The 144,179-nt window shown below is 45.3% G+C and overlaps 3 protein-coding genes across 4 annotated transcripts in view; 2 read left to right on the forward strand and 1 right to left on the reverse strand.

Moving 5' to 3' along the window:
* The first annotated feature begins 8,740 nt into the window (after positions 1-8,740).
* On the forward strand, positions 8,741-68,399 carry LOC122935312 (phospholipid scramblase family member 5-like). Its single transcript, XM_044291078.1, has 7 exons — positions 8,741-8,993; positions 33,462-33,536; positions 49,867-50,059; positions 52,571-52,682; positions 55,973-56,072; positions 67,098-67,156; positions 67,247-68,399. Exons 1-7 carry the CDS (start codon positions 8,741-8,743, stop codon positions 67,271-67,273), a joined length of 819 nt encoding a protein of 272 aa, XP_044147013.1. The 3' UTR covers positions 67,274-68,399.
* A 106-nt stretch (positions 68,400-68,505) lies between these two features.
* EIF4E2 (eukaryotic translation initiation factor 4E family member 2) lies at positions 68,506-88,833 on the reverse strand. Its single transcript, XM_044291695.1, has 7 exons — positions 88,720-88,833; positions 86,770-86,884; positions 83,929-84,063; positions 80,534-80,638; positions 80,241-80,393; positions 78,266-78,402; positions 68,506-69,128 (listed from the first exon to the last, which is right to left on the reverse strand). The coding sequence occupies exons 1-7, from the start codon at positions 88,737-88,739 to the stop codon at positions 69,089-69,091; spliced, it is 705 nt and encodes a 234-aa protein (XP_044147630.1). The 5' UTR covers positions 88,740-88,833; the 3' UTR covers positions 68,506-69,088.
* A 6,433-nt stretch (positions 88,834-95,266) lies between these two features.
* Positions 95,267-144,179, forward strand: part of RUBCN (rubicon autophagy regulator) — a 49,872-nt gene continuing 959 nt past the window's right edge. The window contains exons 1-20 of one of the 2 annotated variants that reach the window (XM_044290188.1): positions 95,267-95,364; positions 105,680-105,836; positions 107,345-107,428; positions 109,221-109,377; positions 109,930-110,036; positions 111,365-111,518; positions 115,135-115,596; positions 117,762-117,845; positions 122,861-122,976; positions 123,079-123,274; positions 124,803-124,907; positions 129,974-130,028; positions 130,216-130,348; positions 130,863-131,008; positions 131,089-131,153; positions 131,320-131,558; positions 131,950-132,011; positions 132,349-132,502; positions 142,833-142,923; positions 143,031-144,179. The exon at positions 143,031-144,179 is cut by the window's right edge and continues 959 nt beyond it. In XM_044290188.1, coding sequence (XP_044146123.1) covers positions 95,327-95,364; positions 105,680-105,836; positions 107,345-107,428; positions 109,221-109,377; positions 109,930-110,036; positions 111,365-111,518; positions 115,135-115,596; positions 117,762-117,845; positions 122,861-122,976; positions 123,079-123,274; positions 124,803-124,907; positions 129,974-130,028; positions 130,216-130,348; positions 130,863-131,008; positions 131,089-131,153; positions 131,320-131,558; positions 131,950-132,011; positions 132,349-132,502; positions 142,833-142,923; positions 143,031-143,191 — 2,766 coding nt within the window. In that variant the 5' untranslated portion in view covers positions 95,267-95,326 and the 3' untranslated portion in view covers positions 143,192-144,179. The remainder of the gene's footprint in view (positions 95,365-105,679; positions 105,837-107,344; positions 107,429-109,220; positions 109,378-109,929; positions 110,037-111,364; positions 111,519-115,134; positions 115,597-117,761; positions 117,846-122,860; positions 122,977-123,078; positions 123,275-124,802; positions 124,908-129,973; positions 130,029-130,215; positions 130,349-130,862; positions 131,009-131,088; positions 131,154-131,319; positions 131,559-131,949; positions 132,012-132,348; positions 132,503-142,832; positions 142,924-143,030) is intronic. The other variant, XM_044290189.1, reaches the window with a different exon arrangement.

The following is a 144,179-nucleotide window of genomic DNA, read 5'->3' on the forward strand; positions in this document are numbered from 1 at the left end:
GAGGATGTGCTACAGTAAGGGGGGAGGAGATGATGTGCTAAAGTGAGGGGAGGAGAGGATGTGCTACAGTGAGGGGAGGAGATGATGTGCTACAGTAAGGGGGGAGGAGAGGATGTGCTACAGTGAGGGGAGGAGATGATGTGCTACAGTGAGGGGAGGAGATGATGTGCTGCTGTGTAGGGGAGATGATAAGCTGCAGTGATAAGAGGAGAGGATGTGCTGCTGTGTAGGGGAGATGATGAGCTGCAGTGATAAGAGGAGAGGATGTGCTGCAGTGAGAGGAGGAGACTATATGCCTCTGTAGAGGAAGAAAGCATGTGCTGAAGAGAGGAGAGAAGAGGATGAGCTCCTGTGGAGGGGAAGAAGAGAATGGGCTGCAGAGAGGGGAGGATAGATTGTACTTAATTGAGGAGAGGCTATACACCAGTTTCAGACAGGTCAACCAGTTTTACTGTAAGTCACCTGCTTTTAGCCTCCCTCATAGTGACGTGTAGTTTTCACCTATTGCTGTGGAGGGAGGCTAGGAATAGGGAGCAGACACAGGGAAAAATCAGGCATTATCCATTGGATTAATTAATTAGATTGCCCCTTGTATATTTATTGCTCCCAATTCTTGTTCAGCTCCAGGCACTGATGTAAGGGGTCCATCAAGTGTCAGAACATTGTGTGCTCCAAGTCCTGATTTTGGACAGTTTTGGGACCCAGTGCAATGGCACCTGGAGTGAGGAGGGTGAATACATGGTGGGATAAAGTGCTGGTGTTTGTTAGACTGAGGAGTTCTCTGTATAATTGTGTATAGGTGGCAACTGTGTATATACATGAGGTAACAGAGCACGCTATTTCTGTATGCAGCATATTGAGCTGCTGCGGACAACACGCTACTACATCAGACATAGCAGGAAAGGTCAACAATGTTTTGGGTGTCGGATCATTGCCTGTCATTAAAAGATGATGGGACGTCTGCCAGTAAGAAGGTTTACTTATGTATACACTAAGCATGGAGAGAATTGTGAGAATGGACTAGGCTCTGAGGGGCCTGTCTACAGCCATCAACTTAAATACATTGCACCCTGATGTCCAAGTAGTCACATGAAGGGTTCACATATATCTTTCAATCCCTGAAAAATAATAGGAACTATTTGATACTGTCCCTCATAGACGTTTAATGGGTAAAGTAAGGTCTATAGGCTTAGAAAGTATAGTTTGTAATTGGATTGAAAACTGGTTCAAGAACCATGTCCAGAGAGTTGTGGTCAATGACTCCTATTCAGAATGGTCCCGGGTTATAAGTGGTCTACCCCAAGGTTCAGTGCTGGGCCCTTTATTATTTAATTTATTTATTAATGATATCAAGGACGGGATTAATAGCACCATTTCTATTTTTGCAGATGACACTAAGCTATGTAGTAATGTACAGTCTATGGAAGATGTCCATAAACTACAAGCTGACTTGGACACTCTGGGTGATTGGGCATCAACTTGGCAAATGAGGTTCAATGTAGACAAATGCAAAGTTATGCATCTTGGTAGTAATAATCTCCATGCTTCATATGTCCTAGGTGATGTAACACTGGGGGAGTCACTTACAGAGAAGGATTTGGGTGTCCTTGTAGATGGTAGATCAAATAACAGCATATAATGTCAATCATCTGCTTCTAAGGCCACCAGGATATTGTCATGTAATAAACGAGGCATGGACTAGCGGGGCAGGGATGTAATATTACCACTTCACAAAGCGTTGGTGCAGCCTCATCTAGAATATGCAGTTCAGTTCTGGGCACCAGTCCATAGAAAGGACGCTCTGCAGCTGGAAAAAGTACAGAGGAGAGCGACTAAACTGATAAGGGGCATGGAGGGTCTTAGTTATGAAGAAACATTAAAATAATTGAATTTATTTAGTCTTGAGAAGAGACGTCTAAGGGGGGACATGATTAACCTATAAAAATATATAAATGGGCCATACAAAAAATACAGTGAAAAACTGTTCCATGTAAAATACTCTGAAAAAAAGACCAGCGTCAAAGCTTCTTTACTGTAAGAACTGTGAATCTGTGGAATAGTCTACCTCAGGACGTGGTCACAGTAGGAACAGTGGACAGTTTAGATAAATTCTTAAAAGTAAATAACATTAATGCTTATGAAAACGTGTAGAAATCTGAGTCTCACTTCCTTCTGGGATTCGCATCCCCACTTATTCCTTGGTTGAACTTGATGGACTTATGTCTTTTTTCAACCGTATGAACTAGGGATCGACCGATTATCTATTGAGGATTTTGACTGTTATCGGTATCTGCATTTATTTTGCCGATATACCGATAACGTATTGGAAACACAGATCGCGCTGCTGTCATCGCTCTCCGTGTTCCCTCAGCAGCACAGGGGAGAAGGAAGCAGTGTCTCCCTCCCCCTGTGCTGCTGCTGCCAACAATGGGAGGACAGGGGACAAGAGGAGGGGCGGGGCTGTGGCCACTGCGCCACCAATGAACATAACTGTCTCATTCATTTATATACAGGAGGCGGGAGCTGGCTGCAGAATCACATAGCCGGCTCCCTATCTCTATGAGCCGTAGCTGAGATCTTCAGTAGTTAACCGCTCAGGTGCCGCGGATCGCAGCTAACACTCATGGAGGTCGGGAGCCAGCTATGTGATTCTGCAGCCAGCTCCTGTCTCCTGTATATGAATGAGAGAGTTATCTTCATTGGTGGCACAGTGCGCCCCCCCAAGCCCCCCAGTATTAATCATTGATTGTGCAGTGCGCCCCCCACCCCAGTATTAAAAACATGAGTGGCGCAGTGCCCCCCCCCCCCGTGTTAATCATTGATTGCGCAGTGCGCCCGCCACCCCCGCCCCAGTATTAAAAACATTGGAGGCGCAGTGCGCCCCCCCACCCAAGCCCCCAGTATTAATCATTGGTGGCAGTGGCCACAGGGTCCCCTCTCCCCTCCTCCTCCGATCGGAGCCCCAACAGTGTAAGCCTGGGGCTCCGATCGGTTACCATGACAGCCAGGACGCTACTGAAGCCCTGGCTGCCATGATAAGCTCCATGCTGTTGTGTGCACAAAGCACACAGCAGCAGGGAGAGTGTGAAGTCCTATTCACCCTAATAGAGCTCTATCAGGGTGAATAGGACAAGGGTTCTAGTCCCTAAAGGGGCTAAAAGTTAGAAGGAAAAAAAAAATGTTAAAAAAAACACTAAAACACCAAAATATTCGGTATAAATTAAAAAGAAAGATTTACAAAAATAAAAACTACACGTTAACAATAAACATATTCATTTTGAGCAGGAATTTATTTTTTTTCAAAAATGAAAATTCATGTAATATCCGTATAAATTATCGGCTATCGGCCTAAAAGTTCACAAATTATCGGTATCGGTCCTAAAAAATCTATATCGGTCGATCCCTAGTATGACCTATGTAACCATTAAGGTTGTCAAGCAGGGTGACTATGAGGAATAGAATTTTGGGTGATTTTATTTTAAATTTTCCATGTCAATATCTATATTTAAAGAAGAACCATAAAATCCTAAAGTTTTCACACTACTCACTAAGGCACTAGTTCTTGATCTGTACAGATCACTTTACTGCAGTTACCTGCTTAATGATATACACAGAGGTGATATCCTTACAGGCAACATTAGAATGACAGATAAGACAAGATCTACCAATCACAATTAGGTATTATTTTCCTGTACAATGATCTCTGCACAGGTCACAGAGCATGCCTAGAAAACACACTCGTAGAAGTCAGTGAGGTCCCCCCCAGAGTGTGACAGAGCCACGTGAGCCAATATGGCTGCCAGTGCTACCTGTCAGATAGGTACTTCCCGTTCCTGAATCTGAATACAGGATAAGTTAAAGGGGTATTCCGGTTATATGAAGGTATAACTACTAAAGTATGGATCTGTGGGCAGGGGCGTAACTACCATAGTGGCCGCTATGGGGTCCACGGCAAGAGGGGGCCCAGTTGGGATTATCACCTATTCTTCTTAGGGTGAAAACTTGGTCAGGACTCTATCCTCTAAAAGGAAAAACTTTTCACAAATGAGGCAAAAAATGGCCCAAGGGGATCATTGAAAGGAGTTTAGGTGGAAACCCTTCTGTCCTGTGTGGGGGGCCTGATTTGATCCTTGCTATGGGGCCCTTACTCCTCTATGTACGCCACTGCCCCAGACCATTGTGTCTATGGACCATAGGGCTGCCATAAAGCAATTGTTTTAATGCTTTGTAAATGCTGTTAAGATAAGCTCGGGCAAGATGGCGGCCCCCTTAAAGGTCAAAGGTGAGAGTATGGTGCATGCTGACATCATAAGGGGCACCAGCTCTAGTAATTAAGCTGCCAGACAGGTGCAGAGGCGATTCCCAGGATTGGCCTATGCTGGAGACTCCATAGTGGCTAATGATGTTACAAGCAGATGGCATCATGAGGGTGGGTATCAGACACATGAGCTGATGGGCCCACTTAAAAGGATTGTCTCATGTAAAATATTGTACAGCTTTTGAAACCAGCACCTGGATCTGAATACTTTTGTAATTGTATGTAATTAAAAATTATGTATAGTCAGTGAGTTATTCAATAAAATGTATCTGTATAGTGCCACTTAATTTCTTATTTCTTTGACTAGATCACTGAGAAGTCCGCACATTTCATCCTTCAACTGCCTCCTAAGCTGTGGTAGGAAGTGCTGAGACACGCCTCCTGAACATGTCCTATTCTTGTCCGTAATTGCGGACAAGAAAAGGCATTTTCTATGAGAGTGCCGGCGATGTGCGGTCCGCAAAATGCAGAACACACATTGTCGGTTTCCATGTTTTGCAGATTCACAAAACACATACGGACGTGTCAATGGACCCTAAGGCACACCTGTGCAATAGTCATGGTATCTAATCAGCACCTTGATATGCCACACCTGTGAGGTAGGATGGATTATCTCGGCAAAGGAGAAGTGCTCACTAAGGCCTCTTTCACACTACAGTATGTCGATTTCAGTGTTTTGCGGTCCGTATTTCACGGATCCGTTGTTCCGTTTTTTGGTTCCATTGTGGTTCCGTTTCCGTTCCGTTTTTCCGTATGGCATATACAGTATACAGTAATTACATAGAAAAAATTGGGCTGGGCATAACATTTTCAATAGATGGTTCAGAAAAAACAGAACGGATACGGAAAACATACGGATGCATTTCCGTATGTGTTCCGTTTTTTTTTACTTGAATGGAGCCACGGACCGTGATTTGCGGCCAAATATAGGACATGTTCTATCTTTCAACGGAACGGAAATACGGAAACGGAATGCATACAGAACACATTCCGTTTTTTTTGCGGAACCATTGAAATTAATGGTTCCGTATATGGACCGTATACGGACCAGCAAAAAACGGACCGCAAAACGGAAAAAAAAACGGTAGTGTGAAAGAGGCCTAACACAGATTTAGACAGATTTGAGAGTAATGGGTCTTTTTTGCATGTAGAAAATGTTTCAGATCTTTGAGTTCAGCTCATGCAAAATGGGAGCAAAACCGAAAGTGTTGCGTTTATATTTTTGTTCAGTGTATATACAGTACAGACCAAAAGTTTGGACACACCTTCTCATTCAAAGAGTTTTCTTTATTTTCATGACTATGAAAATTGTAGATTCACACTGAAGGCATCAAAACTATGAATTAACACATGTGGAATTATATGCATAACAAAAAAGTGTGAAACAACTGAAAATAGGTCATATTCTAGGTTCTTCAAAGTAGCCACCTTTTGCTTTGATTACTGCTTTGCACACTCTTGGCATTCTCTTGATGAGCTTCAAGAGATAGTCACCTGAAGTGGTCTTCCAACAGTCTTGAAGGAGTTCCCAGAGATGCTTAGCACTTGTTGGCCCTTTTGCCTTCACTCTGCGGTCCAGCTCACCCCAAACCATCTCGATGGGTTCAGGTCCAGTGACTGTGTAGGCCAGGTCATCTGGCGCAGCACCCCATCACTCTCCTTCATGGTCAAATAGCCCTTACACAGCCTGGAGGTGTGTTTGGGGTCATTGTCCTGTTGAAAAATAAATGATGGTCCAACTAAACGCAAACCGGATGGAATAGCATGCCTGCTGCAAGATGCTGTGGTAGCCATGCTGGTTCAGTATGCCTTCAATTTTGAATAAATCCCCAAAAGTGTCACCAGCAAAGCACCCCCACACCATCACACCTCCTCCTCCATGCTTCACGGTGGGAACCAGGCATGTAGATTCCATCCGTTCACCTTTTCTGCGTCACACAAAGACACGGTGGTTGGAACCAAAGATCTCAAATTTGGACTCATCAGACCAAAGCACAGATTTCCACTGGTCTAATGTCCATTCCTTGTGTTCTTTAGCCCAAACAAGTCTCTTCTGCTTGTTGCCTGTCCTTAGCAGTGGTTTCCTAGCAGATATTCTACCATGAAGGCCTGATTCACACAGTCTCCTCTTAACAGTTGTTCTAGAGATGTGTCTGCTGCTAGAACTATGTGTGGCATTGACCTGGTCTCTAATCTGAGCTGCTGTTAACCTGCGATTTCTGAGGCTGGTGACTCGGATGAACTTATCCTCCGCAGCAGAGGTGACTCTTGGTCTTCCTTTCCTGGGGCGGTCCGCATGTGAGCCAGTTTCTTTGTAGCGCTTGATGGTTTTTGTGACTGCACTTGGGGACACTAATGATGGCCACTAGTTTTTCTTTACTTAGCTGTTTTTTTCTTGCCATAATACAAAATCTAACAGTCTATTCAGTAGGACTATCAGCTGTGTATCCACCTGACTTCTCCACAATGCAACTAATGGTCCCAACCCCATTTATAAGACAAGAAATCCCACTTATTAAACCTGACAGGGCACACCTGTGAAGTGAAAACCATTTCAGATGACTACCTCTTGAAGCTCATCAAGAGAATGCAGTAATCAAAGCAAAAGGTGGCTACTTTGAAGAACCTAGAATATGACATATTTTCAGTTGTTTCACACTTTTTTGTTATGTATATAATTCCACATGTGTTAATTCATAGTTTTGATGCCTTCAGTGTGAATCTACAATTTTCATAGTCATGAAAATAAAGAAAACTCTTTGAATGAGAAGGTGTGTCCAAACTTTTGGTTTGTACTGTATATATATAAAAACTCGCGGTTTTGGTGGAATGTCAAGCATTAAAGTAGTTGTTTCAAGAATAATATTCTACAGTTTTCAAACCAGCACCTGGATCGGAATACTTTTGTAATTGCATGTATTTAAAAATTTTGTATAGCCACTGAGTTAGTCACTGAAATCTATCTGTAAAGCGCCACCTGCTGTTTGCTCTTGTTCTAATTGCTTTGTCCTGCTAACTGAGATGGAAGCACATCAGATCCACCCCTCAACTGCCACTAACTGCAGCAGACAGAACACACCCTCTGAGAAAGGACACGACCCCTAAGCTGCCAGCATGAAATAAATTCAGCAGAACAATTGGAGCAATTAATGGGGAGATCTCTGGATCAAGGTCCAGTGCTGGTTCTAGCTTTGTTAGAAAGAGGTTGTCATATACTAGATTATGTATGATTTCCATTAATCATTGGATAACCCCTTTAAACTGGAAATGAGAATCCATACCTGGGCTTTATGAGGTTTCAAAAAGATCTGTTCTATATCGTGGACCCTGGCTGGCATCACTGATGAAATTGGCAGTGCAAGCTTCAGTAAGCAGACATTCAATTCCCCAGTCCTATTGCAAAAGACACTGGTCTTTGAATAAACATGCAGCCCATGTGGATGTGTCATACTGTCAGATGGTAAAGAGAATCTTTCTTGGTATTTCATCCAAAGTAAACACGGCAATGAATTCTCTTTCTCTTGTCTGTGTGTGGAGTTTAGAGTAGAGGACAGCCAACAATGCCCTCATTTCCCAGAACTGCTCCCGCAATGTACTCAATAAGAGCATTGTGCTTCATCCCACAGCATAGGCTCCGCTCTAACAAGCTAACTGATGTAATGTGGAAACTACAATAAGTCCCTCTGATCCTGATTCTAGTCTTGAGATTCTTACACAAACTTAACTGCATTTCATTAGTGAGCAATGATACCTATAGTATACACAGGGAAGTCATTTGTTTGTCTTGTTTGTATGTAAAACCCATCCGTAAAGCTCCCTCAAACCTTGTGTACTTTTTACTGCTCTGGATTTATTTCTCAAGGAGAACAGAAGATGTCTGCTAGGGTGACATGATGCTACAAAATTGTGAAATAGGAATATGTGCAGATCTTGACCTGGGAAACTGATTGACAGTTGTCCTGAGTAAAGAATGTCTACAGTCTCTTTTCTTGCCCATAATCCATGCAAGAATTTAGTTGACTGTTCTCTTTTCATGGTAACCCATCTCCTTGGATGACAGGCCGGACAGCCTCCTGCAGAGCATTAAACAACATCCGGTTGGTTGAGATGGAAACACCAATAGGCAATGGTGACTGAGATAAATAAAGGAGATAACTCCTCTTAAAATCTCAGGAGGATTGATGCTACAGTCAGACAACTTAGACTAGCAGGAACATATCACTGCCGCCTTACTCAGTATAGCAACGTTTTGACATGTCAGTTGTACGTTCCCAGCCCTCACCCTTTGGATACCTCAAGAGAGAGAAACACATTGGGCATAATACTAAGCTCCCTAAGGAGAAGATGTGCAGCAGATGTATGGAAGTTTCGCAAAGACAACCTTCTAATCAGAAAGATGATAGCCACAAACACTCATACAGAATGAAAGAAAATAGTCTAGAATATGGAACAAAAGAAACTGAAAAGTATTCAGATCCAAAGAGTGTAAGATCTTCAAGAAAAGACATCAGCTCTGGGTCTGCTTCATCTTCTCAAAGAAAACCCAGAGACAAGGAAATAAGGGTTCAAAGAACTCTTACAGTAGTGGAAGAATTAGATGAATCAGTTTGTTCAGAACTACAGATCTTAGCAAGTGCCCAGCAATTCTGTATAACATCCAAAGTCAAACCCCAAGGTAAGGTGTTTTCCAGAATACTTCTTATTTCCTATGTCTTTATTGTAGATCACGTGTACTGAGTCAAACCCCAAGGTAAGGTGTTTTCCAGAATACTTCTTATTTCCTATGTCTTTATTGTAGCTCACTTGTACGGAGTCAAACCCCAAGCGTCAGATGTGGTTACCCCAGTATTTTACCTGTGGCCCCTTTGAAGGTGTACCACTTATACTTTTTACTTTCAAAGGAAAATTACTTGCACAAGCTTTAGTGCAAACAAACTAAAAACACTGCTGGCAGTAGCACTCTCTTTGCAATCTTTCCAAATAACCACAGGCATGTAATTCAATTCTCTTTTTCTGCAGTTCCCAGGCAGATGGGTGCAGATCTTAGATTCAGACAGCCAGTCGGTCTCAAAGTGTGGTGGTGCTGGATGCAATTAACCCTTTCCACAAGCGGTAAAGGCTTAATGCCATAAACAAGTAGTGCCTTACTGTCTGAATCAGTGAACAGCCTTGATGCTTCTAAACCTTCTGTGGACATCTGTTTTCTTTCCCTCAGGGGTAGTCTCTAAGTTAAGTTGTTCTCTGGCAGCTGATCAGTCTCAGGGATGGTGTTTCCTGGTGAGGCTTCTCTTTGGGCCTACTTGGCAGGAGCTCACACATGTAGATCTTGACTCTAGCTATGCTCAGCAAAAACTCTCTAACTAACCAAAAGAGGCCAGACCATCCGGTCTCCATAGCAACCTAACCAAGACTGCCAGTGTTAACTGTTTTTGTCCATACACAACCGTTTGGAATACATAGTGCATAGAAAGATAAGTGCTTTTGACATTAAATCACAACATCTTTGCAAACAATTATTCTTTTGCAGTGATCCACTGGGTCACTGAATACACTGTGTATATATAAAATTGTTCTTGTTAACATGTTCCCTGCACACATGTAATGTACATAAGCCAAGCAATGGTTTATACAGTGAGTACTGATAATTATTTCTAGTGCATTTCTGTTTAAAGGGGTTCTGCAGGTTACAGATATTGGGGTCTGACAGCCGGCACCCTCACTAATTAGCTATTTCAGGCACAGTGTATAGAGAGGAAGCTGAAGACTCCTTTCACAGTGTAGTTTTTGGTGTTGGGAATGGGAATGAGCTGCAGTAACCCAGCACAGTCAGGCTCGGACTGGCCCACCGGGGAGGCGAGGGATTCCTCGGTAGGCCCTCAGTCTCTTGCGCCCAGAGATAAGGAGGAGTAGCGTAATTATTTATTTTGTTTCTCAGGAGAGATAATTATTGTAGCCACTAGGTGGCAGTATCACACGGTGATGCAGCCTCCTACTGGTGTAAATTGTACAGGAGGCCCCACAGTATCTTCTAAACTTCATGGGCTGCTGGCAGTGAAGGAGGAGAGAACATGTCTGGCCATCTTCATGCCCTCCCTGCTGTCGGGAAATGGTGGCTGCTGGAGAGAAGGACTCCTCTGCGGTGCTGGGCTGATTTCTCAGGTGTGTGACAGTAGTGACCTGTTGGAGACTGTAAGGGGGAAATAGGGGATTTGTTTATAGCAGACACAGATCTATGTATGTCTGCTGCTCTCTGCAGAGTTCAGAGTGGCATTGGGGGGACTCTGCCCTAGGTCCCCCCCAATGCCTCTGCTTTAGGTGCACCCCCATAAGTGCCCTAGCTCCAGATGCCCCCCAATGCCCCCACTCTAAAAGCACCCCTAATATTGAATCTTCTCCATGTGCCCCCCCCCCCCAATACCCCTGCAGCTGCTCCAGGATCCCCACTATTACCCTGCCTCAGGTGACCCTAATGCCTCTGCTTTAGGTGCACCCCATAAGAGCCCCAGCTCCAGATGCCCCCTCTCTAACCACTCTAAATGCAGACCTAATATTGCCTCTTCTCCAGTTACCCCTGCTCCAGGATCCCCACTATTACCCTGCCTCAGTTGACCCTACTGTCTCTGCTTCAGTTATGACCCTCCGTTGGTACCATTTGCTCACATTGCTCCTCTAGCATCTTTGCTTGGGCTTTGTTAAAAGTTATGACCTGCAAAGGGGGTTGGACTTATGCCCAAAAAATTCTGCACAGTGCGTCATATTCTCCAGTATTGACATGTATGGTTTACATGGCGGCAGTGATGATATTCCGCATTTACAGGCATCACTGCTGTCATGTAGAGAGATACTGGTGGTGGAGGGGTGGAGGATTTAAAGGGGTTGATGTTCCTGGAGGGATACACCAAATGGAAAAGGACTTAGGAAAACTAGAGGAATGGTCAAAAATCTGGCAACTAAAATTTAATGTTGATAAGTGCAAGATAATGCACCTGGGACGTAAAAACTCAAGAGCAGAATATAAAATCAGTGATACAGTTCTAACCTCAGTATCTGAGGAAAGGGATTTAGTGGTCATTATTTCAGAAGACTTAAAGGTAGGCAGACAATGTCATAGAGCAGCAGAAAATGCTAGCAGAATGCTTGGGTGTATAGGGAGAGGCATTACCAGTAGAAAGAGGGAGGTGCTCATGCCGCTCTACAGAGCACTAGTGAGACCTCATTTGGAGTATTGTGCTCAGTACTGGAGACCATATCTCCAGAAGGATATTGATACTTTGGAGAGAGTTCAGAGAAGAGCTACTAAACTAGTACATGGATTGCAGGATAAAACTTACCAGGAAAGATTAAAGGACCTTAACATGTATAGCTTGGAAGAAAGACGAGACCGAGGGGCTATGATAGAAACTTTTAAATACATAAAGGGAATCAACAAGGTAAAAGAGGAGAGAATATTTAAAAGAAGAAAAACTGCTACAAGAGGACATAGTTTTAAATTAGAGAGAGTAGTGGATGCATGGAATAGCCTCCCTGCAGAAGTGGTAGCTGCAAATACAGTGGAGAAGATTAAGCATGCATGGGATAGGCATAAAGCCATCCTTCATATAAGATAGGGCCAAGGGGTTTTCATAGTATTCAGTATATTGGGCAGACTAGATGGGCCAAATGGTTCTTATCTGCCGATACATTCTAGGTTTCTAGGTTTTCAAGTTATCCTCTCCACACCATAAGGCATAACTATATGAATAGTGGGGTCCGATTCTGCAACCCCCACTGATCCCAGGAACTGGTCCTGTTCCCCCTTTTTATGGTGTGACAGGCTACACATTCATTCTCTTTGGGACCACTGGAATTAGCCAGCGCTGTACTCTGCCATCTCCGGCGACCCCATAGAGAATGGATGGAGAGGCAGGGCATATGCTTGACCTGCCACTCAGTCAAGAAGGGGGATCAGTGGGGGCTCCAGGGTTCAGACCCCCAAGGATCCCTTAGTTATCCCCGATCCTGTGGATAGAGGATAACTAGAAAAGTGGACACAGGTCCTTTAACAGGCGAGCATTTCTATTTTAGTTTGACATGTATTTTGGGCCAGATTTTAAATTTTTATTTATTTATATTTTTTTCACCCAAAGAAAACCTTTAAGGATAGGGAATGTGAAAAGGTGAAAGAGCTAAGACACGACAGGTGACAAGTGTCTGATTGGTGGGGGTCTGACTGCTGGGACCCCTATGATCAAGGGAACATGGTCTTAAAGGGGTTGTCTCACTTCAGTAAGTCAGATTAATCATGTAGAGAAAGTTAATACAAGCCACTTACTAATATATTGTTATTATCCATATTGCTTCCTTTGCTGGCTGGATTCATTTTTCTATCACATTATACACTGCTCGTTTCCATGGTTACAGACCACCCTGCAATCCAGCAGTGGTGGTGGTACTTGCACACTATAGGATAAAGCACTAGCCTATGTGTGCTACCAAGGTCCTGGCCACCAGAGAGGCTGACGCTTTTGCCTATAGTGTGCAAGCATGACCACCACTGCTGGATTGCAGGGTGGTCTGTAACCATGGAAACGGCACTTTTACAGACTTTTTAAAACCGAAGATAAAATCGATTTTAGAGGAAAAATTGTTAGGAAACATTGTTTCCTGTATATTTACTTGTATATAAAGTGCAAGTCCTGCCAAAAATTACAAGGAAGAGGCACTCCGATATAATCTGTATGTCACATAAAGGAGGGCCTCATTCACATTGTGGTACAATTGTTCAGGTAGTGGGACTCCTACACTCATAAAGCCTATGCACTACGTGAAGGGGCTGCCAAAAATTACAAGGAACCGGCACTCCAATACACCCTTTATTACACATAAAGGAGGGCATCATACACACCCTTGAAAAATTATGATTGATGACCTGCTGACTCTCAAAAACATTAGGAGCAAGGGCCTGCTGGTGACTCTCTAAAACATTAGGGGCGAGGGCCTGCTGCTGATCTGACCCTCTAAAACATTAGGGACGAGGGTCTGCTGCTGAGCTGACCCTCTAAAACATTAGGGGCGAGTGCATTAGGGGCGAGTGCCTGCTCCTGATATTTAGGATGAGCAAACGTTATACAGGAGATGTAGTGCAGGTAATGTCACTGTCAGCAGCGGCCAAAAAATTGCTCTGAATGTCACAGATATTTAGGATGCGCAAATGTAACACAACAGATGTAGCAGTGGTTGTGTCACTGATAAAAAAGAAAATGTCTGCACACCATTATACATACAAACAATAGAGCTAAGAAATGGGGGTCATTCTCAATAAAAGTGGTGCAATACCGACTTTAAATAAGTTAATGGAAGCTCTTAGCGCACATATTTGATCAAACGTGTGTCAGGCCCATCTACCAGGCGTCAAGGTGGCTTCCGCAGATAGGTCCCTAACACTAATATACCGCATCTCTTTGGACTTACCTAAGCCTACAATTTTCAGGGCAGTGTAGGAACCAGCTACATAAGTACTCTGCTCAGAAGCCCCAGGTAGATTGTTTGTATGTATAATGGCGTGCAGACATTTTTTTCTTTCTTTTTTATCAATCATGTTTGCTCGAGTCAAAATGGTGTGCGGCCGAGCATGCTCGGCCAACACTAGTAGGGATACCAGGGGCCGGGCCGCCACTGATCAGATATTGATTACCTATTCTGAGAATGGTTCATAAAAAAAATTAAACTTTATAATACTGAATATCAATTAATTTAAAATAAAATAAATTTTAAAGAGGTACAGTGTACAACGTAACACTCACTAAAAAGAAAAGTATAATTTCAATGCTGATCCTTAAAGTGTTGTCCAGGATTTTACTATTAAAAACCTATTCTCAGGGCAAGACGTCAATATCTGGTGGTGTGTAGTAGACAAAGCTGGTTACTGCACTGCTGATCTCATGCTGGACAATCCCTTCAAAGGGGTTATCCCACTTCAGATATTTGGTATATGCAAAGTATATCTGATATATGTTGTTAGCAATAGGCATCCCCTGATATAGGAGGATGCCTATTGCAGTGCCTTTTTGTTAGTTGGCACTGCTGATCTCATGCTGGACAACCCCTTCAAAGGGGTTATCCCACTTCAGATATTTGGTATATGCCAGGGCTTTTTTGTAGGCGTTCGCTTCAACCTGATATAGGAGGATATTTTGAGGAGAAAAGCTCACTAAAATTTCCCTGGGGTACAGGGCAGACCTCCTCTAAACGGCATACTAAAACTAGTGCTAATATACTGGTCAGCATTTAGGGTGGGTATCCATATGAAATCCATGATAATACATGAATATTAATTTTGGTTGAAAGTGAATACATCATATTCATCCTATCATTGGCTGTTGAAAAAAAAAAATACAATATGTTGTGTGATACAAATACCAGTTGCTGTTATATATCTTAAAAAGACACTTATGCCTTAGCCTACATGCACGCGAATGTTTGTATTTTGCAGTCCGCGAATTGCGGATCCGCAAAAAAAGGGATGCCATAAGGACGTAACAATGCCTATCAAAATGGGCAAGAATAGGACATGTTCTATTTTTTTTGCGGGGTTACAAAATGGAGCAACAGATGGGTCCGCACCCGAGCTGCAAAAAATGCGTCTTGGATTCGGGACCAAACCATGTTCGTGTGCATGTAGGCTTATTTAAAGTTAGTGTTTTGATCAGTGATTGCCATTAGTGATTGAGAGCCAAAACTAGGATCAGAGCCTCCACAGACATAAGGTATAAGGGAAAGATCTGCACCTGTTCTGTTTAGAGCCGCACCTGGTTTTGGCTAAAAATCACTGATGGAAATAACTGACGGAACACTGACATGTGAATGAGGCATTAGGTCTACATCTATGAATATTGGTGACACCAATCTAAATAAAGTTTGTTGGAGTATTTGGTACCAAATTTCTGACATGATGTACGCTTTGTAATACATTTGGCACATTCTGAAGTCATAAAATTGAATTTGCTATGAGCAAACCATTTTTTGGCTTTAGAATTTATAAATCTGTCTGAAATTTGTTAAATCCCCCATCCTTCAATAAATTCAGTCTACCGTTCACAGGACTTTTCAAAACTGATACCTACCAAGACGTCACACATGATTTGTAACTTTTTTATTCCAAAAAACTGGTGCAGAAGAGTTGATAAATGAATTCCTTAGAGTATACTAAACATAAAATATCAAGGTCACATAAGGACCATTCTAAATACTAGCAAGCACATCCACTACTGGACAAATGAGATCTCCCAGGTTACCCTGGGTAGAGTATCAGCAATACCTCCCTTTGTCTCTTCATAATGCTGGCTCTAGGCTCCAGTAAACATAATCTTAAAGTGATGTCATCCCTGATGGATCCAAATGGTGGCTGGGTATAAAAACTGTACAATGGAGATCTATAAGCACCTTAATATTTTTGTTAGTTGGCACATTATGGTCATTTGCTAAACCTTTCCCATCCTAGCCACTAGCTGCATCATGTAGAAACCATATTGCAACGAAGAAGAAGCAGATTTCTCATTTATTGACCAGTGTTTTCCTTTTATCCCAGACAAATTCCTTAAGGACGGATCAGGATCTACGGTACATAAATTTTAGTATATAGTATTGTAGAGGTTTATCCATGTTCATCATTGGTTATCAGGGCTTTTTTGTAGGCGTTCGTTTCAACTTGATGGACACGTACAGTATAGTGTTTCAACCTCAATGACTACATAACTGTACAATGCACTGAGTTGGTTCATGTCATATATTGCACAATTCTTGTCCGATCATATTCACAGTTCCCTGCACCTGTCTTCTGGTAACCTCAAAGCTCAGATTTCGGAAAGGCGTCTTTATTAAAACATAGACCAGCCATGACATATGCAAAGGGTTATGACTCATTAATAATAAATCACAGGTGCTGCAAGCATGTCTGTTGGCCAAGAATGTTCCTGGGAGTCAGTCATAAGTATAAAAAAGGTATCAGATATCAGGATGTAGTTGTATAGCAGCTTTGCTTCAGTATTCCTTTGTAACATTTCAATGCAGCAAGCTTGTATACAATTATGTCAATGTGATCTGGATAAATCTACCTATACAATGTAAATGTATGGCCTTCTCTATGGCTTGATTGTCTTCTAAATAGTAGTTTAGCTTCTTGTAAATAAAGGGAACCTGTCACCACCCTAATGGCCTGCCAACCACCAAAGTACCTCACAGTTCTGGTAATCATGTCCTTAATGATCTGTACGCAATGCTCCTGAGATCCTGTGCAGGTGCCATCATCTAGCACAGAGACATCCATAACGAGATGGGATTCGGTTATGGAAAACTTGATTGCGCCCCATTAAAAACAGGCCATAGGACATGAGAGACTCGTGGATTGTGAGCAGTGGACAAAGGGGTTATCTGTCCTGGGAACAGACTGTGAGATCCAGTGGCATACTCAGCACAAAGACAGACCACGTGACTGTTATGGGGTTAGAGATTTTTTAAATCTTTCCTCCTAAAAAAATACATACAAGTTCTCCCACTTAGAAATCATGGAGGGGTCTGAAATTCACATTGTAGGTGCATTCCCACTCTGGAAGAGACAGAATAAAAAAAAAAAAAGAAATCAGGAACTCACATTGTATGATATTTAAAGAATTTATTTTTCTTGCACTGTTGAACTTAAGTATTTGAACGCCTGAGAAAACAGCAAGAATTCTGGCTCTCAAAGACCTGTTACTGTGCCTTTAAAAAGTCCACCTCTACTCCACTCATTAATCTAGCTTAGTAGCACCTGTCTGAGCTCTTTGAAGACCCCTGTTCACCCCACAGTCAGTCAGACACCAACTACTACCATGGGCAAGACCAAAGAGCTGTCAAAAGACATCAGAGACAAAATTGTGGACCTCCAAAAGGCTGGAAAGGGCTACAGGGCAATTGCCAAGCAGCTTGGTGAAAATAGGTCAACTGTTGGAGCAATTGTTAGAAAATGGAAGAGGCTAAAGACGACTAAAGACGGTATCACTGATGATAAGAAAGGTGAGGAATCAGCCCAGAACTACAAGGGAGGAGCTGGTCAATGACATGAAGAGAGCTGGGACCACAGTTTCAAAGGTCACTGTCAGTAAAACACTACGCCATTGCATGGAAGGTTCCCCTGCTCAAGTCATCACATGTCCAGGCATGTCTGAAGTTTGCCAATGACCATCTGGATGATCCAGAGGAGGCATGGGAGAAAGTCATGTAGTCAGATGAGCCCAAAGTTGAACTTTTTGGTCTAAACTTCACTTGTCGTGTTTGGAGGAAAAATAAGGATGAGTTGCATCCCAAGAACACCATCCCTACTGTGAAGCATGGGGTGGTAACATTATGCTTTGGGGGTGCTTTTCTGCGAAGGGGACAGGACGACTGCACTGTATTAAGAAGAGGATGAATAGGGCCATTTATTGTGAGATTTTGAGCAACAACCTCCTTCCTCAGTCAGAGCATAGAAGATGGGTCGTGGCTGGGTCTTCCAACATGACAACGACCCGAAGCACATAGCCAGGATAACCAAGGAGTGGCTCTGGAAGAAGCATATCAAGTTTTTGGAGTGGCCTAGCCAGTCTCCAGACCTAAATCCAATAGAACATCTTTGGAGGGAGCTGAAACTCCGTGTTGCTTAGCGACAGCCCCGAAACCTGACAGATCTAGAGGAGATCTGTGTGGAGGAGTGTGCAAACATGGTCAGGAACTACAGGAAACGTTTGACCTCTGTAATTGCAAACAAAGGCTTCTGTACCAAATATTAACACTGATTTTCTCAGGTGTTCAAATACTTATGTTCAGCAGCGCAAGACAAATAAATTCTTTAAAAATCATACAATGTGATTTCCTGTTTTTTTATTTTTATTCTGTCTCTCAGATTGGGAATGCACCTACAATGTGAATTTCAGACCCCTCCATGATTTCTAAGTGGGAGAACTTGCAAAATCGCAGGGTGTTCACTTCTGTTCCTCACTGTAATTTTGTCAAAAATCTTACTGGGGAACAGGGGCCGATAATACCCTAGCAGATCTTTGTGGACTGGTAAGGTACATAAGCAACTCCTTGAGTCAATCCTCTTCCTTAACAATACTTTTTAGGGGCTGTTTACATCAGGTATTTGTCTCACGTTTAGCATACTTTTTTTGGAAAAAAATTGTACATTACGCTTTTCCATCCTGCAGAGTCCAGAAAAAATATATACATTAATGGATCCTTTTTTTTGCAATTGAACTCTATCCACTTAACTTATACACCATGTGTTTACAATAAACATGGGACAAAAACATGATGTGAGCAAGGCCTTAAAAAGATGGTGTCCTTTGATGTTACGACTTTAATTGTAACTGTTATGGGCTTGGGGCTGTATGGGGACAGACTAGCTGAGGAGGAATGGTTTCTCTTAGGTCTCTGAACTTAACTCACAGATGATTTATCAGGGGATGCTTTCTTCCTGGAACTCTGGAGGTTGTCTGCCGTTTCTGCCTGTTCATCCAGCTGAGGTTTAAGGTGCTCAGACTGGGAATATGATCAAGTCTCAGCCGAGACAAGATCCTTGCTGTCTTCCCTATGCAGGGGTTCTCCTGAACGCTATTACACAGTCTTCCCCTAGCAGGGGGGAGGCTACACACTGACTCTAACTTCCTTCTCCACCCATGCTGCAGGATGTGGTAACAGACCACCTCTCCCACAGAGGAGAAGCTAAGCCGGAATAATCCATTCCAGCCTAGATACACTAAACTGTAAGTAGTACCTTGCCAAAGTGTTGCTGCCACCTTCTGGTGAACCTGGGAAATTACAAGAACAATTGAATTTAACATGGTTTTAAATGCACATTTGTGAAGACATAATATAGATTACATCAGATGACAATATAATGGCTCTTAGAAGATAGTAGCGGGGTAGAGGCGTGTAGTAACACAACTCTGGGGTGTTACACATACGCAGCGCCTAATCTTTCTTCAGCCAATACTTGCGGTCCCTGCATTATTTTGGGCGACTTCCCCTATGGGAAGGTGTATTGATGTCTGAACTCCCATGCCTGACATCTGGCTGTTTACTGTGGTGTTCCACCCACCCTGACCTGTTGCACATAGTGAACTGTGCACCTGCCCTGCCCCAATGCAGGTATATCGCATTGAATGAACTCTGTCTGCCCTGACCTTGGCATGTCCATTGACCACAATTTGCCTCGCACTGGTGTCTCTTGACCCACCTGGGTCAGTTGTCACTGAACACAGACTGCTCAAAGAGGTAGTGGTCTGGTAGTTCTCCTGCAGTAAAGACCAGATCCCTGTATAGGGGCTAGAGGGTAAAAACCAGCGGGACTCCTTAGATAACACACTTAGTAGTAGCCATAAATTAGATTCATTCAGTGGCACCATTGGTCCACATCCACTGATCAATGAAGGGTGTACATCACACATAAAAGGTCAAGGGAACTGGGGAAGTGACAGGTAGCAGTGTAGTGCCCATTGTTACCCATGGAGATGCTGCCTTCTTGCCCTCTAGGTGGCTGATGTATACCCTGCAGTCACTTTAATAGTGAACTGCAACATGTAAACACAACTGCAACAGAGATATATAAGTGCCTGTTGTATTTCTTCACAAAATAGGCTTTATTGCTTGTAGCTATATTTTTCTAGGAAGTTAACCCATAGACAATATGTGGCATTCACTAACAGGCTCTAGGCTAGGCAGCAGCATTTTTACGGTGGCCTAGTCTCCCGTGCAGCGATGAGCTAGAGCACGGCTGTCAAATGAAAGCCAGCATTAAAGCGCCTATCTAGGTCATTGCAGTAGGGGCTGCAGTGAATAATGACTGCAGAATCTAAGTGTTTTTACAGGGAGGTGCTCCCTCTCTCAGGCATCAGAACCAGCACAAATTAGATTGGTTACCGGCTTCTGGGTGGATGGTAGAGCAGCAGGAAGAGCCTGCTTACATTGGAGAAAGGCCAAGACCAATTATGGGTTCTCTACTGCCTGAGGCTGCCTGAATGGACATACATTCTGCGCTACCAAACATACTGAGAACACAGCGCTGCATGCCTCTTACATCCAGTAATGTCGCCTGTGATGCGGATGCTCTCTTCCTTTCTTGTTCACTGGGAGCAGACCGCCTTGACAAGTTCTTTCAGCCACATCTTCTCTTTGTTGAGTTTGCCACACAGACATCTTAGGCTCCTTCCTGATTTTAGCATTATCTTTTTCCCCTTCTCCACACATACTTCCCATCCTAGTGCCTCAATAGTGTCATCAGGGCCATCTTTAACACGAGGGAAAATGGGCAGCTGCCCTGGGCCCAGTTGTTCCTGGGGGGGTCCAAGGCAGCTGCCTCTTGAGCCCCGCTGGCCACTGCCCACAAATTCAATGACATTGTTTAATAGCTTTCTTTAATACAGAATGCTAAGTAAAATGTCCATTGAGGGTTAAAAATAATAAAATAATTACTCACCTCATCCGCTTGATCACGCAGCCGTTGATCACGCAGGACCTGCAAAAGGACCTTCGGTGACGTCATCGCGCTCACCATGTGCTCAGCGCAGGTCCTGCTGAATGAAGATAGAAGGGTCTTGTATATTCATTCAGCAGGACCTGCTCTGACGTCACCGCTCTCACCACGTGGTGAGCGCAATGATGTCATCGAAGGTCCTTTTGCAGGTCCTGCAAGAAGACGAAAGAAGACGATAACGGCTGCGCGATCATGCAGATGAGGTGAGTAATTATTTTATTATTTTTTAATGCCATTTATTAACTGCCTGAATAAATAGAACGCTTAAAATACCATTTTATTAAATACTACTTATTAAAAACTTGTGACTCTCCACTAGATTTACAAAAACAGGCTCAATGTGAGAGGGCGGTGTTTGTCCACAAATATACATCCAGGATGTGACCAGGGATCTAATAGTGTATGGTGCTGGTGGCCAGATTTGGGACATAAAAATATTGCGCTTGCATATGAATGAGTGATCCTGGGACAACATCCCATTGTATCTTATAGACACCACTTTAAAGGGAAAGTGATACATTGTGTGTTGATATACACTGTACATAAACAATATTGCCACACATCTCCCACAGTGGACAACTATATACTAATGTGTGGAAGATAACAGTGTAATGGTTGCGGTGTCCTTATAATTTGTGGACAAACACCGCCCTCTCACATTGAGCCTGTTTTTGTAATTCTAATGGAGAGCCACATGTTTTTAAAAGGTAGGATTTAATAAAATGGTATTTTAAGCGTTCTATTTATTCAGGCAGTTAATCAATGCTATAGAATTTCGTATAACGCAAATCTAGTCATCAAATATAAGTTTTTATAATTTTTTAACACTCAATGGACATTTTACTTAGCATTCTGTATTAAAGAATGCTATTATTTTCCATTATAACCATGTTATAATGGAAAATAATAAATTCTACAGAACACCGAATCCAAACTCGAACTTCAGTGAAGAAGTCCGGGTTCGGGTCTCGGTACCAACATTTGCACTCGCGCGGAAAAAACTGAACAACGCAATGCAATCATAGACAAAACTGACTGAAATTGCGTGCGTGTGTGTGTGTTGTGGTGGAGGGTGTGATTGCATGCTAGGGTGTGGGAAAGCGGGATCCAGGGGGCCCAAGTAAATTCTTGCCCAGGGTTCAATCAATATCAAAGACGGCCCTGAGTGTCATCCTACTGCTACCGCCAATGCTGTTCTCCCCAATGCCCCTAAATACTATACTGCAGAAATAACAGTATCTTGCAGATAGTCCCCCACAAAGTAATAGTGCTGCTCAAAGTCCCATTGATTGTAATAATTCTCTCCCAAAGTGCCCTCATTAGTAATAGAGCTCCCCCATTGTGCCAGTATGTATAATGTCCACTTCCCCCCTCTCTTTGTAGTGTCAGCATATGTAATGCTCTCCCGTCCCTCCTGTAATGCCACTATATGTAATGCTACTCCATTCCCTTTGTGCCAATATATAATGCTCCTCTGTCCCCCCTGTAGTGCCAGCACATGTAATCCTCCTCCGTCGCCTTTGTAGTACCAGTATATATAATGCTTCCCTGCCCCCCCCAGTGCTAGTATATAATGCTCCTCCTTCCCGCCCTGTAGTGCCAATAGATAATGCTCCTCTGTCCACTGTCCTCCCCTAGTGCCATTATATAATACTCTGCCTGTAGTGCCAGTATATAATGCTCCTCCATCCCCCCTGTAGTCAATAGATAATGCTTCACGACCCCCCCCCCCCCATAATGCCAGTATATAATATTTCCCCTTTAGTGGCATTATTTAATGATCCTCTGTCCCCCCAAGTAGTGCCAGTTCATACTGCTGCCCCACCTCCCCTCCCTAGTGCCAGTATATAATGCTCCTCCACCCCCGTAGTGCCAGTATATAATGCTTCTCCGTCCCCTCCAATAGTGCCAGTACATAATGCTGCTCCGTCCCCCTCTGTAGTGCTAGTATATAATGCTTCCCCTGTAGTGCCAGTATATAATGCTCCTCCATCCCCCCATGGTGCCAGTATATAATGCTCCTCTGTCTCCCCCTAGTATTGTCAGTATTGTGACACAATGATAGGTTTGGTCTGGGAAAAACATGTATTTTCCTCCCGGCATGTGCTGATGGGCTGATTTACAGTCTGGGTTTTGACAGCACCTGGCTATCCTTAAATAGGCAGCTGGGCTCTGTGTTGAGATCTGGGAGCCTTGTGTCTGGATAAAGGCTTGCTACCTGTTTGGTGATAAAACAGGTTGGTGTTGTTATCAGCAAGGACTCTTTAAGGCAGAATTGCTGCATGGTGTGAATTACAACCAACACCGCAAGGTGACTTTTGGTTTGAATATGACAGTTTTTTTTGTCACTTGCCTAAAGTGTAAAAAAAAAAAAACACAGAACTGTTTGATCCAAATAACTTTTTGTTGCCTCTATACTGCGTCCGCTAATCCTGTCTACCAGAGTGAGTCCCCACAATTGGTGGAGGATGCGTGTAAGTTTAGTGAGGCTGGTGTGAGGCTGAAATATTTTTGTTTTATCTGGGCACGGTTGTATGTCTTACATCAAGCCAGCGAGGTTACAATCCGTGTCTCTCAACAAGATGGAAGCTGTCATGAAAGCCCTCGTGGAGGTTAACTTGCAACAGCGGGAGGCTAATAAGCAGCAGCAAGAAACCAACCAGCTGCTATTGAAACATGTGATGGATTTACAAGCGGCAGAAGCATCCCAGAGTGTCCATGATGCCCGAAAAGCAGTCCGTGCGGCAATCCCTAAGATGACCCCCTCGGACGAGGTCGAGACCTATCTGACGGTGTTTGAAAAGGTGGCCGTGAGGGACAAACTACCCAGCGATCGGTGGGCTGAGGTCGTCGCTCCGTTCCTGGCATCCAGACCACCAGCAGGTGTTTTTTCCGACTTACCAGACGATCAAGTGGCAGATTACACGACAGTAAAGGGTGAGATTCTGGCAAGACTGGGGGTGAATGTGTAGGTCCGTGCCCAGCTGGTACATCAGTGGGAGTTTAACCCAGCAGACCTCAGTATTATGATCTGTTACACCGGTTGCAAAAATGGCTGCAACATGACATGCTGAGTTCCACTGCTATGCTGGACCGTCTGCGGGCTGATGTATTATAGAGGGCTTTGCCGTACCCTCTGCAGCACTGGATTGGCGAGGTGTCTCCTGGTAAAGCTCTTGAGATGGTCAACCTGTTGGAGCGCTATGAGGCTACCAGGACTCTACAGGGGGTTTCTTTTGGGAGGGGGGCAGTCAAACCCCAGAAATCTCCACCCCAGACACAGCGACTGGTGCCAGAAAAACCTGCCCTGGATATACCCCCTACAGACCTAGCTCTGATAATCTGCTGGCGGTGTCAGGAGCCTGGCCACATAAGGGCCGACTGTCCCTATCGGGGCGAACCTATGGATACTAACTATAGCTACCGCCACTCCTTGTATGCCAGGAAGCGGTGTGTAGCTCTGCTGGACTCAGGGAGTCTGGTGTCCCTGTTAAGATCTTCCCTGGTGCAGTATACTGGCCGAAGTCGGGGTCATATTCATCCATGGAGACTTAAAGGACTATCTCACTGCCCTGGTGTCTCTGTCCATGGTGGCCGGCAGGTGGACCCAAGAAGTGGCCGTCGCTATAAATTTACATTAAAAACTCATAATAGGGAGAGATTTCCCAGGCTTCCCAGCACTGTGGCCTACTATGAGAGTGACTGATACCCATGAGACAGGGGTAACCCTAGCAGAGTGGCCCGGCTCAGGGGGGACACCAGAACCCTTGGAACCTGAGACCGAAGGGCCAGCGGTAGGGGTGACCGCCACTTCGGTGGAAGATGGGGAGACAACCCTGCTAAGTGTGATGGTGGGATGGTGATGGTGCCGCCGTGTCCTGAATTAGCAGACGTCAATGTCTCCAGGGATAATTTTGGTACCGCCCAATGTCGGGACCCAATCCTATCCCACGGCTGGGAAAATGTGTTAATAGTAGACTGTGAACCACAACAACCTGGGGCAGAGTCAGTGTTTCTACGTTTTGTGGTTCATCAAGATATGTTGTATGGGGCAAACCAACTACGAGGTGAGCCTATTGAACAGTTGGTAGTCCCCAAGGCTTATCGCAAGCTTGTGTTAGATCTAGCCCACCAACATGTTCTCGGGGGTCACCTGGGGCTGCAGAAAACTCAGGATCGTATTCTACAGCGGTTTTACTGGCCCAGCATATTCAAATAAGTGGAAGAGTTTTGTGAGTCTTGCCCGACCGGCCAGATAACTAGCCCTAGCCACATTTCCATAGTCCCCTAGTACCTCTCCCAATTATCGAAGTACCGTTTGACCGAATAGCTATGGACCTCATAGGCCATCAACACATCTTAGTCATTCTAGACTATGCCACTCGGTGCCCGGAGGCGGTGCCACTGCAACATACCTCGGCCAAACTCATAGATAAGTAGTTAATGGAGATGTTTTCCCGAGTAAGACTACCTAAAAAGGTTCTGACCGACTAAGGGACCCCTTTTATGTCCAAGGTGATGAGGAAACTCTGCAAGTTGCTGCACATAAAAGCACTATGGACGTCCGTTTACCATCCGCAAATGGACGGTCTGGTAGAATGGTTTAACCAAATATTAAAAAATATGTTGAAAAAGGTAGTGTCTAAAGATGGGAAGGACTGGGACCCCTTTCTGCCCTACCTCATGTTCGCAGTACGAGAGGTACCCCAGGCCCCTACTGGGTTATCGCCCTTTGAACTGCTATATGGCAGACACCCTCACGGTCTCTTGGACGTGGCCAAAGAGGCGTGGGAACAACAACCCACTCCACATAAAAGTGTAATTGAGTACGTTACCCAGATGCAAGATCGGATAGAGATAGTGTTGCCTCTTGTTAGGGAGCATATGGAGGCAGCTCAGCGAGCCTAGAGTCGGGTCTATAATTGTCAGGCTCGGGTCCGGATCTTTAACTCGGGTGATACGGATTTGGTTCTGGTGCCGACCGTGGACAGTAAGTTCCTGGCTAGGTGGCAGGGGCCCTAGGAGGTACTTCAGAAAATTGGAGATGTAAACTACAAGGTAAACCAGCCAGGGCGGTGAAAGCCGTAGCAGGTTTACCATGTGAATTTACTCAAACCGTGGAAAGATACGAAAACCTGTACAGAAGACAACCCACGGCCAGGTTTTCTAGGAAAAGAGGTACTGGCCGCTCTGTCTGATGCAAGAGAGGCAGCTGCCACAGTAAAAATTGCTGACAGCCTCTCCTCTAAACAGACTCAGGACCTCCCTGGACGCACTTCCATAATCCAGCATGACATTGTCACTGAGCCTCAAGCAAAAGTCTGATTAAAACTATACCGGGTGACCGAGGCTCAGCGACAAGCCATATCGGAGGAGGTGCAGCTAATGTTGCAGCTAGACATCACTGAGGAGTCAAAAAGTAAGTGGGCTAGTACTATAGTATTGATACCCAAGCCGGACGGGACGTTGCGGTTTTGTAACGACTTTCAAAAACTTAACAAGGTTTCCAAATTCGATGCGTATCCCATGCCCCGGGTAGATGAGCTCATCGAGAGGTTAGGACAAGCCTGGTATTTTTCTGTTTTGGACCTCACGAAAGGGTACTGGCAGGTGCCCTTAACGGAGGCTGCCAAAGAGAAAACTGCCTTCATGACGCCTGAGGGGCTGTATCAATATAAGGTCTTACCCTTTGGTCTGCATGGCGCCGCCGCCACTTTTCAGCGACTAATGGAGATTGTGCTTTGTCCACATCGACGGTACGCTTTGGCTTACCTGGATGATATTGTCATCCACAGTACCGACTGGCAAAGTCACCTACCAAAAGTGCAGGCTGTAGTAGACTCCCTTCGGAAAGCTGGCCTACCGCTAACTCAAAAAAATGTGCGATAGGGTTAGAAGAGACTAAGTACCTGGGGTATGTCATTGGGCGCAAAGTCATCAAACCCCAAGTGAACAAAATAGAGGCTATACGGAATTGGCCCCGACCTTCTACCTCTAGGCAAAAAAAGTAATTCCTGGGAATGGTGGGCTATTACATGAGGTTTGTTCCCCACTTTGCTACTCTAGCCGCACCCTTTACAGGACTCTTGAAGGGACACAAGTCAATGATGGTTCGCTGGGATGATCGGGCGGTAGAGGCTTTCTCTGCTTTGAATTTGGCTCTGTGCGGGTCCCCAGTTTTGGTGACGCCTGACTTCAAAAGGGAGTTTATAGTACAGACCAATGCCTCCGAAGTAGGCCTCGGTGCTGTACTGTCTCAGGAAGTACACGGGGACGAGTATCCCGTTGTCTTCCTCAGCCGTAAGCTCACCCCAGCCGAGACCCGGTATAGTATAGTGGAGAGAGAGTGCCTGGCTATCAAGTGGGCACTAGAATCTCTCTGCTATTATTTATTGGGGAGAAAATTCCGCCTGGTGACTGGCCACTCCCCTCTCAAGTAGCTAAGGACAGAAATGCCCGGTTCACCCAATGGTTTCTTTCCCTACAAAACTTTAAGTTTTCAGTGGAACACAGAGCAGACCGGTTACAGGGAATCCTGTCCCGGGTACATTTGGCGACGTGTGTTCACCCCCCTCAGGGTTGAACAAAGGAGGGGGGTAAAGTGTCACAGTGAAAGGTTTGGTCTGGGAAAACAGGTATTTTCCTCCCAGCATGTGCTGCTGGGCTGATTTACAGCCAGATGAGGTCAAATACCCAACCGGATTTTAAATGTCGGTCCGGGTTTTGGCAGCACCTGACTATCCTTAAATAGGCAGCTGGGCTCAGAAGCCAGGTCTCTGTGGGATCTGGGAGCCTTGTGTGTGGATAAAGGCTTGGCATGAAAACAGGTTGGTGTTGCTATCAGCAAGGACTCTTTGAGGCAAAATTGCTGCATGGTTTGAATTACCACCAACACCGCAAGGTGACTTTTTGTTTGAATATGACTGTTTGTCTTGTCACTTGCCTAAAGTGTGAATAAAACGCTGAACTGTTTGAGCCAAATAACTTGTTGTTGCCTCTATACTGCGTTCGCTAATCCTGTCTACCAGAGCGAGTCCCCACAGTATATAATGCTTCTCTGCACCCCCCTCCAGTAGTGCTAGTATATAATTCTGCTCCATCCCCACTTAATGGCAGTATATGTTGCTTTACCGCTCCCTCCCCCGTAGTGCTAGTATATAATGCTTCTCCACTCCCCCCTGTAGTACCAAGATATAATTTCCCCCTGTAGTACCAGTATATAATGCTCCTACATCCCCCTGTAATACCAGTATATAATATTTCCCCATAGTGCCAGTAAATAATATTGCCCCTGTTGTGTCCCCTGTACTGCCAATATAAATATATATATATATATATATATATATATATATATATATACATATACAGTACAGACCAAAAATTTGAACACAACTTCTCATTCAAAGAGTTTTCTTTATTTTCATGACTATGAAAATTGTAGATTCACACTGAAGGCATCAAAACTATGAATTAACACATGTGGAATTATATACATAACAAAAAAGTGTGAAACAACTGAAAATATGTCATTCTAGGTTCTTCAAAGTAGCCACCTTTTGCTTTGATTACTGATTTGCACACTCTTGGCATTCTCTTGATGAGCTTCAAGAGGTAGTCACCTGAAATGGTCTTCCAAAAGTCTTGAAGGAGTTCCCAGAGATGCTTAGCACTTGTTAGTCCTTTTGCCTTCACTCTGCGATCCAGCTCACCCCAAACTATCTCGATTGGGTTAAGGTCCGGTGACTGTGGAGGCCAGGTCATCTGGCGCAGCACCCCATCACTCTCCTTCATGGTCAAATAGCCCTTATACAGCCTGGAGGTGTGTTTGGGGTCATTGTCCTGTTGAAAAATAAATGATGGTCCAACTAAACGCAAACCGGATGGAATAGCATGTCGCAGCAAGATGCTGTGGTACCCATGCTGGTTCAGTATGCCTTCAATTTTGAATAAATCCCCAACAGTGTCACCAGTAAAGCACCTCCACACCATCACACCTCCTCCTCCATGCTTCACGGTGAGAACCAGGCATGTAGAGTCCATCCGTTCACCTTTTCTGCGTCGCACAAAGACACAGTGGTTGGAACCAAAGATCTCAAATTTGGACTCATCAGACCAAAGCACAGATTTCCACTGGTCTAATGTCCATTCCTTGTGTTCTTTAGCCCAAACAAGTCTCTGCTTGTTGCCTGTCTTTAGCAGTGGTTTCCTAGCAGATATTCTACCATGAAGGCCTGATTCACACAGTCTCCTCTTAACAGTTGATCTAGAGATGTGTCTGCTGATAGAACTCTGTGTGGCATTGACCTGGTCTCTAATCTGAGCTGCTGTTAACCTGCGATTTCTGAGGCTGGTGACTCGGATGAACTTATCCTCCGCAGCAGAGGTGACTCTTGGTCTTCCTTTCCTGGGGTGGTCCGCATGTGAGCCAGTTTCTTTGTAGCGCTTGATGGTTTTTGTGACTGCACTTGGCGACACTTTCAAAGTTTTCCCAATTTTTCAGACTGACTGACCTTCATTTCTTAAAGTAATGATGGCTACTCGTTTTTCTTTACTTAGCTGCTTTTTTCTTGCCATAATACAAATTCTAACAGTCTATTCAGTAGGGCTATCAGCTGTGTATCCATCACTTCTCCACAACGCAACTGATGGTCCCAACCCCATTTATAAGGCAAGAAATCCCACTTATTAAACCTGACAGGGCACACCTGTGAAGTGAAAACTATTTCAGGTGACTACCTCTTGAAGCTCATCAAGAGAATGCCAAGAGTGTGTAAAGCAGTATTTAAAGCAAAAGGTGGCTACTTTGAAGAACCTAGAATATGACATATTTTCAGTTGTTTCACACTTTTTTGTTATGTATATAATTCCACATGTGTTAATTCATAGTTTTGATGCCTTCAGTGTGAATCTACAATTTTCATAGTCACGAAAATAAAGAAAACTCTTTGAATGAGAAGGTATGTCCAAACTTTTGGTCTGTACTGTATATAATGCTCCCCCCGTAATGTCAGTATGTAATGTTCCTTTGCCCCCTGTAGTGCCAGTATATAATGCCCCCTGTAGTACCAGAATATAATGCCCTCCCTGTAGTGCCAGTACATATAATGCTCCTCTTCACCTCGCCCCATAGTGCACCCAGTAATACCAAGGTATAGTATTGAAAAAAAAAATTAACTGCCACCATCTGTGATGCAGACCAGAGGCTGGAAGAGTAGCCATTTCCTGGTGCAGAAGGTAACAATAACATCAGTGTGACTTTCTGTGCCGGGTCTCAGGATGCAAAATGACAAGATGTCATTGTGACCTCCTGCGCCATTCTACTTTTATATAGGCTTCAGGCCTAGTTGGCTGCGGCCAATGAGGCTGAACGGTGAGGATGGAAGGCATATGTTCCTGTGCCCTTCCGTAAACTCCCGACCTCTGGAAGGCCACTAGAAGGGGGTCACCTTGGGCATGGTGCCCTGTTCCTCCCCCTAAAGCCAGCCCCTGCACCAGTCCTTTTGTCTTGCATCCAGCCAACCATGCACTATCAAGGGCACCCCAACCATTACCAGGCAAGAACTGCAAAACCAGGGTTTGCTCCAAGGGCAACAAAGGGTGCGCCCCTCCATTCACTGCCCGCACAGCCCAGAAGTGCGCTGGAGCAGGGATTAGCCACCATGAGGACTACAATCACCCTCATTGCTGCAGCTACCACTCCTATTCTCTCCACTTCACGCTTCCCCTGCGGGCTGATGCACAGCACATGCAGTTTGACCTCACAGAAAAGAGCCTTAATTTATAGTGACTGGCAGAAAGTAGGACGGTATTTTGCAGGTGGGTGTGAGCCCTACCTTCTTTTGGCAGCCCTGGCCTAGAAGTCACTCTAACCTGGCCAGGAATGAAATGATATTAGACACTATTTATTCATGTTGATTTTCTGCAGCACTGTATAGCGATTGTCATTACATCTGACCCAAAGGGGCTCACAATCTAATATACCAACCTGAAACACATATATAATAGGACAAGTTTCATGGAAAACCAATTAACCTACCAATTGGTTTTTAGGGTGTGAGAGGAGACCAGGAGGAAACTCATGCCAACATAAGGAGAACATACAGACTTTATGTAGATGTTGTCCTTGGTCTGATTCAAAAACAGGACTTCAGACCCACTAGGCGACAATGCTAAATAACGCACTGTCCATATGAATGTATTATTTATGACTACAGGAAATATGGGAATCTAATTTTTGTTTTGCTACAAGTTCATGGCGCTGATTTTCTTTTATTGGGCATAATGATTATTTTCAGGACTATAGTGGCACATAATATCTGTCATATTCAGGAGACATTTCTGTACGTATCCTCTGTTGTCACACCAAAGAAAATTGCAGTTGTAAAAAAAGTTGTTGGTAGGGAGGTTTATTTGGGGCATTTCTCATGGAGTTTATACACAGTGCTGAATAATTAGAAATTCAATTACAAATAGCTATAAATAAGAAAAAGGATAGTGCATATGTAATATGTGGTGTTCTCTGAAGGTAGTCAACTAAATGGTAATGTAGTGCCACCTACTGATCATTTAAAGTAAGTACTTTTTCTAAGCTCGAAAGAAAAATCTTATTGCTCCCAGTTTCCCAATAATGTAGGAAACATTTAATAACATATTCTCATTTTATTTGATTTCTTTATATGATCCTTGCCGAGTCCCTGGGAGACACATATAGTACTAAAATAATTACATAAGTATTTCACAGGAGAGTGCTTGTATTTGTACTGACACTTAAAGGCACAGCATCAAATCCCCCCCCCCCCCCCCCCACACACACACACACACACATATTAACAGCCTATATGTAAAGATTCTATGCCTTTTTTTTTTTTTCTTACAAAAAATAAAATAAAAACAGGTGGATTTTTTTTCTGGATAACATTTTTTAAGTCACTCCATGTATTTGCAGTCTACCTGTTTGGACTTTTAGCACAGTAGACAGCCTGACTTGACTCTCTCAGTGAGACCATTCACTGTGGTCAGAGAGGGGAAGTAGGATGAGTAACTCAATTAGGGCATTGCACAGTTAAGTGCAATGCACTCTGTGGGCATCTTTTTCTAGAGAACAATAGAGCTATCATAATGCCATCCCAATTCTACATCTAATATTCTACTAGCAGATAACATCTTTCTCATCACATCTCTGTGCTGATGCCTGCAGAAGGACAATATTTTGTGTTTAATTTCCAATGGCATATTACTGCCAACATGAAATAGAAAACCAGATAAAAAAAAATGTAAAAAATGTTTTCTGTGAATATATCCAATGTACAGCACCTCAACCAGCCTATGTTCATATAAAAAAATTTTTTGCATATAAAACATTTTTTAGCATATAAAAAACATGTTAGATTATTTATTATATTTGAATGTATCCGTACGGTGGGCCACCATAATAAATTTTACTGCTGGACCTTAGGTACCCCAGTCCGACGCTGATTGTGAGAGTGTCTTGGGTGTGTCTTCTCGAATAACTGTGTTACCAAACATCATAAGGCAGCAGTGGTCCGTCAAGTGCAGAGCATTGATACTAATTACCCCAGATTCTCTAACTTGCCAAAATTCAAGCAGCCATTTTCACTTCTCAGTGATCCAATACCTCTGTAGCTCTATAGCAGGGATTAGCAACTTCCGGCGCTCCAGCTGTTGTGAAAGTACAACTCCCAGCATGTTCCATTTGTCTGAGAACAGCTGAGCAAGTGTGCATGCTGGAAGTCATAGTTTTACCATGGGAGGAGTGCCAAAGGTTGCTGACCCCTGCTCTATAGGGTCCTACAGACCTGAATAAAAGATATACACAATTGCTATCACAGTGCGCCTGCCACGGCCTCTCTCCTGGCAGCCATCGCAACGATCACATTCGGGGATCCGACACTCGGGACCCCTGCCGATCAGCTGTTTGAGAAGGCAGCGGCTCTGGCAGTAGTGCCGCGGCCTTTTCGCTGTTTACAGCAGGCCCAGTGATGTCATGACTAGTATTAACTGGCCTGGGCGGGGCTAAGTTCCATTCAAGTGAACAGAGCTTAGCCCCGCCCAGGCCATTGATACTAGTCATGATGTCGCTGGGCCTGCGGTAAACAGCGAGTAGGCAGTGGCGCTACTGCCAGCGCCACTGCCTTCTCAAACAGCTGATCGGCAGGGGCCCCGGGTGTAGGAGTCCCGCCGATCAGATGCTGATGATCTATCCAGAGGATAGATCAGCAGTTTAACAAAACTGCAGAACCCCTTTAAGACTATTGGTAAAAATCCTGCTGCTATAAAAGCGTTCACTGAAAGCAACAATTTCTACAATAAAGCAATAAAAAGTGAGACTGCTCTGCATAATGTATGCACAAATAGATAATTATGTGTCCCTTTAAAACTACATAAACCTAAATTATACACAACACTGATGATAATGGGTGCACCTCGTAATTCACATTGGGTGCTCAATGTTTGTTCTGAATATTCATACAGCGGATGACTTAATGCATTCTACATTCATTACACAAGAGCACAATTTCATATACATTATGATTAGAGTCTATTTTGTTATATGGATTTTATTACACGCATGGATGTAATCATTGCTTTCTGTTTCAGGATTGGGCTGCCACTCAAAGAGATTATATATTATTTCCAGTCGTACAGCAAAGCAATTACTTGTGGCTATTGAAGGTAACCATGTTATTATAAAAACATAGCAATCTAGAGAACTATCTCTCTGGGTGCGCTTCAAATTCATGTTTTTATGCCACCAAGACTGTGTTTAGAGTTGGAGCTCCTCTAGGTATTTTGCGCGACTATAACCTAATATAGTGATCAATCTTGTCCATACAACAAGTAGCATAATACAATATGTATTTACAGTAAGTAATGTAAAAAACTAAGTCCAAGTAAGTGGCTAAACATGATAAATGATACAGCTATATGTAGAGAAGGCAGTCGGCACTGCCGCGAGTGTATTCACATAGATTGACAGGAACAACATGCGTTCAGAAGTGAGTGTTCACTGGCGGTGCCCACTTATAGCTCCAACTCTTGAACCACAATATAGAGAAAAAGAACACAGCGGTACTCACCAACATTCTTTTTGCAGCTTTTATTGTTACTTTCATAAAACACGGGGGATGCAGGTACAGCATAGCAAAAAAAGGCAACAGCCGTTTTGCGCCTCCGGAAGCGCAGGAGGTGCGAAACAGTTGTTGCCTTTTTTTGCTGTGCTGGACCTGCATCCCCCATGTTTGATAAAATTTCGGTAGATTCCTGTTTCTTAACCTCTTCAGGACACATGACGTACCGGTACGTCATGATGCCCTGGTACTTAAGGACACATGACGTACCGGTACGTCATGTGTTGTTTCGATCACTGCCGCCCGGCTGGCAGTGATCGGAACAAGGTGCCTGCACAAATCATGGAGCAGGCACCTAGGCTAAATGCGCGGGGGGGTCCCGTGACCCCCCCATGTCGGCGATCGCAACAAACCGCAGGTCAATTCAGACCTGCGGTTTGATGCGCTTTTTGCCGTTTCTGATCCCTGCGGTCCCTGACCGCGGGGATCAGAAACTTTACAATGCCCAGAATATATATGTTATTCCTCCCCCTGCACCCCTGAATGATATTATGTGGGCGGGTGGTGCAGGGGGAGGGTTGCGGGCGGTGCGGGCGGTGCGGGAGGCGGGCGGTGCGGCAGGCGGGATCGCGATCCCCCGTCCGCCTCCCATTGCGTAATCGTTGGTGTAGAGTGGGTATACCAGGGTGCCAGCACATTGCTGGCACCCTGGTATAAGCGGCTGACATCGTTGATGCGATGTCAGCCGTTTAACCCTTTCCATACAGCGGTCCGTACGGACCGCTGTATGGAAAAGGTTAACAGCGCAGGGAGCTCCCTCCCTCTCCGATCGGGGGGCTGCTGTGCCTTTGCAGCCCCCCGATGGGAGAGGGAGAGAGCCCCCAGACAGCCCCCCGACACCCCAGTCCTTACCCTTCCCCGTCTGCGAAGTTGTGGCAGACGGGGAAGGTTCCCATGGCAACAGGACGCCTGCTCAGGCGTCCTGCTGTCCATGGTGCTGAACAGATCTGTGCTGAAAGCATAGATCTGTTCAGTGTAAGTAAAATACAGTGCAGTACCCTATATAGAGTACAGTACTGTATTATATAGACATCAGACCCACTGGATCTTCAAGAACCAAGTGGGTCTGGGTAAAAAAAAAAGTTAAAAAAAGTGAAAAAAAAGTAAAAATCAAAAAACACATTTATCACTGATTAAAAATGAAAAAAATTAAATTCCCTACACATGTTTGGTATCGCCGCGTCCGTAACGACCTGATCTATAAAACGGTAATGTTACTTTACCCGAACGGTGAACGCCATAAAAATAAAAAATTAAAAACTATGATAAAATAGAAATTTTGCCCACCTTACTTCCCAAAAAAAGGTAATAAAAGTGATCAAAAAAGTCGCATGTACGCCAAAATTGTAACAATCAAACCGTCATCTCATCCCGCAAAAAATGAGACCCTACTTAAGATAATCGCCCAAAAACTGAAAAAACTATGGCTCTTAGACTATGAAAACACTAAAACATCATTTTTTTTGTTTCAAAAATGAAATCATTGTGTAAAACTTACATAAATAAAAAAAAGTATACATATTGGGTATTGCCGCGTCCGTATGGACCGGCTCTATAAAAATATCACATGACCTAACCCCTCAGGTGACCACCGTAAAAAAATAAAAATAAAAACGGTGTAAAAAAAGCAATTTTTGGTCATCTTACATCACAAAAAGTGCAATAGCAAGCGATCAAAAAATCATATGCACCCCAAAATAGTGCCAATCAAACCGTCATCTCATCCCGCAAAAAATGAGACCCTACTCAAGATAATCGCCCAAAAACTGAAACAACTATGGCTCTTAGACTATGTAGACACTAAAACTTTTTTTGTTTTAAAAATGAAATCATTGTGTAAAACTTACATAAATAAAAAAAATTGTATACATATTAGGTATCGCCGCGTCCGTGACAACCTGCTCTATAAAATTACCACATGATCTACCCTGTCAGATAAATGTTGTAAATAGCAAAAAAAAAAACTGTGCCAAAAAGGTATTTCTTGTTACCTTGCCGCACAAAAAGTGTAATATAGAGCAACCAAAAATCATATGTACCCTAAACTAGTACCAACAAAACTGCCACCCTATCCCGTAGTTTCTAAAATGGGGTCACTTTTTTGAGTTTCTACTCTAGGGGTGCATCAGGGGGGCTTCAAATGGGACATGGTGTCAAAAAACCAGTCCAGCAAAATCTGCCTTCCAAAAACCGTATGGCATTCCTTTTCTTCTGCGCCCCGCCGTGTGCCCGTACAGTGGTTTACGACCACATATGGGGTGTTTCTGTAAACTACAGAATTAGGGCCATGAATAATGAGTTTTGTTTGGCTGTTAACCCTTTCTTTGTAACTGGAAAAAAAATATTAAAATGGAAAATCTGCCAAAAAAGTGAAATTTGGAAATTGTATCTCTATTTTCCATTAAATCTTGTGCAACACCTAAAGGGTTAAAAATGTATGTAAAATCTGTTTTGAATACCTTGAGGGGTGTAGTTTCTTAGATGGGGTCACTTTTATGGAGTTTCTACTCTAGGGGCGCATCAGGGGGCTTCAAATGGGACATGGTGTCAAAAAACCAGTCCAGCAAAATCTGACTTCCAAAAACCAAACGGCGCACCTTTCACTCTACGCCCCGCTGTGTGGCCGTACAGTAGTTTACGGCCACATATGGGGTGTTTATGTAAACAGCAGAGTCAGGGCAATAAAGATACAGTCTTGTTTGGCTGTTAACCCTTGCTTTGTTAGTGGAAAAAATGGGTTAAAATGGAAAATAAGGCAAAAAAATGAAATTTTCAAATTTCATCCCCATTTGCCAATAACTCTTGTGCAACACCTAAAGGGTTAACGACGTATGTAAAATCAGTTTTGAATACCTTGAGGGGTGTAGTTTCTTAGATGGGGTCACTTTTATGGAGTTTCTACTCTAGGGGTGCATCAGGGGGCTTCAAATGGGACATGGTGTAAATAAACCAGTCCATAAAAATCAGCCTTTCAAAAACCAAACGGCGCACCTTTCACTGTACGCCCCGCTGTGTGGCCGTACAGTAGTTTACGGCCACATATTGGGTGTTTCTGTAAACGGCAGAGTCAGGGCAATAAAGATACAGTCTTGTTTGGCTGTTAACCCTTGCTTTGTTAGTGGAAAAAATGGGTGAAAATGGAAAAATAAACAAAAAAATGAAATTCTCAAATGTCATCCCCATTTGCCAATAACTCTTGTGCAACACCTAAAGGGTTAACAACGTATGTAAAATCAGTTTTGAATACCTTGAGGGGTGTAGTTTCTTAGATGGGGTCATTTTTGGGAGTTTTCTATTATCTAAGCCTCACAATATGACTTCAAACCTGAACTGGTCCATAAAAAGTGGGATTTTGAAGATTTCTGAAAATTTTCAAAATTTGCTTCTAAACTTCTAAGCCTTGTAACATCCCCAAAAAATAAAATATCATTCCCAAAATGCTACAAACATGAAGTAGACATATGGGGAATGTCAAATCATCACAATTTTTGGGGGTATTACTATGTATTACAGAAGTAGAGAAACTGAAACTTTGAAATTTGCAAATTTTTGAGATTTTTTGGTAAATTAGGTATTATTTTGTGCAAAAAAAATAATTTTTTTGACTTCATTTTACCAGTGTCATGAAGTACAATATGTGACGAAAAAACAATCTCAGAACGGCCTGGATAAGTCAAAGCGTTTTAAAGTTATCAGCACTTAAAGTGACACTGGTCAGATTTGCAAAAAATGGCCTGGTCCTAAGGTGTAAAAAGGCTGTGTCCCTAAGGGGTTAAATAAAAAAACACCCCCTGGAGGGTAGAGAGGAAACAAGGAAGCACTGGAGGCTGAACAATTGAGAGAAGGAATAGCAAAGACTCACCATAGGAAGGGAAGCAAGCCTTCTTCCACTGCAAGGCAGGTGGGAAAAGAGAAACACGCTATGAGAAGGTGGAAACCCCATCCTGACAGAGAAAGCAGCCAACCTCTGAGGGAGAAGGGGGTCCTTGGTAATGGACAGGAGAAGGAAATTTAAAGACATCGTTCCCATGCAAAGAAGGTGAGAATCGAGCCTCAGAAAAACTGGAACAAAATAGCACTGTGAAATGTAAGACCAGAGAAATCCCTGGCCACATAAAGTCTCAGGACAAAAGGAACCAGTCACAGGCCCTGGTAATACAAGTGGGGACACACTCCTCTGAGAGATATTGGAGTAGAAGAGAAAGGACTCCAAACAGCCTTAGGAGGAACAGTTCTCAAATCGAGGGAAAGCTCCATCCCAGAAGTGGCCACTATGAATGTAAATTGCAAACCGGAGCAACAAACTCCCAGGTACCAGGATCTGAACCTGGGGAGACGGGAAGAGAGGTTAGAATTAGTGTTGAGCGAGCTTGTGTTTTAAGTTCGGCGTCTAAAGTTCGAGTTCAGGTTATCGAAGTATCCCGTTATGGATTCTAAATTCCATTATGGTCCGTGGTAGCGGAATCCATAACGGGATACTTCGATAACCCGAACTTTAGACGCGGAACTTAAAACACAAGTTCGCACGACCCAGGAGGAAAAAGAACCAAACCGGGCCCTAAGAAGCAGCTGTCATACAGAGCATGAGCGGTCAGAGATGCCATGAGTAGCTTGCCCAGAGGGAACCTGCCAGCTAGATGGTCTAAGAATCCTTGGGGCATAGACTCCAAGAAGCAGGATTACCCAGTCAGAGGCTCAATTAGGGTCCACAGAACTGGACCACATGAGGACAATAACAGCCCGATTATCAAAGGAAAAATGAAATGTAGCAACCATAGGGGAAAAAAATCATCAGCCATGGTTTACCAACCATCCCAAGTGTAATGACTAGCATACTGTAAAACATTTCCCCCGAAGAGGCAAGTAAGGCACACTGGATTTTGTAAAAGAATTGCCAGACATCCATATGTCAGAAAAGGATGCAGAATTCGCCAGGGGAAGCCAGGAGAGACTACACTGACATGTAGAAACCAGCTATCAGCAGAGCACAATGAAACCCCCTAGGAAGGGGGAAGAAACTGACAGGTTCAGACAACCGCAAAGCCCAAGCGAACAGCACTTCTGTTATGTACAACAGAGAACATAAGGGAGTACCAAGAACGCTCGGACCATGGAAGAACTACGGGACCATGTCCAATACCAGAGCGAGCAGCGGAAAATTCCACTGAGACTGAGTCCAATATTCAGTCACCGCATGCAGGCCAGTCAGGCCGATAGCACAGCAACCCCCAGCCACTGCAGGAGCAGATCCAACCCAGGGGGAGGGATGGAGGGCAAGGGGACCTGCCACAACATGAACCATCGAACAGGGGCCCAAGATAATATGTCCCACCAGTGATGCTAAATGCGGCCAGGGGGCACTGTGAAGATTGGGAAAGCACCCTCTGGGAAGAACGACATCTCGTCCTCCCACTGGAAATTGCGTGCAGAGACCTCTAGAAAGGCAACACCCCTAGAATAAAAACAGGAAGCCATAAAAAATGGCAGTAAAGAGTTTGGCCTAGTCCCGGCAAAAGCTGGGGGCTAGAGTAGACAGTGTAGCCGAAAATGAGGCACCCCCGGTGGACTGATGCTGCAGGGGGCTGGGAAAAAGCTCTAAAAGTCTACAAAAAAGGGTCGGAAAGGGGGTCAAAGCGACCTCCATTGGTGACAAAAATGACATAATAGAACCCGTGGATGGCAGGGAAAAATCGGAAAACAGATGCGGCCTTGTCACAGCCGGAGCTGGGGACTAAAGTAGACACTGCAGCCGCAAATGAAGCACCCTAAATGGGTGGACACCATGGGACCTGGGGAGGGGAGGAGGGAATGCCCTGAGAGGGGGGAAGGGGTGTAGTGTACGGGAGAGTAATACCCCGTCACTACAGAAGGGTCACTTGGGTACTGTCGTTCCCCCTGTATTTATGGGGAGGTTGGTATAGAATATCTTGTAAATGTAATGCTATGTACTTCCTGTTACTGTGAAAGGTGCATGTGCAGGCCGGCTAGGGTGTCATTCCAGCTCTGAGTCACTAGAGGGAGCTAGGGTTATATAAGGCCCAGTCAGGAAGTAGTAGTGGGTTCAGACAGTGGGAGCAGAGGTCAGAAATGATCCTGTGTCTGAGTGAAGGCCAGGCTATGGGCCTGTGAGAGCAGAGCAGGCCTGAAGCCTGCCGACTAGGAGAGGGTAGTAAAGGCCCTGTAACCGGGTTCCGGATCCAAGGAAAAGGTTCCCCTCCTGAGTCATCATCCGTTTAGCTGAAACAGCATAAGCAAGCCACCAGCCAAGACACAGAATACCACAGAGGCCGATCAGATAAAGCAAGAGGTACTCAAGATAACAGAGGAGGTACTAGATAAGGACAGCTTCAAGGGTACGCCAGATAAAGGGCATTAGACCTTGGAGAGAAAGTCACATGTTTCAGGACCAGTCAGGAATAGTGTGCAAGCCGCCTGTACTGCATCTCCTGTAATCAACACTCTGTATAATACATTGCTAAGACCGGCCATTCTGTGCTTCCAAGAACCAGCGGTATTCCAATAGTCACCAACTGTCTTCATGGAACTGCGCTTCCAACTGCGTCCATGTATTATACTCACTGATATTCAGTAAAGTTCCAGTTTTTGTTGGCTATCCTATGCTTGCTTCATTCTTCTACAATACCATACACGGCGTGTCACCGTTAAACTGACACTGGCGTCACGAACTTTGAAATACCTGCCTGTTCCAGTATTCGCCCCAATTGAAGACGACAGTGGATCCCAGGTTAGTGAGTCAATCTGCACTACAAAGCCCAGCATACACTACTGACCCCCTGGGACACTGCATCGCTCTTTTTGGCGTCACGAACAGGATCCGCATACTTCTGAAGTGCAGAGAAGTGTGAACTGTGTGCTTTAACTATTCCACCACCGTATTACAAAGACTGTAACCTTTATTTCTAAAATCTGTGGATTACAATTGTGCCTGGGAGGAATCAGAGACGCTGTACTGTGTTGCGCTACCCCCAGAGAGAAAATCACATTTGTGGACTGTGTTTTATTGGACTTTTCATCATCCTGCTTGCTGTCAGTGAATTGCAGCATCAGGACATCTAAAATGGCCGCCGACGCCATGAGGCTTTTTACTGCGCCATCAGGATGTGCAGAGGCGCGAATATTTGGCGCCAAAACCTTCCAAGAAGGAGGAGATGATTGCCCTGGAGCGCCACCCACCTTGAGGAGTGATGACGTGGCTGAGTTCCTTGGTGAGTTACGCCTGGGAGGCGGGCCTCAGATGGAGGTAGACCGGCCCAGTGTGTGGGAGGAGTCAGTGTCGACGCTGCACCCAGTGAGAAGAGAGATGGCGTGTGCTGAGGAGCTGGAAGTCGAGACCACGTGTGAGTGGGGCGCCACTCCACCGGACTTTCCCGAGTTGGGGCCATGGGACCCTCTAGCCTGGACGGCCACCCCCTGGGCCCAGGCCATGGACTTGAGTATCACCCGTCCTGAGTCCCCACCGATCCGTCGCCGGCACGCGGAATGGCCGACTATCATGGCCGAATTGAGAGCTGCGGTGGCTAAGAAGAACACCAGCCGGAAAAAGCGGTTTGAAGAAATGGCCAAGTCCATCCAAGGAGACTCCTTTCCGGGTAAGCCCCAGCTAGAAAGGCGCCGCGGGATCGTGGTGTCCTTTGACAAAGAAAAAGGATACGGGTTCATCCAGGAGTTGGGAACTGGCCGGGACTTTTATGTGAACCGGCGGTCGGTGAAGCGGCACTACCTCCCGGAGCATCTCCATAATTTGACCATGGGAGAGATCGTGGAGTATACCCCCGCCGAGAGTTTACGGGGCCCCTACGCTACCGCAGTCACTCGCCCGAAGGCGCCGGCTGAGACCTGGGACCCTGAGAAAGAGGGGACAGATCCGGGTGAGACAGAGGGAGTGAAAGTGGAATCGGCCCGAACCACCCACCTGCATAGCCAGGCTTACTTAAGTCCCGATGTCTTCTGGAGCCCATCGTGCTGCAGGGGCTGGAGGAACGATATCCCCCTCCTGATGCGGTGAGGCGAGAAGAGGAGAAAGAGCGACAGGACAGCTGCCAGCGGGCGGAAGAATGTACAGAGGCCCGACGTCGAGCAGCGGCTGCCACCGTTACCCCAGAGGCCACTGTCACCGAACCTCCGGTAGCTCCGACGACCTGCACCAAAGCTGACCTAGAGGCCCTACGCAAGAGGGTGTATTGGGTGGCGGACCTTGGGTGCGCAGGAGGCGTGCGGTGGTTCCCGTTTCCTAGGACGGATGCCGAAATGGAGGCAATGAAGGACAAGCCTCCCCCTCTAAAGATTGTCAGAGGAGATGGTTTCCAGATGTAGCCGGCCTTGCCAGAACAGTTGCTGCAAGTTCCGTACATTGACTCTTCATCAGAGGAAGAATTTGACACTCGCCTGTGAGTAAGCCTTTCCTCATGTCCGTCTCCCTAATGGCCGTTTTGTCCCTCCGGTTGGCAGAGCTGGTCAAGCTTGCTGCCAGTTACACACGGCCGGTGGCATTCTAACCAAATAATAGTGCCATTGTATACCACTGCTTCCAGCTGCCCTTGTTATGTTTGGGACATCCGGTTTGCTGCTATTATCCCAGTTGTGCTTTAAAGTTTTTGCACAAATTTTCCCTTTTTACCCCCATTTCAGGTTGAAAAGACATTTTTATGTCAGCACTATTTTAAAGGGTAAGCAGGACTTGCCAGGATAACATGGCCCTGGTATTGTCAGAGTCCTGTATTGTCATTTTATATATGTGCTGCTGACTGTATTTAGTAACCGGTTTTTTTATTCAAGTATATGTGCCCAGAGATGGACTTCCTATGTGCAAGCCTCTGAGAGGTTAATTTTATTATGGACTTATTTATTGTCATGGACTATCCTGGTTCTTTAAACATCCGCTGTGCCAGGTCAGCGCCCCCGTTCCACTCACTATCCTGAGAAGAAGAGAACGACGCCCCTTGTCACCAGACTTCACCTTTGCCAATTGGGTCTGATATGAGTATAAATGACATATATGTATGCATGCATGTGTCTTTCTCTATTTCAGGTAATGATTCCAGTTGGGCGGGCCCTGATGGAGTACGAGGTCGTACTCAGCTTAAAGCAGCGGGGTATGTAGTGTACGGGAGAGTAATACCCCGTCACTACAGAAGGGTCACTTGGGTACTGTCGTTCCCCCTGTATTTATGGGGAGGTTGGTATAGAATATCTTGTAAATGTAATGCTATGTACTTCCTGTTACTGTGAAAGGTGCATGTGCAGGCCGGCTAGGGTGTCATTCCAGCTCTGAGTCACTAGAGGGAGTCACTAGAGGTTATATAAGGCCCAGTCAGGAAGTAGTAGTGGGTTCAGACAGTGGGAGCAGAGGTCAGAAATGATCCTGTGTCTGAGTGAAGGCCAGGCTATGGGCCTGTGAGAGCAGAGCAGGCCTGAAGCCTGCCGACTAGGAGAGGGTAGTAAAGGCCCTGTAACCGGGTTCCGGATCCAAGGAAAAGGTTCCCCTCCTGAGTCATCATCCGTTTAGCTGAAACAGCATAAGCAAGCCACCAGCCAAGACACAGAATACCACAGAGGCCGATCAGATAAAGCAAGAGGTACTCAAGATAACAGAGGAGGTACTAGATAAGGACAGCTTCAAGGGTACGCCAGATAAAGGGCATTAGACCTTGGAGAGAAAGTCACATGTTTCAGGACCAGTCAGGAATAGTGTGCAAGCCGCCTGTACTGCATCTCCTGTAATCAACACTCTGTATAATACATTGCTAAGACCGGCCATTCTGTGCTTCCAAGAACCAGCGGTATTCCAATAGTCACCAACTGTCTTCATGGAACTGCGCTTCCAACTGCGTCCATGTATTATACTCACTGATATTCAGTAAAGTTCCAGTTTTTGTTGGCTATCCTATGCTTGCTTCATTCTTCTACAATACCATACACGGCGTGTCACCGTTAAACTGACACTGGCGTCACAAACTTTGAAATACCTGCCTGTTCCAGTATTCGCCCCAATTGAAGACGACAGTGGATCCCAGGTTAGTGAGTCAATCTGCACTACAAAGCCCAGCATACACTACTGACCCCCTGGGACACTGCATCGCTCTTTTTGGCGTCACGAACAGGATCCGCATACTTCTGAAGTGCAGAGAAGTGTGAACTGTGTGCTTTAACTATTCCACCACCGTATTACAAAGACTGTAACCTTTATTTCTAAAATCTGTGGATTACAATTGTGCCTGGGAGGAATCAGAGACGCTGTACTGTGTTGCGCTACCCCCAGAGAGAAAATCACATTTGTGGACTGTGTTTTATTGGACTTTTCATCATCCTGCTTGCTGTCAGTGAATTGCAGCATCAGGACATCTAAAATGGCCGCCGACGCCATGAGGCTTTTTACTGCGCCATCAGGATGTGCAGAGGCGCGAATATTTGGCGCCAAAACCTTCCAAGAAGGAGGAGATGATTGCCCTGGAGCGCCACCCACCTTGAGGAGTGATGACGTGGCTGAGTTCCTTGGTGAGTTACGCCTGGGAGGCGGGCCTCAGATGGAGGTAGACCGGCCCAGTGTGTGGGAGGAGTCAGTGTCGACGCTGCACCCAGTGAGAAGAGAGATGGCGTGTGCTGAGGAGCTGGAAGTCGAGACCACGTGTGAGTGGGGCGCCACTCCACCGGACTTTCCCGAGTTGGGGCCATGGGACCCTCTAGCCTGGACGGCCACCCCCTGGGCCCAGGCCATGGACTTGAGTATCACCCGTCCTGAGTCCCCACCGATCCGTCGCCGGCACGCGGAATGGCCGACTATCATGGCCGAATTGAGAGCTGCGGTGGCTAAGAAGAACACCAGCCGGAAAAAGCGGTTTGAAGAAATGGCCAAGTCCATCCAAGGAGACTCCTTTCCGGGTAAGCCCCAGCTAGAAAGGCGCCGCGGGATCGTGGTGTCCTTTGACAAAGAAAAAGGATACGGGTTCATCCAGGAGTTGGGAACTGGCCGGGACTTTTATGTGAACCGGCGGTCGGTGAAGCGGCACTACCTCCCGGAGCATCTCCATAATTTGACCATGGGAGAGATCGTGGAGTATACCCCCGCCGAGAGTTTACGGGGCCCCTACGCTACCGCAGTCACTCGCCCGAAGGCGCCGGCTGAGACCTGGGACCCTGAGAAAGAGGGGACAGATCCGGGTGAGACAGAGGGAGTGAAAGTGGAATCGGCCCGAACCACCCACCTGCATAGCCAGGCTTACTTAAGTCCCGATGTCTTCTGGAGCCCATCGTGCTGCAGGGGCTGGAGGAACGATATCCCCCTCCTGATGCGGTGAGGCGAGAAGAGGAGAAAGAGCGACAGGACAGCTGCCAGCGGGCGGAAGAATGTACAGAGGCCCGACGTCGAGCAGCGGCTGCCACCGTTACCCCAGAGGCCACTGTCACCGAACCTCCGGTAGCTCCGACGACCTGCACCAAAGCTGACCTAGAGGCCCTACGCAAGAGGGTGTATTGGGTGGCGGACCTTGGGTGCGCAGGAGGCGTGCGGTGGTTCCCGTTTCCTAGGACGGATGCCGAAATGGAGGCAATGAAGGACAAGCCTCCCCCTCTAAAGATTGTCAGAGGAGATGGTTTCCAGATGTAGCCGGCCTTGCCAGAACAGTTGCTGCAAGTTCCGTACATTGACTCTTCATCAGAGGAAGAATTTGACACTCGCCTGTGAGTAAGCCTTTCCTCATGTCCGTCTCCCTAATGGCCGTTTTGTCCCTCCGGTTGGCAGAGCTGGTCAAGCTTGCTGCCAGTTACACACGGCCGGTGGCATTCTAACCAAATAATAGTGCCATTGTATACCACTGCTTCCAGCTGCCCTTGTTATGTTTGGGACATCCGGTTTGCTGCTATTATCCCAGTTGTGCTTTAAAGTTTTTGCACAAATTTTCCCTTTTTACCCCCATTTCAGGTTGAAAAGACATTTTTATGTCAGCACTATTTTAAAGGGTAAGCAGGACTTGCCAGGATAACATGGCCCTGGTATTGTCAGAGTCCTGTATTGTCATTTTATATATGTGCTGCTGACTGTATTTAGTAACCGGTTTTTTATTCAAGTATATGTGCCCAGAGATGGACTTCCTATGTGCAAGCCTCTGAGAGGTTAATTTTATTATGGACTTATTTATTGTCATGGACTATCCTGGTTCTTTAAACATCCGCTGTGCCAGGTCAGCGCCCCCGTTCCACTCACTATCCTGAGAAGAAGAGAACGACGCCCCTTGTCACCAGACTTCACCTTTGCCAATTGGGTCTGATATGAGTATAAATGACATATATGTATGCATGCATGTGTCTTTCTCTATTTCAGGTAATGATTCCAGTTGGGCGGGCCCTGATGGAGTACGAGGTCGTACTCAGCTTAAAGCAGCGGGGTATGTAGTGTACGGGAGAGTAATACCCCGTCACTACAGAAGGGTCACTTGGGTACTGTCGTTCCCCCTGTATTTATGGGGAGGTTGGTATAGAATATCTTGTAAATGTAATGCTATGTACTTCCTGTTACTGTGAAAGGTGCATGTGCAGGCCGGCTAGGGTGTCATTCCAGCTCTGAGTCACTAGAGGGAGTCACTAGAGGTTATATAAGGCCCAGTCAGGAAGTAGTAGTGGGTTCAGACAGTGGGAGCAGAGGTCAGAAATGATCCTGTGTCTGAGTGAAGGCCAGGCTATGGGCCTGTGAGAGCAGAGCAGGCCTGAAGCCTGCCGACTAGGAGAGGGTAGTAAAGGCCCTGTAACCGGGTTCCGGATCCAAGGAAAAGGTTCCCCTCCTGAGTCATCATCCGTTTAGCTGAAACAGCATAAGCAAGCCACCAGCCAAGACACAGAATACCACAGAGGCCGATCAGATAAAGCAAGAGGTACTCAAGATAACAGAGGAGGTACTAGATAAGGACAGCTTCAAGGGTACGCCAGATAAAGGGCATTAGACCTTGGAGAGAAAGTCACATGTTTCAGGACCAGTCAGGAATAGTGTGCAAGCCGCCTGTACTGCATCTCCTGTAATCAACACTCTGTATAATACATTGCTAAGACCGGCCATTCTGTGCTTCCAAGAACCAGCGGTATTCCAATAGTCACCAACTGTCTTCATGGAACTGCGCTTCCAACTGCGTCCATGTATTATACTCACTGATATTCAGTAAAGTTCCAGTTTTTGTTGGCTATCCTATGCTTGCTTCATTCTTCTACAATACCATACACGGCGTGTCACCGTTAAACTGACACTGGCGTCACAAACTTTGAAATACCTGCCTGTTCCAGTATTCGCCCCAATTGAAGACGACAGTGGATCCCAGGTTAGTGAGTCAATCTGCACTACAAAGCCCAGCATACACTACTGACCCCCTGGGACACTGCAGGGGGGTCATAGCGACCCCCATATAGAGAGAAAATTAGCCACACAGAGATCCTGGATGCCAGGAAAAAGGCGCGAACTGGCCCGGTCTAGTCCACGCAGAGTAATTAGGAGGCCGAGGAAGGGAAGGACGGCCAGGGGCGAGGGGACCCCGATAGAGTATGGATGGATGGGAGAGACGGAGTCCCTAACTAGGGTAGGGAGCATACTCACTATCTGGCGTCTTTGGGCACCGCAGGGTCACCCCTTCAGTAAACTTTCACGAGAGTGCGATTACCGGTACTCCACTGCGGATGCAGTAATGGGAGACTGGGTGACCGGCAAGGTACCGAGGTACGCGCCCGCAGGGGGTGCTACTAAAGTGGACTTCCACAATGAAAACCCCCTGCTGCAGGATAAAACCTGCACCTGTAAAGTGAAGAGCAAAAAAAATAAAAATAAAGAGAAAAGCAAACAAAGTACAGTAGTAGCAAGACTTGCAGGAGAAGAGCAGGTCGTATCTGCCTCCTACGGACACTAGACTAAAACTTGTTAGCCTAGTGTCTGTGGAGAAGCTATAGCCCCCCTGGACGGAGCCAACCTTTTTTCATATCTAGTGTCGCCTCCTAGTAGTAGCTGGGCATATACCCATGGTGCTGTGTCCCCCAATGACATTAGCGAGAAATAAGTTTACTACTCACAGATGCGATATTGGATTATTTTTCTCTACAAATTAAAATGTTGACTCTTTGTTTGATTTGGTTTGTTATCTACTATTAGGTCTTGTGTAAAAATCTGATGTAGTTTTAGGTCAAATTTATGCAGAAATATAGAAAATTCTAAACGGTTCACAAACTTTCAAGCACCACTGTATGTAACCAGGCAGATGCACACAAACGTATGGAGATAATGGTCACAGTAAGCTAAATGTGGTAGAACTCCTTAATCTGCATATAAAAGCTGGTGTACATGCTTCACAACACTTTTTTTTATGTTTAAAGGCCCCTCTACACGGGCCAATTTTGCAGACGTTCCTTCCTAACAAACGCCTGCTGGTCAGTGGAGGAGACCGTTGGATTTACATGCATGATCTCCTCCACAGTATGGGGAGGAGCGATCACTATGCCATTGGTCGTCCAAAAATCATTGTTTGTTGGTAGCGGAGCGTGTTTAAATGGCACAATCTGCTGCTGGCAAACAACGATTTAGGTGACTGCATAAATCGGGTAATCGGAGGCACTTTTAAACCACCAGATAATTGTTAATGAGCGTTCCTGGCCGAGAGCCGGCCTGTGTAAAGGACCCTTTAGATTCCATAAGATGGTGTGGCTTATTAGAAAAGAGTGTTGCTTAATAATACTTATCATGCCCTCTTTGTAGGATAGGAATAAGTATCCCTCTAGCCCCAGCCATCACTGGAATGGAGGTCCCAGAGAGCCCCATGAGAATGGAGCGGTGGTGCACACGTGTGATCACCACTCCATTCACCTCTGTGGGACTGCCAGCAGTCTCATAGAAGTGAATAGAGTGGGGGTTGTTCATCCTGTGGATAGAGGGATCAGTATTATTTGTGGATTTGGGGGAAAACTGCTTTAAGATGTGTCAACATGAACCAAAATTTGGATAAAAAGTTAGCCAACTGATATATGGTGTTAAAGGGATATCCCGGTTACCATAAATATAACTTGTGTTTTAGACTAATTCATCATCAATAATGACCTAATATAATGTAAATTTCACATAGTTACTGTTCAGTAGTTATACAAGTAGTTTTCTCTCTACTACCCACTGTGTTTGCTCATAAATCACCATGGCATCGACCTGTAGTTCTGAGCCTTTGTTGGGTCGAGCATGCTCAGTGTGTTGCTATCAATTCTCTAGCTCAGGCATCCTCAAACTGCCGCTCTCCAGCTGTTGTAAAACTACAATTCCCACAATGCCCTGCTGTAAGCTGATACCTGTAGATTGTTCGGGCATGCTGGGAGTTGTAGTTTTGCAACAGCTGGAGGGCCGCAGTTTGAGGATGCCTGATCTAGCTAAATGTCTTGTGAAACAAAGGGCGTGTTAGCGTGCTGCTGATTACTGAATAGAGGGGGCGTGACTGCACTGTATATCAGGCAGCCAATCACTAGAAATCAACACTCACAGCAGGAAAGCTAGGGATTGTGGGGATTGTAGTTTTGTGAGGGAAGATCAGGCGCCATGATACTCTCAGTGTGCTGCAGGCGCACACAGGAGCTAGACAAAAGGATTGCAAGGTAACTGGAAGCTCTGGTTATATGTATAGGTATGGGTTCTGGTTGGGTCACAGATGGCAGCTTTAATGCAGTTTTTAAATTAAAATTAAGTTACTTTACCGGGATACCCCTTTAAGTTAAACAAAAGTGTCTAAAGATGCACCAAATTTACCATCCAGCCTGAGCCACTGTGGTAAATTTGGCTCATCTTTAGAGTAAATCTGCTGTGATGTGACTAGTGGGCCACTATTTGGTTGAACCCTGCTTCTTTATTGCAGAGTCTAGTTGCTTGTGCTACCAGCTATGTGGGCCTGCCCGCTCCTGCTGCCTGCGACTCTATGACCAGAACAGAGAAGAAGTACTAAGACTGTATAGACCCTACCGGGTGGATGTGTGCTGCTTGTTCTGCTGCCTTATGGTCATCAGAGTATTCTCCAAGTCTAACGCTCTCCTAGGCTTTGTCCAGCAGAGGTCAGTATTTCGTATTACTGGGTACTACGGGTTGCTTTATTTTAGGCTACTTTCACACTGGCGTTTCTGGGACCGCTTGTGAGATCTGTTTCAGTGCTCTCACAAGCGGCCCAAAACGGATCAGTTCAGCCCCAATGCATTCTGAATGGATAAGAATCCGTTCAGAATGCATCAGTTTGGCTGCGTTTGGTCTCCGTTGCATTTTTTAGACGGTCACTAAAATGCAGCTTGCAGCACTTTGGTGACCGTCTGACTATGCGGAGCCTAATGGATCCGTCTAGACTTACAATGTAAGTCAATGGGGACGGATCTGTTTTTCACTGACACAATATGGTGCAATTGAAAATGGATCCGTCTGCCACTGACTTTCAATGTAAGTGAAGACGGATCCGTTTTGACTTAGACTTTTTTTGAATGAATAATGCAAACGGATCCGTTATTAACGGATACAAGCGTTTGCATTATTGGTGCGGATCCATCTGTGAAGATACAAGACGGATCCGCACAAAACGCGAGTGTGAAAATAGACCTCTAAAGGGAATCTGTGAAGTATATTTTGCCTATGTAACCAATGCTAAGGTGCTATTGTGCACTCAAATAATGTTTCAAGCTGAGCTCGGCACCAGAGCCCAGTTCAGATAGTTTTCCATACACAGATATGCATACAGTAGGAATTAACCGAAGTCTCACGCAACTTTGGGCGAGAAGAACTTTGACTCCACGGAGCCAATACATTTTAATGCTGTACAGATACGAAGTATTTGAACAAATGAACTACAGATCTGTGTTTTCGAAGGTCGATTCGCTCAAGCCTATTTAAAGCTTACCGGGAGTACCTGTATCTGCATTTCGGATGGCAAGAAAAAAGTTTGTATGATGTGCAAATTAGGCATATAGTCCCCAGTAGGGCATTCCCAATCTGGGAGTCCAGCTTCCAGGACCTCCCCTTACATTACCAACTCTGTCCCCTCAGCCTGTGACATCACCAATGCCCTCCACCTCTGCCTGCAACGTCCCTTCTCCGCTATGTACACATCCGCACTCCGCACTCCACACTCACTGTATGTACTGCACATGCACAGCTGGCGTCACCATATGACCAACGGAGGTGGAATGACAGCCATTCAGGGGCGTAGCGCATGTACAGTACATACAGTAAAGCTGATGGCCGCAGTCTGCTCCTGTGCGGGATTTGGACACTGCATCAAGATCACCTGGCAAGCAGAGATGACGTTGCAGGCGGAGGGGATAGCGTTGGGAACGCAAGGGGGGCAGCCCGATTTGGGCTCCTTGAAAGATTGGAACCGCCTGCTGTGCACTTTGTGCCTCATTTGCATATCATACAAACTTCCCTTTCTTCTGATCAGTAATACAGATAAATGTATGCTTTAAACAGCACCTTATAGAGGTGAAATATAGGTGACACTCCCTTTGAAGAGGACCTGTAACCTCTCCTAACATGTCATCCCCCATGTGATAAGCAGAGCATATATTCTTACAACTCTAGTGTGTTGCACTATTCATTCACTATTACTTCTACAAGTTTATGAATAAAGTACTAGCAGTTTGCAATGAAGGTCCAGCTGGGTGTCACCAGTTGGGGAGGTGTCCCTGCACAGTCTGACACTATTCAATCAGTACTGCCAGTGTCAGACTGTACAGGCCCCCCCACCCCCTTTCCAACTGGTAACACCCATCTGGACCTTCATTGCAAACTGCTAGCATTTTATTCATATTGATCAGCAGGAATAATAGGGGAATGGCACAACATAGTCATATAAATATATGCTCCAGCATTGTTATTACTTGGGGAAATACAAGTAGTTACTTAGACGCATCAGGAGAGGTTTCAGGTCCTCTTTCACTTCGCATTTCACAAAGTGGCGGAAAAAAACAGTCATTTTGCACCGGCATGTGTTTATTGCAAGACTGGTACATTTTCTCTGCCACAAACAGACTATGAATACTTGATGTGGGTAGTGACCACAGGAAATATATAGAAAAAACACGTAGACAGTGCACGCCGATCAGATAACAGACTGTTCACATTTTCATAACCTAAGACCATGACTTTTTCCACATATACCAGTTGTGAAACACCTGCCACCTATAACAACCAACTTAGGGCTTATTCACATGACCACTTTTTCTTCCGTGTGCTGTTTTAGAAATGGAGAGAATATAAACCCGTATCATTTGATGGGGATATTCACGCTGACGATTTTTTTCACAGATCCCTGTTCCTGATCCTAGAAACTCAGTGGTGGAGATTTATCAAAACTGGCTTAGGTCCCCGAAGCTACCAATCAGATTCCACCTTTTCCAAAAGAGCTCTGAAAAATGAAAGGTGGAATCTGATTGGTGGTTATGGGGATCTAAGCCAGTTTTCCTTTACCAGTTTTGATAAATGCCCCCCAGTGATTTTTTTGCAGGTGGAAGATTAGACATGGTTGTGTGAATAAGGTCTTACTTTGTGCCGTGTCCAGAGTTGTCTCCTATTTTCTGCTTTAGATGGAGCTTGTTTAGCTTAAGTCTCTCGGTGCATGACTCGGACGGAAAGAGAACAATGGAGATCCAAGGTCCCTGGAGTGCGGCACGCTGTCACTCTGACCAGGAGTTCCAGGTACGATTGATTCTGTAGAATAATCTGTGTTTTAGAGAGATGGCATCTTCTTAAGGGCTCAGGCACACGACAGTATTTTGCGTTCAGTATACTGGACGTTTTTTGCATTCAGTATGCGGTACATATACTGAACCATTCATTTCAATGGTTCAGCAAAAAATACTGAAGTGTCTCCGTGTGCATTCCGTTTCAGTATTTCAGTATTTCTGTGCCGTGAAAAGATAGAACATGTCCTATTCTTGTCCGCAAATCACGGTGCTTGGCTCCATTCAAGTCAATGGGTCCGCCAAAAAAACGGAACACATACGAAAATGCATCCGTATGTCTTCCGTATCCGTTCCGTTTTTGCTGAACCATCTATTGAAAATGTGATGCCCAGCCCAATTTTTTCTATGTAATTACTGTATACTGTATATGGCATACGGAAAAACAGAAAGGAAACTGAAACACAACGGAAACAAAAAACGGAACAACGGATTCGTAAAAAACGGACCGCAAAACACTGAAAAAGCAATACTGTCGTGTGCATGAGCCCTAAAGGAGTTGTGCAAGAATGGGGAGGGGGGGGGGATTGGCAAACCCCTCCCACCTGGCCGGACCTGTAAAGGAAAGATAACTTACCTGCTTCCTGGCACTGTCTCCCCGCTTCCTTCTCTTGCAGGCGGCTTCCTCAACGTCAACATCCAGTTTGACAGCGCTGCAGCCAATCACTGGCTGCGTCAGAGACTGGATCCCTTTGCATCACGTGACAATTTTTCATGTCGTAAGGGGAGCCGGTCACCTCCGCAGCCAGTGATTGGCTGCCGCGTTGTGAAACCGGATGCTGACATTAAGGGAGCCCAGCAGAGCATCGCAGGCCTGGTGGAGAGGGAGCAGAGAGCCAGCGCTGGGAAATCTTCCCTTTACCAAGCCCTTCCAAGTTGCGTTTAGTTAGGGAACTATGATCTGTATCGCCAGTAATGTGTGACTTAGGCCTCGGGCACATGCCTATATACAGTATAGACCAAAAGTTTGGACACACCTTCTCATTCAAAGAGTTTTCTTTATTTTCATGACTATGAAAACTGTAGATTCACACTGAAGGAATCAAAATTATGAATTAACACATGTGGAATTATATACATAACAATAAAGTGTGAAACAACTGACAATATGTCATATTCTAGGTTCTTCAAAGTAGCCACCTATTGCTTTGATTACTGCTTTGCACACTCTTGGCATTCTCTTGATGAGCTTCAAGAGGTAGTCACCTGAAATGGTTTTCACTTCACAGGTGTGCCCTGTCAGGTTTAATAAGTGGGATTTCTTGCTTTATAAATGGGGTTGGGACCATCAGTTGCGTTGTGGAGAAGTCATGTGGATACACAGCTGATAGTCCTACTGAATAGACTGTTAGAATTTGTATTATGGCAAGAAAAAAGCAACTAAGTAAAGAAAAACGAGTGGCCATCATTACTTTAAGAAATAAAGGTCAGTCAGTCCGAAAAATTGGGAAAACTTTGAAAGTGTCCCCAAGTGCAGTCACAAAAACCATCAAGCGCTACAAAGAAACTGGCTCACATGCGGACCGCCCCAGGAAAGGAAGACCAAGAGTCACCTCTGCTGCGGAGGATAAGTTCATCCGAGTCACCAGCCTCAGAAATCGCAGGTTAACAGCAGCTCAGATTAGAGACCAGGTCAATGCCACACAGAGTTCTAGCAGCAGACACATCTCTAGAACAACTGTTAAGAGGAGTCTGTGTGAATCAGGCCTTCATGGTAGAATATCTGCTAGAAAACCACTGCTAAGGACAGGCAACAAGCAGAAGAGACTTGTTTGGGCTAAAGAACACAAGGAATGGACATTAGACCAGTGGTAATCTGTGCTTTGGTCTGATGAGTCCAAATTTGAGATCTTTGGTTCCAACCACCGTGTCTTTGTGCGACGCAGAAAAGGTGAACGGATGGACTCTACATGCCTGGTTCCCACCGTGAAGCATGGAGGAGGAGGTGTGATGGTGTGGGGGTGCTTTGCTGGTGACACTGTTGGGGATTTATTCAAAATTGAAGGCATACTGAACCAGCATGGCTACCACAGCATCTTGCAGCAGCATGCTATTCCATCCGGTTTGCGTTTAGTTGGACTATCATTTATTTTTCAACAGGACAATGACCCCAAACACACCTCCAGGCTGTGTAAGGGCTATTTGACCATGAAGGAGAGTGATGGGGTGCTGCCCCAGATGACCTGGCCTCCACAGTCACTGGACCTGAACCCAATCGAGATGGTTTGGGGTGAGCTGGACCGCAGAGTGGAGGCAAAAGGGCCAACAAGTGCTAAGCATCTCTGGGAACTCTTTCAAGACTGTTGGAAGACCATTTCAGGTGACTACCTCTTGAAGCTCATCAAGAGAATGCCAAGAGGGTTCAAAGCAGCAATCAAAGCAAAAGGTGGCTACTTTGAAGAACCTAGAATATGACCTATTTTCAGTTGTTTCACACTTTTTTGTTATGTATATAATTCCACATGTGTTAATTCATAGTTTTGATGCCTTCAGTGTGAATCTACAATTTTCATAGTCATGAAAATAAAGAAAACTCTTTGAATGAGAAGGTGTGTCCAAACTTTTGGTCTGTACTGTACCTCTCATCGCTTGCACAGAGCAGTAAACACAGCACCCATAGAAGCTAATAGGGCTATAATATCTGGTTTTACATAGTTATTATATTCATACAAAATTTGACATAAATGCGAAGACTGTAACATGTTTGAGAACATTCCATATTACAAATATATTCTCACCTAGAAGCATTATTCTTAGGCTATATTCACATCTGCGGTAAACGTATCTGGCACAAAAAAGCCTGCTGTTCACCGGATACTGCCATTCACAGCCAGACCCCATTGACAATAATGAGACCAGCCAGGGTTTTGGCCAAACAAAGAACTTCGCATGCAATCGTTTTTTCCAGCTAAAAACCAGCACTCATGCCAGAAAGCAACCGGATCCCATTATAGGCTATGGCATCCGATGGTGAACACCAGCATCCATCTCTGCTGGAAGAGCCTGCCGGATGTGTTTACTACTGATGTGAACATGGCCTTAGAGTAGACAACCTCCATAAAACAATGCTGTGTAAGTGGCACTGCTCAGAGTCCCTAAAGTTCCTAGGATAGAACTATAAGAACTCCTGTAGTCACACCCTTGTGGCTTCTGTGACCACCTGATACACTATAGTGTATTAGGGGGTAGACTCATAAACCAGTGACATAAATGTGAGGCATGCCCAATATTTAATTCTCAATGCAGGTGACATCAGTGGATGGTCAGAAGATTGCTATCATATGGAAGAGGTGGCCAGGATTTAATGAAGATTATAACATGGATCATGACTTCTTTGGTCTTGACAGTAAGTAACTTTACTGACCTGGGGTCAAACAATGCTTCATAAACTGAGTTGCACAATTACACAGCAAAGTCTAATAACATCTACTTTGTGTTTCAATGTCAGACCATATTAAGATCTCTGCTTGCTTTAGTAAACAGAAACATTCATTGATTATACACAAACAGAATAAGATGGCGGCGCGTGCACCACGCGAGGCCCAGCGTCTCCTCAGATTTTTGCAAGTTTGCAGTGTTAGGGTACTTTCACATTAGCGGCAGGGGACTCTGTCAAGCTGTTCCGGCGGGTGAAGAGCCTGTCGGATCCATCCTGATGTTGGTTCACGTGTGCCTTCGGACTGCTGCTCCGTCCCCATTGACTATAATGGGGGCGGAGTTCCGGCAGCGGCACGGCGAGAGGCAGCCGGACTAAAAGTACGACATGCAGTACTTTTAGAAGAATGAAAGAAAACCGGCACTCCAATAATCTTTGCTGAGGATAAATATATTGGTCACTCATATTAGGTTGACGCGCGTTTCGAGTGACTCATACTGCTGCTCACTTTTTGTTTGAAAAAGGCACCTGTAAGTGCCGAAACGCGCGTCTCCCTAAAATGAGTGACCAATAAATTTATAATCAGCAAAGATTATTGGAGTGCCGGTTTTCTTTCATTCTTCTGATTCTGGGATTACGTCCACATAAACCGAGCACCCATCGACCAGCACGCAGTGCCGCCTGACTTCATCACACAATATGCAGTACTTTTAGTCCGGCTGCCACTTGCAGTGCGCTGCCGCCGGAAACTCCGCCCTGCCCCCATTATAGTCAATGGGGACGGAGCGGCAGTCCGGGGGCACACGTGAACTAGCGGCAGGACGGATACGACAGGCTGTTCACCCGCTGGAACAGCCTGCCGGAGTCCCCTACCACTACTGTGAAACTAGCCTTATTCCTGCTCATTTCGGGTCTGTTCGTTCAGAGCAACTTCGCTTTTACATCCTACACCCGACAAGAGCTTTTGGATATAGGATTACACAACTCCGACTGTTTTATCAGCAACCTTCCACTCATCCCTGAAATAAGAAGAACACCAGATGCTTTGCAGGCTACTCGGCCGACCGGAAGTGCTCGAAGACAGCGCAGGGACTGCAAACAAAGGTGGGGGAATCGCAGAGGGCTAACAGCTAAGCTAAGGCTTTCTTTATCAGCTTTCTTTACCCAGCCTTTTCTTTGCTAATGTGAGGTCCCTGGTGAATAAAATGGATGAGTTACGACTATGGATCACTGACAACAGGATACTTATGGACTGTAATGTCACAATACTCACGGAAACATGGCTACACAGCGGTCATGATTAAGAGCCTACTGGCTCGAAACATGTCGGTCTGATGGGAGATGTTGGAGGTCTGTGTCCACTACACTGTATCTACCTTTTGGATATGAAATAAAGACTGTGCAAGATTCCATTCAACTACTTGCTGGAAATTACTAATTTGAAGCTTTACACAGCGGAACATCTGACAGTGCTGTTGAGCTGGTCGGACGCCATACTCTATGGGCGGACAGAATAGCAGATGATTCCGGTAAGACAAGAGGCGGAGGACTGTGCATTTATGTTAACAAGGCTGGGTGTACAAACTCTGTCATTGTTGGAAAACATTGCTCAGCTGACTTACTCATGGTCATCAGTTTGTTTAAACTGATGATCTACCCTCACCATCATAGATGTCCACAAGGCACTGAGCAGTATCAACGCTCGCAAGGCTGCTGGCATTCCTGGACGGGTGCTTCGAGCATGTGCTGAGCAGCTTGCAGGGGTCTTCACTGACATCTTTAACCTGTCGCTTGCCCAGGCAGTAGTACCAGCATGCTTCAATACCACCTCTATTGTGCCAGTGCCGAAACACTCATCACCAATGTGCCTGAACGACTATGGCCTTGTAGCACTCACGCCTATAGTTATGAAGTGCTTTGAGCGGCTGGTCCTGGCACATCTAAAGTTATGCATGCCCCCACACAGGATCCTCACCAATTTGCCTATCGAAGTAATAGGAGTACAGAGGATGCTGTATCTACTCTCACACCTGGACAACAAGAATACTTATGAAAGAATGTTGTTTGTTGATTTCAGATCAGCATTCAATACAGTCATTCCCTCCAAGTTGATTACTAAACTTGTGGATCTTGGAATCGGCAACCCTATCCTTAACTGGATCATGGACTTTTTGACTAGGTCAGGAAATAACTGTTCCCCCACCATCACACTCAACACTGGCACTCCACAGGGCTGTGTGCTGAGCCCGTTTCTCTACTCCCTTTACAGATGATACCACAGTGATTGGTCTCATCAATGATAACGATGAGTCTGATTATAGGGAAGAGGTAAAGCACCTAGCTGTGTAGTGCCTGTTCCTGAATACCAGCAAAACAAAAGAGCTCATTGTGGACTTCAGGAAGGAGAAGAGAGACACCCATGACCCCATCCACATAAATGGCACGGCTGTCCATAGCGCTACTCTTCCATTTCTGGAGCTATACTCATAGAATTTTGCAGATCTGTTTACTATACATCTGTAAATTTGTATATATGTAGCACATCTGTATAACTGTTCATAGTACATCTGTATATTTGCCGTCTGTATAGCAATAGAACAGTAGTGATGTTTCGAATAGTTCGCCGGCGAATAGTTCCTGGCGAACATAGCTTGTTCGCCGCTGCGGGCGAACATATGCAATGTTCGGTCCGCCCCCTATACATCATCATTGAGTAAATTTTGACCCTCTACCTCACAGTCAGCAGACACATTCCAGCCAATCAGCAGCAGACCCTCCCTCCCAGACCCTCCCACCTCCTGGACAGCATCCATTTTAGATTAATTCGGAAGCTGCATTCTCAGTGAGAGGAGGGACAGTGCTGCTGCTAATTCAATAGGGAAAGCTTTAGCTAGGGCATTGTTCTGTGTCCACAGACTCATCTGCTGTCAGGACAGCATCCAGACAGCACCCCAAAAAGCCCTTTTCAGGGCTGGTACATCAGTCTGCTTTCCCCCCCCCCCCCCATATATATATTTTTTTGCAGTTGCCTGGCTGCCCGTGTGTGAGAGGCCGCAGGCTCAGTCACAGACAGCACTGTGTGCACAGTGCACACCATTCATACAGGGTGTGACAGAAAATACCTTGCAGATAAAAAAATTTTTTATTTAATATTTTTCTGTGATCTAATCACATTTACAAGCCCATGTGTGTCAGGCGCCCACACATACTGTATTGTGGCCGCTGGCTAGGCCTGCACTCATACCGTTACAGGGTGTCATTCAGTCAAATACCTTGCAGAAAAAAAAATTATATTTAAAATTTAACTGTGCTCTAATCACATTTGCAAGCCCGTGTGTGTCAGGCGCCTACACATACTGTATTGTGGCCACTGGCTAGGCCTGCACTCATCATACCGTTACAGGGTGTCATTCACCCAAATACCTTTCAGAAAAAAAAAATTATATTTTGAATTTAACTGTGATCTAATCACATTTGCAAGCCCGTGTGTGTCAGGCCCACACAGACTGTACTGTGCCCACTGCCCACCACTTATATAGAGTGGCACAGTACCTTGCACGCATAGTTTCACTTATCTAATAAAAAATGACAGGCAGAGGCAGGCCACGCCGCAGGGGCCGTCGTGTTCGTGGTGCTGTGATTTCCACTGGCCCTGGAATAATGCCCAGTGTTCAGAGGCCACGTACCCTGAACCCAAATAATTCTGAGAAAATAGTTGACTGGCTTACACAGGACACCCAATCTTCCGCTAAGAACCTTGACGCACCATCCTCCTCCAGCTCAGCTTTGGTCACCACTCGCCGGCCGCCACCACCACCACTACCACCACAGCCGCTTCACTTAATCCCCCAGGAGTTATTTACACATCAGTTGGATGAAATTAGTGATGCGCAACCATTATTGCCAGGGGATGTAGATAACAAGGATATGTCTCAGTCAGGCAGCATTACACACATGGACGTACAGTGTGATGAAGATGATGATGTTGTACCCGCTGCTGCTTCCTTTGCTGAGGTGTCAGATACAAGTGAAGTGGTTGATGATGACGATGTGTCCGTGGATGCCACGTGGGTGCCTGCTCGAAGAGAAGAAGAGGGGAAAAGTTCAGAAGGGGAGACAGAGAGAAGGAGGAGACGAGTTGGAAGCAGGGGGAGGTTGTCGCAAGGAGCTAGTGGCACAGTCAGACAGCATGTATCGGCACCCGGGGTCAGCCAGACAGCACGCCAATCAACGCATGCTGTTGCCACCACCAGAATGCCGTCATTGCAAAGCTCAGCAGTGTGGCATTTTTTTTGTGTGTGTCTGCCTCTGACAACAGCGATGCCATTTGCAACCTGTGCCAAAAGAAACTGAGTCGTGGGAAATCCAACACCCACCTAGGTACAACTGCTTTGCGAAGGCACATGATCGCACATCACAAACGCCCATGGGATCAACACATGATGACAAGTAGAAGCAGCACACAAGCTCAAAGCCACCATCCTCCTCCTGGTCCAGCATCTTCAGCCACGTCAACCACTGCTGTCCTCCCTGCCCCCTCTCAACCACCTGACACTCCGCCTCTCACCTTGAGCAGTTCCATCTCATCTGCCCACAGTCAGGTGTCTGTAAAGGAAATGTTTAAGCGTAAGAAGCCAATGTCACAGAGTCACCCCCTTGCCCGGCGTCTGACAGCTGGCTTGACGGAACTCTTAGCCCGCCAGCTTTTACCATACCAGCTGGTGGAGTCTGAGGCCTTCAAATATTTGTCGCTATTGGGACACCACAGTGGAAGGTACCCGGCCAAATTTTTTTTTCTAATTAGGCAATCCCAAACCTCTACTCGGTGATTGAAAAGGAAGTCATGGCATCTCTGGCATACAGTGTTGGGGCAAGGGTCCATCTGACCACTGATACCTGGTCTGCAAAGCACGGTCAGGGCAGGTATATCACCTACACTGCGCATTGGGTCAACCTGCTAACGGCTGCCAAGCATGGAATGCGTGGCTCTGCAGCAGAGTTGGTGACCCCGCCAAGACTTGCAGGCAGGCCTACTGCAACCTCCTCTACTCCTCCTACTCCATCCTGTTCCATAACCTCCTCGGCTGAGTCCTCTTCTGCTGCGGCGTCTGGCTGCACATCAACTGAACCCCCCAGCTCCCCAGGGGCTATTCCACATCCCGGATACGACAGTGTCACGCTGTCTTGGGGTTGACTTGCCTGAAAGCAGAGAGCCACACCGGACCAGCACTCCTGTCCGCCCTGAACGCACAGGTGGATCAGTGGCTGACCCCGCACCAACTAGAGATCGGCAAAGTGGTGTGTGACAATGGAAGCAATTTGTTGGCGGCATTGAATTTGGGCAAGTTGTCACATGTTCCGTGCATGGCACATGTGTTGAATCTCATTGTACAACGCTTTGTGTCTAAGTACCCAGGCTTACAGGACGTCCTCAAGCAGGCCAGGAAGGTGTGTGGCCATTTCAGGCGTTCCTACGCGGCCATGGCGCACTTTGCAGACATTCAGCGCCGAAATAACATGCCAGTGAGGCGCTTGATTTGCGACAGCCCGACACGTTGGAATTCAACACTCCTAATGTTCGACCGCCTGCTCCAACAAGAAAAAGCCGTCAACGAGTATTTGTATGACCGGGGTGCTAGGACAGCCTCTGCGGAGCTGGGAATTTTTTTGCCACGTTACTGGACGCTCATGCGCAATGCCTGTAGGCTCATGCATCCTTTTGAGGAGGCGACAAACCTAGTCAGTCGCACCGAAGGCACCATCAGCGACCTCATCCCATTTGTTTTCTTCCTGGAGCGTGCCCTGCGAAGAGTGCTGGATCAGGCTGTAGATGAGCAGGAAGAGGAAGAGTTGTGGTCACCATCACCACCAGAAACAGCCTTGTCATCATCGCTTGCCGAACCTGCGGCAACGCTGCAAGAGGAGTATGAGGAAGAGGAGTCAGAGGAGGAATGTGGCTTTGAGGAGGAGGAAGACCAACCACAGCAGGCATCCCAGGGTGCTCGTTGTTGTCACCTATCTGGGACCCGTGGTCTTGTACGTGGCTGGGGGGAAGAACAGACCGTCAATGACATCAGTGAGGAGGAGGAACGGGAAATGAGTAGCTCGGCACCCAACCTTGTGCAAATGGGGTCTTTCATGCTGTCATGTCTGTTGAGGGACCCTCGTATAAAAAGGATGAAGGAGAACGACCTGTACTGGGTGGTCACGCTACTAGACCCCCGGTATAAGCAGAAAGTGGCGGAAATGTTACCAAATTACCGGAAGTCAGAAAGGATGCAGCAGTTCAAAACCAAACTAAAAAATATGCTTTACACAGCTTATAAGGGGGATGTCACAGCACAACGGGAATCTAACTGGGGAAGAGGTCAAAGTAATCCTCCTCCTACCATGACCACGGTGGCAAGGACAGGACGCTTTACAGATGTGTTGTTGATGGAGGACATGCAGAGCTTTTTCAGTCCTACACATCACCACAGCCCTTCGGGATCCAGCCTTAGAGAACGACTCAACCGACAGGTGGCAGACTACCTCGCCTTAACTGCCTATATCGACACTCTGAGGAGCGATAAACCCCTTGACTACTGGGTGTGCAGGCTTGACCTGTGGCCTGAGCTATCCCAGTTTGCGATAGAACTTCTGGCCTGCCCCGCTTCAAGTGTCCTGTCAGAAAGGACCTTCAGAGCAGCAGGAGGCATTGTCACTGACAAAAGAAGTCGCCTTGGTCAAAAAAGTGTTGATTACCTCACCTTCATTAAGATGAATGAGGCATGGATCCTGAAGGGACTGACAGGGGATATGTTTACCTAACAAAAGGCCTGATGACATGCCTTGGCCTCAAAATGGTCCCCACGCTGCTGTATTTAATGTCTGCATACCGGATGACTTTTGTGAATTCTCCGCCACCAACTAGGGTTCAAGCCGCAAGGTTTTAGTCACCTTTCTGCCTTGAAAACATCAATGGCCAATGTCCATGGCAGAAAATTGCTCTTGGGTAATGAAACCCATACAAACATGTATGGAGACTTATTGGCAATGCTCTATGGGAAAGGAATATGCCAAGAGATATTTCCCAAGGGAGATAATCTTCAGCCGCCTGGGAGTGGCTGCCTACGAGTCAAAAACTTTTTAACTAAGGGACATGACAAGGGAATATTGGCAAGCCAAATATCCATCCATAGATCACTCCCAAGACTTAGTTAAAATGTCAGACTTAAGGCTCATGCACACGGCCGTTGTCCATATTGGGGCCCGGAAAAAAATAGAACTTGTTCTAGTTTTTTTTTATGGTGCGGATGGATCATGGACCCATTCAAGTTGAATGGGTCTGGATCTGTTGCGGTAACCGCAAGGATGGTGCCCGTGCAGTTCGCGGTCCCCAATATATGGAACTGCCACATGCAAGAGGCCTTTGACTGATAGGGAGCCACTTCCATAAGGTAGCGCTAGCAAGTGGGTTCTCTTTCACAGGAAAAATACCTCTTTGGATACTTTTCCTATGGAGCATTCCTAATAATTCTCCATACAGTCGTGGCCAAAAGTTTTGAGAATTACACAAATATTAGTTTTCACAAAGTTTACTGCTAAACTGCTTTTAGATCTTTGTTTCAGTTGTTTCTGTGATGTAGTGAAATATAATTACACACACTTCATACGTTTCAAAGGCTTTTATCGACAATTACATGATATTTATGCAAAGAGTCAGTATTTGCAGTGTTGGCCCTTCTTTTTCAGGACCTCTGCAATTCGACTGGGCATGCTCTCAATCAACTTCTGGGCAAATTCCTGACTGATAGCAAACCATTCTTTCATAATCACTTCTTGGAGTTTGTCAGAATTAGTGGGTTTTTGTTTTTCCACCCACCTCTTGAGGATTGACCACAAGTTCTAAATGGGATTAAGATCTGTGGAGTTTCCAGGCCAAGGACCCAAAATGTCAACGTTTTGGTCCCCGAGCCACTTAGTTATCACTTTTACCTTATGGCACGGTGCTCCATCGTGCTGGAAAATGCATTGTTCTTCACCAAACTGTTGTTGGATTGTTGGAAGAAGTTGCTGTTGGAGGGTGTTTTGGTACTATTCTTTATTCATGGCTGTGCTTTGGGGCAAAATTGTGAGTGAGCCCACTCCCTTGGATGAGAAGCAACCCCACACATGAATGGTCTCAGGATGCTTTACTGTTGGCATGACACAGGACTGATGGTAGTGCTCACCTTTTCTTCTCCGGACAAGCCTTTTTCCTGATGCCCCAAACAATCGGAAAGAGGCTTCATCGGAGAATATGACTTTGCCCCAGTCCTCTCATCATATTTTCTGCAATAGATCAATCTGTCCCTGATGGGTTTTTTTTGGAGAGAAGTGGCTTCTTTGCTGCCCTTCTTGACACCAGGCAATCTTCCAAAAGTCTTTGCCTCACTCTGCGTGCAGATGCGCTCACACCTGCCTGCTGCCATTCCTGAGCAAGCTCTGCACTGGTGGCACTCCGATCCCGCAGTTGAATCCTCTTTAGGAGACGATCCTGGCGCTTGCTGGACTTTCTTGGACGCCCTGAAGCCTTCTTAACAAGAATTGAACCTCTTTCCTTGAAGTTCTTGATGATCCTATAAATTGTTGATTGAGGTGCAATCTTAGTAGCCACAATATCCTTGCCTGTGAAGCCATTTTTATGCAACGCAATGATGGCTGCACGCGTTTCTTTGCAGGTCACCATGGTTAACAATGGAAGAACAATGATTTCAAGCATCACCCTCCTTTTAACAGGTCAAGTCTGCCATTTTAACCCAATCAGCCTGACATAATGATCTCCGCCTTGTGCTCGTCAACATTCTCACCTGAGTTAACAAGACGATTACTGAAATGATCTCAGCAGGTCCTTTAATGACAGCAATGAAATGCAGTGGAAAGTTTTTTGGGGGATTAAGTTAATTTTTATGGCAAAGAAGGACTATGCAATTCACCTGATCACTCTTCATAACATTCTGGAGTATATGCAAATTGCTATTATAAAAACTTAAGCAGCAACTTTTCCAATATTTATGTAATTCTCAAAACTTTTGTCCACGACTGTACATAGCTGGTCTCTTTAAGGAAAGCCAGAACCCCGCCTAAGCCACGCCCAAGGCTTCGCAGCCAGGATCCTACTCTATACTGATGATGGACAAGCACCCTTAAACAGCTGTCTGCAGATGGAAATTTGGCTTGGCAATATTCCCTTTCATATCCCAACACTTGGATAAAAAGTCAGATTTTTATGCATAGAGATCCACTTCCACAAGGTGGCGCTAGCGAGATGGTTCTCTTGGCTTGGAAAAGCGCACACCAAATTTACACTGTTATACAAGCTGTACACTGACTACTTTCCATTGTATCAAAGTGTCATATCTTCAGTGTTGTCCCATGAAAAGATATAATAAAATATTTACAAAAATTTGAGGGGTGTACTCACTTTTGTGAAATACTGTATGATGCCCCTGGGATGACTTGGTCAATGGCCCAGATATGATGACTTGCCTCCAGTGATACTCCCATATCCCTAATATTAAACTTATTTACCTTTAACTTTTATTACACCATAGGCTGGTGCCGCCACTGGCCAGCAATGACCAGGAGACCAAACGGGAGAGGTAGGAACTGCTGGTTGCATGGTCAGGAGCAGGATCACAGGGCTGGAACCTGGAACGGTGAGGACTCATTCAGACAAATGTAAGGGCTCTGTGCCCATGCTGCGTTCCACAATACAAGCACAGAGCCCTTACAGTCGTGTGAATGGGGCCTAAGGGTGGGTTTACATCATGTTTTTGCAATCCGTTTAACAGATACGTAAAAATAAAAAGATACAAAAGCGCAGCACAACGCGCTTTTGTATCCTGCAGAGTCCTGAAAAAAAAAAAAAGGATATGTTTACATATAAGTTTTTTTTACAATGGAAATCTTTGATAAACAGATGGCACTGAATGGCATCAGTCTGAGGCATCTGTTAACGTATACGTTAAATGGATGGCAAAATCATGATGTTAACCCAGCCTTATAGATGGATTTGCAAACAATCAACATTTAATAAGAGGCAGCAGGGATCCTGTGTGGCGAAATGAAGTTTATAAAGTAGTTGAAGTATCAGAAAGATGCATATGTTTGTATCACACAATGAATACGCTTTCTTTGCATAAAACTAGGAGAAAACCTTTAAATGGTTTGGCCCATCTCACACATTGGTGGCATATCACTAGAATATGCCACCAATGTCAGATAGGTGCAGGCACATATCTCTAGAATGGGGTCCCCAAAGCAAAGAAGAGTGCACCTCGCATGCGTGGCGTGCTCTCAATTTACTTATATGGGAGTTCCGAACAGAGCCCGTGAGCATGCCCCGCTATTTCTGGAACTCCCATAGAAGTAAATGGAATACGCACCTTGATCACTTCGGGGGGTCCCATTTTCGAGCTAGGTGAGAGTTCCAGAGATAGGACCTGCACCTATCTGACATTGGTGGCATTTCCTAGCAATATGTCACCAATGTGTGAGATGGACCAACCTCTTTAATTATTACTATATGTTCTACTCCAAGAACAAAGTGTTTAGTCTAAGGCCTGTTTCACACTTGCATCATGGCTTTCCTGTTTTGAGATCCAGCATGTTGCGTTTTTTGGACTAGACAAAAAAAAAAACTGTGCAAGCTGCGCTTTTTTGTCTGATCTGCAAAATGGGACAAACCGGATCCGGCATGAAAATCAATGTAAGTCACCCCGACGCCCATTGACTTACAATGATTTTCATAAGGAATCTGGTTTGTTCAGTTTAGATTTAATACAACCAGATACAGCCAAAACAGATACATACATATGTATTAAATGGCACGGGTCCGTTTAATTCTGGTTTTGTCCTCTGCTGGACCTCAAAACCAGAAAGCCACAATGCAAGTGTGAAAAAGGCCTTACTCTGCAAATGCTATGGTTTTACATGTAAAAGCCTGCCATTTATGTCTTTTATACTTTTCAGTTTTAGCTTCGATCAGTCCAACAGACAAGGCTCTTCTTCTGTCAGCGACATTTCTGCTGGTAAGACAGCCGAATTGTTGTTGGGGGAACACTTGCTCTCTCAACTCGGGATAAAATGTCAAAGATGTCTATTTCTTTGTTTCATTTCAGAACTACATGTTTTTCGAGATGAGCTGAAAGGGATGTAGAAGAATGGAAAAGACATTTAAAGAGATGCAGATACTGCACAAAACTGTAATAAACCCTCATGCTTCATCCTGTCAGGCATACCTGTAACGGCCCATATTGTAGACGAAAATTGATTGGACAAAACCTATGGCAATATAGGACCCCATCATAGAAACGTTGGAGGTCCAAAATGCATATAGTCATATACCTGTACAACACACTAATCTAAATGAAGCCTAAGGGCTCATCACATGCATGGGGCAATGATCGGTAAAGAGTCACTCATTCACCATCAGCTGTATTTACACGCAACAATCGTCCCCTCCTTATGAGGACTGATGATGGCTACTGCAATCCTACATACTGATACAGATTCATTGTTTGCCAGCAGCACATCTCATCTCTGATTAAATAGGGATGAGCTTCGAAATTATGAATCGGATCACCCAAAAATTGGGTGATCAGTGGCACATTTACATGGGGTAATTATCAGGAATGAGTGTTCGTATGAACTTCCCAATAAGTAACCCAATAATCTGCCTATACAAAATGGTTCTAAAGGAAGCCATACACATTAGATAGAAATAGGCTGATGGTTGAACATCTGCTGAATGGTTAAGGTGCCCACCTTCAATAGCCATTCAGCAGACAGCTATCTCTCCCGACTCCCACATACGTGTCCGGTTTTGCCAATGTTTCTCTCCGGACTCCACCATACACGTATGGACGGTTCAGCTTTGCACGTATGTGTTTTTAACTGGGAAAAAGGAGGAAGCCGCTGCCAGACATCTCTAGTGGTGGCTTATATCTCGATCTCTCAGGAGTACAGATCGATCAGGCGAGAGGTCCCCACACATGTTTAAGGGGTTTTCCAGGCTCCTGATATTGATGATCTATCGTTAGGATAGGTCATCAATATCCAATCAGTGGGGGGATCTGACAACCTTCATATCCTTGATCAGCTGTTCACTGCAGCCTCCACGGGAACTAGCACTTTGAATAGATCAGAAAGCTTAGCTCCCATTCAAGGGCTAGTTCTGGCGCAAAAGGCTGCAGGGAACATCTAATTGTGGGGGTGCGGGTATTAGACCCGTATTGATCAGATGCTAATGACCTATCGTGAGACTAGGTCATCAATATCAAGAGCCTAGAAAACCCTTTTAAATTGTTGGTTGATCCTGCTGTAAATGTCAGGTTTGCCCAGTCATGTTGGAAGAGAAAAAAAAAAGCAAACACGGGACGAAAGACCCAATATTTTAATGGCAGAGCTGAAATGAAGGTTAGACCTCCTACACCCATGCTCATAAAGCTGATGGGTCTGATAAGGTGATGATTACTATTATCATACACAGACAAAATCCTTTGCGTAAAACATGAAAGGAAACTAACAAAGTGCTGAAGAAACATTACAAGGCAAATGTGGGGATGAAAGCATTTAACTCCTTCCACATGGGAGTCACCACAAGTTACATGTCAACAATAGTTAAAAAAAAAAAAATTATATATATATCTCATGAGAATTATCCGCTATCCCTTTAAAAAATAAAATAAAACCAGAAATAAGAGTATTAAGGAAAGTAACATTTTCGTGCTTTTCTTGCTCCCCAATGAAGTGGCGGTTGTACGTTATATACAAAGTGAGGGCTGGTGCAGCAGAGTGACAGGAAGGCCATTCTCACCCACATCCCTGGTGGAGGATTGCTAGGCTTCCTGGCAATGAATGGGTTAGGGGTGTCACTAGAACACAAGCAGAATACTGTCCGGAAGTGGGTGCAATGAACTCAGACAAAGCAAAATGGAGGTTGACAACTCTCTCTCTCTCTCTCATAAAGCAATTTTTGTGTTTCGGAAACTTGTCTTGTCCCTGAAATGAAAAAGAAGTAAAACAGGAGAGGTTAAATATTAGCCGAATGGTAAATCACGGAAACTTGACTCTATCATTGGCCATGGACATGAAAAACTCAGCCACAACCACTGACACAGTCACACAAAAATGGCATCCTGCCACAGATGATCGACAGACAGGCGACTTTTGGAAAGAAATAAAAGTAGGCACTACTTCTGCGTGCAGGGAGAGTGGGGGAGACAGAAAATAATGCACTATAGCAGTGATGGTGAGCCTTTTAGAGACCGAGTGCCCAAACTGCACCCCAAAACCCACATAGGAATTTCCCCTGAATACTACAGTCCAGTATAGTATATCTTCCATGTACTTTTCGCTATAAAAGCCTGTTTACACTCAGTGCGCTGCCTGTGGTGTTCATAGTGCGCCTGCGCTGATGAATGGTAGGAAAAGTCTAAGGCCTGCACATGACTGTAGGCGTCCCGTTGCCATATTGCGGACTCGCAATACATGGGCACCGTTCAGTGTGCATTTTGCATCACGGATGCGGACCCATTCACTTTAATGGGTCTGCAAATCCGGAGATGGGGAACGGAACGGAACCCTACGGAGTGCTTCTATGGAGTTTCCTCCCGTACTTCCGTTCCGAAAAAAGATATCCTACCTTTTTGCAGATCATGGACCCATTAAAGTGAACGGGTCCGCGATCTACTGCGGCTGCCCCATGCTTGGTGTTCGTGTGCAGGAGGCATAAGGCATATTGGTACACCATAGACTTTTCCAGAGTGCAAGTGCCCACAGAGAGGGCTCTGAGTGCTGCCTCTGGCACCTGTGCCATAGGTTTGCCATCACTGCACTATAGCAATAGATGCAAACACAACATATGGACTAATAACAAAATCTGAGACTTAGCCAATATATTTTGATCAAAACACATCTGTGCCTGCCTACCTAGCTCCACGGTGGTCTCATGTCAGGCAGATCCTACGCTTAGGCTCCATTCACACATCTGCCATTTTGCGGAACGGAATTACGGACCCATTCATTCCTATAGGGCAGCACGATGTGCTGCCCAGACACGGAATTGCGGATCCGCACTTCCGTTCCGCCAAAAAATAGAACATGTCCTATTCTTGTCCGCAATTGCAGACAAGAACAGGCATATTCTATTAGTGCTGGCAATGTGCGGTCCGCAAAATACGTTGCGGACGTGTGAATGGAGCCTAAACCTACCTATGCCATTGGGCATCTACATTCAGGAGAGCAGACCCTGCACATATAAGTGCACTGCTCCTAGTTACCTCTGTGTGCATCAGCAACCAATGAGAGGAGGAGCACACACAGCTATATGTACCACCTAATCAAGGTGGCCTGTGGGCTAGGCCCATGAATGCTACTCCCCAGATAATAGGAGTGCATTCACAATTGAAGTTGCCGCTCCTTCAAAAGAAATAAAATAAGAAAAAAAAAAGATACAAAACATCCTGCACTATATGATAGTAAATATGCGGATTAGGTGGTATATATAGCTGTGTGTGCTCCTCCTCTCATTGGTTGCTGATGCACACAGAGGTAACTAGGAGCAGCACACTTTATATGCAGGATCTGCTCTCCTGAATGTAGATGCACAACTGCATAGGTAGGTTTTGCGTAGGACCTGAAATAAATCAAAAATAGGGTCCGCTCACCTCTGTCCCCTCAGGGCAGGTGCTCTAGTCCAAAAATTGAGACACCCCTCAAAGCAAATTGTTAATAGAAAAATAGGTTGGACTGGCACTCATATACAGTCATGTGAAAAAATTAGGACACCCTTTGAAAGCATGTGGTTTTTTGTAACATTTTTAATAAAAGGTTATTTCATCTCCGTTTCAACAATACAGAGAGATTAAAGTAATCCAACTAAACAAAGAAAACTGAAGAAAAGTCTTTTCAAGATCTTCTGTAAATGTCATTCTACAAAAATGCCTATTCTAACTGAGGAAAAAGATAGGACACCCTCACATGTATTCCCTCTTAAATTGGCTCAGATCTCACACAGGTATATCACACCAGGTGCACATAATTAGTAGATCGTTACTCTGCATGTTGAATGAGGCTTGCCCTATTTAAACCTCAGACATTTAGTTTGGTGTGCTCCTGACTGTTGAAGTGAGAGTGAGCACCATGGTGAGAGCAAAAGAGCTGTCAGAGGACTTCAGAAAAAAGATTGTAGCAGCCTATGAGTCTGGGAAGGGATTTAAAAAGATCTCAAAAGATTTTGAAATCAGCCATTCCACTGTCCGGAAGATAGTCTACAAGTGGAGGGCTTTCAAAACAACTGCCAACATGCCCAGGACTGGTCGCCCCAGCAAGTTCACCCCAAGAGCAGACCGCAAGATGCTAAAAGAGGTCTCCAAAAACCCTAAAGTGTCATCTCGAGAACTACAGCAGGCTCTGGCTACTGTTGATGTAGAAGTACATGCCTCTACAATCAGAAAGAGACTGTACAAGTTTAACTTGCATGGGAGGTGTGCAAGGAGGAAACCTTTGCTTTCCAAGAGAAACATCGAGGCCAGACTGACATTTGCCAGAGATAAAGTTGACAAAGACCAGGACTTCTGGAATAATGTTCTTTGGACAGATGAGTCCAAAATTGAATTATTTGGACACAACAGCAGAGGACATGTTTGGCGTAAACCAAACACAGCATTCCAAGAAAAGAACCTCATACCAACTGTGAAGCATGGAGGTGGAAGTGTCATGGTTTGGGGCTGCTTTGCTGCAGCAGGACCTGGTCAGCTCACCATCATAGAATCCACAATGAATTCTACTGTGTATCAGAAGGTGCTTGAAGAACATGTGAGACCATCAGTTAGAAAATTAAAGCTGAAGCGGAACTGGACCATGCAACATGACAATGACCCAAAACATACTAGTAAATCAACCAAAGATTGGCTGAAAAAGAAGAAATGGAGAGTCCTGGAATGGCCAAGTCAAAGTCCATATTTGAATCCCATTGAGATGCTGTGGGGTGACTTGAAAAGGGCTGTACGTGCAAGAAACCCCTCAAACATCTCACAGCTGAAAAAGGTCTGCATTGAGGAGTGGGGTAAAATTTCCTCAGACCGATGTCGAAGACTGGTAGATGGCTACAAGAACCGTCTCACTGCAGTTATTTCAGCCAAAGGAGGTAACACTCGCTATTAGGGGCAAGGGTGTCCTATCTTTTTCCTCAGTTAGAATAGGCATTTTTGTAGAATGACATTTACAGAAGATCTTGAAAAGACTTTTCTTCAGTTTTCTTTGTTTAGTCGGATTACTTTAATCTCTCTGTATTGTTGAAACGGAGATGAAATAACCTTTTATTAAAAATGTTACAAAAAACCACATGCTTTCAAAGGGTGTCCTAATTTTTTCACATGACTGTAAGGAATAACATGGTTTATTGAGTATAATTAAATAAAAATGTGAAATGTAATTTTCTTTACCTGTCACAAATAAAATGTCAATAAAATGCGATGAATACACATAGCGTAGGACCTGCCTGACCTGAGACCACCGCGGGCACAGATGTGTTTTGATCAAAATATATTGGCTAAGAGTCTCAGATTTTATCATTAGTCCATATGTTGTGTTTGCTAAATATATTAGCAAAAAGTCTAAAATTTCATCATTAGAGTGAGGGCTTAGTCCATATATTATGTTTGCACCCATTGCTATAGTGTGCTTCCTGTGATTTTATAAATGTGGCCATGCACATCCGCATATTTAGGCTCCATTCACACGTCCGTGGAATAAGTCCGCATCTGTTCCGCAATATCCGAAATGGGTGCGGACCCATTCATTCTCAATGTAGCAGGAATGGATGCGGAGAGCACATAGTGTGCTCTCCGCATCCGCATTTTTGGAGCGCGGCCTCGATCTTCCGGTCTGCAGCTCCGGAAAAAATAGAGCATGTCCTATTCTTGTTCTATGGGGGTACCAGCCGGGTGTATGCGGATCTGCAATACACTAAGGACGTGTGAATGGACCCTTACTATCATATTCTGCAGGATGTTTTGTATCTTTTTTACGTGATTTTTTTTAATTTATTTTTTAGAGTGGGAGAATTCACTAAGCAGCTGTTGTTGTTCACCAGACCGTCAAATTCTTCCCAGGCCCTGAGCAACCAAAGATTCCCCCGCCCCCCGCCCCAAAAAAAAAGTAACAAAAATCTGATTCTGTAGAGTAGGCATGTACTATAGATTACGGTAAGGGAGAGTTCACATCTCTGTTTCATTTTCTGTTCTTCTGCTCAGTCAAAAGAACAGGAAAAACAAAAACAAAAAAACAGGATCCGATGCATCCGTTATGTACAGGATCCTGTAAAAAAGAAAAAGAAAGAAGAAAAATAAACCTTTCCAGTTGCAAATTTTGCATCCGCTTGAGCTATTTACGTCTGAGATACGTTTTCTTAGATGGAAAGAAAAGTCCCACATGCAGTACTATTTTTTTCCCCATCTAAAAAAACGGAACTCAGATGGAAATTGCTCAAACGGACTCAAAATGTGCAACTGGATCTTTTTTTTTTTTCTTCTGTTCTCCTGACGGATCAGGAATGGAAAATGAAACGGAGATGTGGACTCTCTGTAATATGGGACGAGTTCAAAGCTGCTCCATCCACATTACCACCGTGTGTTCTATTTCTCTGCAGTCCATCTGCCAGTTCAGACTGCATCCTGTCAACTTAGCCCAGGACTAGGAGGCATCTTCCAGAACTGCTCAGCCAGTCTTCAGCTGGCGAGGAGATACAGCACTCTGCCAGGCACTTCAGCCTTCTCAGTGATCGGTGGGGTGGCGGTGTCAACACCTTGTCCTTAACAATCGAATCTTTTCAGAAGTCACTATGACATGTCAAAGGTTTTTTGAAACTGCAATTACACTTCAACCAGGATCCAACAGGACACATTGTATTTCTGTCCTGCTGAAGACCAGCATCCAGACGGAATCAGTATGTACCCGTAAAAGCATCCAGTTTTAAAAAGGTACCATTTTTCTAATCTTAGGGGGAAAAAAGCAACACCTTTCAAAAGGATGCCAAAGCTGGTGTGAACATGTCCTTACTGGCTTACAACTCGGTGGCTCTGTAGGCTTAAAGAGTCCTCTATTCGCACTTCACTCATGGAGTCTTGACAGCTATGCCGGTGGAGGTTATTGATCCCACTGAATATACAGGTCCTTTTAAAAAAATTCGCATATTTTGATAAAGTTCATTATTTTCTGTAATGTACTGATAAACATTAGACTTTCATATATTTTAGATTCATTACACACAGCTGAAGTAGTTCAAGCCTTTTATTGTTTTAATATTGATGATTTTGGCATACAGCGCATGAAAACCCCAAATTCCTATCTAAAAAAATTAGCATATCATGAAAAGGTTCTCTAAACGAGCTATTAATCATCTGAATCAACTAATTAACTCTAAACACCTGCAAAAGATTCCAGAGGCTTTTAAAAACTCCCAGCCTGGTTCATTACTCAAAACCGCAATCATGGGTAAGACTGCCGACCTGACTGCTGTCCAGAAGGCCATCATTGACACCCTCAAGCAAGAGGGTAAGACATAGAAAGAAATTTCTGAAGGAATAGGCTGTTCCCAGAGTGCTGTATCAAGGCACCTCAGTGGGAAGTCTGTGGGAAGGAAAAAGTGTGGCAGAAAACGCTGCACAACGAGAAGAGGTGACCGGACCCTGAGGAAGATTGTGGAGAAGGACCGATTCCAGACCTTGGGGGACCTGCGGAAGCAGTGGACTGAGTCTGGAGTAGAAACATCCAGAGCCACCGTGTACAGGCGTGTGCAGGAAATGGGCTACAGGTCCCGCATTCCCCAGGTCAAGCCACTTTTGAACCAGAAACAGCGGCAGAAGCGCCTGACCTGGGCTACAGAGAAGCAGCACTGGACTGTTGCATGTCATTCGGAAATCAAGGTGCCAGAGTCTGGAGGAAGACTGGGGAGAGGGAAATGCCAAAATGCCTGAAGTCCAGTGTCAAGTACCCACAGTCAGTGATGGTCTGGGGTGCCATGTCAGCTGCTGGTGTTGGTCCACTGTGTTTTATCAAGGGCAGGGTCAATGCAGCTAGCTATCAGGAGATTTTGGAGCACTTCATGCTTCCATCTGCTGAAAAGCTTTATGGAGATGAAGATTTCATTTTTCAGCACGACCTGGCACCTGCTCACAGTGCCTAAACCACTGGTAAATGGTTTACTGACCATGGTATTACTGTGCTCAATTGGCCTGCCAACTCTCCTGACCTGAACCCCATAGAGAATCTGTGGGATATTGGGAAGAGAAAGTTGAGAGCCGCAAGACCCAACACTCTGGATGAGCTTAAGGCCGCTATCGAAGCATCCTGGGCCTCCATAACACCTCAGCAGTGCCACAGGCTGATTGTCTCCATGCCACGCCGCATTGAAGCAGTCATTTCTGCAAAAGGATTCCCGACCAAGTATTGAGTGCATAACTGAACATAATTATTTGAAGGTTGACTTTTTTTGTATTAAAAACACTTTTCTTTTATTGGTCGGATGAAATATGCTTTTTTTTTTTTTAGATAGGAATTTTGGGTTTTCATGAGCTGTATGCCAAAATCATCAATATTAAAACAATAAAAGGCTTGAACTACTTCAGTTGGTGTGTAATGAATCTAAAATATATGAAAGTCTAATGTTTATCAGTACATTACAGAAAATAGTGTGAACAGAGCCTAAATCAGTATGAGACATTCACTGGTAACCACACTGTTCTAGTCCTGATGACCCTGAGCGGACAGGGACAGTTAGGGAAGGTGCACAGGAATAAGAGAATACTACAGGGTATAGAGACCTGGATCCCAGCTTCCTATACCGCTTGGAGTACATGGATTTTCAGTTTTGAGTAATTGTAGGCTTTACATGCAGTCTCTCCACATAGCTGACTCAGTGAAATGAATGTATCCCCCCTACAGTTTGGTAAACCGCTATATAGTTTTACATCAAAGTAATACAACGCCATCTGAGTGAAGAGTTTTCCTGGCAAACAAAATAATGTCTGTTCTGCACACGTCTCTGAGATTCACTATGTGCTAAAAGTGTTGAAAATATGGCTGCCATCATGTCTGACAGACCAAAGTAAGGGGACTTTCACACTAGCGTTATTCTTTTCCGGCATAGAGTTGCGTCCTAGGGGCTCAATACTGGAAAAGGACTGATCAGTTTTATCCTAGTGCATTCTGAATGGAGAGCAATCCGTTCAGGATGCATCAGGATGTCTTCAGTTCAGTCATTTTGACTGTTCAGGACAGAGATAATACTGCAGCATGCTAAATATGGATGAAATCTGTGCGACTTACATGTTCTATCCAATATGTGGAATGGACATAAAGATGCAGAAAGCACACTGAAGACATCCGTATGTCTGTTCCACAAAACATCGAACAGGTCCTAAACTTGGCCGAAAAATGTGGTTCACACACTCACTGAAGTCAGTGGATCAAAAAAAAAAAAAAAAAAACGTATACAACACGGACGCCACACTGACGTCATTTGAATTTTGCGGACCACAGAATACATATGGTTTTGTGAATGTACCCTTAAAGTAACTGCTGAATGCTCAAATGAAGAAGGGGGAATAATACTCGCTGCCAGATGTCTCTAGCAAAGGATTTTCCCCCGGGGATCAAAGACTCTGATGTATTAAAAACCAACACGTCCAATCTCTGTTTCCCCCAAACATCTGGGGCCTCAATATATACATATGACTATTAACTAACCTTGCCAAAAATTGACATTTGACAGGTTCAGATGATTGTATGGAAAGCTAATCCTATAGTCCTACTTCTATTAGGATTCATCCACAGCTGTAGATGTACACGCGTCTATGGAATTAAAATGTATAACGTACAAACCATTATTATTGTTACTTCATTTCAACTTTGTGACAAGAACTTTCCTTTTGGTTCAATTACAGTTATATGACAAGTTTCTTCATCTCAGAATCAAAATCTTTTTAAAACCAAATGCAAAAATTATTTCTGTCCGTCCACAATGTATTATGCTCAAGAGTAAGGTCTGTGTTCTCCGCTAAACTGCAAGCAGTTCGTATGAGGCCACCTGCACACGATTGCGGGTGAACGCACACAAGTTCTGCACGGATTTATGTGCGTTTCTGCAGATTTTGGTGCGGATTAGATGTGGTTTTTCCACAGATCTCACCCTTCCATTGAAAAAGGTGAAGTCCACAGCTAAAACCGCAAACATAATTGATATGCTACTTATTTTGAAATCCACACGGCAGGTCAATTTTCGCACAGAAAAAATCCGCAAAGTGTACATGAGATTAGTGTGCTCTCATACGCTTTTCTGGTACTGTAATACGATATAATTTTGCCGCACAGGAATCATGTATTCCACAACAAGTGCAGGAGGCCTAAGAGTTTCTGGAGATAGCCTTGAAAGAGAAATGAAACACTGCAAATACCAACCCTAGGCAGCACCTTAAGGTCTCGTTCCCATTTCCGTGTCCTTTTGACGTAGATGGAAAATCCTTGATGAATCCATGTTTGGTCCGTGTGTCCGTTTTTTGCCCTCCATGTGTCATCCATATTCCAAGGACACTGCTCAGGTGAAAAGTAATTTCCAGAGCATCTCCTGCCAATGGTTTGTGAAAAACAGACCAAACACGGATACCATCCATGTTGTATCTGTGGTTTTTCATGGACCCATAGACTTCAAGGGGGCATGTTTGGTCCACATCACAGACCACTAGACTTCAAAGAGGTGCATGTCTCCGGGATTTTTTGGCTTACCCGCAGTCAGTGAAAAAACCCTGATGTGTGAACAAACACATTAAAATCAATGGGTATGTGTACTGTCTGCAGAAACCGCAGATAGCCTGCGTCTAGACAAGTCACAGGAAGCCTTACCCTGATATAAGTGGTGAATCTAATCTGTACCATGAAATAGTAGTTAATACTGGGGTATTAGTACTTTCTGTTGTATAGCATCAAATTAAAAGCAGAGAAAGTCAAGACCAGATATTTCACTCTTAGGAGCACTAGAATATGGAGGGATATCACTTTTTTCTTCTTTCCAAATTTACAGCAACGCTATTACTTTTAGATGCAGGACTCTAGGGACATGCATGTTGCTTCATACGTACTTGATGCTGTCTGTGTGCGTTTTATATTCCATAACTGTATTTGGAGGCAGGTTCAAAACTCGCCGTAACGTATCCCGGATCCGAGCTGTAGTTGCTTGGTCACTTGCTGTTTTATTCCAGATAGAGATGATGTCTTCCTAAAATGCATGAAAATCATTCATCGACAAATCATCTTCTGATAAATTAATCTAAATAAACAGTTCTGACTAATATCTGTCTGCACTGTAGTCCAGCCTATCATTAGATCTAGGGATCCACCGATTATCGGAGTTACCAATATTATCGGCCGATATTCATGATTTTTAAAGCTATCGGCATCTAACCTTGCCAATAATGCGTCCAACAGCTATTACAGAACATGGAGCAAGCTGCTGTCAGCGCGCTCATGTTCCCTCAGCAGCCCGGGAGAAGGAGTCACTCTCTCCCTCCCGCCCTATACCGCGCTGCCAATCAGGAGGGGAGGAGGTGGGGCGGCGCACTGCGGCACCAATGATAATTAACGTCTAATACAAATACAGCAGGCGGTGCCCAGCCTATATGACAGGAAGCTGCGATCAGCGGCAGTTAACCCCTCAGGTGCTGCACCTCAGGTATTAACCGCTGCCGCTGATCGCAGCTCCCTGTCAGAGGCAGGGTGTCGACTATGTTCTGTGCCGACACACCCGCCTCCTGTATTAAACGTTAATTATCATTGGTGGCGCAGTGCGCCCTCCCCAGTATTAAAATCATTGGTGGTGCAGTGCGCCCTCCCCCCTCCAGTATTAAAGTCATTGGTGGCAGTGGCCACAGGGTCCCCTCTGCACTCTTCATTGGTGGTGAAGTGGCAGCTTCCGATCAGAGCCCTAGCAGTGTAATCCCGGGGCTTTGATCGGTTAAAGCCCAGGCTGCCATGGTAATCTCCCTGTTGCTGCGTGCACTATGCACAGGGCAGCAGGGAGATTGTAAGATCCTATTCATGCTAATAGAGATCTATTAGGGTGAATAGGACAAGGGATTAAAAGATCCCAGGTTCTAGCCCCTAAGAGGGGAAATAGTTATTAAATAATAATAATTAAAAAAAAAAGTTTAAAATCACCCCCTTTCCCAATTTTACATATAAAATATATAAACAATAAATAAACATTTCACATATTGCCACGTCCGAAAAGTCCAAACTATTAAACTATATATAAAAAAAATCTATGTGGTGAACGCCGTAACAGAAAAAATAAATAAAATTAAAATGCACAGAATATCGGTATAAGGTATCGGCTGTAAAAAAAAAAATCAATATCAGTTGATCCCTAATTAGATCTACTAATTTTAAGGGGCAGCAAACCATAAAAGGTTAGGCCCATTAGCAACATTGATCACCTATGCAGAAGACAGGTGATAAACATATGACTGCTTGAGGACCAAAATTTGCAACCCCCATTGATCAGGAGAACAGAGGTCCACAATGTGCCCCCTGTCTGAATGATGTGGTAGTGCGCACATGTGTGTCCAATGGTCCATTCACTTCTTTTGGCTGTTTTGGCACAGTCTTTTTTTTTTTTATGCATTCACCTGACAGTGTGGATCATGTTATATTTTTATAGAGCCGGTCGATACGGATGCAGCAATATCTAATATGTCTACTTTTCTTTTTTCCCTATTTTTTACAATTTCTTTTATTACCTAATTATGGGAAAAGAATGCATAGTGAGGGTTAATGCAGCGGCATCAGTGTTTTCACCGATGCCGGCGCATACAGCAGGGGTCCGGCTAACGGGAACAGCTGGTCCCCTGTAGCTGATCGGGTGGCGCAGCTCCTGCACCCACTGATCAGTGCGCCGTAGTACTACGGCGCTGGTCAGGAAGTCACTTCTCGCAGCATCGTACTATTACGGCGCTGGTTGGGAAGGGGGTTAAACATGTACAATGAAAATAAATCCTCCAGAAAAGGAAACTTCCTCTAAGAATCACAGGTATGTTTTTCTACTCTGCTAGTTCTCACCTGGAAACGAACTGAGACAACTGCCCCACAGATCTCTTCGCCAACCATGAACTGCTCCCCCAACATTGCTAGAATAAGATTCTCCCAGCAGCGAGAAGCCAGCCCTTTGCGCAGGCGAATTATCCACTTTCCTCCATTCTTGTTTGCATCATCCTAGACATAAAGGAAGCATACAGACACAAGATGCTTGATGTGGACAAGGCTTCGGACACTGGAGTCCTTCAACACTCTTCTACTTACTGTTTTGCCCAATCAGTAGTAATATTATCTAGATTTATGCCAAACTAACTCACCTCCCACATTGGTTTGATCCCTTCCTTGAAAAGATGAAAGTCACTATGTCCGGTCAGGTCACCTGGACGTACCATGTGGCTGTAGAACCTCCAGAATTGCTCCACCTAGGAATTACAGCAAATTAAATATTAACCCTTTGGATACCAGTTTTTTTTTTTTTTTCTCTCACATAGCTGTAGGAGGGCTTTTTTTTTTGCGGGACAGGTTGTACTTTCTAATGCCACCATTAATCAGTTGCAAATCATTGTGGTGCACCTTTCGCAGTGATTTATGTATTTTTATATTTGCATCCACACATTATCCCATCTTGTGTAGGATGCCATTGTGCTGCATGTGGTCCACTGCCGACATCCCCCATTTGCTGGGGATTGCTGTTAGCAATGGATCACATGCGGAGGAATTGCTCCCCCGGTTATAAACACGCCACAGTGTTTGGAGTTTTTGAACATTTCCTCCCATGGCCACTTTATTTCAGTTATTTTTCTCGATATGTTTAGAATGTGCCATTGCATACTGCTGGTAGCATTCTGTAGCACCTGCTAGCCTGTGTCACACGGCCTGTTATAGGAGAGGCTTACAGCCTTATCTCTCCCACTACCGGAGTGATTTCATTATGGAGGTAAGTGGGAGCTTGGCTGTAAGTTGTATCTTAGCACCTCTCAGACAGTCTTCACAGACCGTAGGGAGTCTAGTGGTAGGACCCATGCCACGCTGAGATACCTTGACGGTGGTGCAAAAGGGCTCTGATGTGTTCCTGACAGGAATACATTGGCTAAAGTCTCAGTTCTTAACATCAGCTTGAGGGATTAGCCAGTGTTTTCAGTTGCGCATCATTGTGGTGCACCTTTCGCAGTGATTCACCATCAATTATGGCATAAAATGTTGTGGGAAGTGGTAAAAAAATTCCAAATAGGGTGGAATTGGGAAAAAAAACACAATCCCTCCACCGTTTTACGGATTTTGTTCCCATGGCATTTTGTTTACGGCAAAACTGACCCATGACCTTTATTCTCTGGGTCAGTACGATTACAACGAACCCCATGTGTAGGTTCTTTATCTCTAAATAGTGTCAAAATAAATTTAAACTTTGAGATTTTTTATTTTTTTTTATATCACCATATTCTGACCCCCATAACTTTTTTTATACTTATGTCTACTGAGCTGTTTAGGGGCTTATTTTTTGCGGAATAATCTGTACTTTTAATTGATACCATTTTGGAGTATGCGTGACTTTTTGATCACATTTTATTTTAAAAAATTGGGTAAGAGAAGCAATAAAAAAATGGCAAATCGGCCATTTTGACCCCTTTTTTCTGTTACGCTATTCGCCGTATTGGAATTTTTTTTCCTATTTTATAATAGCATGGGCATTTTCGATCGCTGTGATACCCATTATGTTTATATTTATTGTTATTTAGGTATTTATTTTTTAATTATACGGAAAGGGGGGCGATTTAAACCTTTATATTTTTTTATATTTATTGTGATCATAAATATGAGCTTAAAAAAAATAATTTTGGTTTATTAGAAATTTATTATTAGCTTATTTTGCTTACTTTTGCTCATTTCTTATCCTGGCCTGCCATCTGGTGGCCAAAATAAGAATCCGCAAAACACGGACACTGGCAATGTGCATTCTGTAATTTGTGGACCGCACATCGCCGGCACTATAATAGAAAATGCCTAATCTTGTCTGCAATTGCGAACAAAAATAGGACATGTTCTATTTTTTGGCGGAAACGGAAGTACGGATGCGGATCCGCAAATGCGAATCCGGCCTTATTGAAAATTAATGGGTTCGCACCCGTTCTGCAAAATTGCGAAATGGATGAGGACCCATTTTGCAGACGTGTAAATGGACCCTTAGGGTCCATTCACATGTCCGTAACGTGTTTTACGGATCCACAAAACACGGACACCGGCAATGTGCGTTCCGCATTTTGCGGACCGCACATCGCCGGCACTAATAGAACATGCCTATTCTTGTCCGCTATTGCGGACAAGAATAGGACATGTTCTATTTTTGGGGGGAACGGAAATGCGGACCCGGAAGTGCCATAAAAATTAATAGGTCCGGAATTCCGTTCCGCAAAATGCGGAACGAAATTGCGGACGTGTGAATGGGGCCTTAAACTGTGAACAGTTAAGCAAGTTGAAGATTAATTTATCTCCAAAAGGCATAAAGTAATGATGACACATTCCCTTTTTATTTTAAAGGGAACCTGTCACCGGGATTTTGTGTATAGAGCCGAGGACATGGGTTGCTAGATGGCTGCTAGTACATCCGCAATACTCAGTCCCCATAGCTCTGTGTGCTTTTATTGTGTAAAAAAACCGATTTGATACATATGCAAATTAACCTGAGACAGGTCCTGTCCCTGATTCATCTCACATACAGGACTCATGTCAGGGTAATTTGCATATGTATCAAATTGTTTTTTTTACACAATAAAAGCACACAGAGCTATGGGGACTGGGTATTGCGGATGTGCTAGCGGCCATCTAGCAGCCCATGTCCTCAGCTCTATACACAAAATCCTGGTGACAGGTTCCCTTTAAGCTAAAACAATTTCATCCTTTACATTTTCAGAATAACAAAAAAGGAAAAGGGACCGTAGCAAAACTTTGGGCACCCAGCATGGCTAGTACCTAGTAGCTCCTCCTTTGGCAAGCATCACAGCTTGTAAACACTTTTTGTAGCCAGCAGCGGCGGTGCAGGGACCAGGAGTGCCGTAAGTATATTACCTGTGAGGGGCCGGCACATGGGGGGGCTGTTTGATAAATTGGACAAATCCTTTAAGTTTTAATACATGCAAATGAGCCTCTAGGAGCAATTTGGGGGACGGGGTTGCCATTACTCCTAGAAGCTCTACTCTCTCTGAAACTGCATCAAAGTGCAGAGGGAGCAGCAGTTGCAGAGAGAGCAGAGGCTCTAGGAGTAACAGCAACACCACAGTTACTCCTAGGGGCTCGTTTGCATATATTAAAACTATTTTTCTCAGCGATGCGAGCACATATGAACATGGGAACCACAAAGATGCCTTCAGCCACCAAGCTCAAATGCAATAAATCAACTGCTGACAGATGTCCTTTAACACTTGAGTGATTGTAGCCACTGTATAAGCCTATACAGTATATAGCAACATGTGCCCATCCCTCTGCCTGTCTCTCCCTAGCAGAAGTATCTCCTTCCCTTCCCACAGATTTCTATGCACTGCAGCTGCAACCTGATCCAACAGTGAGCTGCTAACCTTATCACAAAAGATGGATTTTAGCAGTGAACTAATTGATTACTGTGGGAGACTAAACGGTAGGAGGAAAGTGGAGAAAGAGGAATTTTTCTATTGATTTATAAAATATAAAAAAACAACTCTAAAATAACAGTGGCACTCACAGAGGCGAAGGTACCAATCTGCTTGATGTTCTGTTCATAGCTCTGAGAGCTTGTTGGTCTTCCTGGAGTTCTGCGGGAATACCAAAATGTATAGTTGTACTGTAACGGGTGCTCTGCTGGGCCTGGCACAACTGTCTGTGGATACAGAACATATAATTCAGGGAATTACCTGTGCACACAATCATGCTCATTTTCACTCTTCTACCATACATAAACTGGACCTGTGGCAAACCATAGTCTAATTGAGACTGCTATATTTAGTGCTTGCCTTAAAGGGGTTATCCCATGATTCATGTAAGAAATTAAAATCATATATCATACAATCTCTTTCCAATTACTGCTAGAACCAGCCTTGTACTTCACATGGATCCTCTCACCATTCATTGCTCTGCTAGATTTATTTTGGGCTAGCAGCTTAGTGGGAGTGTCCTTTCTGCTGCAGCTCTCTCCCTGTAACTGTCACAGCTTCTAACAATAGATGGGGCTGGGGGCAGCAGAAGGATGGAACTTAGCATGTGCGTCCACCGGAGCAAGGGGAATAGACAAACAGGGAAAAGAACAAACAGCAGCTGAAACTATACTAAATTCTTAATTGCATATAATTACGAACGTATTCAGGTTCAGGAGTTGGAGGCATGTGTAAGGGACAAGAGAGAACACAGGAGAGGTGAGAACAGATTATCTATCACCACTAGAGCACCCTGCTTATCACTAATTATAGTATAAAGACAGGAGAGAACACAGGAGAGGTGAGAACTGATTATCTATCACCACTAGAACACCCTGCTTATCACTGTTTATATTATAAGGACAGGAGAGAACACAGGAGAGGTGAGAACTGATTATCTATCACCACTAGAACACCCTGCTTATCACTGTTTATAGTATAAGGACAGGAGAGAACACAGGAGAGGTGAGAACTGATTATCTATCACCACTAGAACACCCTGCGTATCACTGATTATAGTATAAAAGACAGGAGAAAACACAGGAGAGGTGAGAACTGATTATCTATCACCACTAGAACACCCTGCGTATCACCGATTATAGTATAAAAGACAGGAGAGAACACAGGAGAGGTGAGAACAGATTATCTATCACCACTAGAGCACCCTGCTTATCACTAATTATAGTATAAAGACAGGAGAGAACACAGGACAGGTGAGAACAGAATAGCTATCACCACTAGAGCACCCTGCTTATCACTGATTATTATATAAGGACAGGAGAGAACACAAGAGAGGTGAGAACTGATTATCTATCACCACTAGGACACCCTGCTCATCACTGTTTATAGTATAAAGACAGGAGAGAACACAGGAGAGGTGAGAACTGATTATCTATCACCACTAGAACACCCTGCGTATCATTGATTATAGTATAAAGGACAGGAGAGAACACAGGAGAGGTGAGAACTGATTATCTATCACCACTAGAACACCCTGCGTATCACTGATTATAGTATAAAGGACAGGAGAGAACACAGGAGAGGTGAGAACTGATATTCTACTACTAGAATGCTTATCGCTGTTTTTGATAAATAGGGGTCTTAGAGTGATAGAAATGTTAATTATATATTTATATTCTATACTTTTCTAAATTGATATAAAAGTGAATAAATAACATACTAATAACAGAACATTTGTTGTAGTCCTTGGTTGGCGCTCACAAGAGGATTATTGCACTCCGTGTGAATGTACTGATCGAGGAGGATGGGTATGGGCTAGGAATAAGAGCGGGGGCAGGTTACTGTGGATATTGTTTGAGCGGTGTATATGTCAAAATTATTAGCATACCAACCAAAATGGAGTTATGGTACAGCTTACAGTCTGTATGGATGCTTGCTTGGGATGTACTGTGTTTATATGCGCAAATGGGAAACAGTGCTGCGTGATGGTTTACAATTGAGGTTTGTGGTGCCGACACCCCGGGGGATGAGATAAAAATAAGATCCTATTATTAGTGGAGGGCCTTGGGATATTTATGGTACCCATCTCTAATTCTCATAGGAGGAATCTTATGGGGATTATTATCACTCTGTCCTGCTCTGGTAGTGATGGGGGGGGGGGGGGAAGAGTTACTTGTTGTTGGGAGGTTTTTTTGACCGGTTTATGTGCTTCTATATTGTAATATTCTATAATTTGATATATAACTTGATTACGTATCTATGTGTTCCATACTACATTTACTGTATGTATCTTACAATACATCTACCTCTTGTCTAAAGCATAACATAATGATGTTAAAAAACTGAAAAGCAATAATAAAAATTATCTGAATAAAAAAATAACAGAACATTTTCTTTGCAGTGGAGTCAGTGAATTCCTACCGTTCCAGCCAAAACTAGCTTTGACTCCGACTCCGCAGCCCTGCTCCCAAGTTACGACCATGGAAACCAAGAGAACCTGTCCCTTCGGCTGACATGTCTGTTTTCATAACTATGTGCATTCCCCATATAATCACAATTCTGGAGCATTTCATATGGATCTACTGCAGACGCTTGGCAATTCATTCATAAACTTCTAGTACAATTAATAGAGGAACAACGCACCATACAGTTATATGAAAAGAAGCTTGAGAATTGTGGTGGGATAAGGTATGCAAGTAGTCACTAAAACAGACAGATCAGGAGAACTAAAGGGTCCTCTTTACGGGGGTGTTCCCTTCCTACACCTGTAGAATATGCATTCACTTTCTGACTGGCAGACTTCGCTCTGCTCCACAGTATAAAGGGGCTGCAGCGCAGAATAGTTCTTTTCGCAGCAGAGCTTCCAGCCACCCCTTTGGTGGTTGTCACCCAATGCGCTATGTTTAGGCGATGAAGAACAGCGGATGACCTACCTTCTTCCTGCATGAACTCTGGTTCTTGTCCTTGTCGTTTTTTTCCTTCTCACTGTCTTTCTGTGTGCCGTTCTCCTCATTCTGATCATGATCCCCACTGTCATCATCCTTCAGACTACACCCAAGACAACACAATCAGTGCCATAGGCCAACAAAAATATACTTCATACTGGTTAAATGGGTTTTACCACTAATAAACCTTTTGGGACCTCCACCATGACCTTTTCTCAGAACAGGTCATGAATATCACATCGCTGGGGGTTTGACCCACTCGCAGGCCAGAAGGCTCTGCACACTGTGTGGTTTCACTCACTGGAGTACTGCAGGTCAGTTCCCATTTCTCGGAGATGAGCTGCAGTACCCGCAATAGCCACTACACATTGTGTGGAGCTGTCTGCTCCCATCTTTGAACACTGTAATAGCTGGGATCAGCAACCTCCGGCACTCCAGCTGTGGTGAAACTATCACTCCCAGCATGCACACTTGCTTGACTGTTGTGAGAACTCCCATGGAAGTGAATGGAGCATACTGAGAGTGGTAGTTTCTCCACAGCTGGAGTGCCATAGGTTGCTGATCCCTTCCCAGGTCTTGAGGACAGTTCATCAATCCCTGCAGCCTGGACAACCCCTTTAGATGATATCCACCAATATTATTATGTGCACAGGGGTCTCCCAACAGCAGATGCACCTATGCGTAGATAGCGATCCTATGTGTATGCCCTACAGAGTGACTATGTATGGCTAGAGGAGCCGATCACGTCAGATTAATGCTAGCCGAACCCACAGATTTTGGTGGGACTGTCCAACCACCTAAGGGTCCATTCACACGTCCACGTGTGTTTTGCGGATCCGCAAAACACAGACACCGGCAATGTGCGTTCCACATTTTGTGGACCGCACATCGCCAGCACCCTCATAGAAAATGTATTTTCTTGTCCGCAATTGCGGACAAGAATAGGACATGTTCTATTTTTTGGCGGAACAGGAGTGCGGATCCGGACAGCACATTCCGGACCCCTTTAACCTTGAAAATGAATGGGTCCACAACTGTTCCGCAAAATTGTGGAATGGATGCGGACCCATTTTGCGGACGTGCGAATGGACCCTAAGGCTACTTTCACACCTGCGTTTTCCCTTTCCGCTATTGAGATCCGTCATAGGGTCTCAACAGTAAAACGCTTCAGTTTTGTCTCCATTCATTGTCAATGAGGACAAAACTGAACTGAAGGGAACGGAGTGCACCAGAATGCATTCCGTTGCGTTGCATTCCCATGACGCACAAAAAAGTGCTGCAAGCAGTGCAAGAGTGCGTCCTGGGATGCGGAGCAAGACGGATCCGTCGTGACTCACAATGTAAGTCAATGGTGACGGATCCGTTATCTCTGACACAATAGAAAACGGATCCGAACCCCAATGACTTACAATGGTTTTAGAGACTGATCCGCCTTGGCCATTTTAGAGATAATACAACTGGAGCCGTTTATAACGGATGCAGGCGGTTGTATTATCCTGACGGATCCAGCAGAGACGCAGATGTGAAAGTAGCCCAACGTGTAATGTGTGCCAACTGACTTTCTCCAGAAGGATCGTGCCTGATGGATAACCACTGCAGGTGTCTGTCACCATGGAGAACACATGCATGTGTATGACCAGCTGAACCCTCTACTAAACAGGGGTCCCAACAGTCACACCTTGGTGCTCATGGTACATCAAACTGATCATAAAGCCTGTGGCCGCCCTACGTTAACCATGGAGCCCTGCTGTTATCACTAGCAGTCATGGAGATAAGCAGATTGCTGCTCTTAGCCCTTACACATATCTCCGCATGTGTGAGGAGGGTCTCAGAAACGGTCCAGATACTGGACAGACATCGGGCTGCAGCCAGCACATCTGCGGTATTACAGTCCGCCATGAGGGGGTCACTCCCAGCCGCTCCAAGCCCCAAACTCACGCATCAAATTTGTTGTTCATCGTCTCTGTGCTCCTCTCCCGGCCACTTCCGCTTCCCGCATAACATTCCTCCGCACACTAGCCGTCGCTTCCTGCAACAGACGGAACCCTGCAGCCGAAGATAAGTTTCTGACCGGACGAATACAGGGCATGCACAACAGCGATATCTGGCGGCCATTTTGAGTATGGTCAATATTTGGGGGCAGATTTAGCAAAATGGGTGTAAAGGAAAACCGTTTTAGTTGCCCATAGCAACCAATCAGATTCCACCTTTCATTTTTCAAAGCTCCTTTGGAAAATGAAGGGGGGATCTGATTGGTTGCTATGGACCACTAAACCATTTTCCCCTTACACCTCCCCACTATTGGTACAGTTCATCCACATAAAGACCTTATTCACACTATATAAAGTAATCATGTTGGTGAATTTACTGTGACTGATGGTCCCAAGTGTCATGGGTTGTGTAAAAACACTGCATGGCCTAAATTTATATACACAGTAGTTTAAAAAGTTGCACATTGGGGACATGTGACTTTTTTACACCAAAAACTGGCATAGGGTGTCATAATAAGTGACCTCCAAGACACCAGTATTAGGCTAGTGTCACATTAGCGGCAGGCTGTCCCGGCGGGTGAACAGCCTGTCCGATCTGTCCTGATGCTAGTTCACGTGTGCCCCCGGACTGCCGCTCCGTCTCCATTGACTATAATGGGGGCGGAGTTCCGGCGGTATCGCACGGCGAGAGGCAGCTGGACTAAAAGTACTGCATGTCGTACTTTTTGTATGGATGCCTCTCGCCGTGTTGCCGCTAGCGTGACCACGTGTCCCGGTTTGCCCGGGATCGTCCCGTAATTTAAGTTTTTGTCCCGTGTCCCGGGAGCCTTCAAACCGGGACAATAGAGAGTCCCGGAATCAACTGCCTGCCTGCCAGTCTGCACTCTGCAACATTCACTGCCGCAGCGCTCCCCCTGAGTCTCCTCCCCGGGCGGCCGCACCGAACATGAGGTTTCCCTAGGCTGCGCAGGCGCACAACGACGCCGAGACGCAGCAGGGAGAAGGCGCCAGAAAAGATTTGTAGGAGCGCGAGCGCTGCGCGAAGAAGCCGATGCCGGAAGAAGATAAGATTAAAAAGGTCTTCATAATAGCTCACCATAATTGGTGAGTAAGTTCAGAACTTCAGAGTAGAGTCAGGAGTAGACTCAGAGTAGGGTCTTAACTCTGATGGGGGCTGGCTAGTGGCTCTATCTCTGCTATATTTCTGTAGCCTGGTGCCTGGAACCTCTGACTGCCCAGTTGAGCTGAAACTACTACACCCAACATATAATACATAGACTAGTAGCTCAGAATTGCACCAATATCCATTTACTATTACTGCCAGAACATGTTGGGTGTAGTAGTTTCAGCCCAACTGTGCAGTCAGAGGTTTCAGGCTACAGAAATATAGCAGAGTTAATAGGCTACTTTCATACCTGCGTTAGGTGCAGATCCGTCTGCATTACTATGTAAAAAAAAAGTCTAAGTGTAAGTCGGACGGATCCGTTTGCATTATTCTTTTTAAAAAAAATTCTAAGTCAAAACGGATCCGTCCTGACTTACATTGAAAATCAATGGGGTACGGATCAGTTTTCACTTGCACCATATTGTGTCAGTGAAAACTGACCCGTCCCCATTGACTTAGGCTACTTTCACACTAGCGTTCGGCTGTCCGCTCGTGAGCTCCGTTTGAAGGAGCTCACGAGCGGACCCGAACGCAGCCGTCCAGCCCTGATGCAGTCTGAATGGAGCGGATCCGCTCAGACTGCATCAGTCTGGCGGCGTTCAGCCTCCGCTCCGCTCGCCTCCGCACGGACAGGCGGACAGCTGAACGCTGCTTGCAGCGTTCCGTTGTCCGCCTAGCCGTGCGGATCCGTGCGGATCCGTCCAGACTTACAATGTAAGTCAATGGGAACGGATCCGCTTGAAGATGTCACCATATGGCTCAATCTTCAAGCGGATCCGTCCCCCATTGACTTTACATTGAAAGTCTGAACGGATCCGCGCAGGCTACTTGCGCACTTGCGAATTTTTTTAAAGTTATTAATGCAGACGGATCCGTACTGAACGGAGCCTCCGTCTGCATTAATATGATCGGATCCGTTCAGAACGGATCCGATCAAGCGCAAGTGTGAAAGTAGCCTAACACATTAAAAATATGACCTGTTTTAGGTAGCCAGTGATTGTGTGCAGGGCACAATCACAAATTACTGAACAATGCACAGGCAGTTATGTTTATAGCAATCTCAAGCATAACTTCGATGCAATGAACTTGCCAGCGTAAGTACAAAGTACGCCGCTGTCACTAAGTGACTTAATTTTTTTTTAAAAAGTATCAAAAATCATATTTTTTGGGGAGTGGACATGGGTGCGGGGGGGCCGGGGCGGGTGTCCCTGAATGGCAGTTTGGAAATGTGGTCACCCTAGTTGCCGCCGGAACTCCGCCCTCATTATAGTCAATGGAGACGGAGCGGCAGTTCGGGGGGCACACGTGAACTAGCATCAGGACAGATCGGACAGGCTGTTCACCCGCCGTGACAGCCTGCCGGAGTCCCCTGCCACTAATGTGAAAGTGCATGCAGGTCAAGTTACACCTCTGGCTGGAGGGAAGGGGTTAGGTCAAGAATTTGGCATGGTGGTGGGGATGGGGGGGGTGCAGTTTCAGTTTTTGCCTCAGGCAGCATGAAGGCTATGTGCTTCCCGGGCCCTGGCCACAAAGCACTGAGGGAAGGGGGGCCCAAGCTGAACTCTTGAACCGGGGCCCATGAGCCTCTAGCTATGACCTTGTTTATTTGGTATTCCTCTCTGGTGATAATTGTTACTGCTGTTACCATAGCTGTGAGGGTATGGCGACACGGACAGGCCTCCTGATACAGCTTTGAAAACCAGGAGCGTTCTCAAAACCGCATCAAGAAACCTGATCATGTGGCCGTACCCCAACAGGTATTGCTAGAAAAGCCAGCCGCATGGTTTAGGCCTAGTTCACACGAACGTATGGCTTTTATAGTTTTTTGTGGTCCTTTTTCACGGATCCGTTGTTCCGTTTTTGAGCTCCGTTGTGTTTCCGTTTCCGTTCTGTTTTTCCGTTCCGTTTTTCAGTATGGCATATACAGTATACAGTAATTACATAGAACAAATTGGGCTGGGCATAACATTTTCAATAGATGGTTCCGCAAAAACGGAACGGATATGGAAGACATATGGATGCATTTCCGTATGCGTTCCGTTTTTTTTGCGGACCCATTGACTTGAATGGAGCCACAGAATGTGATTTGCGGACAATAATAGAACAATAATGTTCTATCTTTCAATGGAACGGAAATACGGAACTGGAATGCTTACAGAACACATTCCGTTTTTAATGCGGAACCACGGCCCGTACACTTGCAAAAAAAAAATAAACGATCGTGTGAACTAGGCCTTTTTTTGTGTTCCGTATACGGTCTGTATACGGAACCATTCATTTCAATGGTTCCGCATTAAAAACGGAATGTACTCCGTATGCATTCCGTTTCCGTATTTCCGTTCCATTGAAAGATAGAACATGTCCTATTATTGCCCGCAAATCACGTTCCGTGGCTCCATTCAAATCAATGGGTCCGCAAAAAAAAAACGGAACACATACGGAAATGCATCCGGAACTCATACGGAAATGCATCCGTTTTTGCGGAACCATCTATTGAAAATGTTATGCCCAGCCCAATTTATTTTCTATGTAATTACTGTATACTGTATATGCCATACTGAAAAACGGAACGGAAAAAAAGAACGGAAACACAACGGAACTCAAAAATGGAACAACGGATCCGTGAAAAACGGACCGCAAAAAACAATAAAAGCCATACCTCGTGTGAACTAGGCCTTATGCTGATTATACAGTGTGGAAGCTACTGATGTTTGGGAGTTCGATGTAACTAATTTGGCGCCGTGATCTGGACTGGGTAAGTGTCTGGGTCACAGTGTCTATAAGACTACATAACTCGGTGCAGAGGGGATGATTACATGAGCAAGTCAAAGCTTCTCACTCCTACTGGGAAAAAAAGACCCCATATGTAAAAATCAGGGACGAAGTATGTCACCAGAGGATTCGTCAGGGGGCGCTGTTGCAGATTCGGTCAAAAATACGGGAAAAAATTGTTTTTATTCAGTAAAATGCAGGGTGTTCTAATGGAAACCAGATACTGTTATAGTCCATGTCATTTTAAAGGAAACCTGTCGCCATGATTTTGCGCACAGAGCTGGGGACATGGGCTGCTAGATGGCCACTAGCACATCTGCAGTACCCAGGTCCCATAGCTCTCTGCGCTTTTATTGTGTTAAAAAAACCTTTTGATTGATATGCAAATGACCTGATATGAGTCCTGTAGCCGGAGATGAGTCAAGCGGAAAGGAGCCCAGCACCGCCCCGCGTCCTCCGAATCTCCCCCTTGCTGGCTGACGTCACAGAGCTGGAGCGCCGAAATCTCGTGATGCGCGAGCTAGCGCATGCGCAGTTCGTTCCCTGTGCTGATGCCAGTACAGGGAATGAACATGATGCCGACACTGCGCATGCGCTAGCTCGCGCATCGCGAGATTTCGGCGCTCCAGCTCTGTGACGTCAGCCAGCAAGGAGGAAATTCGGAGGACGCTGGGCTCCTTTCCGCTGGACTCATCTCCGGCTACAGGACTCATATCAGGTCATTTGCATATCAATCAAAACGGTTTTTCAACACAATAAAAGCGCAGAGAGCTATGGGACCTGGGTACTGCAGATGTGCTAGCGGCCATCTAGCAGCCCATGTCCCCAGCTCTGTGCGCAAAATCCTGGTGACAGGTTTCCTTTAAGGAAACACTGCTTCTATTATTTCCTATACTGGAGCTAAACAATGGAAACATTAATGACAATGTGAACGCAGAGTGGCGTGCACAAATATATTTGATATTCACCACACAGTAAGTGGGCCTATCTGTTTTGCCAGGGGTGAGTTTCAGTACCAGTCCGGCTCTGCTAACCCTTCCCCTGGTGTCATGTACATTTATATCAGGACAGGAGCATCTATCCATTTTCTTCTGTACCTGCAGCATATCAGCGCTTCCCCCACCCTGCTGGCTGGTTGAGGGGGAGAGGCAGCTTCAACCTCATATATCTCAGGCTGTATAGCACCTAGTTACTGGTTATGAGGTCTTGTTTTAAAGTTAAGAATCTAAGCTTGAAGACAAGACCAGGCCCAGAATGCTAACCGCCATATAGCCCATGATTTAACTCTTAGGGCTCTTTCACACGAGAGGATGCCGTGCGTGGAATCCGCTGCGTGAAAGAGTACCAAGCCCTGCTCCGGACAGCAGAGACACGGAGCATTAACATGATTGATAATGCTCTTTGCCTCTGTGACCTTTTTACTACAAAATCACAGCGAGATAAAGTTGTCACCATGATCTTGTAGTATAAAGGTCATGTTACTGCTCCGTGTCTCTGCTGTCCGGAGCAGGGCTTGGCACTCTTTCACGCAGCGGATTCCACGCACGGCATCCACTCGTGTGAAAGAGCGCTTAGAATAAGGCTTCATTCACACGGCCGTTGTTTGGGCCCGCATCCGAGCCGCTGTTTTGGCCCCTTTCACTTCAATGGGGCCGCAAAAGATGCGGACAGCACTTTGCTTTATAAGACGCACTTAGGTTTTAGAGGAGGAAAATTATTAAAAATATATATATATCTTTCATCACACCTCAGATAAGACCCCCATCGCAGAAAGGCTGGGTTCACATCACATTTTTCCAATCAGTTTAACGTATTCAAAAAACGTATACGTTAAACTGATGCCATACAGTGGCATCCGTTCACCATAGAGTTTCATTGTAAAAAAAAAAAAGTTGCCATTTTCTTACCGAATTCTGCAGGATACAAGAATGTGTGTGCTGTGTTATTGTATCCTTTTTTTTCTAATGTACATCTCAAACGGACGCATAAAACGTGATGCGAACGGACGCCTAAAACGTGATATGAATGGACGCATGATAAATGTGCTGGGGACGCTCCTCATGCCCCTTTTCGGAAAGTGGAGAGGACGGTGTAAAAAGCCAACGGAAACTAAATTTAATCAAAACTGTGTTTAAAAAGTTGCAGGCCCGTGGTTTGCGACTTTTATTACGCACCCAATTTCTGGTAAAGGAGGCATTGTAAATAACCCCCTTTGTGTCTATGGCCGTCTATTAATGTACTTTCTGTGAGTCACCTCAAGGATTTGGTTCCTAGGGAAACTGACTCATAAAAATGCAGCAGTAACTTCCAGAAGACACCATGGTACCAGCTTGTGCCTCTGCCTCGTTCAGTGTGCTCGGTAGTAAATACAGCACTGCTCTACAATGATTGACTATTATCTGCCCGCTTTACCGCGCACACCCAAGTCTGCGAGCTCCACAGAGCCCCCTGCTGGCAGACATGCGCATTGCCTGTTACCATCACCAGCTGGAGGCTCACGGTCCTTGTAGTCTTGCAGCTTGCCGGAAGTACGAAGCACGAGCGATGTGGGCGGGCCCTGGGCTGGGCTGATCTGTGTTTTGACGTGAGATGGAAAGTCTCTGCACCGGGTACGGACATGGAGGTTAGCGGCCTGCGCCGGGAAGTGCCCGTCAGGTAAGTCACACAGTGCTGGGTACATGGGGCACAGTGCGGTGACCAAGCTGGAGTGCAGAAGTGGCACGGAGCTCAGGAATGTGACTGCTAGGAGGGCACGGACAGGTGGGCGTCCCTGCAGAGGAGGGCAGTGCCCGGGAATGTGTATAGATGTATAATCACACATCTGCTGTGACCACAGGGCTCTGCTGGATCGGGCTCATCTATGGCTTATGTTCACTTTTGCCTGAATTCCATAGTTTCTAATGGAAAAATAGCGCTGAGTAAATTGCTATTTTCTCCCTCAAAATGACATAGACCTGGTTGGACCCCCATGGACCTCATTATCAGTGAGTGGGGTCCGTCATCAGAGCTGACCCCGCGTTATGTGTCCATAGCCCATGTCTGGTATTGCTGTCTTCTAATCTCAGGGGATCCCTTTAACACTTTAAAGGGGCTGTCCCATTACAATATCTTAGGGCTCATTCACACAACTGCCAGTATTGGGGACTGCAGACCTGAATGGGTCCGCCATCCGCAAGATATGGTGCGGAGACGCGGATCGGAAGCGATGCCATGGGCTTTTTGGTCCGTGCTTCCACACTGCAAAAGATAGGACATGTCCTGTATTTTGCCGCATTTTGTGGATCAAGGACCCTTTCAAGTAAATGGGATTCACACGACCAGTGCCCGTGCATTACGGACCTCAATTTGGGGTCCGCAGCATGAGCACGGACACCCTCTGGTTGTGTGAATGAGCCCTTATCCTGTGTCTGCAGGTTAGGGCTCGTTCACACGAACATGTGAAGCCTGTGCTGTGGATCGCAAATTGCGGTCCGCAATGCACGGGCACCGTCCGTGGGCAGGCGCAAGGGGATCGCAGACCCATTCACTTGAATGGGTCAGCGATCCTTCCGTTCCGCAAAAAGATAGAACTTGCTCTATCTTTTTGCGGTGCAGAAGCACGGATCGGAGCCCCAGAAAGCACTCCGTAGTGTTCAGTTCTTTCGTTCCGCATCTCCGGATTTGTGAACCCATTGAAATGAAAGGGTCCGCATCTGTGATGCGGAATGGCCACGGAACGATGCCCGTGTATTGCGGATCAGCAAATGCGGTCCGCAATACAGCAACGGGCAGCACACGTTTGTGTGAAAGAGCCCTTAGGGGGATGTGTCTGATCGATGGGTGGGTCTAAATGCTGGGGCACGTATGTGTGACCACTACTCTATTCAAATGGGGCAGCGCAGACCAACGTCCTCGTGATCCTCTGAGGGCCCCGGTGGTTGGACCTGGGCTGATCCTGTAGATAGGGCATACTGTTCTACGGCATTATGTGGTCCACTACACCAGCCCATTGAGGTGTATCAGCCCAGCGGTGGACACATAGACACTCTTTTGACCTTTGTCAGGTGAGTGGAGCCCTGAGGAGCAGCCTTAGCCACAAGGAGACACATGAGGACATGAGGTCAGCCAGCTATGACTCCACCACTGTACCAGACGTTGTCACCTGCTTGCTGGGTGCTGCAGGTTCCTGATCACATAGGTGACTAGGAAACTAGTGCAGCCGTGACATGGATGGTGAGTTCTCTGAACGAAACCCTTGGTGGCTGATATTCCTTGTGTCTTGCTTGCCTCAATCTAAGTAGGTCACTGTTGTGCGGTTGAACACTTCATGGGTTTGGCAGTTTTACGTGTAGATCAGTCATCGCAGCTAGTGGAGTGTTATATAATGACTCTTTGCTGGAAGGATCTTCATCATTTAGTTTCACCACACCCGGCCCGTTTTCCTCCTCTCCCATCTGAGCGATTATTCTGTTCTACTGTATATGGTGATGGAGATGACTAGAAATGACTGGACCCCAGAGCAAATTTTTTAATAGGGCCGCAACCCCCTCCTCCCATGCAGCCCCCACTCCTGTGGCTAGTCAAGATCGCTCTCTCAGATGAGGCACAAAAGCCGCTGTCTGTCCGTTTTCTACTGTGTTTTTGTATATAATGTCATTGTATAATACTGTTGAGGAGGTCCTGACAATAACATCTTTTAGTCTTTCTCCTGGGTGGGCCCCCTCTGCGTTTGGGCCCCAAAGCAGCCGCTTCCCCTACCCCTATCGCATTTGTAAATCTAGCTTTGAGTCCTGTTTTGATATGGGAAGCTGTGTTGTCCATGTTATTCCACTAAGGCCTTATGCAGAGGACCGTATGTATTTTGCGGTCCGCCAAAAATGGATCCGCAAAAAAATACAGATGACGTCTGTGTGCATTCCGTATTTTGCGGAACGGAACAGCTGGCTCCTAATCGAACAGTCCTATCCTTGTCTGTAATGTAGACAATAATAGGACATGTTCTATTTTTTTGCGGAACGGAAATACGGACATATGCAAACGGAATGCACACAGAGTAACTTCAGTTTTTTTCCGGACCCATTGAAATTAATGGCTCCGTATACGGTCTGAAAAAAAAAGTAACAGACATGGAAAGAATATACATTCATGTGCATGAGGCCAACGATTGTTGCCAAAAACACGGATACTGGCTGTGTGTGTTCTTTTTTTTTTTTTTTCTGAACGGAACGTCCGACCCCTAAAAGAACAGTCCTATCCTTGTCCATAATGCGGACAAAATTAGGACATGTTCCATATTTTTGTGGATGCAGCAGACCGGACATGCGAATTTGGACAGCTCACGGTGTGTTGTCCACATCTTTTGCGGCCCCGTTGAAGTGAATGGGTCCACATACGTCCTGCAAAAAATGCGTATCGGATACATTGTGTGTATGAGCCCTCAAAGACTGGCTTAGTGTTTTCTCTGCCTGAAGCACACCGCGTGGTCCCACTAAAAATAGTCTTGCGTGGCCTATATTGAACTTATAAGCGTAAGATGTCCACGATTCCGTGTGTGATGAACTGGTTAAAGGGATTCCGGCCTGTAGGTATAGATGACCGATCCTCAGGACATTATGGAATCTGACCATGGACAACATCTGCATGGAGTTTGTATGTTCTCCCCGTGTTTGGGTGGGTTCCCTCCGGGTACTCCGGTTTCCTCCCACACTCCAAAGACGTACTGACAGGGACCTTAGATTGGGAACCCCATTGGGGACAGATAAATGCTTTCTGATATCGATGACTTGGAAATCCCCTTGAACAATACTGTTCTTACATAGTCAAGTGACATGTCTGGCGGGTAATATTTTTTAAAGAAACAAAAAAGGGTTCAGAATGGTGTGCAAAATTCCGAAATTGTGATGCTTTATGGATCCAATCTTGTCTCCGCTTTCTGGTTCATCTGGACACGCAGGACAGATCGAGAGGGAAGATGAAACCAGAGGGAATCCTGGGAGCAGTAAAGCAGAGCCGTAGGAGCGCTATGTATAGATCTGTGGGCTGTGATACACCATGTAGATAGCAGGCGTCATGGCCGGCTCACAGTTTCTCCTTGAGCGGTGTGTAATAGGCCAGGTTGTAAAAATGATGTCCCAGATAAGACGAGCTGTAATGAGCCCTGCCCTTAGCACTCTGCCCCAGTGGATTTATATAGCAGTATCAGATTGGTGGGGGGTCTGACACCCGGGGCCCCTGATGAACAGCTGTTTTGAGAAGACATCGCTGCTCCTGTGAGTGCCACAGCCTTCTCATAGCTGATTAAGCGCAGCACACAGCACGTCCGCACCCGTTCCGCAATTTTGCAGAATGGGTGCGGACCCATTCATTTTCAATGGGGCCGGAATGTGCTGTCCGCATTTTCAGTTTCCGCCAAAAAATAGAACATGTCCTATTCTTGTCCGCAATTGCGGACCAGAAAAGGCATTTTCTATTATAGCCTCTGTGATGTGCGGTCCGCAAATTGCAGGTGTCCGTGTTTTGCGGATCTGCAATTTGCGGATCCTCAAAACGCTTACGGACGTGTGAAATGGACACTTATAGGTATTGCATTCCTGAGCTGCTCCTAGGCCACATGACAGATGAATCCCTTTAACCAATAGTCACTAGCCCAGGAAAAGCTGCGAGAAGACAGCTGTACTCACAGGGGGCGCCGGTGCCTTCTCTAGCAGTTGATCGTGGCGGTCCCAGGTGTCAGATGCCCACCGGCCAGTTACTCATGAAGTATCCAGAGGATAGGTCATCAGTATAAAAAAATCTCAGAAGCAGGCAGAAGCCTTTAAGCAGGGTGACATGGAGAAGAGATCTGTGGTGGTGAGAATAGAAACTAAGGGTGCGTTCACACAACCGTATTTTTTGATCCGTTTATGATCCACACACAGTCGCATTCATTTCTGTGGAGCCACCAAAAAATGCCGATGGCACACAGATGTCATCAGTCTACTGTCCACATACATGCGGCTAAGCCGCAAATGATAGAACATGTCCTATTCTTGTCAGGTGGAGGGCAGGCTGGGCTTTCACGGACCATGCGTCCGTGGTTTAATTAAAGTGTGGCTCGGCCTTAGGGGAGAGCAGATGGCACTGGGGATGGGGGAGAGCTGATGGCACTGGGAGGAAATGAAGCACACGGTGGGGGGGGCAAAGCGTGTTGGGGACTGATGGCAGGGGGTCTGATGAGTTTTTATAAAGGAAAACACTCTATTATTTTTTTTTTTCTTATTAGATTACTCGATTAATCGGTAGAATACTTGATTGCTAAAATAATCGTTAGCTGCAGCCCGACTCCCGACTCCATGCCAAGCAACTGTTTGATGTATACCAAGCACAGTATTGTAGACAGTATAGGGGTTGTGCTCGGGATTGGAGCTCAGTCCTAGTCACTTGAATGGCACTTATCTGTACGCAGCCCATGTGACTGAAGGACGTGATGTCACAGGACGAGGTGAAGGCTGCAGCATAGGTTATCAGTATCAGATCAGTGGGGGTACGACTTCTGGCACCCCTGCCAATCATCTGTTTGAAGTGGCCAGCGTACTGGGGCTTCCTCACATCCATCACTGCAGACAGGCATGCTCTGATTAGTAAAGCATAGAATCTGAAGGGCTTCAGTTCAGAATGCCCTTAGATTTGATGCTTAGTATTGCAGCCCAGGTCCACTAAGCTGCAAATAGGCCATAGGTGACTGATGAATGTGACGTCACTGCCTCTTCAAGCAGCTGATCAGAATTCAGACACCTCTGATCAGATATTGATGACCTATCCTCAGGATAAGTTACCAATACTTTACTCCCAGAAAACCCCTTTAAGGGCTTATGCAGACAACAGTGTGTACTTTGCGGTCCGCCAAAAATACAGATGACGTATGTGTGCATTCTATAGTTTGCGGAAAGGAACAGCTGGCCCCTAATAGAACAGTCCTATCCTTTTCCGTAATGCGGACAATAATAGGACATGTTCTATTTTTTTGCGGAACGGAAATACAGACACTAAATGCACACGGAGTACCTTCCATTTCCCCCCCCCCCCCACCCATTAAAATGAACGGTTCCGCATACGGTCTGCAAAAAAAAAACGGAACGGACACGGAAAGAAAATACGTTCCTGTGGATGAGGCCTAGGTCCTTCAAACCCCTTGTAAAGAAGTACAAACATTATGTCAGAAAAATCTGTACAAAGATAATAAATGTTCTTCATGATACTGAATGTTCCCCTAATATGATGGGAAATGCCTGAAAGGGTGAAAGATTTCTTTCGCGTTTGTTGCCGAGCTGTTCATGCATTACATAGCACCTAGCTTCAGTGAGTTTTTAGCTTCTCAAGCCATTTTAATGTGACATGGCTGATAGATTTTCCAAGGTGAAATGTATGACTTGTGTTGAAAGCGGATGTAATGCTATATTTACACTTGCGGAAAACGAAAAAAGAACACCTGAAAAACTTAGTACGACCAGGTATAAGCTACTAGTGGTTCTTGGTCAATGATCACACAACCAAATTGGTGCATTTATTTTTATTTTTATTTTATTTTATTTTTTAATTATGGGTTCTGGGTTCTCTCCAGCCCTCCTTCGAATTCTGATGTGGCCATCAACAGCAAACACTAGTGTTCAGTGATGAAAGCAGGTTCTACCTTTGGTACCAGTGATGGCCGCATCACAGTTCTCCAGAGGGCTGGAGAGCGCTTATTGCCATCATGCTTTATGTGGAGAACCACAGGACTGACACCAGGTGTCATGTTGTGGAGCACCATTAGCTACCATGGCTGTTCCTGTCTGGTATTTTTGGAGGGAACATTGACCAGCCTTAGTTATGTCCATCATGTAATCAGTCCTACTGTCTTTTTTTTAACTCGGGAGAAGTGGTGTTCAAACAAGATAATGTCCGTCCACACAATGCCCAAGCTACACAATGTGCTCTTCTGGGTATCCCAACAGATCCCCTGGCCAGTTCGATCACCAGATCTCTCTCCCATCTACAATATCTGGGACTGGATTGGGCAGATCTCCCATGCACAACAGCCAACAACAACCTTGGTTGAACTACAGCTCCAAGTTGAAAGAGCCTGGAATGACATACCACAGGAGGATATCCAGCATCTGTATGACCATTACCAGGCCAGAAGAGCAGACTATATTGCAGCAAGGGGATATCACACCCAGTATTAATATGGTGAGAGGGGGTAAGTGCCGGCCCTAGGTGGCCAGGCTTAGAGAAACAGCCGAGCGGGCAATTGCGCTGCTGTTTCCGCAGCCTCCATTGTAGTGAATGGGAGCTATGCAAACAGCGTAGAAGAACAAACTCCCACAGTTACAGAAGCAGCACAGCTTGTCCTGCTATGATGCTTGTATAGCTCCCATTCACTACAGTGGGAGCTATGGAAATAGGGGGGCACTGGTCCACTCTGCTGTTTCTGTACACCAGGCGGTTAGTCCCATGTCACTGTGGAAGTGGTGAGATGAAACAAACTCTTGAGGTGTTTTATTACGCTGGTCTTTGATATCCTCCTATGCTGCCAGAGGATAAGCTTAATTTATGGCAATGGCAAGACGCAGGTCTTATCATAAATTAGGCGCATCCTCCGGCAGTCTGTGTGCCAGAATTGAATCTATTACTACAAGAAAATTTAGACAAGCACATTCATAGTCACAGGTGCACATCCATAAAGCTAGCATGCAGAAGGCAAACAAAAACAGGTATGGCAGCACAACACTTCGCATACAAACAATAAACTTGGGAAATGGGGATTATTCTAAATTAAAGTAGTATTATACCTACTATAAATGAAAAAAATAGAAGCTCTTTGCGCACATTTTTGATCAAACGTGTGTCTGGCCCATCTATCAGGCGTCAAGGTGGCTTCTGTAGATGGGCCCCTAACACGGAAAGAAAATACGTTCCTGTGCATCTTTGTCTCTACAGATTTTTCTGCCATAGTGTTTGTACTTCTTTACAAGGGGTTTGAAGACCTTAGGGCTCATGCACAGGAACGTATTTTCTTTCCGTGTTAGGGACCCATCTGCAGAAGCCACCTTGACACCTGGTAGATGGGCCCGAAACACGTTTGATTAAACATGTGTGCAAAGATCTTCTATTTTTTTCATTTATCGTAGGTATAATACCACTTTCATTTAGAATAATCCCTATTTCCCAGTTTTATTGCCATAGATTTCTGTCTCCATTTGCGTCAGAAAACAGGCACAAATGAAGATAAATGTGTTGGGACAGTTGGCCCCACCTCCTCCTCGGCATGCCTCCATTTTGGAAAGTGGCGAGGGCAGCGTAAAAATGCTACTTTTGTTAAGTGTTTGAAAGTGTTATTTAATAAGTGACAAACACCGTGTTTGCAACTTTTATTCCCCCAGAAAACGTGTGATGATAAATCTCCCCTTTAACGTTTGCAGGTGCAATTTTTTTTGTTCTGGTAGTCTAATTGCAGTTATAATGTCTGCTTAATTTGGCTTAAAAATATAGATGTCAGAAGAAAACAGCACAGAAAGCAAGGATCAATACAAAACTGTAGACTTCCAGTTGGATATGCTCTATAATTTTCTGATATGTGGTCTTCTGCTGAGACCCCCACTCATTTCCAGTAGGCTGGCTGATTTAACAGCAGTAGGCAGTGGCACTGCTCCCCAGTGAGGGTCCATTCACATGATCGTATTTGCGGTCCCCATCTGATCCGCACCCATTCACTTCAATAGGGCAACAAACGATGCTGACAACACACCATGTGCTGTCCGCATTGATATGTCTTTTCTGCGGCCCTGCAAAAAAATAGAACATGTCCTATTCTTGTCTGTTTTGGGGACAAAAATAGGCATTTTTTAACAAAGGACAAGATGTGCTGATCTGAAAAATGCAGAACATGTACGGCTGTGAGTAATGTTTTGCGGATACGCAATTTGCAGACCGAAAATGGATATGGTCATGTGAAAGTCCCCTAAAGTTTACAATCCTCAATATACTACACTGGAAAGTGACTAAAGGCGACCATACACATTCAGTAGCTATGATCATTTGGCCAACGGCTATCGCTCCCGACCTCCCCATACACATACACTTTCGGTTTGTATTTTATGGGGACAGCAGAGAAAGCTGCTGCCAGACACTTATCTTGGCGTCTTATCTACAGGAGAACACATGGATCTAGTGAAAATATTCATTTTGCCCGATCCTTGTCTTCCCCCAGAGTCGAGAGTTTCACACACACATTAGTGTTGGCCGAGCCCATAATTCTCAGGGAATTCGGCCAGCAAAAGTCTATGTATGGCCAGCTTAGCTCTCTGCTGGGTTCACGGATTCCCATGGATTAGACCTTGATTGCAGATTCAGAGAGGCATACGTTTTCATCTAGTCCAAAGAACTTCCTTAGACCTGAATAGAAAAGAACTCAAAAGTAGTGATGAGCGAACTTCTGTTTTAAGTTCGGCGTCTAAAGTTCGGCTTCCGGTTAGCGGAGAATCCCGATATGAATTCCGTTGTGGTCCGTGGTAGCGGAATCAATAATGGCCGATTATTGATTCCGCTACCACGGACCACAACGGAATTCGGAATCCATATCGGCATTCTCCGCTAACCGGAAGCTGAACTTTAGACGCCGAACTTAAAACAGAAGTTCGCTCATCACTACTCAAAAGGTGTATTGGGCGATATGAAGCTTGTACATGAAATTTAGTTCATCCATTGGCAAAAAGGAATACCAAGGTTATAGAAATACGAAGATTGGCGAGAGCTAAAAATTCTACATGCGGTAAAACACCTTTTGGCACTTTGCCAGGCACAACATATGGCCACGTTCGCTTTGTGAAGTGTGTCTTATGATCTGGTTAACTGGAGCGATCATGAGAACAGGGGACATGCATGAGAAAGCCCTAGACACGTGTTATTTTTATGAAAGATCCCTTGGTGTGCGGTGGTACATATGAAAGATGCAAAGAAAAAGTCCCACTGTATTCTCAACTCAAAGGGATTTTACAGTTAGACATAAAATGTATTAAAGGGGTATTATGGCCCACCTGTACAATATGCCATAAATCATAAATGGCACCTCCACCTACTCTGCCCCATTCAGACATTTAGGCCGGCTGCTGGGAGATACCTTCATGCATGGTGTTTCTGGATTATAATCTATATGAGGTACAGACAAGGTCAGAGTCACTGGGGCTGATTTACTAAGTCTGTCTAGACCTGCACCAGATTTATCACAGTAGCTCCAGCTGATTTGATAAGTGTAGACATGACAAGACACTTTTATCTGACATTACACCAGCTTTTTGGTGGCTTAGTTTGAGACAGAGTTTTATGACCAAGGTTGCATATTGGGTCACGGTTCCCACTAAAGCCATACCTTTTTCCATTTAAGCCGCACAACTCTGGTCTTCCTAGGTTGTATAACTTTTCTAAACCTAGATGTGCCAGATCGCATCACCTTTTGGTACAAATTACATCATATTCTAGGTGCCCTCACATTAGTCACTGTGGCCCACTGTTTGGGTTTTACACCCGATTTCCAAACCTAAAAACCTAGACAAGTTCTCCACTGACAACTAATCTTAGTGAGAATTGAGAAAATCCAGATGTATTGGAGAATTAATTTGTTTATCTGCTAGAAAGAAAAGAAGTTAGAAATGTCTGCAGACCTACTCCATAGATTTTTCACTTGGCTAAGCTACTTGAAGACATTTGTAAAGCAGTGGGCAGTTCACTTTTTTTTTTATGATAGGGCTATGTTTCATTGAGTATTTGTTTTTAGCAGACACTCATGGCCTCACATGGCTTCTTTATTATAAAACCTACAGATGAATGAATATTTCTGGTTAAAGGGTTTTTGTTCAGAAATTGCTTATCTGGAAACCCTTACATGCTGGTAAGTCAGCAAGATTTCTGTTTTCCTGTACAACTCATTTCCTCTGTTCTTCTGATAATAAAATAGCCTTTTTGTGCCTATGTTCAGCAGGGATGAGCACTGGAGGCTCCTGGATAATCTGAAAACCACAGTGGAAGGACTGGTATCAGGCAACAGCCGGAATGTATGGTCCAAGTATGGTGGCCTTCAAAGACTCTGCCGAGACATGAGCAGCATTCTTCAGCACGGTCTTGTATGCGATCAGGTAATTACTTGAATGGTTTTGAAAGTGACTCTAATTATGATCTAATGCTAATGTGGGCATACTACTTTATCTAGTTGGGCAATTAACTGACAGAAACGATGAAAGCTACTATTCTGTTATCTACAAGGTGCCCTCCTCGTTACTTCTGCTGGCGCAGATCAGCCTAAGTCCAGTTTAATCTACATTCATCTACAGTGGCCGCCAACTTCCCAGTTTGCTCTATCCACGCTCTGTGTAAAGGGTGATGTGCTGCTGACAAATAATAAATCTGCATGGGGATGAATGATCATAGCAACGGTCATTCATTCTCCTAACATCCCTCAGTTAATGCTGCATGTAAGAGCTTCTAATGATAGAAATGAATGTTCATGTGAAAAATAGTTTCTGATCATTAATATTAGCCCGTGTAAAAGGGCCCTTCACCTTGTGTCCTGCCTTAAAGGGGTTGTCTCTTACTGTGAGGAATATGGATTAAAATTTACTGTCGGCCATGTCCCCACACCAGCCATCGGCTGAAAGATAGAGGTAGTGAGCTCCACAGGGGGGGCCTGCTTCAAAGCCAGCAGATGACAGAGGACCTCTAGCAGTCCACTAGTGTTTACAACTTTTCACACTTCCATTCAGCCAGCCAGGAACCCCAGCTAATGGAACAGGAAAGACCTCTCTGCAGGCGTCTAGTGCATTCCCCAGTTCAATCAAATCTATCAAATAAGGAACTGGTGGCAGTCTTTCCGGGCTAAGAATGCACTGTTTTACTGGGACAGTGAAAGGGCTCTCTCAGCTTGTTGCCTCTCTGTGCCCATGTGGACAGGAGGAATCTGTGAAAACTGTACCAAGACTGACCTTACCCGCTCCTCCGGACCTCTAGGAGGGCGTATCGTCACGCTTTGGTAACCAGTGACCATACCGTATCTCGTGAGCTCGACATAGTTGACGTCAGTCGGGGTACGGTATTAGTCATCACTTTTATATTGATGGCGTATCCTCAGGATATCTGATCGTCTGGAGTCCAGCCAGCAGAAAGAATTTTTGGTGGGCATTGACAACACAGTTTGACTGCTCTGTCCCAGAGTATGTTGATGTAATGCACAGACTTCTGAAACATGGGTCTAAAGATAAGTCATACTTTGTGGCTGGGGAAGGTAGCCTGAGGCACACGTTGGATCTTTTCTCATTATTCATTGATGTTTGGATGGCACCTGGTGGCAAATGCCTTAGTTGTCTACTCTGACAGTGCTGTGTGCCCTTGCCATGTTGGTCCCTCTGTATGACTAGGTGGTCATATTCAGGAGTCTGGGAAATCTGAATGGAACAAACCCTGTGGAAATTGTATTGGCAGATAATATACTGGGTGTCCTTCAGCTTCCTTAGATGTCGTGATAGCTGAAAGGAATATGTCTGATAACTCGGGGACTTATGTTGACTGCTAAGCAAACCAGACCTTATCACATGTATTACTGTTGACGTGCAATGTGTGATTTCCATTAACCCTATCCTTTTGGCTTCAGGTTTACAGCAACCAGCAGAACTACTGGAACTTTGTGAAGAGCAGCCCACGACTCTTCCCTGGATCGTCTCCTCAGGTAGAGCAGGTAAGATATGAACTGTGTTTAGTATGCGGCCAGATGGGCTGATATGGTTGTGTTCTCAGTTCCATCATTAGAACCATTATGTTAGAAAGATATAAAATTATATTTAGCACTATGTGCAGATTATATTTTTTTTTAACAACATACAGTATATTGATGTCCTCCTGAATTGTAGCTTTATCCAGCTCCACCCTTGTCCTGCCCTCTTAGGTTACATCATTTAGTTGCTTTCTACATGTTGTCAGCTAATTGACTTCACATTTATTGCCGAGTAACACAAACATCATTGGTCAGGCTGTCCCTGGAGCTGCACCTTGGACTTACTCACACCTAAAAGACACTATAGTAAGGGGGTTTAACCCCTTCGGGACCAGAACTGTCATCTTTTTATCCCCACCTTTCAAGAACCATAATTATTTATTTATTTTAACCTGTCCAACTTGTTTTTTGAGGGACAAGTTGTATTTTGTAATGGCACCATTTAATTTACCATATAAAATATTTGTGGGGTTAAATTGGAAAAAAAAATTATGCTGTCATGTTTTTTTTTTTTTTTTTTTTAATTTAATTGAATTTTTTGTATAATGGTGTTTACTGCACACTAAAAATGACATGACAACCTTATTCTGTGGGTCAGTATGATTATGGTGATGCCAAATTTATATAGTTTTATGTTCAAGGGGTAATTTCTTGCTGGATGAACTGTAGTTTTTTTTGGGTACCATTTTGATACATATGACTTTTTGATCCCTTTTTTTTATTTTATTTTTTCTTCATGATTTTTTTTATCTGTTATGGAATTCACCACGCATGATAAATATTTTTCAGACATAGCCATACCAATTATGTTTGTTATTGTTGATTTATTTTTTTATATGTAAAAGTGGGAAAGGGGGTATGTTTTATTTATATTCTTAAACTTTTTTTTTTCCAACTGTAATTTTTGGTCCTGTTAGGGCACAGAAATATATTCTCTTCTGATTGCTTGTACCATAGACTTCAGTAGAATACTATTGCAGTTTGTGGGTTTTTGACATGCATCCTATTACGTCTTGCTTCACAAGGTCCCAGGCTGCTATAGTAACTGACCAGAACCACCCTGCAGTTTCGCCATGGGGGCTCCAATTGGAGGATAGAAGTATTCCCATATGTCTAAACCTTCCGATGTTGTGGTCAATTTTAACCATGGCTTCTGATCTGAGATCGGAATTATCTCCGATCTTTGACATTGCAGCTGGATGTCAGCTGTGTTACATAGCTGGCATCCGCCGCCTTTGGTCAGCCGGCTCTGTACATCTATGGAAGTAAGAACAGCCAAGCATGTTTACATGGTGGGAGTTGTAGTTTCACAGCAGCTGGAGTGCCGAAGGTTGCTGATACCGACTATAGATGAAAGTCAGTAGAACCCACTTAAAGGGGCTTTCTCATAAAGATAGTCCTGGTCCATATGCTGCCTTTGGGCATATGGACTTCATAGAGGTTGCTCAGTCAGCCCCTTTAAGCTAGCAGGGAGATTCACTCTGTGCAGGCGGATCCAGTTCTGGCAGTCTTGAGCCATCCCTGTGTTTTCTGGACCACTAATTATCTGAAAGGACACAATGTATTAGTACTTTTCTGCAAATACCTGTTTGGCTGTGGCGCCACCCTGCAAAATCAGCTGATTGCCAGCGGTGCCTGGAGCCTTTGAAAGGTATTGTCTCTGCCGAGACATCCCCTTTAAGTTTATATGGTTATGGCAGGACAGAGATTTTTTATTTTTTTTTCTGTTACTCACAAAATCTTTTTGCTTATGCAGTTCCTCCGTTTCTGCGATAACAGCCAGAGAAATGGTGACGGTACTGGTGAGGACAGCGGCAAGCTATGGTTACACCATAGCCTGCAGTTCCACTGTCTGTCCACACAGCTCAAGTCTCTCCTTGGTAACAGACAGTACACCAAGAGGTTCTACTCAGGTAATCAGCATTGTGCTTTATGGTATGAATGTACACGAATTCCCTGGTAGTCACAGCAGTACCCCCCCCCCATCCAACACTTCGCAGCAAGCAAGGCCTCCCCTATGCATTCATCTCCTTCACCCTTCGTTGGCAGGAGGCTGCATACGAGTATCCTGAGTATCCTATTGCCAAATCGCTGTGTCTACCTTCATGTATCCATTTCTGCCAACAAATGCGTGAATGGCAATAAGCAAACCCCAGTCACCAGGTTTAGTTGGCATTTTATCTGTAGGCCATTTTTGTTCTAAAGCAACTCTTCAATAGTGCGATGTATTAAGCAGGGTGCTATTAGCGTGTAGAACAGGCTAGGCTATGTACCACACTGATGTCTTCTGTAATTGGTCAGAATCAAACTGGAAAATAAAAGTTATACTTTCTTCCTAGAACTGGTTTATAACTCCCCTGCAAACAGTTTTATAGATTTCGGTGAAAGTTCAGTTAGACTAAAGTGCTAAAAATTTGCCCTTTGTTCTGAAAGTTTTTCTTACTATTACTTTGCTTGTTCCTAAGATTTTGCCTTCCTGCTGAGTGACACTCACGTTACAGCCATGTTTCAGTGTCTAGAAGCTGTTGAACAGAATAACCCCAGATTACTGGCACAAATTGACCCATCAGTGGTGAGCATTCTGTTTGATGTCTATCTACCTATCTATCTATAGATCTGATTATATCTTGACTATATAGACAAAATTATTGGGACACCTACAGGAGCTTATATAACATCCCATTCTAAATCCTTATGCAGTAATATGGAGTTCTTCCCCCTTTAGCATCCATAACAGCTTTCTTCTGGGAAGGCTTTCTACAACATTATGGAGTGGGTCCGTGGCAATTTTTGACCATTCATTCAGGAGAACACTTGTGAGGTCAGACACTGATGTTGGACAAGAGGGTCTGGATCACCATCTGTGTTCTTGTTCATCCCAAATGTGTTCGATGGGGTTGTGGTCAGGGCTCTGTGAAGGACAGTAAAGTTCTTCCACACTAAACTCATCTAACCATGTCCTTATGGACTTTGCTTTGTGCACTGAGGCACAGTCATGCTGGAACAGACATTGACCTTACCCAAACTGTTCTCACAAAGTTGGAAGCATTCAATTATTCAACTTTTCTTGGTATTCTGAAGCATGGGATTTCCTTCCTCTATAACTAAGAGGTCTAGGCCAACCGCTGATAAACAACCCCACAGCATTATCCCTCCTCCACCGCACTTTACAGTTGGCAACTTGGCATGATGCAGTCAGGCAGGTAACGTTCTCCCGGCACTTACCAAACTGACTCGCCCATCCGACTAGCAGATAGGGAAGTGTGATTCATAACTCCACAGAAAATGTTTCCACTGCTTCGGTGTCCAGTAGCGATGTGCTTGGATACTACTTGGCATTGTGCTTGGTGATGTAAGACTTGCATGCAACTGCTCGGCCATGGAAACCCATGCCATGAAGCTCCCAGCGCACAGTATTTGTGGTTGTGTTGGTGACTTTTATACACTATGCACCTCAGCACTCAGTGACCCTGCTCTGTAACTTTATATGCCCTACCATTTTGTGGCTCTGTTGTTGTGGTTCCTAGATGCTCCCAATTTGCAATAATACCACTCATTGTTGATATCTAGGAGGGAAGAAATTTCATAAACTGACTTGTTACAATGGTGACATCCCATGACGGGACCACGACTGAATTCATGGAGTTCATTAAAACCACCCATTCTTTTAGAAATGTTTATAAAGGCCTGCTGTATGGCTAGGGACTGTATTTTATACACCTGATATGGCACTGTTCATATTATCTCTCTGTCTGTAACATAGAAAGTGCCGGCAGATAAGAACCATTTGGCCCATCTAGTCTGCCCAATATGCTGAATACTATGAATCCCATGCATGCTCATCTGTTTATCATTGAGATGGCGTATATATTTTTAATTCATGTTTGTTTTCTTTCCTAGCTTGCTGGAAAAAGGGAGTTCGCCATTTCAGGTGCAAGTTTGAGTCTTACAGCTCTGCCTGTTACTCCAGTCATCCCATACACTGAAAATCCACACCAGCCTCTCTATACGTCCTACAACAGCCTGCAGGTTCCATCCAGTATGCCCAGCAATGGTATGACCTTGTATGGGTGTGGTTTTACACTGACTAAATATGACTGTTTCCTAATGAATACAGTACTGTGTATATACATTATATTGGTTTATAGAATGTTAAAGTGACCCTAAACAGCATTATTAGGGGGAAATTTATTTATGATTGCATTGTACTCATTTTGAGCTAAAAATCATTTTTTAATTTGGTTTTTATTACAAACTAGCAGGATGAGCCAGCTTCGCATGGGTATATTTCCACTATTTCATTTAATGTTTGTGTGTGTCTTTTAAAAGATATCCACAGTGTCCCCCATAACAGTGACCTCTGCAGCAGCCCATCCCTTAAAACTGCCCCCCCCCCCCCCAGTGCCCTGCCCCCTAAAAATTTGACCTCCACAGCACCCTACCTGCCCCTAACAAAGACCTCCAGTGGAGCGCCCCCTTAACAGTGACCCTCCACAGCAATCTACCCCTTAACAGTGACCTCCACAGCACCCGCCGCTTTAACAGTGACCTCCACAGCGGCCTACCCTCTATTAGTGATCTCCACATCCTTAACAGTGATTTTCATAATATCCTGTTCCCTTAAAATGTGACCTCGACTACACCCACCCCCTTAAGGAGGACCTTTTAATGGGTCCAGACATTAGAAACTAAGTATCAGGATACGTAGGGCATAGTGCAGGGATCTAACTGCACTTACTATTTTCTCTGGGCGCCGCTCCGTTCGCCCACTGTGGCCCCCGTTGTATTCTCCCGCCTGGTATGCTAATTTTAGCATCAGAGTAATGAGGAGGAGACTGAGTCTTTCTCCGTGGGCTTCTCCTTCTCCCTGGCTGTAGCGCTGTAAAATCGCAGCAGAGAGCGTCACAGCCAGGGAGAAGGTGAGTTGTTTTTTTTTTTTTTTTTTTTTTTCGTTTTTTCTCCTGGCTGTGACGCTCTCTGCTGTGATTGGACAGCGCTACAGCCAGGGAGAAGGAGACGCCCACGGAGAAAGACTCAGTCTCCTCCTCATTACTCCGATGCTAAAATTAGCATACCAGGCGGGAGAATACAACTGGGGCTACAGCGGGTGAACGGATTGCACTATGCCCTACATATCCTGATACTTAGTTTATAGTGTTTGGACCCATGAAAGGTCCTCTTTAACAGTGACCTCTACAGCGCCCCTCCCACTTAACACTGACCTCCATAGCGGACTGTCCCCTTAACTGTGACCTCCACAGCAGCCCCCCCCCCCTTCCCTTAACTGTGACCTCCACATCAGCAGCCCCCCCCCCCTTCCCTTAACTGTGACCTCCACATCAGCCTCCCCCCCCCTTAACTGTGACCTCCACATCAGCCTCCCCCCCCTTAACTGTGACCTCCACAGCAGCCTCCCCCCCCTTAACTGTGACCTCCACAGCAGCCTCCCCCCCCCTTAACTGTGACCTCCACAGCAGCCTCCCCCCCCCCCCCCCCCCTTAACAATGTCATCCACAGCACCCTGCCTCTTTAAACGTGGCCTACAGCAGTTAAGAAAAATGGCTGGGATGTTATGGAAACCTGGTGTAAAACTGTGTGTATGTCGAGACTGGAGGACCTGCAAGCTTCTATTGGCTGATAAGGGTCATGTGACCGTGGGTGGGGCAGTTGGGGTATGAATGAAAGACCTGCTGGCTTCTATTGGTTAATGCATGTCATGTGATGGTGCCATATTTGCATTTTTGGGGAATATCGGGAACGGTACGTCCTAGAGAGCTGAGAACCTTCCCGTACACCCGATGTACCTATATGCCATATTTGGTGCAGATCGGTCCAATCGTTTGGCTGCGCATAAAGGACAGACAGACAAAAATTATTTTTCATATATACAAAAGATCCAATTTATTTTCTTATGGGGCATTATTGTCTTTAATTGACAGTATATAAAACCCCAAAGAATTACTATACACTTAAGGTCATGTGAGTTACATCAGCCTCTACAACAATGTTGGCTAAGTGTCGCAATCGAAATCATATTAACTCACACATAAGCTGTCTTATACTAAGAATGTCCTAAGAGCTCATATTAATGACCTGTAGGAAATAGAAGCTTAGCTGTGATTGGTAGTTATATGCAACCTGATGAATATCCAGGCTAACTGCCACAACAGACAATGGCTCCTGTAGTTTGGCGGTTAGGTTACTAAGTATATTTTTGGGCAAATAATTGGAAAGCGAGCGGTGGAAATTTCCACTCAAAACATAGTCTATGACATTCCCCGAGTCACAGGAGGCGGTGGATTCCTTTAGCGGACATACACGCATACATACACTTAGCTTTATATATTAGATATGGGACTCTTTTTCTGTACAGAGCTGAGATGCTCTAATTGAGGGATCTGAATATTCTCTCTGCTCCATCAGCCAGCTAATCTGACTGCCCCTTATCTCTGCTCTCTGACATTATAAACATTACAGCTCAGTTCTTCTCTTACTGATAAGAATGGGGCTTAAATAAGTCTTTATGACCTTTTAGTAAATTAGAGTTATTAGATGACCCACAAGGTGAAAGTAAAAAAGTAAGATTCACACAGCTAGACAAACCGTTAACCCTTTGTGACAGAACAGCTCAATATTTTTAATAAAGACCAATCAAAAAAATGATTTATAGCCCAAAATATGTCATCTATAAAGGTTCCATAATGGGGATTTAGAAGGGGCTATGTCTAATTTGGTTAGGAAAACTAAGAACTTTCCATTGTAATGATGATTATTAAATGTTCTTTAGAAATGATAGTCTACCTACCACATTATCGGTCATCAGATGAAACTCATGACTTTGTTAGAGTTCCACAAACCAGGTCCAGACGAAATGGAGTAGACACACGCAGATAACTTTTTTTTTTTTTAAAGGGGTTTCTAGGGGTTCAGTATTGAATGGCTTTTTCTCGTTGGGAGTCCAACACTCACCACCACGTGATCAGCAGTTTGAGCACTAATGCTTCCTCCCAGGCTAGTGACGTCATGTTTGTCATTGGTCATTTGGCCTGTTTGTGCTCTGTCCCAATGTAGTGGGTGGGCCTGTACAATGTACAGTGCTGTGCTTGTTATGCGTCTCTTTAAACACCTGATCAGCGGAAGGTGCTGGGAGTCAGTACCCCACCGATCAGATATTGATAACCTAAGGCTAGACCATCAATATTGTACACCCAGAAGACCCCTTTTAGTAACTTTTAGCAAAATATATACACATACTATCTCTGAGAAAGACACTCTTTTGCTGTAGGCTGGGTGCATGGCAGCCATGGACATGTTGAACCTGTGCACCTGGAGCTTTCCCTGTGCATACAAAATATGTGAACGGACCCTAACTCTCCATGCTGCTCTGTCCTCTTCTAGCAGGAACTTGCTAAGCATCACCAGTCTGGGGGTTGTCCTTATTAACTCTCCCGTCCTGTGCCAGAGGTATCACTGTCTGCTCCTTCCTGGTTCTAGTGGAAATACGGAGAATCCTCTGTATCTGAGAACTCTTCTGTGTTCTTAGGTTCAGCGCTCAAAGCTACACTCTTTCCAATGTTGGGTGCTACACAGCCCTTGCCCAATTATGTATAATTGTAGATATTCTTAATAAATCGGCCATTCCATCTGTCTTCATTTCTTATTTCTTTCAGGGTTTCATTCCAGTGCTGTAGATCAGCAAAACAACATCTCTAAAGAGTGTGTATCACTGCCTACGAATACGTCCATGCAGCCCACCAAAGACTTGTCTCCTCATGAACCCCTTTCTCCTGTGAGTGAAATGAGTATCAGCACTATGACCAGCCAGAGTGAAGAGACTGCCAGCCCAGAAGACCTGCCTAGTGAGGCAGATGATGGCCCAGAATATTTGGCAATAGGAAACATGAGCCGCAGAGCATCGACCCAGAGCAGCAGCAGTTCTAATCTCTTCTCCAGCTCCCAAAAAACGGACACTCCAGTTCCAACGACACCAGCGCTACCAAGTATCACTCTGCTCTCTGTCCCCCGCCGCTCCAGCTTTTCAGAGGGCCAAATAAGTAATGGATCCAGCCATATCAGAAAGAGCCACATGCGCTCACACTCTGATACTCATGTAGCCATTGGAAAAAATCAGGGTAAGTTTAGTGCTCATGACATTATTCTGTTTATATAGTGAGATGTTGGGACTTTAGGAGTACATGTACTATTATGTGAATGACCTGTTATATGGTGTAATGTATGTTCTTACTTTACCTCTGACTGCTGACACTAGGAGGTGAACGGAGTATCACTAGTATAATGGAGGATCCTGTAGCAGGTGCATCATCTATAATCATTTGTAAAGCAGAAGCACTGGTATAGATACAATGGCTATACTGAGAAAATGCAGTAGTCTGACATACACATGACCAGCATGTTACTGGTAATGGTGAAAGTAGCCAGAAAAACTTGTATTCTGAGATTGTGCCCCCACCCTGACATGAGCTGCTTGAATACTTTAATTTCTTAACAACATAGAACATGAACCTTTGCAAATTTCAAGTGAAAGTTTTGGAGCATTGGTAGCATGTAGGAATTGTAGCTCTCTGTAGTCTACAATAGGTTAATAACCTCCCCAACTTGTTCATCAGGGTTATCAGAAGTGACACTATCTCCTGGAAGCTTGGAGAGTTCTGTCCTCACCCCCAGCAAGAAGGGAGTTTTTAAAATGCATGTAAGGCCTCCTGCATACGACTGAGTCCTGTTTTAGCCATCCGCAAAATATAGATGCGGTCCGTGTGCATGTCCGCACTTTGCAGGCAAGTATAGGTCATGTTCTATCCTTTGCGAATGCGCAAAGCACACAGAATTCATCCATTATACACATGGACCTAATCCATTTTTTGCGGATTCGCAGTGTGCGGACAGCATCTGTGTTTTGCAGAGCCGCGGTTTGTGGACCGCAAAACGGACACAGTCATGTGCATGAGGCCAAAGAGGGAATTTTATTCACACATAACGCTATATAGACAAAACTTGCCCAGAACTGGTGCTTTACTTCAACACAGAAATGTGCCTAAATTGCGCTTCAGTAATTACTTAGAGTGTAACCACTGGCACCAGTGAAAAATGTGAACGTGCGGTTCCGCAATTCCGTTTCCGGGCAGCACATTGTGCTGCCCCATAGAAGTGAATGGGTCCGCAATTCTGCGGAACGAAATTGCGGACGTGTGAATGGGGCCTCACACTCCACAAAGTGAAACTTTCAACCCAAATACCCCTCTTTCATTCACAGCCCCACTTCTTTCCCTCTCGTTCTCTGTCTCTCTCTAGAATAACATCTATTTTAAAGGGTTAAAAGAGGGTTCTCAGAGTTTTTTTTTTTTTTTTTAAACGGACGATATTTAAGTAATATATATATATATATATATATATATATATATATATATATATATATATATATATATATATATACCCTCTGTACTAAACCCCCTCCATTCCAGTGCTGTGACTCTGTCGCCTCCCCCCCCGCCGTTAAAGCCACGACTCTGTGTTTTTAGCTGCAGCAATGACGAGTCTGTATACTGCATATGACCGCTGCTGCCAATGGAAGTAGTATAAGGCATGAGACTGCTGAGGCCAGTGATTGGTTGCAGTGGTCGAGTGCGATATACAGGCATGTCACAGCTGCAGTCAGGGAGGTCAGATCGGTGGTGCTGGAATGGTGGGGGTTCAGGACCGTTTTTTTTTTTTTTTTTTCTCTCTCCATGATTCTAGTAGATTCCCTGCCTTTAGATAAAATAATCTAGAATAATACCATTAATGCTATAAGCACATGTTCATCAAATGCCACTTATATGAATTTGACATGTGTTAAAGTACCGGTATTTTATCGACCGCCAGACTCTCGAGGCATTAGTCATAGTGGGGCTGATGGATCTGTATTGTAGGATGCACCAAAAATCGTTGCATTACAGAAAGCAATGTACAAACCATTCTGGACCAGTGCTTTTGCTTCTCTCATTACCCTTAGACATGTTGCATGTGTTATTCCATTCAGTTCTTCCCTTTTTCATGTATGTTCCCTGTTTGTTTTGTACTGTTGGATTTATCTCTACGTGTAATATTTAATTTTATTTGTATCAGATTTTAATTGGACTTTATTTGGGATTTATGTTTATGACATGATTTCTGAATTGACTTCTCATCGTCTTGTATAGTTTTCAGTTTTGTCGTTTGCATGTTTTTATATGAGGAGAGTTTTTGTAAGTAGGAAATGTGTTCTACAAGGCTGGTGCCTAACTCTGCGCTCTCACTCTAGAATCTCACGGAGATATTTCCAGAAGAGGCAATAATGCATTTAACGGAAGATCACATGCTCCCAACTCACTTTATGTGGATTATGGTAAGAACTTCTTGTTCTTTAAAACTAGCGTTTAAAGAGACTCTGTCCACATGATCAACCCTATTAAACCAGACATACTGCCTGGTAGGGCTCATAATTCAGATTAAAACTATACTTTCTTTTGTCTGTATGCTAAATGGCTGCAGAGATTTGCGTTGTTATTCATATGCCAATAAGCAAGTCTCTGCACACTCCCCCTCCCGTTGATTGACAGGGCTAGATATCAGCATACTGAGGGCAGAGCTGTGTCCTAGCATGTACATATCATATATACTATGTACTATAGCTTTACCACACTGAGATCTGCTCAGAAAGCTAATCTACATATTACTGCTTTATTCACAGGCAGAATATATGATTAGAAATACACCAGTAATGTGAGTTAGCTTAGCATAGAAAAAGCGTGTATTCTCTATATGAAAAGAGTATAACTTAGTGATAAGTGTACAGTTTTGTATGTAGTGATCCCAGGTTTGGAGAGAATTTTTTTTTATCTTCAGATATTTTTTTGCTTCCATATTTACCACATAATAAAAGTCTATATCCTTATCATATTGAGAATAATGTGTTTTTTTTTTTTTTTTTTTTTTTTTTATGCTTAAAGGGTTAATAAATATTGCTGGTTTCTTTATAATCGTATATTGTGCCTCTGAATAAGTCCTCTTTCACAGTAACGTGTGTGCTTCGTGGCCGTATTACGGACCACATTTGCGGATCCTCAATACACGGACGCCGTTCCGTGTGCATTCCGCATCACGGTTTCGGACGAATTCACTTGAATGGGTCCAGAGATGTGGAATGGTGCGGCATGGAAGCACTACGGAGTGCTTCGATGGGGTTTCGTCCTGTACCTCCATTCCGCAAAAAGATAGAACATGTTCTATCTTTTTGCAGTACGGGCGGATTGCGGACCCATTAAAGTGAATGGGTCTGCGATCCGCCGTGGCTGCCCCACGGTTGGTGTTCGTGCATTGCAACCCACAATTTTCAGGCCACAGCACGGCCACGGGGCGCGCACATTCGTGTGCAAGAGGCCTAAACCAGTAATAGGTTTTAGGTTTCTAATATAATAGATATAAAAGGTTTCAAATATATTGTAAGGCCTATTATTAGCCTTTTATTACAGGTTAAATGAGAGAGAAAAAAAATAACTGGAAAAAATGTTGAATACCGATACATCACTCCTGGGATATGAATTTAGGGTCTTTACATATAAGACGGCACTTATCACCAAGCTATAGCCTTTCTACATAGAGATGAATGGTTTTTCTGTGCTCAGAAAGCACATATATTACTGGTTTCATTATAATCCTATATTCTGCCTGTGAATAAAGCAGTAATATGTAGATTAGCTTTCTGAGCAGATCTCAGTGTGGTAAAGCTATAGTACATAGTATATATACAGTGGAGGAAATAATTATTTGACCCCTCACTGATTTTGTAAGTTTGTCCAATGACAAAGAAATGAAAAGTCTCAGAACAGTATCATTTCAATGGTAGGTTTATTGTAACAGTGGCAGATAGCACATCAAAAGGAAAATCGAAAAAATAACTTTAAATAAAAGATAGCAACTGATTTGCATTTCATTGAGTGAAATAAGTATTTGAACCCTCTAACAAAAAAAGACTTAATACTTGGTGGAAAAACCCTTGTTTGCAAGCACAGAGGTCAAACGTTTCTTGTAATTGATGACCAAGTTTGCGCACATTTTAGGAGGAATGTTGGTCCACTCCTCTTTGCAGATCATCTCTAAATCCCTAAGGTTTCGAGGCTGTCTCTGTGCAACTCTGAGCTTGAGCTCCCTCCATAGGTTTTCGATTGGATTAAGGTCCGGAGACTGACTAGGCCACTCCATGACCTTAATGTGCTTCTTCTTGAGCCACTCCTTTGTTGCCTTTGCTGTATGTTTTGGGTCATTGTCGTGCTGGAACACCCATCCACGACCCATTTTCAGTTTCCTGGCAGAGGGAAGGAGGTTGTCGCTCAGGATTTCACGATACATGGCTCCGTCCATTTTCCCGTTTATGCGAATAAGTTGTCCTGTGCCCTTAGCAGAAAAACACCCCCAAAGCAAAATGTTTCCACCCCCATGCTTGACGGTGGGGACGGTGTATTGGGGGTCATAGGCAGCATTTTTCTTCCTCCAAACACAGCGAGTTGAGTTAATGCCAAAGAGCTCTATTTTGGTCTCATCAGACCACAGCACCTTCTCCCAGTCACTCTCTGAATCATTCAGGTGTTCATTGGCAAACTTCAGACGGGCCTGCACATGTGCCTTCCTGAGCAGGGGGACCTTGCGAGCCCTGCAGGATTTTAATCCATTGCGGTGTAATGTGTTTCCAATGGTTTTCTTGGTGACTGTGGTCCCTGCTAATTTGAGGTCATTAACTAACTCCTCCCGTGTAGTTCTAGGATGCTTTTTCACCTTTCTCAGAACCATTGACACCCCACGAGGTGAGATCTTGCGTGGAGCCCCAGAGCGAGGTCGATTGATGGTCATTTTGTGCTCCTTCCATTTTCGAACAATCGCACCAACAGTTGTCACCTTCTCTCCCAGCTTCTTGCTAATGGTTTTGTAGCCCATTCCAGCCTTGTGCAGGTCTACAATTTTGTCTCTGACATCCTTGGACAGCTCTTTGGTCTTTCCCATGTTGGAGAGTTTGGAGTCTGCTTGATTGATTGATTCTGTGGACAGGTGTCTTTTATACAGGTGACTAGTTAAGACAGGTGTCCTTAATGAGGGTGACTAATTGAGTAGAAGTGTCTAACCACTCTGTGGGAGCCAGAACTCTTAATGGTTGGTAGGGGTTCAAATACTTATTTCACTCAATGAAATGCAAATCAGTTGCTATCTTTTATTTAAAGTTATTTTTTCGATTTTCCTTTTGATGTGCTATCTGCCACTGTTACAATAAACCTACCATTGAAATGATACTGTTCTGAGACTTTTCATTTCTTTGTCATTGGACAAACTTACAAAATCAGTGAGGGGTCAAATAATTATTTCCTCCACTGTATGTAATGTACATGCTAGGACACAGCTCTGTCCTCAGTATGCTGATGTCTAGCCCCGTCAATCAAGGGGAGGAGGGACTGTGCAGAGCACAGGGGGTGTTACATAGTAGTGCTCAAACTTGCTCATTTTCATATGAATAAAACCACAGGTACCTCTGCAGCTATTTTATCATACAGACAAAAGAGAGGTCTAGTTTTAATGAGCAAGATGATCCCCCACCTGGCAATATGTCTGGTTGAATAGGGTTGATCATGCTGACAGAGCCTTTTTAAAGGGAACCTGTCATCAACTTTATGCTGCCCTCACTGATGGCAGGATACAGTACTGAAAGACATGCTGATTTCAGCTTTGTGTTAATTATAGTCTGAAAGTAAGTTGTATGCAGAGAACCATTGTAATTATTGCAGTGCAGGACTTTAAAAGAGTCATGGATATTCATAATCTCCCGATTTCCCCAACCACCTGCTGATTGACAGGCTTCTCTCTAGTTTTCTCTTTAGGAGAGAACTGCTAATCGTCCGCAGTTGGGCAGGAAGAGCTGGAGCTCATGAATAACCATGACCATTATGCAGCCATGATTCTTCAAGGCTCGTGCTGCAATAATTACAATGCTGGTTTTCTGCAACATGTTACTTTTAATTCTTGAATGAGACACAACTGAATTCGGCATGTCTATCACTACTAATTTGCATTGACCATGTTCTACCTTTTCCACTTCTACACAACTAGCCTGTGTTTATGCGCAATCACATCAATGGTAGTCTGTCCAAATGCAGTTAAAGGGAACCCAATGTGCTTACTCAGACACCTAGTGAATGATTAGCTTGACAGCTTTGGGTTGAATAAGCTCTAGTGACTGCTTCACGACAGAGAACAAGAGTGAGACCAGATGTCCACACTCTCATGAAACACATATTTATCTAGTGGTATGGGAACAGATTTGTAAAATCTTTTATGGTGCACTATCAATACCTATAATCACTGCACTGGGTTTTCCAGTATTAAACATGGATAGACTATCAGTGGAGTAGGCCAGAAATTGTTGATTAGTAGGGTTCAACTCCTGGTACCTTCAGGATCAGAAGAAAGAAGGGTCATATTCCCATCTCACTATTTTGGCATGTCTGTCGGATATGCTACACATGTCAGATAGGTGCAGATCCCAGAAGTGAGTTCTGGGACGTTCACCGGGTCATTAGGGATGCTGTGATTCCAAGTATGTGGAGGCTGGAGGGGATTTTATTTTTGCAATTTTTTCCATTGAAAAACATTGTTTCAATGGAAAAAGGTTTATATTTTTCTTGGAGTTTTTTTTTATTTTTTATGAAATTTTACTTAAACTTTTGTTTTTACCACCTAGTCCTACAAGTGCACTTTGACAGATGTACTCCTGATCGCTTATACACTTATGTAGTACAATGGATTATACTGTCCGTGTAAGGAGAGCTGGCTGCACTTGTGCAGTTTGTTCTGCCTTAAAGGGAACCTGTCACCAGGATTTTTTGTATAGAGCTGAGGACATGGGTTGCTAGATGGCCGCTATCACATCCGCAATAGCCAGTCCCCATAGCTCTGTGTGCTTTTATCGTGTAAAAAAAACGATTTGATACATATGCAAATTAACCTGAGATGAGTCCTGTCCCTGACTCATCTCACGGACAGGACTCATCTCAGGTTAATTTGCATATGTATCAAATCGTTTTTTTTTTTTTTTTTTACAAAATAAAAGCACACAGAGCTATGGGGACTGGGAATTGCGGATGTGCTAGAGGCCATCTAGCAACCCATGTCGTCAGCTCTATACACAAAATCCTGGTGACAGGTTCCCTTTAACTGTTATGGGACTTCTGAAAATAGCCTTTAGGGGGTCCTGTTTTTGAGATGGGAGCGGGTCCCATTTCTTTCCCTCCCTTCTACACTAACAGCATACATTATTTTTTCTTCACACTATCCCATCAGTGAACATGTATTTAAAATCCTTCTTTCTATGTTTCGCAGACAGCTCCCAGTACTTGAACTCCACAGATGGGATATTTCGAAGGCCTTCAGAGGGACAGTCATTAATCAGTTATCTCTCTGAACAGGATTTCGGGAGCTGCGCTGACCTGGAGAAGGTATGGAGAAAATGTACTTGATCTTTTTGTTGATGTAGGATTTTTGCCATTGATTTGGACTAGAGTGTAAACGATCTCACCCAAGCTGTGCTCTTGGTACAGGAGAATGCTCACTTCAGCATTTCAGAGTCTCTGATAGCAGCTATTGAGCTTATGAAATGTAACATGATGAGCCGGCAGCTTCAGGAAGAGGAAGAAGACAGTGATCGGGAGATTCGGGAACTGAAACAGAAGATCTGTCTACGGCGACAACAGATCCGAACGAGGAAGACGCCTAGTAACGATGAACAGTCAAGCAGTAAGTAAAAGGTTCAGCAGAGGAAAGCTGTTCCAGATGATCTTAATCCAGCCTCCTGTGTTCTATGAACTGAACTTGGATCACCTTAGCTAACTAAGGCTGATTTACTAATTGTAGTTATAACAGTTTGCACAATTAATTATCATATTGGAGAAATCCCCTTCCCCTGTATTCCTTTTTGGGCCTTAGCAACCAAGCAATTTATTTTTTTATTTTTTTTCCATCGCCTTTCAAGAGCCGTAACTGTTTTATTTTTCCATCTGTGTATGAGAGCCTGTTATTTGCAGGACAAGTTGTATTATTATAATTATTATTATTATTATTTTTTTTATGGCACCATTACGGGGAACACATAGCTTTTATTAATTTTTTATGACTAGGATGAAGAAGAAAAAAACAAAAAAAAAAAACAGCATCATCATCATTGAGTTTTTAGGTCGTAAATTTTGCAACATTCACTTTGCAGCATAAATAACATAATGTATATACTCTCTGGGTCAGTATAATTATTGTGATACCAAATATATCTATATTTTTACTTGCTACTATTGCAAAATAAAGCGGCTTAAAAAAAAAAAAAGATTTTGCATTGCCGCATTCCAAGACCCATAACGTTTTTTTATTAATTTTTTTATTTTATTTTTTAGAGCTGTATGTGGGCTTGATATTTGCGGGATGACTTCATTGGTAATATTTTGGAGTACATAACAATATGTGATTTTTATTTTTTAATGGAGAATAAGAAAAAAAAAATGGTATTCTGCTTTTTTTATTTTTTTATAGATATATTTTTTCGTTATGGAAGTTGTGATTCCAAGTATGTGAAGGCTGGAGGGGTATTTTTTTTTTTTTTTTTTTACTTGGAGTTTTTTTTTAATGAAACTTTAACTTTTGGTTTTACTACCTAGTCCCACAAGGGGACTTTGACAGGTGAACTCCTGATCGCTTATATAATACCCTGTACTACTTATGTAGTACAGTGTATTATACTGTCAGTAGCATACCAGGCTGCGGCTCTGAAAGTATGGGTATACACTGCAGGCAAACGTAGGGGCTTTTTATTAGGTCCCTGGCTGCTATGCAAAAATGTCAGCACCCTGTGATCTCACTCAGGGTGTTGATGCCTGACAGAGGGAGCTCTTTTCCTTTAAACCCCTTAGATGCCATAGTCGCTATTGACTGCAGCATCTAGGGGGTTAAGCAGCCCAGATTTGCGCTTCTGTACATCCGGTTAAAGCATGAACCCAGCTGGCAGCACTTTAGGTTGCCGTAAAAAGGTGGCGGCCTACAATAAGGACCATTACCGACCGCCATAAAAACACGTGTCCGCGGTCACTAGGGGTTAAAGTAAATCTTTTCATGTATACTTTTGTAAGGAGAAATGTTGGACAATAAAAATAGAATATTTGCAAGATCAGAGAATAGATTTATCTGTGTCTGGCAGTACTTGCTTATCCTGCTCTGTATCAGACCAAGCTCAGATGCCGTGGCATTTTAATGGGACTGTCCTAATGATTATCTGTTACAGGCTTTGGTGTGACGACTGACAGCAGTTCCCAGATAAGTTCACATGACTCAACTCGTCTGTCTGATACTGGCTCTGTAGATGAGGGGGATCAGTATGAAATCAAAGGTACATCATTTTTTTTACCATATACAGCAGTATTTAAACAGCTCGCAGTATTACAGGGGGATGCAAGTGTCTCCGTGCCTGGAGAATAACTCCTGTGTATGAAGACTTTTAATAACTGTATGGATGTTTTATTAAAAATGTAGATTAAGATCTCCAGCTTCTTTTCCATCCCCCGCAGAGTAGACATTTGCAATCTGTGCCATATGGAGCTTGCCGTAGACCTTTCACCCAGTGATTCTACATATCCTGCTGACTGCTTCTGTTCTACTGTTCACTTCATGTATACTTTGTCATTAACATAACACCGTAGTTACTATTTAGCCCATCATTTTCTAATTTACGGGGGGACCAGTCAGGAGCTTTACCCTGCCCACACCATGGACATGAGATTTCACCAGGCTCCCTGGTTACAGACAACTATCTTATTACTCTGGAACGCCTGTCACTTCTTCTGACATGTCCGTTGCCCGCAGGGACCCCACCCCAACTAGTAATTTATTCATAGCAGGAATAATAAGGGAGCCGCACATCATAAGAATAGATACTCCAGAATGTTTATTACTAGGGGGGTGCAAGTAGTTACTAAAACAGACATGTCGGGAGAGGTGACAGGTCCACTTTAAGAACAAGCGGTAAGTGCCATTCCTCGGTAGAGTGTGTCGAACATCTGATGTCTGAAGGGAGTCTGCACACCCCCATACACTTTAGATGGTTGGAACCTTTAATGTGTTTGGGCACCTTTAGTCACATGTACAGTATAACTGAATATCACTGGGTGAGGCAACCTTGTACAGGTGACCAGTTACTAATGGTGTGGTGAATTGCTTGTACCAGAATGTCTTACACAGCGCGACCAGAGAGTAAACTTTTGCGGGATTGGGTATTTCTTTTTCAACCTTTTTTTTAAAACTCATTTTATTGGCTGTGATAGTATTACAAATAGCATTGTGTACATAATACAATACAAGTGTACATAATATACTTAAAGGGGGTGTCTCACTTCAGCAAATGGCATTTATCATGTAGAAAACGTTAATACAAGCCGCTTACTAATGTATTGTGATTGTCTATATTGCGTCCTATTGCTGGCTGGATTAATTTTTCCATCACGTTATACACTGTTCGTTTCCATGGTTATGACCACCCTGCAATCCAGCAGTGGTGGTCATGCTTGCACACTATAGGAAAAAGTGCAAGACTGTGCACTCTGGCAGAGAGCCCAGTGCTTGTTCCTATACTGTGCAAGCACGGCCACCGCTGCTGTATTGCTGGGTGGTTGTAACTAGGGCTATAACAATTACTCGATTGAATCAAGTAATTCAACACAAAAAAATCCTTGATGCTAATTTTTTGCATCGAAGATTCGTTTGTGTCACGTGACCACAGAGCGGGAGTGAAGTGCTTGCTATTGCTCCCGCTCCGTGGTCTCCTGCTGGCCCGCAATATTAACCTTTCCAGCAGGGGGGCAGACCTGCTGGCACAAATGGAGGGGGGAAGGGGGGGGGGGGGGGGAAGAACTGCTGGCACAAAGGGGGGGGGGGGAGATCTGCTGGCACAAGAGGGGGGGGGAGATCTGCTGGCACAAGAGGGGGGGGAGATCTGCTGGCACAAGAGGGGGGGAGATCTGCTGGCACAAGAGGGGGGGGGGATCTGCTGGCACAAGAGGGGGGGGATCTGCTGGCACAAGAGGGGGGGGAGATCTGCTGGCACAAGAGGGGGGCAGACCTGCTGGCACAAGAGGGGGGCAGACCTGCTGGCACAAGAGGGGGGCAGACCTGCTGGCACAAATGAAGGGGGGGGGAGATCTGCTGGCACAAGAGGGGGGGGGAGATCTGCTGGCACAAGAGGGGGGGGGAGATCTGCTGGCACAAGAGGGGGGGGAGATCTGCTGGCACAAGGGGGGGGGAGATCTGCTGGCACAAGAGGGGGGGGGGAGATCTGCTGGCACAAGAGGGGGGGGGAGATCTGCTGGCACAAGAGGGGGGGGGGGAGATCTGCTGGCATAAGAGGGGGGGAGATCTGCTGGCACAAGAGGGGGGGAGATCTGCTGGCACAAGAGGGGGGGAGATCTGCTGGCACAAGGGGGGGGGGAGATCTGCTGGCACAAGAGGGGGGGGGGAGATCTGCTGGCACAAGAGGGGGGGGGAGATCTGCTGGCACAAGAGGGGGGGGGAGATCTGCTGGCACAAGAGGGGGGGGGGAGATCTGCTGGCACAAGAGGGGGGCAGACCTGCTGGCACAAGAGGGGGGCAGACCTGCTGGCACAAGAGGGGGGCAGACCTGCTGGCACAAGAGGGGGGCAGACCTGCTGGCACAAGAGGGGGGCAGACCTGCTGGCACAAGAGGGGGGCAGACCTGCTGGCACAAGAGGGGGGCAGACCTGCTGGCACAAGAGGGGGGCAGACCTGCTGGCACAAGAGGGGGGCAGACCTGCTGGCACAAGAGGGGGGCAGACCTGCTGGCACAAGAGGGGGGCAGACCTGCTGGCACAAGAGGGGGGGGGGGAGATCTGCTGGCACAAATGAAGGGGGGGGGGGAGATCTGCTGGCACAAAAGAAGGGGGGGGGGAGATCTGCTGGCACAAGAAGGGGGGGGGGAGATCTGCTGGCACAAGAGGGGGGGGGGGGAGATCTGCTGGCACAAGAGGGGGGGGGAGATCTGCTGGCACAAGAGGGGGGGGGAGATCTGCTGGCACAAGAGGGGGGGGGAGATCTGCTGGCACAAGAGGGGGGGGGAGATCTGCTGGCACAAGAGGGGGGGGAGATCTGCTGGCACAAGGGGGGGCGGGGGGGGATCTGCTGGCACGTGTCATGGAAAAATGAATCCAGCCAGCAAAGGAAGCAATATAGACAGTCACAGTACATCAGTAAGTGCCTTGTATTAGCTTTTTCTATATTATAGAAGTGTACACTTTGTCAAGATTTAAGTGGAACATAGTTTGAAAAAAAAAGACACCGGTCCATCTACCTGTAACTGTAAAGAACCTTTTCCTATGCAGATAAAGTCTAAATCACCATTTTCCACATGTAAAGAATGTCCCTTCCTTGTCCTGTAATACATCTTGTGCTAGTTCTTTGTACTGATCACATGTAAATCGGATTGCCTCTAAGGTGCACTTTTTCCTAGCTGAGTAAGCTTGATTTTTCTACCTCTCGGTGTAAGGGATCCTGCACACGACTGTAGTTTTTGGTCCACATTTTTTACAGATTGGGTAACATAGTATATAAGGCCGAAAAAAGACATCTGTCCATCCAGTTCGGCCTTAATACTGCAAGTTGATCCAGAGGAAGGCAAAAAAGAACTTAATTTCAGTGGGGCCGCAAAAGATGCCTAAAGCACACCGTGTTGGATTTCTCGCGACTTTATTCATGTCTGTGGTATCGCCACTACTAAGAGATCCTGGCCGCGACAGCTGTCACGCAACCGGTGTGGCCGTGTAGCCCTAACTTTAGTGAAGCTGTAGAGTATATACTACAAAATCTTGTACTTGTACAGTATATCCTTCTCCTTCCTGCCTTGTGTATGGATTTTACCAAGTGATTGGTACAGGAGGCTGGGGAGGAGGATACAAGTCTGATAAGTGGAGAAAGAGGCATTTTTCTCTAATAAGATATAGTTCCATATCGTCGCTTGTACTATTGATTTATGAAAGGATTGTATAAGGAGGTGCTTTACAGTTCCCTTTGCCATAGCAGATACATTTTAGTAAGTACTTCTGACCAAGGACTTGGCATCAACAAAAATAAGAAGGAAGAACATTGCACATTTCATTCTTGTAATCTTCCTGTGCTCTGCTGTAACTCGCTGCTGTATTACACAGATGGTAAGGATGGGCCTGATTGTAATGACTAGGAATGGACATGCTCTCAGGTAGTATGACTGTTGTGGCAGGGTACTGAGGGATCACTGACAGTGCTGTCCCCTCCTCTCTCGCCTGTTTTACCTTGTTAGCACTATTGGCACTTTGCACGCGTGTTGTTAAAAACTACTTTGTCCAGGATGATATAAGATCGCTGTACTTCTAACCACTGTGTGCCTGTACTCTTGGGTCTCTTTCACATATCCATTTTTCACCGTCATTTTCTGTGGACAGCACATGTACCCGTTGTCTATTCACATATCAATATTTTTTTTTTACGGACCGCGGGTCAGTGAAAAAAATCACGGAGACCTGCACTACTTGTCCGTGATGTGGACCCAATATTAGGGAGCATTCACACGAATGTGTTGGTTTTGCGGTCCGCAAATCATTGTTCCGTATGTCTTCAGTTATCTTTCCATTTTTGTTCCGTAAGTCCGTATAATACTGACGTGGTGCTTCCGTGTGTCATCTGTTTTTCACGGTTTTAACTGAATGATGACATACGGATGCATTTCCGTGTGCTATCCGTTTTTTACGGACCCATTGACTTTCTATGGGGCCACGGACCGCAATTTGCGGCCAAGTATAGGACATGTTCTAAAATAAAAGGAACGGACAGCACACGGATGACAATGAAAGGCATTCCGCAATTTTTGCGGACCCATAGAAATGAATGGGTCTGTGTATTGTCCGCAAAAATTGCGGAACGGACGCGGAAGAAAAACACGGTCGTGTGAATGCTCCCTTATAGTTTATGGTCTGTGAAAAAACACAAACACAACACAGATGGCATCCGTGTTGCGTCAGTATTAGGTCCGTTTTTTGCTGACCACTGATAGGAGATACTTTGGAAATTAACTTTCAGCTGAACATTGTCCGTGGAATGTGGATGACACATAGGACAGAAAACGGAACACGAACCACGCACGGACATCTTCACTGATGAAACAAGTACTGATTTTTTTTTTTTTTTTCACGTACGTCAAATGGAAATGTGAATTGGGCCTTATTTTTGCTGTGACTGAGTTTATGATTATGGATTTTGGGGGAGACTTATCAAAACTTTTGCAAGGGAAAACTGGCTTAGTTGCCAATAGCAAATCAGTCAGATTCCTCCTTTCATTTTCCATTTTGATTTATTATGTACGGCCGTTCTGCGGGTTAATAAGGATGTTAACCAATTGCTTTTTATGCTTTTATTTAGATGCAGACGTCAAGAAATCCTCAAACTGTCAGTCTGTGCAGAGCTCGGAGTCCATGTAAGTGTACATGATGCTTTACAAATGGTTAGGGTGGGTTCACATCACATTTTATGCCTCTGTTTGACGTATAAAAAAAGGATACAAAAACGCAGCACGCCACATTCTTGTATCCTGCAGAGTACGGTAAAAAAAACTAAAAAACGTATCCTTTATGTGCTTCGTTCTCTCCTTCTTTTCCTCTCAGATCATACTCCTTCCTTCACTCTAACTCCGCTGAAGCCGTTGCCATGGGCCTGCTGAAACAGTTTGAGGGCATGCAGTTACCTGCGGCCTCTGAGCTGGAGTGGCTGGTTCCAGAACACGATGCTCCTCAGAAGGTATGGATGAAATAAGTGTAGAATACAAATCTCAGGGAGGTGCTTTACGCACTACAACCGTCAAGTACAACACCAAGGATAAAAGCCATTGAAACCATAGTCTTTTAAGTTGGATAGTGTTATGCACATAAGACCGCAAACTAGAAGGGCCATAGATGTGTGTTCACATGTTGTGGTATATTTATTTTTCGGCTTTGCACCAGTCAAACATATCCGTAGTCCCTCATTGATCCAAAGAGTCCAAAAGATTAATTTCCATTGGGATCTTTTCTACAATTTTTTTTTTTTTTTTTTTTTTTTTTTTTTTTAGGGCAGCGCAAACAGCCAAAAAGTGACAGAAGAGTTTTAAACTTTAGGGGCTATGGGCAACCTATACTTTGGTATACATCAGAGCCTTCTGTTGGGAATACTCTTGATGTATACGTCGGTTGGAGGGTCATACATAATGTGCCTGGAGCCTAACACTTGCTTTATTACTAGCTGCTTCTTATGTTTTTGTGGTCCATTGTTTCAGCTCTTGCCAATCCCAGATTCCATGCCAATTTCACCAGATGATGGAGAACATGCTGATATATACAAGCTGCGTATTCGTGTTCGCGGGAACTTGGAGTGGGCACCTCCACGACCGCAGATCATCTTCAATATCCACACCGCTCCCACGTATGTCATGAGATTGTAGCTGTATGGGGAGTGAGAGGGGCTGTGTGCAGTAGCTCATGTCTGCTGGTTTATTTCACCAGGAGAAAAGTGACCGTCACAAAGCAGAATTACAGATGTGCCGGTTGTGGCATTAGAATTGAGCCTGGTAAGTGGCATACAATAGACCATATTCTTCTTAGGTTAGGTTGTGTGCTCAGCCTGGGTAAACGACACCTCCTTGCAGAAATACCTAAGCAACATGTTTTTTACTAGCTCCTATTACATTTAGGTATCCTAGTGCCTAATTTAAACATCTCTGTTCTTCTCAATAGATTACATTAAAAGGCTCCGGTACTGTGAGTACCTGGGTAAGTATTTTTGCCAGTGTTGCCACGAGAATGCCCAGTCTGTTATCCCAGGCAGAATTTTACGGAAATGGGACTTCAGCAAATATTATGTCAGTAACTTCTCCAAGGACCTCCTTACCAAGATCTGGAGTGACCCGCTGTTTAATGTGGATGATATCAATAATGCAATGTACAGGAAGGTGAAGGCTCTGGAACAAGTTCGGGTAGGTGTCAGTAAGCTGGAGTTTTCCATATGTATAAAGCGGTTGTCCAGCCTTTTTAAGTGGTAGCCTATCCTCTAGATAGGCCATCAGTAGCTGATTTGTGGGGGGTCCAGCATACTATATCTCAGCCTTGTAATGGACTGCGCTCGTCACTGCACTTGACTTCAATGGGAACAGCGCCTGCACAGACGAGTGCTATCCACTTCGATGTTGACAGTACAGGATAGTTCTAGTGCCGAATTACGGCGACAGCTATACAGAACATCCGATTGGCAAGGGTACAGGGTGCCGGACCCATGCAGTTCAGCTAGTGATACCCTATCTTGAGGATAGGCCACTACAAAGGCAGGACATCTCTTTTAATCAGGTTATTCATTGGTTATGTTAACAGCTATTACGAATCCAACTGGTACACCTGAAGAACATGTTTAAAACCTGCCGACTGGCCAAAGGGTGAGTCCTCATTCTTTAAGGAGGGAATTTATGCCTCTAGTAGTAAAAGCTGTGAAGTACAGATGTGCCCACCTTTGCCTTTAATTTGGTTAAAGACTCTTAATTTCCCATGAGGTTTTCCAACACAATATTACGACATGCTAGCAAAGCCCTTGACAGTCTACAATTCACAACCCAAACCCTGGGTGGCCACTCATGTAGCAAAGACATCCGGTCATATTTTTCCAAACAAAGCTGGTCCTGTCGTGCCACACATTTGGGGATATACAGTATATTGAGCCAGAAAGTAAGGTAAGGAAACAAGCTAATCTTTTTCTGCCTCTTCCTTTCATCACAGTATACTGGAACTGTATGACAGTGTCCCGGGACATCTGACTGAAGACCTGCACCTCTTCTCCTTGAATGACCTTACGGCCATAAAGAAGGGGGAACTGGTGCCACACCTGAAGGAGTTAGTGAGACTTGGAACCTTACACGTGGATAAATGCATGGTAAACGTTTATGACGTATAGGGCAGCCAAATCTGTGCCGCGTTGTTCTCTGGAAGTCTGCATAGCTCCTTATACATAACGCGTCTTGATGTGGTTTCTGTACAGAAGCTGCCACAGGTTAGCTGCACGTGGATTAGCCGTAGCAGTAGTAGATGCAAATCGGAGGATCCATGACAAATTCATGGCAGAATTTTCTAGCATGTATTTTGTCCATGTGAACGTGCCCTTAGCATAATCTTAAAGGGGTTGTCTCACTTCAGCAATGCATTTATCATGTAGAGAAAGTTAAAGGGGTATTCCCATCACAATGATCACTGTTAAATCTGTTAATGATTTGACAGTGATCATTTTTGTAAATACATTTAATTACCCAATTCCCACCCTTTTTGAGAAAATAAGTCCCCTCTTACCTGATCGTTGTCTTTCATCTCCAATGGTTACGGCCACCTCTTCTGTCGAATCCCGCCGGGCCGCGCTTGCGCAGAAGACTGAAGATTTTCTCCCGGCCGGGCCGCGCAATGTCCTAAGCGCGCACGCTGCTGTGCATGCGCCATGATGACTTCTTCCTGGCCAGTATAGTACAGAGCCGCGAACACGCATGCCGGGAGATTGCGCGTTCAGGACATTGCCCGGCCGGGAGAAAATCTTCAGTCTTCTGCGCAAGCGCGGCTCATCCAGGAAGTGAATGTCGCGCTCAATGAAGGTAAGTATGAAAAGTGAAGATGGGAATACCCCTTTAATACAAGGCACTTACTAATGTATTGTGATTGTCCGTATTGCTTCCTTGCTGGCTGCTTGACCACTTGACCATGTCGGGTATAGGGAGTTTGGGGGAGCGATTGGGAGAATGGGTGGATTAATACTTGCAACCATTGGTGAAATGTATTCCAAGTTATTTGCGGGACACAAAGCACGTTCTGGATATTGTAAGTAGAATAGAATGGAGGGAGGCTTCAGGTGGGCCACATGTGATGTGGTGGCACTTAACCCTTCCATTCCAAACCATTTGGACTTGCTTAGCTTGAAAAGACATCTGGACATATATAGTAAATACAGTCCAGCTCTCAAAGAGTTTCTCTATATGTCTGTGGAGTTCCTGCTCGGTCACAATTACTTCTCCTTCAATGAGAATTTTTATTTGCAGATGAGGGGAGCCTCCATGGGTGCAAAGTTCTCCCCCTCGTTCGCAAATATATACATGTCCCATTGGGAGGAGTGTCATCTCATGACTGAGGATAAACATATTCATGTCCTTGATCGTGTGGTATGGGAGGTTCATAGATGACATTGTGATGATCTGGAACTCCAGAGACCAGAGTTTTTTTTTCTCGCCCATTTTCCTTGGGGGACACAGACCTTGGGTATAGCTCAGCTCCCTAGGAGGCGTGACACTAAGTAAAACTGTTAAGCCCCTCCTCCATCAGCTATACCCTCAGCCTGGAGATAGAGGCTACCAGTTTTAGCTTAGTGTCCAAGGAGGCCAGACACTCCCTGCTACTGCAGGGCTGTTTTCTCCTTGTTATTTTTACTTTTTCTTCTAATTTTGTTATTTTATTTTTTCCTAGGGATACCAGAGACGCATTAGACCTCTCTGCTCTCCCGGGGTTGAGCTGCGCCAGTGCCAACTTATCTGCACTGCTGCCTCCCCCACAGAAGCAATAGGAGGATCTGGGCAGCAATGGCTCCCCTACATCCCGCCAGCTAGGGGGTCGCCCGCACGCCAAGCCCCTCTTCCAGCTTCCTGCCACTGCGGTGCCAGTGGCTGAAGGGGCGACCCTGCTGGAAAGGACTGAGGGTGAAGACGTCGGACGGTGAGATGGCTATTCCAGCCCATACCCCGTCCCTATCTGCAGCATCTACCCCTCTGGGTAAGGGGGGCACCCGTGGTCGCTCATTCTGAGCGCTCATCTGCAGGACAATGCAGCACAGCAGCATCCTCAGCACCCCCACGCCGTTCCCCCCCACGCTGCTATCTTTCTCCCCCCCCCTCATTCGGGGCTGACTCCATTTTTTCTCTTCTCTCTCTCCCCCTTCCCGCCGAGACCGGGGGGCGGGGCTTAGCGGTCCCGGCAGGGGGCGGGGCTTACGCGCGCGTCATTTTGGGGGCGGAGCTACGTTCTCCTTCACAGGAGACATTTCAAGCGCTGGAGGGGGCGGAGCTTGTTCCCCGCGCTTTCTGCTGAGGTTTCCCGCGCTTCCTCACTCCTGACAGGAAGCTGGGACACGGTGGGGGACTCTAACCTCCTGTGTACATCGCTCGGCTTCTGTGGGCGCTCTCTGCTGCTCTCTGCTGCTCACTGCTGTTCATTGCTTCTCTGCTGCTGCTGATCTGGGCCATCTCCTGACTTTCTTCTGAGGCACTGGTAGGACAGTTAACCCTCTCCTAACCCTCCTGGTCATAGCTGCTATAACCCTTTGTGGTCTCTATATTAGAGTACAACCACACTTCAGCATGTCAGATCCCACAGGTGCCCCCAAACCCTGGTACCATGCCTGTACCGCCTGTAAGGAACTTTTTCCGCGTGGGCAGTCTGAGCCGCATTGCCTTGCATGTCAGGCCCCGGTGCAGGGCCCGCTTCCCGCTGCGCCCCCCGGTGCCTCTGAACCCCCTGACTGGGCTAGGTCTCTGTCTCAGGCGGTGGAAAGCCTTACACACGTAGTGGGCCGTCTCGTGGATAGACCGCCTCTCCCGCAGGCTGCCACAATCCCTGTCGCACCCGCTGGGACTACCGTTTCTGCCGCCCCCACTGGTTCCCTGCCTCCCAGCGAATCTTCCAGGGCCCGGCATACTCAGAAACGTTCAAGGGTTGAGCGCACATCTTCTCCAGATGCTTCGCTCTCTCCGCCATGCGTGCGAGCTCAGTCAAGTCTATCCTCTCAAAGGGATACGCTTTCTGAGGGAGAACTGGCGGATTCGGAGGTGGACATGGACTCAGAGCTTCCGTCCAAATTGGCGTCCGCGGTGGGGCATCTTGTCACTAGCATCCGTGATACCTTTCAGCTACACGATGACCCCCCCAGCTCTGAACAGGCCGGCGTGTCCTTTCTCCGCCCCAAACAGGCCTCCAAGGTTTTTCCCATACACGCTGATTTTTCTTCTGTGGTATCCAAGGCTTGGACTCGGCCTAACGTCCGCTTTATTACACCCAAAAAGCTGGACATTTGTTATCCCTTTCCAGCGGATTCTGTGACCACGTGGACATCCCCGCCTAAGGTTGATCCTCCCGTGGCTCGCCTGTCCAAAAGCACTACTATTCCTGTACAGGACGGATCTTCCCTCCAGTCTGTTGAGGACCGTCGTACGGAATCCCTCTCCAAGGCCATATTTACTGCCTCTGGTTCGGCCCTTAGACCGGTCTTTGCCTCCGCCTGGGTTGGCAAAGCGGTCTCTGAATGGGGTTTGCAACTGGAACGGGAGTTAGGGTCGGTCGTCCCTGTTCAGGACCTCCGTTCCTTAGCCCAACTAATTGTTCAGGCCGGAAAATTCGTCTGTGAGGCCTCCCTTGATGCGGGTGCCCTCATTGCCCGTTCCTCTGCCCTGGCAGTTTCTGTCAGGAGGGAACTCTGGCTGAAGGTTTGGGCGGCGGACGCCGCTTCCAAACGCTCTTTGGCCGGCCTACCATTCACGGGTTCCCGCCTGTTCGGAACCCGTCTGGACGAACTTATATCAGAGGCCACGGGTGGGAAGAGTACTCACCTCCCCCAGTCCAGGCCAATGGGCGCCCCCCGTGGTCGCGCTGGTTCGTCCCGTTTTCGGTCCTTTCGCAAGCCCACCGGGTCTAGACCCGCGGCCAGTTCTTCTTCCTCTGGCCCAGCCCAGGATAGACGCAAGAAGCCGTTTTTTCGGACGCAACCTACCTGGCGCAAGTCCCAGCCTGCACGGGCTCCCACAGGCCAGCAGACCTCTGCCTGAAGGTGCGCCCCCACCCACCCGGGTGGGGGGCCGCCTTCTCCTATTCAGGAACGTATGGCGGGCCCACATCTCAGACGCATGGGCGCTCGAGATTGTATCTTGCGGATACAAAATCGAATTTGCGTCCATTCCGCCAGACCGTTTCTTCCGATCCCGTCCTCCGCGAGATCCCGTACGAGTGGCCGCCTTCTTCGCGGCCATTCACTCTCTAATGGACAAGGGTGTCGTCGCCCCCGTGCCTCCGACGGAAAGGTTCAGGGGGTTCTACTCGAACCTCTTTGTGGTTCCCAAGAAGGAAGGCTCAGTGCGTCCGATCTTGGACCTAAAACGCCTGAACCGTTTTCTCCGACTGCAGAGATTCCGGATGGAGTCTCTCAGGTCCGCAGTGGCCTCCCTGGAAAGAGGGGATTTCATGGCCTCAATCGACATTCAGGATGCATACCTCCACGTTCCGGTTGCTCCATGTCATCACCGCTTCCTGCGCTTCGCGGTGGGGGACGATCACTTCCAATTCGTCGCCCTTCCCTTTGGTCTGGCGACGGCTCCTCGAGTGTTCACCAAGGTCCTGGCCCCTGTCTTGGCCCTTCTACGTTCAAGAAGTGTTTTTCTTCTCCCATACTTGGACGACATCCTGGTCAAGGCACCCTCCTTCTCTCAGACATCCCGCAGTGTGGAACTCACTCTGGAGACCCTGACGCGGTTCGGTTGGATTATCAACCACCCCAAATCTTCCCTTACCCCCTCCAGACGGCTGATCTTCCTGGGGATGCTCCTGGATACAGAGTTGGCGGAGGTCCGCCTTCCGTCGGACAAGCGTCTGGCCCTTCGCGGGTCGGTTCGCAGTCTCCTCCGTCATCACCGCCCTTCCCTCAGATCCAGCATGCGGTTGTTGGGAAAGATGGTTGCCTGTTTCGAAGCGGTGCCGTTCGCACAATTCCGATCCCGCACCTTTCAGAGGGCAATTCTGTCGGCCTGGGACAAATCACCGAGGAGTCTGGACAGGACCTTTCTTCTGCCTCCCCTGGCTCGGGCTTCCCTCGGCTGGTGGTTGCATATCCCTCTAAGGGGGAAGTCCTTCCTTCCACTGAACTGGCTGGTGATTACCACAGATGCCAGCTTACGGGGGTGGGGGGGGGTTTCCCTCCCCGGTCCGTCCAGGGCGTTTGGTCTCTATCGGAGTCCAGACTTCCAATCAATATTCTGGAACTGAGGGCGATTCTTCTGTCCCTCAGACACTGGACCCATCTGCTGAGGGGCCACCCTGTTCGGATCCAATCGGACAATGCCACGGCTGTGGCATACATAAACCATCAGGGAGGCAGCGCTGCAGCGATGCAAGAGGTGACCCTCATTCTCCTCTGGGCGGAGACGCACGTGCCGGCCTTATCTGCGATTTACATCCCGGGGGTGGACAACTGGGCGGCGGATTTCCTCAGCCGGTCCACCATCGACCCGGGAGAATGGTCCCTGCACCCAGAGGTGTTCGAAGCCCTTTGTCTTCGCTGGGGTCGCCCCGACGTGGACCTCATGGCCTCCAAATTCAACCACAAGGTCCCCCTATACCTGGCCAGGGCACGGGACCCGAAGGCATACGGCGCCGACGCGCTCGTCCTTCCGTGGCGCGAATTCTCCCTTCTGTACGTCTTTCCTCCTTTTCCCCTCCTGCCACGGGTTCTTCGGAGGATCGCGGCAGAGGGCGTCCCCGCGATTCTAATCGCCCCGGATTGGCCCCGCCGGTCTTGGTACGCCGACCTAATGTTGCTGTTGGCAGACGCACCGTGGCCACTGCCCTCCAGGGAAGACCTTCTCTCTCAGGGACCGATCTTCCACGAGCATTTAGGCTCGCTACGTTTGACGGCGTGGCTATTGAGACCGCCGTCTTAACGCGACGGGGTTTCTCCGCGGACGTAGTCCGCACCATGATCCGGGCTCGTAAGCCCGTATCCTCTAGGATCTACTATCGGGTTTGGAGGTCCTATCTGGGGTTCTGTGAGTCCCGGAGCATCCCACCTCTCCGGTTTTCTCTTCCCACAATCCTGTCCTTCCTCCAGTCGGGTCTGGACCTGGGGCTGTGCCTCAGTTCTCTGAAGGGTCAGATTTCGGCGCTGTCTATTCTTCTCCAGCGTCCCCTGGCCCCTCTAGGGCCAATTAAGACCTTCTTACAAGGGGTGGCTCACTCTGTTCCGCCGTACCGCCCTCCAGTTCCTTCCTGGGACCTGAATGTGGTGCAAGGTCATCTTTCTTGTGGCCGTCACGTCTCTCCGACGGGTGTCGGAGTTAGCGGCTCTTTCTTGCTTCGAACCTTTCCTGATCTTCCACCAGGATAAGGTTGTGCTTCGGCCTGTCCCCCGACTTTCCTGCCAAAGGTGGTCTCCGCCTTTCACATCAATGAGGACATCGTCCTTCCGTCGCTCTGTCCCTCTCCTTCCCACCCCAGAGAACGGGAACTGCACCGTCTGGATGTGGTCAGGGCGTTGAGGATTTACTTGGAGGTCACCGGGTCCTTTCGGCGCACGGACTCCCTGTTTGTGGTTCCGGAGGGTTCGCGCAGAGGGTTGGCGGTCTCCAAGGTGGCTATTGCCCGTTTCATTAAACTGGCGGTGTCTGAGGCTTATCGAGCCAAGGGCAGACCTCCGCCTTTCGGCGTCACTGCTCATTCCACCAGAGCAGTCGGAGCTTCCTTGGCGCAGAGGCATCGGGCCTCGGCTGAACAGTTGTGCAAAGCAGCCACTTGGTCCTCTCTGCACACTTTCACAAAGTTCTATAGGGTGCATACGCATCCATCAGCGGATGCTGCTTTGGGCCGCCTGGTTTTGCAGGCAGCGGTTTCCTGATGCTCTGGTGGTGTTCCGCCTTGGGTTTGTGGTCCCTCCCTTCTTGGACTGCTCTTGAACGTCCCAAGGTCTGTGTCCCCCAAGGAAAATGGGCGAGAAAAGGAGATTTTTTGTATAACTTACCAGTTAAATCTCTTTCTCGCTCTTCCTTGGGGGACACAGCACCCACCCTTCTGTGTTTGGTTACAGGGTTATGGTCTGGCGCCCCGTTGGGTTGCTGGCTGGTTGTTTCCGTTATTGGTTGTTATCCTTTCACTACTTGGACACGCAACTGGTAGCCTCTATCTCCAGGCTGAGGGTATAGCTGATGGAGGAGGGGCTTAACAGTTTTACTTAGTGTCACGCCTCCTAGGGAGCTGAGCTATACCCAAGGTCTGTGTCCCCCAAGGAAGAGCGAGAAAGAGATTTAACTGGTAAGTTATACAAAAAATCTCCTTTTTTTTTATACATCGACTACATAAATAAGAACAATATGAATCTTAGATTTACGTATAATTTGTCCCCAGAGGACATTCCTTTTTTGGACATTAAGTTATCAAATAAGGCAGGCAAGGTGGTTAGCAGGAATTACAGAAAAAACAGTAACACCTTGCTTCTAGCCTCATCATGCCATACGAAATGTGTAATAAAAGGCATTCCCTATGGTGAGACCATTAGAGTCTGCCGAAACTGCTCAGAAGATTCAATGTTTGAGTCAGAACGAATGGCTCTGTTTGGAGATTGAGAGGGTACAGTGATCGGATTTTGAAGCAGACAGGAGAGAAAGTAAAACGTGAATAGAGAGGCATTGATTACACACAGTACAGTGAAGAGGGAAGGTGGGGACAACAACAACTGAGGGTTGTCACCTCCTACAGTCGCCAGTTTCAGGAGATACAAGGTATTATCAGGAAATATCTACCCATTTTATTTCAAGATGACAGCTTGCGACAAATTTTAGAGCCAGACTTTCAAGTGGTAAGCACACAGGCACCTACTTTGTACTCCACTCTGTCCCTTAGTTTGTTCATAGAAAAGTTGTATAGTGGCAAACCCACGTGGTTGAATGTTGTGGGCAGTTACACATGTGGCCATAGTGTTTGTAAAACCTGTCACTATATTACAGTGGGTAAAACATTCGGATCCAGTGTAACCAAGGAGGTCTTTAAGATCGTACATCAACTGTGACACGAATAATGTCATTTATTTGGCGACCTGCAACGCCTCAAACAGTCTGAAAGTGAGAAGAAGCAAGCACTTGTCGGATGTCTCCAATCTCAAACTGCTGAACATCTCTGTGCTATCATCAGGGTGACCTGACCAGACTGGGTGTCATGGGTATAGATAGAAAGGGTATTTAAATCCGCAAGGGGAGGAGACATAAATAGACGATTGCTGAATAGAGAATCCTGTTGGATTTTTACACCGAACACAAAAAAACCGAAGGGTATGAATAATCGATATGATTTGATTTATCGCTCCCGTTTAGTTTTTTTGTTGTGTTATAATTGAGTAGCATTTTGTATGCATTTTAGGAAAGCCATTGGAGGCAGCTCTAGCTTGGAGCTGATTATCATGGGATGGGATCATGGCAAGAGAGGATGTGATAACACAATGTGGTCATGATTAAGACGTACAGTCGAAACGCATAGACCTTGCCTGTCTGGTCAGCCTACGGATTTTATAATGAAGAAATAAATATTTTTTTTCTACTGTTTTGACTGCTTGACCTCTCTACAATCCAGCAGCGGTGGTCGTGCTTGCACACTATAGGAAAAAGTGCCAGCCTGTGCGCACTCCCACGGTCCCGGCCAGCACTTTTTCCTATAGTGCGCAAGCATGGCCACTGGTGGATTGGAGGGTGGTCGTAACCATGGAAACAAGAAGTGTATAATGTGATGGAAAAATAAAACCAGCCAGCAAAGGAGGCAATATGGACAGTCACAATACATTAGTAAGTGCCTTGTATTAACTTTCTCTACACGATAAGGCCTCACGCACACGACTGTTTTCTTTTTCTGCATTTCTTGCAGATTGGATTCAGGCCCATTCATTTCAATAGGGCTGCAAAAGATGCGGACAGCACGCTGTGTGTTGTCCGTTGCGTGGCCCCGCAAATATAAAAAAAACATGTCCTATTCTTGTCTGTTTTGCGGACAAGAATAGGCATTTCTAAGAAATGGCAAGATGTGCTGATCTACAACATGCGGAACGCACATTGCCGGTATTCATGTTTTGCAGATCTGCAATCTGTGAACCGCAAAACGGCTATGGCCGTGTGCATGAGGCCTTAATGTAGTGAAAACAACCCCTCAAGGATACTGTACTTCAGCTTGCTTAGTGTCCACATCACGTGTAAGGCTACTTTCACACTCTCTTTTGGTGCGGATATGTTCCGATAATACAACTGTCTGCATCCGTTCAGAACGGATCCGTTTGTATTATCTTTAACATAGCCATGACGGTTCCGTCTAAAACACCATTGAAAGTCAATGGATGACTGATCCGTTTTCTTCTGTGCCAGATTGTGTCATAGAAAACGTATCCGTCCCCATTGACTTGCATTGTGTGTCAAAACGGATCCGTTTGTCGCAGTTTCGTCAAACGGACACCAAAACGGAATGGAGATGAAACGGAGGCAAACTGATGCGTTCTGAGCGGGTCCTTTTCCATTTAGAATGCATTGGGGCAAAACTGATCCGTTTTCGACCGCCTGTGAGAGCCCTGAACGGATCTCACAACCGGAAAGCCAAAACGCCGGTGTGAAAGTAGTCTTACTGCATAACTAGAAGTCGTCGCAGGAATAGTTTTTTTTCATCGGCTGTTGAGTAAGCTGTCCTCCGTGCCCCATCGGATCCTTTGAAGTAACTTCCAGCTGTTAAATATGAGAACACGTAGGTTCAAGCAATTGAAAAAAAATGGGATCAGTATGGTACATAAGACTTACAATCTATGTGCAGGGGGGCTCGCAAGTGCAAGGGAGAAGTCTCATAGTGCCCTTAGCAACCAGACATTCAAGCTCTCGTGTTTCCAGGGCTTGGTTGGTTGCTACGGGCAACTGTTTCAATTTCTTTAGATTCATTTTCCACTTATTTCCAAAGCAATTTTTCAATGAATTTCTGTTTGTCTGCTGTTCCTAAAGTACGCTAGTTTCTAGATGAATGCCTGTATGTTTCTAAAGGCCCCTTTACGCTACTCGATGGAGCAGATGATTGTTGGGAAGGAAACGTTCCTTCCCAACAATCGCCTGCTTGTCAGTGGAGGTGAAGCACTGCATTTACATGCTGCGATCTCCTCCACAGTATGCGAATCGTTCATTCGCATACAGAATCATTGTTTTGCCATAAGCAGAGGCAGTTTAGACAGAACGATCTGCTGCCGGCAAATGATGGTTTAGGTGTCCACGCGAATGATCTTATTACTCAATGAATGAGCATTTTGTGCCTTCATCTGGTAATCGGTGGCACTTTTACACTGCCTTGTGATTTAATAATGAGCGTTCCTACAAACGCTTGTTGGCAATTATCTGCCCGATGCTCGGCCAGTGTAAAGGGGCCTTTAGGCAATGCTTTAACCCATTGTCTGCTTATCTCTTGCTCATCAGTTGTGCCAAGCAAAGGGCTTCATATGTGAATTCTGTCAGAGTGAAGACATCATCTTCCCTTTTGAATTGGCAAAGTGCAGAAGGTGTGAAGGTATGTGCCACCAAATGCGATGCCAGTTTACATCTAAGAAAGGCTGCAGTACTGAAATACGTTATTTCACACCATGTGTAATTCACTCCCTTTCTCTCTGTACTTAGACTGTAAGGCCTGTTATCACAAGCATTGTTTCTGTTCGGACCATTGCCCTAAATGTGAACGCTTGCGGGCAAGGAGGGATCAAATGGCCAGACAGAGCCTTGAGTCGTACAACTCTGAACAGGAGGAAGATGAATCCTCGCAGGAGAAGAATTCTGACTGAGCAGAGTCCGAATGAAGGGTAAACGTCCAGGGGTATCTACAATTGCTGGTCTATCAAGGAATGCCATCGTTCCACTACAGTTTGGACATTATGGATGGCTACTCCCACTCAAGCTGGTTTTCCAGCTATAACCTTCTCATAGGTTACATGTGGACCGTTTATAACTGTGTACAGCTGCCAATGTCAAGATTGTGAGACAACTGATGCCAACGCTGCCACCTATTGGAAAGTTTCTTATGTGGTTGTCAAAATGTGTCCGTGAAGAAGGGAAAGATTTCCACAGGGTCACAGAGAATTTGATGTAGACTTATTGACATTGTGGCCCCATGTTGTTTGACATGACTATTATCAATAGCATGGTAGGGAGATGAGAAATATTAGATAGATTAGGCAGGTTAATGCCAATACACATCTAGTCATACCCTCAGCTTCAGGTTGGCAGCGGTTTATCTCTATAGGGTCTGTATTTTCCCAGGACATTTCAGCCATAACTGGTATCTGAGACATTCAATCCTTTTTTGGGGGGGAATTTGTCTGGGCCGTTGCCATAAAACAGGGCAGGTTTAGTTAACCCTGGTTGCCTATGACACTTTACTCCCATTCTGCTTCTAGCATTGCATGCTGGGAGTTATTTACCGAAGAAGTTGTCTAAGGGAGCGCTCACATCACCGTTTCATTTTCCATCAGAACAGAAAAAAAACTGGATCCTGTAAAAAATCAGGATCCTGTGCATCAGTTATGCACATTTGGCATCTGTTTGAGATCTGTTTTTTAGACGGGAGAAAAAAAACGTAAATGGCTCGAACGGATGCCAATAATGCATAACTAATGAATAGGATCCGATTATTATTTTTTTTACAGGATCCTGTTACTCTCCCTAAGCCTGACTGAAATCTTGGGGTACCATTTTTTTTTTTTATACATAACTGAGGAGGAATAAGTGCCGAGAGGAGATGAAGAAGCAAATATTACCCTTAATCTCCAAATT

The sequence above is a fragment of the Bufo gargarizans genome, chromosome 4 (genome assembly GCF_014858855.1).
Source record: "Bufo gargarizans isolate SCDJY-AF-19 chromosome 4, ASM1485885v1, whole genome shotgun sequence".
NCBI lineage: Eukaryota > Metazoa > Chordata > Amphibia > Anura > Bufonidae > Bufo > Bufo gargarizans.

What these genes read in the sequence shown, in the direction of transcription:
- LOC122935312 (XM_044291078.1), top strand. Translation starts at nt 8,741, where the DNA reads ATGAAAGAAAATAGTCTAGAATATGGAACAAAAGAAACTGAAAAGTAT. An exon ending in CTAGGCTTTGTCCAGCAGAG is followed by an intron (nt 50,060 to 52,570) that starts GTCAGTATTTCG and finishes TTTCTGCTTTAG; the next exon opens with ATGGAGCTTGTTTAGCTTAA. An exon ending in ACTCTGACCAGGAGTTCCAG is followed by an intron (nt 52,683 to 55,972) that starts GTACGATTGATT and finishes TTCTCAATGCAG; the next exon opens with GTGACATCAGTGGATGGTCA.
- EIF4E2 (XM_044291695.1), bottom strand. Translation starts at nt 88,739, where the DNA reads ATGAACAACAAATTTGATGC. An exon ending in ATGAACAACAAATTTGATGC is followed by an intron (nt 86,885 to 88,719) that starts GTGAGTTTGGGG and finishes TCTTGGGTGTAG; the next exon opens with TCTGAAGGATGATGACAGTG. An exon ending in AGATTGGTACCTTCGCCTCT is followed by an intron (nt 80,639 to 83,928) that starts GTGAGTGCCACT and finishes TGTAATTCCTAG; the next exon opens with GTGGAGCAATTCTGGAGGTT.